This window comes from Nicotiana tabacum, chromosome 13 (genome assembly GCF_000715075.1).
Source record: "Nicotiana tabacum cultivar K326 chromosome 13, ASM71507v2, whole genome shotgun sequence".
Classification (NCBI taxonomy): domain Eukaryota; kingdom Viridiplantae; phylum Streptophyta; class Magnoliopsida; order Solanales; family Solanaceae; genus Nicotiana; species Nicotiana tabacum.
In genome coordinates this window covers 119,238,259-119,382,437 of record NC_134092.1, presented here as the reverse complement: position 1 = coordinate 119,382,437, position 144,179 = coordinate 119,238,259, and the positions used below count along the sequence as shown (strand labels likewise).

Here is a 144,179-nt window from a genome sequence, read left to right as displayed (position 1 = left end):
TGGTATTTATCTCTCTATAGAGCTCGCGAAGCCTGGTATTTAGCTCGATAAAGAGCTCGCAAAGCCTGGTCTGTAGCTCGCTACAGAGTGTGCCTAGCCTAGTCTGTAGCCCAGTCCGGTATTTGGAGAGTTTTTATAACTCGACCCCCATTTTATTTAACTCGTTTAGGGGTTCATATTTTGGGTATTTTCTGGTGTTTTAGAGAGAGAGGAGAGCGATTCTAGAGAGAGGAAAGGAGTGACTAAGGATTTCACTACTCTACCTTGAATCAAATCTTGAAATCGCATCAAGGGGTTGCTAGAGCTTCAAAGAGGTAAGAATTTCTTTCCCAATCCTTTAATTTTGAAATCCAACTAGAAATAAGTAATTAGTAAGATGATTCTTGGATGTGAGAGTATTAGTTATACATGCTTGTACCAATAAGGTTTGTGGGAAGATTGTTGAGTTCAAATGGGTAAAAATTGAGTTGAAAATGGTAGAAATCTTTAATGATTTTAATTGAGGATTTGAAAGGTAATCCGATATCGGAATTCGATAATTTTTGTATGGTTGAACTCGTCTCGGAACGGGTGTTCGGATTTCGTCAGTTTTTTTGAGATTCGAGATGTGGGCCCCACTGTTGATTTTTTAGACGAATTTCAGATTTTAATCCGGAAAATTAGTAAATTCATGTGGAATTAATTTCTACGATTTGTATTGAGTATATTGAATTGTTTATGACTAGATTTGAGAATTTTGTACACTAATTCGCGAGGCAAGGGTGTATTGGAATCTTGAATTTGGTTGCAAAGCGAGATAGGTGTCGTGGTTAACCTTGACTTGAGGAAATAGAACCCTTGAATTATCTGCTACGTGAATTTCATGTGCAACGATGTATAGGCAAGGTGACGAGTGTCTATACTTTGTCAAATTAATTGTTTGCATAATTATTATTTTTTTTAAAATCATAAATTATTTTAAGACACGAATTAATTATTGTAATAATTGTTTTCCTCATATTCTTTGTCAATTATTAATTCTTGAATTCATGCAATAATTGTTACATGCTTATTTAATTTATGTGTCTTAATTTCTACTTGACATTTAGCATATTAAATATTAAATTGCCTATTTTCTCCCTGATTTTTACCATTAATTGCTACTTGTCATTATTTATTTCCTAAATAAATTATAATTTTCGTATGCCTTGTTACCTAATAATTTCTTATTAAATGTGATATTTATTGGAGTATTTTTACATTTAAGAATTGTTAAATTATATTGTTGGAGCGAGTTGCACGTCGAACGAATTTATTGAAAGTTTATGTTGTTGGAGTGGGTTGCACGTCACAACAAAATTAAATTGAAAGATTATATTGTTGGATCAGGTTGCACGCCGCAACGGATTATATTTTAAGTTTATATTGTTGGGGCGGGTTGCACGCCGCAACGGAAATTTATTGAAGAATTATATTATTGGAGCGGGTTGCACGCCGCAACAAAAATTTATTGAAATAGTAATTGGTTATGACTACCAAGTTGGTTTCAACTGTTGAAATTAGTTACATGTTTTATTTTTATTATTGTTGTTATTACTACTATTGCGTACAGGTTAATGTAAGTGACCTGCCTTAGCCTCGTCGCTACTTCGCCGAGGTTAGGCTCGATACTTATAGAGCACATGGGGTCGGTTGTACTTATACTACACTCTGCACTTCTTATGCAGATATCAAAGTTGGTCCCAGCTGTGTATAGTAGATTTGCTCGAATTCAGCTATTTGCAGGAGACTTGAGATATAACTGCATAGCGTTCGCAGTTCTAAAGTCTCCTTCTGCTTTATTTTTAGCTGTATGCTTTCTTTCAGAACGCTTTATTTTTTTATTCAGACCATTGTTTGTATTATTCTAGAAGCTCGTACACTTGTGACTCCAGTTCTGGGATGGTATTTAGACATCACTATTACTATGGAGTATTCGCTTTGTTTTACGCTTTATTTTCGCATTTGTTTCTTTGTTATTAATTAATTTTAAAATTGTGTTAAAATGGCTAATATTATTTTAATGTTAGCTTGCCTAGTAAGTAAAATATTAGGCGTCATCACGGTCCCGAATATAGGAATTTTGGGTCGTGACAATATGGTATTCGCAAACACATTCTGATTTATTACTTTAAGTTGTTAACCAGACCTTTTCTCCGAAACAACTAATCTACTTTGACAAAAGCATATATATTTTGTCAGGGTTAGTATTTTTCTGAAATAGTTTTTTCTTTATTGTTATAAATGACTTAGTTTTTAAATATTTTTAGGACCCATTTATTAGTTATACTAAATATTATGAAATTCAATAATGTTAAATATTATGTATATTATTGACCTTCATAGACCTAAAATGTATCATACATATTCAATAATAAGTAGTTTTAGAATATTTACTCAATGCATTTTCTAATATTCGAAACAAGATATTTCGAGACTAGTTATTATAAAAGCATAAATACAATGTCAAGTGACAAAAATAGCCTTAAAAATAGATTTCACACTAGATAAAACAGTCATGATTTTCCTAATATTTAGGATTTTTCCTTTCTAAAGAAGGAAACTACAATATTTAATTCATACATCACGCATACAACATGTAAAATTCAACCAATATATTTTTCTTCCAAAGCAAAAGCTAACTTACATCCAATTCAGGGTCATTGTCGAGTCCAACTCAAAACATATTTGTAATCCGGCCAACCTTTGCTCCTTGAAGTATTTTGTGTTTGTGTATGATATTATTTTTTGTAACGACCCGACTTGTGTTTTAAGAATTTACGCTCCGTTCAACGACTTAAGGTCTCGAGCATCTTCGTAATATGTATTTTGACCGCGTGTGTGGTCGAGTTTGATTTTCGGAAGATTCGGAATTAAATTTAAGGAACAATACTCATTTTGAAGCTTAAATGGAAAGAGTTGACCGGAGAGTTCACTTTTGAGCAAACGACCCCGGAATAGAATTTTGATGATGTCAATAGTTTCGTATGGCGATTTCGAACTTAGGCGTGTATCCGGATTTGGATTTGAAAATCGGTAGGACAATTCGACGCATCTTGGCGAAAGTTGGAAATAGAAATTTTTTTGAAAAATTCGACCGAAGGTTGAAATTTTGATAACGGGGTCGGATTTCGATTCCGAAAATTGGAACAGCTCCATTAGGTCATTTATGACTCGCGTGCGAAATTTTAAGTCATTCCGGATTGAATTGATACGTTTCGGCGCAAAATATAGAAGTTGGAAGATTTGAAAACTCATAATTCGATTCGATGTGCGATTCGTAATTCGGCGTTGCTTGACGTGGTTTAAAGCCTCGACTAAGTTCGTATTATATTTTCGGACATGTTGGTATATTTGGTTAAAGTCCTGAGGGCCTCGGTGGATTTTGGAAGGCTAACGGATCAACTCGGACTTGAAGAAAACTGCTGGAATTCTGCTGTTCTGGACAGCAACTGATGCGACCGCTTCCCCGAGAATTTGGTCGCAGAAGCGACCTGGGCAGAAGCTGATGAAGAAGGCCGCAGAAGCGGCAACTTCTGCGCAGAAGCGCAAGCGCAGATGCGCCTGGCCATCGCATAAGCGACCATCGCAGAAGCAAGAATGGCTTCGCTGGTGCGAGCTTCTGCTGGGCAGTGTGGCTACTGCAGCAAGCTTATTAATTATCCAGAAAACACATTAGCTTCCCAGCAGCTATGCCTTCTGTGATTTGAGCAGTCATCATTCTCCAGATGGAATTAAAAAAATGCCGACCAAACGATCAAGTTTTCATAAATACTACACTGCATTTTTTTTACTCTAACATCTTTATACAATCTCTTATTCTGAATCTCATTAAGGGTACTCAATCTCCCATGGTAGGCAAGTTATAGATACTAGAACTAGAGTGCTTGCAAGTTCTAAGTTTTTGAACCATGACAAAGTTTTGCATAAAACTGGACTATTGTCACTAAACTGTCCAGAGGCTATTCCACATTGTTTGAGGCTCTGACACCGAAGTAAGGCAGCTGATAACTTGAGCTCTCTTCTTGTGCTGTGGGGCTTCGCAGATGCGTATTTTGGCTCGCAAAAGCGAGTCCGCAGATGTGACAACTTGTCCGCAGAAGCGAAAGCTGGGCAGAAACTTAAGGACCAAAAATGATCTTTTGGCGATTTTCGATTGGAATTTTTGGAGCTCGGTTCTTGGGCTATTTTTGAGGACTTCTTCACGATTTCAACTCAAGTAAGTGTCTTATATTCGAAAGTGTTTATATTTCATAAATCCATGGTTATATTCATCGTTTGATTCGAATTTAAATGGAAGAAATCAAGATTTTTGAAAATCTTTCAAAAACGAAAATTTAAGATTTGGAGGTCGATTCGTTATCGGAATTTGGTAAATTTGGTATGGTTGAACTCGTATCGGAATGGATGTTCAGATTTCATAAAAATTCTATCGGGTTCCGAGAGGCGGGCCCCGCGTTGACTTTTGTTGACTTTTTTTATGTGAATTTTTAAGTGGACGTTATATTATCCAGAATTCTTTCCGATGAATTTTAATGAAGTTATACAATTAATTTGGATAGAATTGAGTTGTACAGAGGTGAATTCAAGCAAGAGGGCAATTTTGGAATATCGGCCTTACTTCAAAAAGGTAAGTATCTTGCCTAACCTTGAGTTAGAGAATTACCCCTTAGGCATTGAGTCTTATGTGAAAATTTTATAATTGAAAACCATGTACGTGAGGTGATGAGTATGTACTTGGTTTATATGTGCAAATTATATCGGTTGAAATTCGTAGACGCCCTGAAGTATTAAATTGGAAAATTGTTGGAACTTAGTAAATCCTTGAATTTGTCATGCCTCGTTCCTTATTTGTCAAAATTATATTTTATATGATAATTTGGTGTGATTCTCACTTGAAATTTATGTAATTCCGTGTATATTTTGTTTGATATTTCTTGGGAGTAATTATATTATGGATTTTTCATCTGTAAATAATTAATTAAATAAGTTTAAATTGAGGTATTAATATATTTATCAAAAGCTTGGACTAAAGAAGGTGTTGTTTTTATGCTGAGTTAATTTTCCTTCCTTGTTGTTGTTTTCGAGGTGTCATATACGTTATGTGAAGCCTTGGGCTATTTGTTGTGAAATTAATTAATTTTATTGTATTTTTGAAATTGGTTGTGGCCTATAGGCAATTTATAATATGAAATGTGGTTTTGTGTTGTCGTGGTAATATCCGTGCTAATTGTTGTGTGATTTGGGTTACTGTTATGCGGCGGATAAGGGTGATATTCCACTGTTGATATTATGTGGGTATAAGGGTGGTATTTTACTGTGATTATGTGTGTTGGGATATTGTCTGGGCGGAGTGATAAAGGTGGCTATAGGAGTGATAAAGATAGTTATTGATATTGTCAGGACAGAGGGATAAGGGAGGCTATTATAGGAGTGATAAGGGTGGCTATAGGAGAGATAAGGGTGGCTAGTGTCAGGGATGATATGTGATGATATGAGATTATTTTGTTGGTGATTTTTATGTGATGTTGTGATTTTCCTTGTGGTTATCATTATATCTTGTGCAACTTGTCTTGTTGTTTCGGTAAACTTGATAATAACTTGATCTATATTGAAATTGTGAGCTTGCGGCTATTGCCGGGCAGGTAATGTTATATGGGATAGGGTTGTACGTCGCAACAGACAAGAAATGTGGGCACGAGGTACCGGAGAAAATATGATAATTTTATTACTCGCACGTGAACTGTCCACGCAGATGTGATATGAAAAGTGGGCACGAGGTGCCGGAAAAATATGATGATTTAATTATGGGCACGAAATGTCGTGAAAATATAAAAGTGGGCCGAGACCCGTATTTTATGATTATGAAATGAGGTATCACAGGGTGACTTTTATTAGAAAGATATTTATTGAAAAGAATTATATTTGAAAGAGATTTATTTGAAAGAATTATATTGTAAAGATATTTATTTGAAGGAATTATATTTGAAAGATATTTATTGAAGGGAGTATATTCGAAATATATTTATTGGAAAGTATTATATCCTGAAGATTATTATTTGAAAAACATATAGGTGAAAGATTATTATTTGAAAAATTATACTTGTACTTGTATTCATTATTTGTTGAGCAATATTTATAGTATTCTTGTTGTCCTGCTGTGTATATCACTGGTTGATTATTGTTGCCATCATTATTATTTATTTCCTATTATTTTTGTATACTATATTGTACAGGTTATTAGACTAGTGAGTGTCTTGACTGTACCTCGTCACTACTCCACTGAGGTTAGTCTTGATACTTACTGGGTACCGACTGTGGTGTACTCATACTATACTTCTGCACATTTTTATGCCGTGCCGGGTATTGGAGATATCAGACTCGAACAGAGTTAGAGTGTGATCGCAAGGATTCAAGGTAGAGCTGCTTGGTCGTCGTAGTCCCTTGGAGTCTTTCTATTTTATTGTACTGTTAATTATTAATCAAATAGTATTGAGTATTCGATCCTTGAGATCATTTCATGTATTCAGTTAGAATTCGTGACTCAGTATTACCAGTCTTGGGAGTTTGTTTGAATATTTCCGCTATTGGTTTTGACACTTGTATTAATTTATATGTTAAAAAAATGGCTTGAATTGTTGTTATAGTCGGCTTATCTAGTCTTAGAGACTAAGTGTCATCACGGCGCATGTGATGTGATTTTTGGATCGTGACATTTTTACTGGGAGACCACTAAATTTTTCTTACAATTGATAAAGGCGGATTTTATTTCTTGTGCTGGTCGACACATATTAGACTCCCAACTTTTTAAGCGGAAAAACTTCCCAAAAAACTTTGCTCATGAGAATTCCATTAAAAAAAACCTCAATTGTGATAATGCATGCAAAACATCAAATTGTTTTATTGTGGCATTCTGGCAGAAATATGTTTTATTGTTTTTGCACACATCTGAACGGGTCCAAACTCCATGCCAGGAAAGGGAAAAGGAGTCAGGAGAAACATCAAATTGGTTAATTTGGCGATATATAAAAAAGAATACCTCTTTTCCATTGATAAGAAGCTGAGGTATTTCCGTTGTCTTTTGGTCTTGATGAGATATAGCTACTTAAAGGTATACCTATATAATAGAGATCTTTGTTTTTTAACAGTTGAGAAAAATACAAAATGCAGTAATTTTGTAACGACCCGATCGGTCGTTTTGAACATTTACGCTCCTTGCAACTATTTGAAGTCTTGAATAACTTCCTACGAGGTATTATAACTTGTGTGAATTGTCGGTTTTGGTTTTAAGGTATTTCGGAGTTAGCTTGGAAGAATGAATTTCATGTTGGAAGTTTAAGTTGAAATAGTTGACCGGATGTTAACTTATGTGTAAACGACCCCGGAATAGAGTTTTGATGATTCCAATAGCCATGTATGGTAATTTTGGACTTAGGAGCGTGTTCGAAAAATTATTTAGAAGTCCGTAGTTAAATTAGGCTTGAAATGGCTAAAATAAGAATTTAAGTTTGGAAGTTTGACTGGGGAGTTGACTTTTTGATATCGGGGTCGGAATCCAGTTTCGAAAATTTTCATAGCTCTGTTATGTTATTTATGGCTTGTGTGCAAAATTTGAGGTTAATCGGACTTGATTTGATAGGTTTCGGCATCGAATAAAGAAGTTGGAAATTCTTAAATTTCATTAAGCTTGAATTGGGGTGTGATTCGTAGTTTTAGCGTCGTTTTATGTGATTTGAGGTTTCAAATAAGTTTGTATGATGTTTTAGGACTTATTAGTGTATTTGGTTGAGGTCTCGAGGGCCTCGGGTTAGTTTCGGATGGTTAACGGATCAAAAGTTGGACTAAAACAGCTGCTGCAATTTTTTTTCTGCTGGAAATCGAGCCCATAAATCGAGGGCCATGATCAAAGGCCACGATCGAAGGCCAGGATCGAGGGCCACGATCGAGGGCCAATCGAGGCCTAGGATCGAGGGCCATGATCGAAGCCATGATCGAGGCCCAGGATCGAGGGCCATGATCGAAGCCATGATCGAGGCCCAGGATCAAGGGTCAGGATCGAGGACCATGATCGAGGCCATGATCGAGGCAGGACCGGGGGCTCCTGGACAGAATTATAAAGCAGGGGACTTCGTCCCATTCACCATTTTTGACAAATTGGAGCTTGAGGAGAGGCGATTTTTGATAGAATTTCAAGAAAAAATATTAGGGTAAGTGATTCTAACTCAAATTTGATCAATATACACGAATATATCATTGTTTTTACCATTTAATTAGTGTTTTGATATTGTTATTTGGGGAAATTTTAGAAATCTCGTAGAAACGAATTTTTGAGATTACGGTATCGATCCGGAGTCGGATTTGAGTGAAATTAGTATGGTTGGACTCATAATTGAATGGGTTATCGGATTTTATAATTTTTGTCGGGTTCCGAGACGTGGGCCCCACGGACGATTTTTGAGCTAAATTTCGGATTTTTATGAAAAATTAACATTTTGTTATGGAATTAATTCTAATAAATTTTATTGACCGAATCGAATTATTTGTGGCTAGATTTGAGGCGTTTGGAGGCCAATTCACAAGGCAAAGGCTTAGCGAAATAAGAATTTCACTGTTTGAGGTAAGTAACCGTTTTAAATCTGGTCCTGAGGGTATGAAACCCCGAATTTTTGTGTCATGTGATTATTTTAGAGGTGACGTACGTGCTAGGTGATGGGCGTGTGGGCGTGCACCAAAGGGATTGTGACTTGGTCCATCCCATAAAACTGTAAAGTTGAATAACTTGTTGTTAGCTATATGCTCTCTATATGTTAAAGAAATTTGACTGTAAATCATATTTAGACTATGTGATAGTACTGTTGGGACCCGTAGAGATCGCGTACTTGTTGAATTATTTGCTAATTGATGTCTTGTACTCAGTCATGATTTTACCTTCGTATCATACCTCAGTCTTGCTTGATTTTTGTTGATACACTATGTTATCTTTGTTTGGACAGATCTTTGTGATTTCCGAGAGCCTGAGAGACTAGAGAGGTTGATGACTGAGTGAGGACGAGAGCCTGTCGGTGAGCTATGGATATTATAGCACGTGAGTTGTCCGTGCAGGATATTGTAGCATGTGAGTTATCCGTGCAGCACGTGAGTTGTCCGTGCGGATTATAGCGCTTGGGCTGTAGGAGCCCCTCTGGAGTCTGTACACCCCTAGTGAGCGCAGGTACCCATTGAGTATGAGTGCTGAGGGTTGTGAGCCCAATGAGTGATTGTTGTCCTAAGAGGCTGTACTTGCTTTTCATTTATTATTGCACTTAGTTGCTATCTGTCATTGTTGTGAAATTCTCTGAAAGATTTTATATCCGAATTACATGAACTTGAACTGTATAAAACTGATTTGACTTAAACTGCTGGATTTGAAAGCATGTCTATTCTTTACTGGAATTACTGGAAATGAACTATAACTGTGTAGCTTGTCATTATCTTCAGTTTCTTATTTATTATTGTTACTTGCTGAGTTGGTTGTACTCATACTACACCCTGCACTTCGTGTGCAGATCTAGGTGTTTTCGGATATAGCGGGTGTTGATTCTTTCGCGCAATTGATTTTCCGGAGATTTTGAGGTAGCTGTCGTGTTTCGCAGACCTTGTCTCTTCTTTCCTATCTCCTTGTTTAGTGTATTTAGTCTTAGACTATTATAGACTGTATTTGCCCGACTTGTATACATACTAGATGCTCATGTACTTAGTGATACCAGATTTTGGGAGTATTTATATTTGTACTTGTGAGATTTCTTCCGCTAAATTTAATCATTCTATTCTCAAATTTAAAAGATATGGGAGTTTATTTAGATTGTCGGCTTGCCTAGTATTGAGATAGGCGTCATCACGACGGGTGAGATTTTTGGGTCGTGACAAGTTAGTATCAGAGCTTTAGGTGACATAGGTCTCACGAGTCATGAGTAGGTTTAGTAGAGTCTTGCGGATCGGTACAGAGACGTCTGTACTTATCTTCGAGAGGCTGCCGAAACCTTAGAAAAATTTCACTTTCTTGTATTCTATCGTGCGGAATTGATTCAGCGTCAAACATAACCCTTTGAATTCCTTCCACGCATTCATGTGCGCATGTGAGCACTCGGTATCAATTGTGCATCGCTAGCTTGTGATACCATGAACGAGGTTCGAGATGTGTATTTTGTGTTTTGGTGATGAGCCAGTCTGAAGGACTTGAGGCCAGGGTTAGACCGCAGCCTAAGCTCGGTATCTTCAGTTGTAACGTGTACATTTTGACTCATATGTCCGATAATGTCCCTACGAATGGAATTTATGGCTCGATGAGTGGTGGAAGTGACTATATGATGAGTATGATGTGAATGTGGCATGTGTCAGATAGGTTGAATGTGACGAATAAAGTTTGCTTATGACTCAAGAGCTTGCTATTGGGTACTTGATTATTTACTTGATTTGACATATAGTTTCGAGTTGTGAGTGTATTGAAGGGTCTTTCACGTTGTTAAATTGTGGGACAAATTAAATTCTCATGTCTTGTCAATGAGTTTAGACTCAAGAAGAGTAAGTGATTGTGTAGTAATTGTGGTTGCGAATGGGCATTTCTAATGTTGATGGTTCGAGAAAGATGATCTTCGAAGAGGCTTAGAGTCGGTAACATTTTATTGGTTCAAGTGCGACAGAGATGCATTTTGATTTGATGCAATAGTTGGGCAACAATGTATGAGGGAAGACATGGCGGGAAGTGTTTCACGGTGGTTGAAGTACTAGCATGTCAAGTAGGAGAAGTAGAGGTTGAGAAGTTGCTTAAAGGAGATGATTTAACTGATGTAAGAGTAGAAGATTAGCATATGGATTCTATGGTAGGGTAGTCGCACGCCTTGAGGAAGTGTAGAATGGTTTGGAATCGGATAGAATGTGATTTGGCCTACGAACTTTATTTAGAGTGATAGTTACTGTACGAAGAAAGATTGAATATGGCAGAAAGGAGTTTGTTTGAAATAAAGAGGGATGTGAAGATCTGATTATCGTTTCAGGCGCAATATGACTTGAGTTCGGAAGGTATTGTTGAACTTTCAGTTGATGTCAATAGGGAAAGTGCAGACTCATACAAATGATGGGCGAGCATGAACTCGGGAGAATTTACTGATTACGTGGTCGTTGCACCCAGTGCAGTGTCTTTGGAAGATGTCGATAAGGAATTCCACATGTGGGTTATTCCTGTGAGAAGTTAGCGGTGGTGTGATGTTGATGAAGTTTCTGCGAAGAATATTACTTGCTACCCGGTAAGAGGTCGAGTATGTGACTGTGGCTGGTGATTCAGAATGTTCATGAAAAACTTAACAAAAGACTTCGAGAAGTCTAGCGGGTTAACGGTGTGAGATCATGGTAATTGAGAAGGAGAAATCCTTGTGGGTTCTAAGTTTATATAATTGCAGCTTAAAGCTAAGTGGGGAAGCCTGTTATTGACAATTTGATTTCAGGGTTATGTGTTAAATTTTAGTTTTGGTCGGAGACATACTTATGGATCAATTATGACTTGCAGATATGGAAATCGAGGATGACTCGAGTAAGGAAATTCCTGAATACAGGTTATATGGCACTTTATAGAAATATGGAAATCATAGAATGATTAAATTGTTATTTTGAAGAACGTAATGCGCACGAAGTATGAATTTGATTGGTGGTGTTAAGGCAGGGTTACTTCTTTGGGAGTTGTTGTGCTAATAGGGCTTGTGTCCTTCGGCCCGTTTGGACGGTGCAATTTGGATTTGAGCAAAGTGGGTGATTTTCGAGAAAATTCTAATGGATTTGAGAATTATATATAGCAATTGAGAATGTTTTCGGACTTATGTATGGATAAAATCTGAGATTTGCATTTGAAGGTGTCGGGACTTGCGGTAATTTTGTATGACTATGGATTCTACATTTCCGTATAAGAAAGAAATGAGGAATAATTTTAAATTCACATAAAGTATTTTCAGAGTGAGTGTTACGGTTGTGGTATTTATGGGGTAATTATGATGTTGTGAGACTTTACAGAAATTTTGGTGGCAATATTCTTGGGTTTGGTGACCTGCGTGGCTTGGTCGAGTTAGAGGGATTCAGTTCTGATAGCTTGGTTATGTGCAAATGGATTTCAAAGTGTTCTTAATGGTTTCTACCATGGGTTGAACCGGATATATTCTACTGGTGTAGGGAACGTGTTGTGTATTATGAATTCCTCTTAGAAGGAAGCAAGATGAAGGTTACTGAATGACCGGGTATGTAATTTGCTGGTTACCCAAAGCTGATAATGAGATTTCCGTGCTTGTCACATGATGGCATGATAGATGTGGTGTGTGGCGCGGGATTAAGATTTATATGTGCAAGGTGGCAGTTCATTCTTGAAAGGAAGATCACGAATTTTGGACAGAATGGTCAATTTCAGATAATTAGAGGAATGTTATAATTGCTCGATAATCCCTGAGAAGGGTGCGCATTTCAAAAGGCGTATTGTGTTTTGACTTACGGATATTCATTGGTATTGCAGTACTCACCTGGTTGATAGACTGCTGATATTCAAATTATTGCTATGCGGCACGGAAGAATTATGAAAGTATTCCTTATGGGAAGATCATGAATGGAACATGTGTTAGTCATTCTAGTGCTGGAGTTGGGATCAGTTACGGTGATTCATGTGTTTGATGAATTTGGAGACTGGGAGTTCTCAAAAGTATATTGTTTCGGGTTACGGCCTGTTTGAGGTGAGTATTTTATTTTAACTCAGTGGAGGCACTAGTTACGTTAATTATTTGTGATAGCTACGCGCTATAAGTATGCATATATGTGAGGTTTGAGCCAATGTGCGGGCATCGGGGCAAGTATTCATACTTGAAAGAATGCTTAGGCTATGGTATGCCTAGAGTTGACTGTTAAGCGTAAAGTTATAACGTTTCTCATGTCCGTACCTTTGTTGAGAACTATCTGGGCTACATTTGAGGTTACAAAGAGGCTAATTCCCCTGAATAAACGGGGTAGTTACTATTTCTGCGTTAACTTGCCGATTTGAAGTGTGATAGTAGACTTGCACATGCTTACGCTATGGCGTGTTATTTATACCAGTCCAGGAACATGAGAATCTTATTTCATTATCATATACATGTGTACTTGTTTAATTTCTCCTGTATATGCTGGGACTGGAGGCCTGTGACCATGCCACGCGATTTATATTATTGGCACGTGAGTTGTCCGTGCCATGTGTGGGAATTCTATTTCTATGATAATTTATCTAATTTATTAATTTCCTTCCTTTACAATTGTTCATATGCACCTACGGTTATCCTCTTTACGAAATTTGAGGAGTTGGTTGTAACATTGCGGTTGTGGTGGTGCTTGTTGAACTTGCAATACGGTTCTCTTCCTTGAGACATCTCCCATATTTGGGTACACGGATTGCGCAGTTGTCGCTTGAGTTATATTGATTTGACATGTCTGTGGGATAGTTGTGTTTAATAATATAAGGTCATTGGACCTAGAATGGGTACTATCAGATTTGATTACGGTATATTCGGGAGGATAATATTGAAAGTCGACTTAGAAAGTGATTATGGTTCTGGTTGGGGAGAGAGAGCTCCATGACTTGTTGCTCTAATAAGGGATCATGAGATTTTTGCATGTTTCTTTTATTATCAGCAGTGTACGAAAGTTTTGGAACGAGGTTTGGCTCGATGTGAGGTTTAATACATGTACTTAGTTGGTTTGGAGTAATTACTGTGATCGTGAATGGTGCTGCAAGCATGTGAGTTGTGTAGTATGTAATGTGATTATATCTGGGGTTATCGTTATGGCTTGATACAGCTTGTTCAGACTTATACGGTGTGTGAGATTTAGATCTTGAAAAGAATTCTGCGTGTTAGAAATTGGGGTCCAAGTTTTGGGCTAAGGTTAAATTAATAATTTTCAGTTGTGTTTTGTTGTCAGGATTATATAGAATATGGTGGCGTGGGATCACCCCCAGGTATGTGCATGGTAAGGAGGAACAGTGATTTAAAGGCTTAGGAACAACTCTTGGCACGTTCGAGGACGAACGTATGTTTAAGTGAAAGAGATTATAACGACCCGATCGGTCGTTTTGAACATTTACGCTCCTTTCAACTATTTGAAATCATGAATAACTTCCTGCGAGGTATTATGACTTATGTGAATTGTCGGTTTTGGTTTTAAGGTATTTCAGAGTTAGCTTGGAAGAATGAATTTCATGTTGGAAGCTTAAGTTGAAATAGTTGACCGGATATTAACTTATGTGTAAACGACCCCGAAATAGAGTTTTGATTATTTCAATAGTTGTCCGGACTTATGGTGATTTTGGACTTAGGAGCGTGTCCGAAAAATTATTTGGAAATCCGTAGTTAAATTAGGCTTGCAATGGCTAAAATAGGAATTTAAGTTTGGAAGTTTAAATGGGGAGTTGGCTTTTTGATATCGGGGTCGGAATCCAGCTTCGAAACTTTTCATAGCTCCGTTATATTATTTATGACTTGTGTGCAAAATTTGAGGTCAATCGGACTTGATTTGATAGGTTTCGGTATCGAATGTAGAAGTTGAAAATTCTTAAATTTTATTAAGCTTGAATTAGGGTGTGATTCGTGGTTTTAGGTCGTTTTAAGTGATTTGAGGTTCTAAATAAGTTCGTATGATGTTTTAGGACTTGTTGGTGTATTTGGTTAAGGTTTCGAGGGCATCGGGTGAGTTTCGGATGTTAACGGATCAAAAGTTAGACTAAAACAACTGCTGTAATTTTTCTTCTGCTGTAAATCGAGCCCATAAATCGAGAGCCATGATCGAAGGCCAGGATCGAGGGCCACGATCGAAGGCCAGGATCGAGGGCTAGGATCGAGGCCCAGGATCGAGGGCCATGATCGAAGCCATAATCGAGGCCCAGGATCGAGGGTCAGGATCGAGGCCATGATCGAGGGCCAGGAACGAGGCAGGACCGATGGCTGCCTGGACATAATTATAAAGCAGGGGACTTCGTCCCATTTGCCATTTTTGATAAATTGGAGCTTGAGGAGAGGCGATTTTTGATAGATTTTCAAGGATAAATATTGGGGTAAGTGATTCTAACTCGGATTTGGTCAATATACATGAATATATCATTGTTTTCACCATTTAATTAGTGTTTTGAGATTGATATTTGGGAAAAATTTAGAAATTTCATAGAAACGAATTTTTGAGATTTCGGAGTCGGATTTGAGTGAAACTGATATGGTTGGACTAGTAACTAAATGAGTTGTCAGATTTTGTAACTTTTGTCAGGTTCTGAGACGTGGACCCCACAGGCGATTTTTGAGCTAAATTTCGGATTTTTATGGAAAATTAGCATTTTCTTATGGAATTAATTCAAATAAATTTTATTGACTGAATCGAATTATTTGTGGATAGATTCGAGGCGTTTGGAGGCCAATTCACAAGGCAAAGGCTTAGTGTAATAAGAATTTCACGGTTTGAGGTAAGTAACAGTTTTAAATCTGGTCCTGAGGGTACGAAACCCCAGAGTTTTAAATCTGGTCCCGACTTGTATTCATACTAGATGCTCATGTACTCAATGACATCAGGTTTTGGGAGTATTTATATTTGTACTTGTGAGATTTCTTTCGCTAAATTTAATCATTCTGTTCTCAAATTTAAAAGATATGAGAGTTTATTGAGATTGTCGGTTTGCCTAGTATTGAGATAGGCGCCATAACAACGGGTGAAATTTTTGAGTCGTGACAAATTTCTTATAAGTGTGATAAACTATAGTTACTATTTATTTGCTTCAGTATTAAATTATCGGTTCATTATGAAATATCGTTGGCACATCAGTCACAAACAAATAAGTATGTATTTGTGGTCGAAGCATGAGATTGACAAGTGAAGTCCAAATAAATTTTCTAAGATAATGACTTAAGATAGTACATTTAAAAATTATCATAAGGTAGTCATCCTTTCCATGGTTGTGTACATTTTGCTGAATTACAATGTTATCTTTTTTTTTTCTGTTATTGAGAAATATGTTGTACATTACCTTTTGAGTAAACAACATATGCAAATTAACTTAGATATCCATGACAAAAAAAATGAATCAATATGAATATGTTTCAAAAATAAAAGGAGGTTGAGAAGTGTAACAACCCGGCCGGTCGTTTTGAGTATTACAATCTCATTTTCCCATTTACTGCTCAATTTATGCTTTACAGTTGTTATGTGACTTGCTGGGATAATTGGTTCGGGTCCGGTGAGGTTTTGGAATGAATTGGAACACTTAGTTCCAAGGTTTAAAGTTTAAGTTAAAATAGTTGACCGGATATTGACTTATGTATAAACGACCCCCAAAATAGAGTTTTGATGATTCCATTTTCTTCGTATGGTGATTATGGATTTAGGAGCGTGTGCGAAAAATTATTTGGAAGTCCGTAGTTAAATTAGGCTTGAAATGGCTAAAATTGAAATTTAAGTTTGGAAGTTTAACCGTTGAGTTGACTTTTTGACATCGGGGTCGGAATTCGATTATGAAAATTGGAATAGGTCTGTTATGTCATTTATGACTTGTGTGCAAAATTTAAGATCAATCGTACTTGATAGGTTTCGGCATTGAATGTAGAAGTTGGACTTTCTTAGTTTCATTAAGTATGATTCGTGATTTTAGCGTTGTTTGATGTAATTTGAGGCTTCGACTAAGTTCGTATGATGTTTTGGGACTTATTGGTATTATTGGTTGAGGTCCCGAGGGTCTCAGGTGAGTTTCAGATGGTTAACGGATCAAATTTGAACTTAGAACAAAGCTGGAAATTTTCTGCCTTCTGATGCAATCGCACCTGTGAAAATTGTCTCGCAGGTGCGAGCTCGTAGAAGCAAAATGGGCATCACAGAAGCATGAATTCCGCAGAATCGGGCAGAACCTCGCAGAAGCGCGTCTGCAGAAGCGACACCAAGGTCGCAGATGCAGAGGCACGGGAAGCTGGGCAAAACCGCAGAAGCGGACTTCTTGTCCGCAAAAGCGAAGGCAGTCGCAGAAGCGGTAGCTTCACCTCAAAAGCGGAACCACAGATGCGGTTAAAAATTCCGCAGAAGCGAAACCTCTGCACAGTGTATAAAAACAGAGGGGTCCGAGATTTTCTCATTTTGGACATTTCCAACACGGGTTGAGGCCATTATTCAGAGAGAATTCACGGAAAAACTTGAGGTAAGTCACTTGTGATCATTGTTAGTCAATAATATTGAATTATCATTGAGTATTCCGACTAGATTATGTGTTTTTGAGGTGTAATTCGAGAAATTGGGCCTAGGGATTTGAAAATATGATTTGAGATTTGGAGGTCGAGTTGATGTCGGAAATTAGTAAATTTGGTATGGTTGGACTCGTAGTTGAATGGGCATTCCTATTTTATAATGTTTGTCGAGTTCTGAGACATGGGCCCCACGGGCGATTTTTGAGTGCAATTTCGAATTTTGTTGGAAAATTAGTATTTTCATATGGAATTAATTTCTATAATTGGTATTGACTAAATCAAATTATTTGTGACTAGATTCGAGGCGTTTGGAGACCGATTCGCGAGGCAAAGGCATAGCAGAATAAAGAATTACACAGTTCGAGGTAAGTAATAGTTCTAAATTTGGTTTTGAGGGTACGAAACCCCGTATTTCGTGTCATGTATTTGGTTTTGAGGTGATACACATGCTAGGTGACGGGCGTGTGGGCGTGCACCGTAGGAATTATGACTTGGTCAAATTCCGTGAAACTGTGTAGTTGAATAATCTATTGTTATCTGTACATTCTCCATGTATTAGAGAAATTGAACCATAAATCATGTTTAGACGATGTATTGGCACTGTAGGGACCACATATATCGTGTACCTATTGAACTATTTGCTAAATTACTGTTTTGTACTCAGTCATAGTTTTACTTGTTATTATATCTTAGTCTCTATTATTCCTTGTTGATATATTGTATCATTTCTGTTGGGGCTGACTTTCATGATTACTGAGAGCCCAAGAGACTGGAAAGATTGATGACTGAGTGAGGCCGAGGGCCTGATTGTGAGATAATTATACTATAGCACGTGAGTTGTCCGTGCAGTACGTGAGTTGTCCGTGCAGATCCAGATGTTATACTATAGCACATGAGTTGTTCGTGCAGCACGTGAGTTGTCCGTGCGGGTCCAGATATTATACCATAGCACGTGAGTTATCCGTGTGGATTATAGCGCTTGGGCTGAAGGAGCCCCTCCGGAGTCTGTACACACCCCTAGTGAGCGCAGGTACCTACCGAGTGCGAGTGCCGAGTGTAGAGTGATTGTGATCTTGGAGTGACTGTTGCTCTGAGAGGATGCATTGATTTTATTATTGTTGTACTTCAGTTGTCATATATCACTATTTTTGTGAAATTTCTGAGAGATATTATCTTATGTCTCAGTTGAACTTGATATGAAATTATTGTTTGGGTCTTAATTGTTGAACTTGAAGCATGTCTACTTTCTTATGTTGGAAATTACAGTAATTAGACTTAGCTGAGAAGCTCGTCACTACTTTCAATTCTTTATTTAGTATTGTTACATACTGAGTTGGTTGTACTCATACTATACCCTGCACTTCGTGTGCAGATTCAGGTATTTTCGGACACGGAGGGTGTTGATTTCATTACACAATTAATCTTTTGGGAGATTTCAAGGTAGCTGCCCGGCGTTTCGCAGACCTTGTCTCTCCTTCTCTATCTTTCCGTTGTTGTATTTTGTTTCAGACCATCATAGACAGTATTTTCCAGACTTATGATGTATAGAAGCTCATACACTCTGTGACACCCTGATAGTTGAGAATTTTCGCGTTATGTTTTGGGTTTTTATCCCTGTTTATGAAAATTTTGTTATTTTAACTGCTTTAATTCACTTTCTGTTAAAAGAGTTGGGATTATTCTGTAATGTCGACTTGCCTAGTACCATGTTAGGCGTCATCACGACAGGTTAGGATTTTGGGTCGTGACAAGAAGGAACAAGAATGTCTGGCCATCATAAAGTTAAATGATTATTTTTGCAAGTGGGTCGATATGTAATTTATGTTGAATGAAAATAAAATCACTGAACTTATTCCTAATGCGAAAGACTACCATGAAGTAAGAAAAACTGACGATGGAAGGATTATTTTTTTTTTGAAATATTATATCTTATTTTTTGTGATCACTTTAAAATTCTAAAAATAAAGAAATCCAAAAAACGAAAAAGTTGAAGTATATGAAATGTCTAGCTTGAAAATTGCCTTAAAAAATTCTAGCTATTGACAATTACAATTAATTTCTAATTATGTAAATCACTTATGGAAAAGAAAGTTAAGAATTGAAAGAAAATATCCACCGATAATACCATAATAATAGGAAAGAGAATCACAAATAAGAAAGAAAAAAATAAAAAGAAACTTCATTCTTACAGTACCTTATAGCGGATTAGCTCAGTACAAATTTATCCAGTAATCTTCAATCATATATTTGATTCATGCCACCTGTACAAATAGTATTAATGGTTGGGATCATGCTATCTACTAAAACAATTAGAAAAACTAAAATAAAACAAATAAGAAAAAAGTAAACTAACAAAGTTACGATGCTGCCGCCTCTAAACGTCACAACTTTGTTTTTCTACTTTGTAAAACGTTTTTAAACAAAACACTTTATTCATTATTATTGAGTTTATCAATGCATTAGCTAATTACTCACATAATGAATTAAAAAACAAATAATAAACATTATAAGATTGTCACGATCCAAAATCCATTAACAGTCGTGATGGCGACAGTAACGACCCGACCAGTCGTTCCGAGAGTTATAGCCTTGTTTCCCCATTCCAGCTTCTTTATGTGTTGTTTAGCGATGTTGCGTTGTATTGAGTTGGTAGGTTTGGGTCCGAAGTAGTTTTGGAGTGAAATGAACACTTAGTCTCTTAGTTAGAAAAGTCAACTGGAAGTTGACTTATGAGTAAACGAATTCGGATGTGGATTTTTATGATCCGATTAGCTTCGTTGGGTGATTTTAGACTTAGGAGTATGTCCGAAATATAATTTGGAGGTCCGTGGTAGAATTAGGCTTGAATTGGAGAAAGTTGAAAGTTTAGAAGTTCTTAGGCTTGAATCCGAGGTTGATTTGGTGTTTTGGTATTGTTTTGGGTGTTCCGAAGGTTTGACTAAGTTCGGGTAGTGATATATGACTTTTTGGAATTATTGGTTGAGGTCCCGAGGGCCTCGGGTGAGTTTCGGATAGGTTTGGGTTGTGTTGCTCTAGTTTTTCTTATGTTTCGACGCCGTTTCTTCAAGCATAAATGATATCATATTGAACAAATGAGCTTCGATTTTTTTTATTGAAGCATTAGATCCGTATCATAATTACGGACCCGTAGCAAAAAGAATCATCGAATTTGGAGTATGAGGATTTTATGGTCATTTTACTAAGAATTAGGTTGCCAGATTTTGCATATTAATTATGAAATTGCCACTGACGGTGTATTTAAAAATTTTCACGATTTGCAAATATTAAAACCTACATATCTCTTTCATTATAAGGTCAAATTGAGTGATTCAAAAGCCTAACTTGACTAACATTTCACAAGGAATCCATTGGAGACATAAAAAGTGAGTTTCGGGATCGTTTGGCACAAGAAACGAGGCAAAATAGCTGACAGAAAAATATATAAAATGAGGGTTTGTTCATTCGGTCATATTTTGAGTTGGGGAGTTCGGATTTGGGCGATTTTTGGGGCTATTTTCACCATAAGGATTGGGGTAAGTGTTCTCTACTCAATTTTGATTATATTTCATGAATCCATCTTTATTTTTGGGATTTGATTGATGATTTCAAGGTGAAATTGAGGGAGTTAGGGTTTGAGTTTTGGAGAGTTTAAGTCAGGATTTGAGGGACCAAACAGAGTCCGATTTTGATGAATTTTATATGGTTAGACTCAGGAGAGGACGAGGTTTATTGCTCTTCCATTTTTGACTGATTTCGAGATGTGTGCCCCAGGGCCGGGTTTTGGCCGGTTTCAGATTGTTGGAATATTGTATAGTTTTTATTGTGGAATTCGATTCGTTAGCCTATGTTGATGGTATTAATCTGATTATGGTTAGATTTGGAGCTTTTGGAGACCGAGTCCAGAAACGAGGGTATCCCGGAGTAGGATTTTACGTTGTTAAGGTAAGTAACGATTTTAACTCTGGCTTTGAGGGTATAAACCCGGAGAATTTGATATCGTGTGACTGTTTGGAGGTGATACCCACGCTAGGTGACGGGCGTGTGGGTGTATACCTCGAGGGATTGAGACTTGGTCCGTCCCGTGAGGCCTCATGGCCATCATATTGTGTTTATGTAGTCACTTATTGTTGAACTTGTCTGCCTTCATGTTAGAGATCATGCTTAGGCTTTATTCATGCTCACATTATTTTTACTCAGTCATAGAAATTATTGTACATGTTTACCTCAGTCTCTGTTATTTGCTAATATATTGTGATACTTGACGTGAGCTGTGTTCCCTTATTTGTTGATGATTGTGAGGCTAGTGAGGTACATGATTGAGTGAGGCCGAGGGTCTGGTTGTGAGGATATTAATACCATAACATGTGAGTTGTCCGTATAGCATGTGAGTTGACCGTACGGGTCCATGTATTGATACCATAGCGCGTGAGTTGTCCGCGTAGCACGTGAGTTGACCGTGCGGATCCAGGTATTGATATGACAGCACGTGAGTTGTCCGTGCTTAGCACTTGGGCTTTGGGAGCCCCTCCGGAGTCTGTACACACCCACATTGAGCGCAGAGTGTTGAGTGTTTTGAGTGTTGAGTGCTGAGTGCGAGTGATGAGTGATGGAGTGACACTGCTGTGAGGTTGTATTTATTTGTGTTGTTGTTGCATTTATCTGTTAAACTTCTTTGTGGCATTTACTGAGTTATGGAATTTATCTGTTTATTTTTACATTGTGAAAATAAATAATTGGACTGTTTTACTTAGCTCGTCACTACTGCTCAGTTCCTTAGTTATTTCTGTTACTACTGAGTCGGTTGTACTCATACTACACCCTGCACTTTATGTGCAGATCCAGGTGAGTTATAGCGCGACGATCGTTGAGTTCAGGTCGGCTATCTTTGGAGACTGCAAGGTAGCTGTTAGCGTCCGTAGGACCTTGTTACTCCTCTTGTCATTTCTTCTTTTGGACAGTTAGACATCTTATATATCTTAGTTCATAGTTTTAGATGCTCATGACTTAGTGACACCCCGATGTTTGGGGCTCGTTTCTGTATTTTTTATAATTATATTTAGAGTTGATTTAGTTTATGAAAAATTTAAATGTTGGAAATGTTTTATTAAATTCTCATAATCGATTTAGTAGAAATATTTTTGGAAATAGGCTTTCCTTGTAACATGATAGGTGCCATCACGACCATGGATAGATTTTGGGTTGTGATAAGTTGGTATCAGAGCCTAGGTTACATAGGTCTCACGAGTCATGAGAGGGTTTAGTAGAGTCTTGTGTATCGGTACGGAGACGTCTATACTTATCTTCGAGAGGCTGCAGAACCTTTAGGAAAATTTCACATTCTTGAATTCTTTTCGTACGGTATTGATTCAGCTTGAAGTGTAACTCTTTGAATTCCTTCCACGTATTTATATGCGTACATGGGCACTTAGTATCAGTTGTGCATCGACGACTTGTGATTCCCTGGATGAGGTGCGAGATGTGATTTATGTGTGTTGATGTCTGGCCTGTCTGGAGGATATGAGGCCGGGTTTTGACTGTAGCTTGAGCACTGAGGTGTTGATTGTGTTAGCGCGTGCTTGTGGTACTTTTAGGGATATTTAAGAGAGTATTCAGTGGCTTATGAGACTTAGGGCGGTGTGGTTTTATGCTTGGGTCTCGTGTGGTGAGTCTGGGTTGAGGATTGTGGTGTTATGGCGGGGCAAAGTATCAATTTGAAGGTAATTCAGAAGGAACTCGGATAGATAGGACATCTTGGTAGTAGGTTGGATCAGCATGGTAATGGGTATGTTTAGGTCTTTGGGTATGTATGAGGTAATGAGTTCTACAATGTGTAGGTTGCATTATACAGTGTGTAGGTTGCAGGATTCAAGTCTTATAAAAATTTATTCCAAGGCTGGTGGGTTTGGTTGAATTGAGAAATTTCACTTATATTGTGTTATCGGACCTACATTGGATAGGGGTGGCATGGGATCACCCCCGGGTATGTTCAAGGTAAGGTTATGCGGTGGTTTGATGGTTTTGAGAACAACTCTTGGCTCGTTTGAGGACGAACGCTTGTTTAAGAGGGGGAGGATGTAACGACCCGGCCAGTCGTTACGAGAGTTATATCCCTGTTTTCCCATTCCTGCTTCTTTATGTGTTGTTCAGCGGTGTTGAGTTGTATCGAGTTGGTAGGTTTGGGTCCGGAGTAGTTTTGGAGTGAAATGAACACCTAGTTTCTTAGTTAGAAAGTTAAGTTAGAAAAGTCAACCGAAAGTTGACTTATGAGTAAACGAATTCGGATGTGGATTTTTATGATCTGATTAGCTTCGTTGGGTATTTTAGACTTAGGAGTGTGTCCGGAATGTAATTTGGAGGTACATGGTAGAATTAGGCTTGAATTGGCGAAAGTTGGAAGTTTAGAAGTTCTTAGGCTTGAATCCGAGGTTGATTTGGTATTTTGGTGTGATTTTGGGTGTTCCGAATGTTCGACTAAGTTCGGTAGTGATATATGACTTTTTGGAATTATTGGTTGAGGTCCCGAGGGCCTCGGGTGAGTTTCGGATAGGTTTGGATTGTGTTGCGCTCGTTTTTCTTATGTTTCGGCATCGTTTCTTCAAGCATAAATGATATCATATTGAACAAATGAGCTCCGATTTCTGTTTTGATTGAAGCATTAGATCCGTATCGCAGATACAGACCCGTAGCAAAAAGAATCGTCGAATTTGGATATCGTATGAGGATTTTATGGTCATTTTACTAAGAATTAGGTTGCTAGATTTGTCAGATTAATTACGAAGTTGCCACTGACATTGTATTTAAAAATCTGCACGATTTGCAAATATTAAAACCTACATATCTCCTTCATTGTTAGGTCAAATTGAGTGATTCAAAAGCCTAACGTGACTAACATTTCACAAAATATCCATTGAAGGCATAAAAAGTAAGTTTCGGGATCGTTTGACATGAGAAACGAGGCAGAATAACTAGCAGAAAAATATATAAAACGAGGGTTTGTTCATTCGGTCATATTTTGAGTTGGGGAGCTCGGATTTGGGCGATTTTGGGGGCGATTTTCACCATAAGAATTGGGGTAAGTGTTCTCTACTCAATTTTGGTTATATTTCATGAATCCATCTTTGTTTTCGGGATTTGTTTGATGATTTCAAAGTGAAATTGAGGGAGTTAGGATTTGAGTTTTGGAGAGTTTAAGTGAGGATTTGAGGGACCAAACGGAGTCTGATTTTGATGAATTTTATATGGTTAGACTCGGGAGAGGACGAGATTTATTATTCTTTCATTTTTGACTAATTTCAAGACGTGGGCCCAGGGGCCGGGTTTTGGCCGGTTTCAGATTATTAGAATATTTTGTAGTTTTTATTGTGGAATTCGATTCGTTAGCCTATGTTGATGGTATTAATCTGATTATGGTTAGATTTGGAGATTTTGGAGACCGAGTACAGAGACGAGGGCATCCCGGAGTAGAATTTTACATTGTTAAGGTAAATAACAGTTTTAACTATGGCTTTGAGGGTATAACCCGGAGAATTTGATATCGTGTGACTGTTTGGAGGTGATACCCATGCTAGGTGACGGGAGTGTGGGCGTATACCTCGAGGGATTGAGACTTGGTCCGTCCCGTGAGGCCTCATGGCCATCATCTGTATTTATGTAGTTACTTGTTGTTGAACTTGTGTGCCTTCATGTTAGAGATCATGCTTAGGCTTTATTCATGCTCACATTATTTGTATGCCTTCATGTTAGAGATCATGCTTAGGCTTTATTCATGCTCACATTATTTGTACTCAGTCATAGAAATTATTGTACATGTTTACCTCAGTCTCTATTATTTGCTAATATGCTATGATACTTGATGTGGGCTGTGTTCCCTTATTTGTTGATGATGGTGAGGCTAGTGATGTACATGATTGAGTGAGGCCGAGGGCCTGATTGTGAGGATATTAATACCATAGCACGTGAGTTGTCCGCGTAGCATGTGAGTTGACCGTGCGGGTCCAGGTATTGTACCATAGTGCGTGACTTGTTCGCGTAGCACGTGATTTGACCGTGCGGATCCAGGTATTGATATGATAGCACGTGAGTTGTCCATGCTTAGCACTTGGGCTTTGGGTGCCCCTCCGGAGTCTGTACACACCCCCAGTGAGCGCAGAATGTTGAGTGTTTTGAGTGTTGCGTGCTGAGTGCGAGTGATGAGTGATGGAGTGACAGTGATGTGAGGTTGTATTTATTTGTGTTGTTATTGCATTTATCTGTTAAACTTCTTTGTGGTATTTACTGAGTTATGGAATTTACCTGTTTATTTTTAAATTGTGAAAATAAATAATTGGATTGTTTTACTTAGCTCGTCACTACTGCTTAGTTTCTTAGTTATTTCTGTTACTACTGAGTCGGTTGTACTCATACTACACCCTGCACTTTATGTGCAGATCCAGGTGAGTTAGAGCGCGGCGATCGTTGAGTTCAGGCCGGCTATCTTTGGAGACTGCAAGGTAGCTGATAGCGTCCATATGACCTTATTATTCCTCTTGTCATTTCTTCTTTTGGACAGTTAGACAACTTATATATCTTAGTTCATAGTTTTAGATGCTCATGACTTAGTAACACCCCGATGTTTGGGGCTCGTTTTCGTATTTTCTATAATTATATTTAGAGTTGATTTAGTTTATGAAAAATTTAAATGTTGGAAATGTTTTATTAAATTCTCATAATCGATTTAGTAGTAATATTTTGGGAAATAGGCTTGCCTTATAACACGATAGGCGCCATCATGACCATGGTTTGATTTTGGGTCGTGACAGCGACGGACACCGTTGTCAGGAAAGCCAACAATACATACTTAACTTAATTATCCATTTTAGTATTTTTGAAATCAAAATGTCTTCAATGAAATAATAATTGTAAAACTCATAGAGTAAATGATAAATATTTTTAGCAACTAAATTGTTAAACAATTCACAACCATTCCCAAAACCCGGTGTAAAAAGTGCATAAGCATTTACTAGGGAATTAAAAATGAAATACAACATCTGTCCAGAATACAAATTAGACAGGAAAATATAATAACTCTAAAGGAGACTCTGTTGGCTGCGGATCGTAATACAGAATGCAGCTCACCTATGTCCCCATAATTATTAACCACACCTCTGCGCCTACAAGGCCGCTAGACATATATGTACTTGCACAATAAAATGTGCAGCAAGTGTAGCATGAGTACGAAAATAACGTGTACCCAGTAAGTGTCAGGCCTAATCTCAAAGAGGTAGAGACGAGAGATGGATTTTGACACTCACTAAGGGTCAATAATAATAAGTAACATAAAAATAGTAATATCTAGATCAACATGATTTATAGAATTTACAATGATTTTCTTTAACTAGCAGAAATAATTAAATTCCTTCAAATGCAACAATTCTCAATATATTAATTAAATTCCTTCAATTCCAATAAATTTCAAATTTATCAATTAGCCTCATTTACAGGAATAACAATAATTCCTTAACAAGCAGAGGTAATTAATTCTTTCAATTTCCAATAGTTTCTAATTTATCAATTAGCTTCACAAGCTGCAATAAACTATCAATGTATCGAGTAATTATTATTATTATTATTAGGCACGATTTCTGCCGATGTCGTACGGCCCGATCCAGAGTGTCGTGTACACTGCCGAGGGACATGCGACGCGATCCATAGATGCATCTATCCTGCCGAGGCGTTCGGCCCGCTCCACAAGAAAGGAGGATATTTTCTTATGTACCTCCGGAAGGAGAGTATATTTATTATAAGATAAATTCGGGAGAATGAATAATTTCTTTTAATAATTAATTAATTTAAACAGAAAATTTAAGCATATGGGATTTTCATCTTTTAATATTTTTACCTAACAATTCACAATATGTATATATATAACAAATAATATTAATTAAACAAGGAATATACATCAATTATTTTAATTAATAAAGAATACAATTCACACAAGTAATTCATGCTTTGAGTCTTAAACTACCCGGACTTTAGCATTAATAGTAGCTACGCATGGACTCTCGTCTCCTCGTGCGTACGTAGCCCCCACAATTAGCAATAATTATTAATTTAATTACCTAAGGGATAATTTTCCCCTAACAAGATTAGACAAGAGACTTACCTTGTCTCATAGTCCACTTTCTGATTACCGCATCGCGTTAAATTCACAATTCGATGCCGAAAAATCCGAAGCTATCCAAATATTATACAAAATAATTAATATATGTTCAATAATTCGAATTTAGGCTATTAATAAAATTACCCTAAGTAAAACAGTAAAATTTCTAAAATTCACCCCGAGCCCACATGCCCGGATTCTGGAAATTTTCGGATGAAGACATTACCCATAGTCTCAAGAACTCAAATATATAATTTCTACCCAATTCCATAACCATTTTCGTGGTTAAAATCTCATTTTTATAAAAATCTAGGTTTTTAATCTAAACCTTTGATTTCTAAGATTTACTAGTTATAATCTACCCATAATCTATGTATTTAACTTAAAGCGTGTAGAATTAACTTACCTCCAAGTTGCTAGTTGAAATCCCCTCTCAAAAGCTCTAAAATTGCCCAACATTTGTTGAAAAATAGACGTCCGTTTTAAGGTTCTGCCCAACAGTGATTTCCGCACCTGCGGAGGAGTACCGCACATGCGGCTTTCGCACCCGCGGAAATTCCTCGCAGGTGCGCATTTCCTCTTTTGGCCTGGCACCGCACCTGCGGACAAATTGCTCGCTTCTACGCAAGCGCAGGTGCGCCCATTCCTTCGCATCTGCGGTAGTTGGGCAGCTCCTCTCCTTCGCACCTGCGAGCTCGCACCTGCGGCTGGCCCATGCGCAGGTGCGATTCTGACAGAAGCTGGAAGCTTCAGTTCTGGCTCCCAATTTCGAATTTGGTCCGAGCCTCGTCCGATTGACACTCGGGGTCCCCGGGACTCCGCCCGAACATGCCAACAAGTTTGAAATCATAAAACGAACTTGCTCGAACCCTCGGAACGTGTAAAAATCAAAACTAAGAATCACACCTCAAACCAAATTGATTCAACTTAAAATTTTCAAGTTCTTTAGTTTACTTCCAATATGCCGAAACATACTTAAACTACTCAGAATATCACAAAATTTTGCGTGCAAGTCTTAAATCACTATACGGAACTATTCCCAAACTCGGAATTCCAAACGGACCTCCATTACTCCAAAACCTACTCCAAACCAAATTTAAAGAACTTTAAACCTTCAAATAGTTGATTTTCACTGTTAAGCGCCAAAACGCTCCCGGGTTATCCAAAACCCGATTCGAACATACGCCCAAGTCCGAAATCATCATATGAACCTACTGGAACCGTCAAATCCCGATTTCAGGATCGTTTTCTTAAAATATTGACCGAAGTCAAACTTGGCCTTTTAAGGCTAACTTAAGGAACCAAGTGTTCCGATTTCAACTAGAACACTTCCAAATCCCGAACCAACCATCCCCGCAAGTCATAAATCATTAAAAACACATACGGGAAGTTTTATTTTAGGGAATGGGGTTCCAAAAGTTAAAATGACCGGTTGGGTCAGTACCTTCTCTCCCACTTAAATATACGTTCGTCCTCGAACGTGCTAAGGACTGTTCCGGAGTTGTCCAAAATCACAGTTTAACACTTCGAGTACCTACCCGTGCTACCACAACCAATTGAGCACATTAGCTCGAGCCAATTTGACGATTCTCCCCTTTATTTAGGCAATTAAGTCTTAGAGCCCAATTCTAACATCCAGAATTCTCCACCATGCCTGTTTCCAACCTACGAATACTGTATCAATCACTACACGATGCACCAATACAAGATTGCATACCTTGGTTGAATTTAAACCATGCACCGCACCATTCGCATGCCCATAATAACATCCCCGATAACAATAGCCGAAATTCCACGAATCTGATGTTTACAACACACCTCATGATACATATAAGTCCTGTTCCAACTCTTGAAATGCTTCCACGATAGAAGAAATGTGTAGAAATTCATAACCAACTGCCGAGTCAACAAATTATTGAGTATCTCCTCCTGACTAGAATCATCACCCCATTATAACCAAATAATGGTATTTGCTCTTTATTATACTTCATATAATCTGATCGCACTGATCCCGGATCCAATAATCTCGTCTCCCCTAGCATGAGCTACTCAGGCAATAAGCCACCTCAGACACGGCAAAAAGCCTCATATGACGCCACAATGAGCTAATAAGCTACAGACTCGATTGCGATACATAAGGAAAATGAACTCTGGAAAGGATTTCTCAACCCACGTGACTAATTAGACAACTGAAAAGGTGTCATGAACCTTCCTCAAAATAATGGGACACAAACACACAAAATAGAATATAGGGGACTGTACTCAACATCACACTGTTGCGGCGTGCAACCCGATCCAAACAACATACCCGTGGCAGCATGCCACCCGATTTGCACAAAAAGAATCTATAAGGAAATACTTACCGAGCTAGAATGCTCATTACTACAAAATATCTGAATATCGGACACAAGCACGCTAAGTGCATAATACCATCCCTGGAAGGACCGACAGCGCCATATGCTACAAAACTCAAGCACAACTAAGGTGCGATATATGATCTGAATCTCGAGAGCCATCCTGCTCACATAACACCATCGCTACGAGGAACCTCAACACATAAAAAATTTATCAATAACCGATGATGAAACGACATCCAACGTCCGAAGACTCCTCCATAGGGAGCGCTTATGCCGAAATGAACACATTTGGCCTCATATAGAGCCCATATTCATATTCAAATCCATCCACAAACCTCAAGCCGATTCTGATCGCATCGTACTAGGCTAATAACCTTTCAAGGATCCATAATAACACTGTTTCCCATAACACACAGGAACGGCCATCATAACCGGAACAATACTTCCATAGTCCACAACCAAATGAACCGAGCGCCCTCCAAGCATAAATTCTCGAATCAGTGATATTACCACAATCTTCATACTTGGTTTTAATCTTCACTCAATCAAGTGACTACATGCCACTCTTACACAATCTTTCCGTGAGACACGCTCCCACGACCTTCCACACCAGGTAACAAGTCTGCACATCCATGCTACCGGTTACACTAATACTGTTGTCACGACCGAAAATCCAACTAGTCGTGATGGCATCTAACCCAACCTGCTAGGTAAGCCAATTACCAACTATCCAATTCAAATGAAATTAATAAGGCAATTAATTAAAAAAAATATCTAAAACCAATACATTTCCTCAAGAACTGGTAGTGCAAATCATGAGCTTCTAAGAATAGAGTTTATAAAGCAGAGATGAAATAAATACATAGTCTATTTGAATAGTACATAAACAGAGCTTTTATAAATCTAATGCTACCATGAACAAGAGGCAACTACAACAGGAATGCAGGTATATCTTCAAATCCGGCAACCGTCGAGCACAACAACAACAGCAGCCAACATCTGCACGCAATGTGCAGAAGTGTAGTATCAGTACAATCGACCCCATGTACTGAGTAAGTAACAAACCTAACCTTAGGTTAAAAGCAGTGACGAGCTTTTACCAAGGTCGGGTCCAAAACCAATAGTTCACCACAATCCATAACAACGTAAATCCAATAATATAAGAAGTAACTCAAAAATAAAATACTCAGCTAAATCATCATTTTTAAAAATAGTACTTCCCTTTCAAGTACCTCAGTGAAAAACCCAAATCGTTTACCAAAATTTCCAAAAATATGAATAAGTTTGAAAGCAATAATTTTCTCAAAATCCTTTCTATAATAAATGATATGTTTCATTTTCATTCTAGATAACCCGTGTAAAACAAATGCATCACTATGCCCATCTGTCAACATGTGTGAGAAATCATGAATGATGTGATACTGTACAGCATGAGGAAAATATATCTTTATGCATGTATGTCATGTGTGCATGTCAATGCAATGTATCTCAGAGATTGTACTCATGTACTCACACTCTCAGAGTACTCAATCTCACTGTCTCGCATTCTCTCTCACTATGCTCAACACACTCAATCACTCAGTGCTATACCATACCTGCTGCGGCGTGTAGCCTGATCCCTATTTATAGTCGATTGCGCTCACTGGGGGTGTGTACAGACTCATGAGGGGCTCTTACAGCCCAAGCACTATAAGCACGGACAACTCACGTGCTATAAAATCATATCTGGATCCGCACGGACAAGTCACGTGCTGCACGGATAACTCACGTGCTATAATAATATCTGGATCCACACGGACAACTCACGTGATATAATAAAGCCTATAAGGCCTGCTGCAGGCGGGCAACCCCGATCCACATAATAATCCTCACAATCAGGCCCTCGGCCTCACTCAGTCATCAATCTCTCCATTCTCTCTCTCATGGGCTCACAATGCCATAAAAATAGCCCAAATATGATGATATGATGTACCAATAAATAGCAACAGAGACTGAGATATGATGTGTAATGACATGAATATGACTGAGTATAAATGTTCAATTTAAAACAAATAATTCACAGCAATATGACCTATGTGGGTCCCAATAATACTGGCACATAGCCTCAACATGATTTTTACTATGCTTTTCAGCTCAATTTCTTTAACACATAAAACTGCATGGAAAATGTCAAGATTATTTAACTGCAAAATTCCACATAAAAAATTATGTCATAATTTCTATAGTGCACGCCCACACGCCCGTCACCTAGCATGTGCGTCACCTCCCAACGATTTACATAATACATATATTCAGGGTTCATACCCTCACTTCCAAGATTAGAAGAGTTACTTACCTCGAACAAGCCAAATCCAATATCGAGCAAGCTAAGAAATGCTACAGAAATTCCATTCTGTGCGTATCAACTCTCGAACGACTCGAATCTAGCCACAATTAATTTGATTCAGTCCACAAAATTATAGGAATTAATTCCATATCAAAATACTAATATTTTCCACAAAATCTGAAATTACACCCCAAAAATCACCCATGGGGACCACATCTCAGAACCCGATAAAAGTTATAAAATCCGATAGCCCATTCAACCACGAGTCTAGTCATACCAATTTTACCAAAATCTGACCTAAACTCGACCCTCAAATCTTCAAGCTCCGAAAATACTACAATGCTCCAATTGATTAAAATGTCCAAATATCACCCACAATTCAATACCTACCATTAGATATCCCAACTACATCAAAATAAATATGAAAAGATTCATAAATATCCATTTAGGCTTCATAATTCGGCAACAGCCTTCAACCATCCCAAATTATCCAATAGGCTCATCCATTAGCCTATTCAATTCCATTCTTATCATTTAAAACTCATTTGGAGTCATTAATACTATATTAATTACCCAACATCATTAAGTCACTATTCATTATCTTCTCCAATAAAACTCTATGTTCAAGAATGCCCATTTCAAGAACTAGTGTTGTATCTTGTCAAAATGGTGATTCCCTATTCAATTCGTTCATCAATTAAGTTATCAAGTCTATTGGAATCATTAGAAACTCAAAACAATTCCTTTTATATCAATTCATCACTATTTATCTTCTTCTTTACCCAAAATATCATTTTCAAGACCCTCCCTTAGGGTTCATACAATATCCCATTACAACTTCAAATAAAACTCATAAACATGCTACCCATACTCCAATATGACATATATATGAAGCTCAAGTGAAAGGATTACCTCTTGGTGGAAGAATCTAACTTTTTCTCTTTATGGTGTTCTTGAAGATTCAACCCATTTCCTATGGATTTGATCCATAATAATGTTAGTATTATCACTAAATGATGTTATACAATCATCCTTGTACCAAAATAACTTACCTTGAAGTGTATCCATGGTTTGAAGAGCTCCTCCTTCTCTCTAGAACCCAAAACTTAGCCAAAATTATTATGTTTCTTTCTCTCCCCGAACCTCCCTTGTTTTATAAAAAAAAAATGAACTGCGTAGGCTGGCTACGTAGCCTACGCAGATTGGCTATGCAGCTCAACCCTCCCCTCACTTCCATACTGATTTTGCCTATGCAAATCTGCGTAGGCTACGCAAGACCCGCGTAGCTGTTCTGCCACTCTTTAGTAAACACATCATAACTTCTTTTACGAATCTCAAAATGACAAACAATGTGAATAATTAGAAACTAGACACATAGACCTTTCTTTCGATAGGTTATACACCATATAACTCTTCATATATTGAGAGTTATGCTCATTTGAAGTTAGGTCTTATGCGAACTCACTTGAAACTTTATCCCGTCATATAATTTTCAACTTGACTTAGCCTTAGGGCTCTTTTTATACCATAAGCCATTCTTAATGCACCTCATAAATATATTATCATTATCAATTGATATCATTCAAATTATCAGTCTTGTTCATATACGAATTAATATAATTAGCACCCGCCAATATCCTTGATGGTCTTAAAACTCTTCGAATTTTTTTCCGGGGTGTTACATTCTCCCCTACTTAAGAACATTCATCCTCGAATGTTTTGCAAGTCATTATTTGGAACATCATTATCCTCCTTTCACCTTAACTATCATTCTTAATCATTCCTGACTTCATATGGATCTTAGATATTCTTCCAAAATTTCGACTTCCTTAAGGCCCCAAAATTTGGCTCTCTCTCTAAATTCTTAAAATTTTCGGCAGAGTATCCTGTAACTGTGACCATCCAAATAATTCAACCTGTTCAGAACAAGCCCCCACATGGGCACCAATTTTAACATAATTCAACAACCACGTATCTTTACAAAATATGATGTCTAGGCCCCACATGACCGCACATATATGCTCAATGTACAACAACAAACTATTTAGGACTCGCACAGCCACACATACGTCATCAACGTATAACAACAAAATATCTAAGTCTCACATGGCTGCGCATATACAAAAATTACATCAAATAATTCTTTATTATTTTAAACAGTTGCACATCTATACCTCGCTCATTCCAATATCGGTTAATCTATATTGCAACACATATTACTATCATGCACATCTGTATTCTCTTTCTATTATGTATACACCAAGTCGCACGTGAAAGAGCATTTCTTGCATACATTAAAATTCTATTTCTTCCATTCGAAGATTTTCTCATTAATATAAAATTACTTCTAAGCATAGTTAGTCCTCATAGGACCCTTGATTCTCTAGTTGCCAACTCCTTCCATAATACTTCTTTTATCCCAACCGAATACCAATAAGATATTTGTCTTGCTTAGGTCCATCCATCACGTGGGTGATTTATACCTTCACTTGTACTTGTAACTTTTGAGTTTCCTTTAGATCTCAATTTGAATAACATCATATCTTACAAGTTCACTATGTAAATATTCATTTCACTTCCTCCTTGTGAAGCAAATTTATCATCAATTCTCGAACATCAATATACATGTTTCTATTTTTTTAACCTTAACCAACTCATAGATACCACCATGTCTGATATTTCTCTTCCATAAATTCATATGGTATTTGTTATTATGCCTACCATAGGCTTATTACCATGGATTATAGGTTTTCAACTTCTAAAGTGACAATTCTATTAGGATAATGCTTGCACCGTTTAGTCTCTTTTTCTTTTCTGACCCTGTGCTTCTTACTGGAGCACATTATTTTAGTTTGTAAAAGTATTTCGTATTTGGGAATACACATAATATAACCTTTTCTTGCCTCATTGCATTCCAAGTGTTCATATACTTTATCCTCATTTATAACCTTTATTTGTTCTACTAAGTCCAACATATGACCAAAGTACTTCCTTATTTTCTCCCTTGCTTGAATTTAATTGAAATGACATATGCTCCAAAGTTATAAGAATCTACTCAAATAGCCCATATACTACTACAAGTTATTTATTTCCCCAACTCGAAATCATAATTCACTATTTCAAATTTTCATGAAGCCTTGACTTCTATTTTTTTTTTGGCAATTACACTTAGTAGTACCTACTATCCTGACAATAGAAGAAAAATGGTTATGCTTATCAAGGATTTCTTTGCCCTTTCCCGTACCCAAGTATCATGGCACTTTTAGCCGCAACTCATGTTGCAAAGTATCATCCTTTCATGTCCTTACAACAACAAAAAATTTAGCATATCCTTTTCATGCCGATGTTACTTTAAGAAATCTTTTTCTAGCATCTTGCCCTTCAGTCCATGCTCAATTACATTTCTAGTAAATACAACTGCCTAAGGATATACCCATATAACTTTCATATAACTTTCCATAGCATACACTATTTTCATAATGCTAGATATAAGAACGTGCAATTTATCTTTATGTCCTCATCATAACATAAATGTTTGTGACTATAGTTAACATCACACTTTCACGTCATCATGCCTCATTCAATTAATACTACCTCTTTGTTTTCCCATTATTCAATGGATTCTACTCGTGGGTACTCAATCACCTTCATATCTCGAGGTGTATTTAATCTATTTGCAGTAGATAACATGCTAGGATTCGTGTGGCATCACTACGTAGACTTGGATCACTTGTAACTCATCAACTTCAAACGTGTACCATTATCGCTTGCGAGCTCTTGAGTTTTAAACTACATATAAAATATTCATAATCCATGCGCACTACATCTTTTCAACTAACAACTCACTCATCCCATAATTTTCATATACTCATAAAGCGCAATATAACCAGCATTTAGGAATTTCAGTACTCGAGTCATCCTCGATGTCAACCACTGCAAGTCATAACTAATCCACAAGTATGCCTCAGGCCAAAACTAATATTTAACATATAACCATGAAATTAAATTTTCAATAGCAGGCTCTCCCACTTGGCTCAAAGCTATAGATTAAAACACTCGATAACTCATAATACACATACCGTATTACTGCCATTATAATGCAGTCAGTTTAACAAAAATTCTTCTCAAGCTCATACAATACCAACCATAAAAATATCCCAAATCATCCGTTAAGCTCGCATTCATTCTTTAGACGCTCAAGTCAACTTTCTCAGCCAGATTCAAATTCAAATCTCAACACATATGCCCCGCTGGCAGAAAAGAAGCTCTCCCCTCACATTAAAAAGAACACACCTATGTAGATTACTCCGTAGGGTATAACCCACCTGCTTAACCTCAAATTGGTATCTTGTTATACCATTTCGCAGTTACAATTACTATGAAATCACTTAATCTTTCCGAGTCCAAACACATTAATCAGACATGAGAATTTAATTTGTCCCAAAATTTAACAACATGGAAGATCCTTCAAAACATTCGCACTCGAGACTGTATGTCACATCAAAATGAAAATCAAACACCCAATGACTTTTTTTTATTTACATTATAAGAAAACACTTCTCGTCACATTCAAATCGTCTTGACACAGTCCGCAGTCACATCACACTCATCACAAAGCCATTCCTGGCTCATCGAGCCACAAATTTCACTCGTAGGGATATCACCGGACATATTAGTCCAAATGTACAAGTTACAACTGAAGATACCAAGATTAAGTTACGGTCTAACCATGGCCTCAAGTCCTCTAGACTGGCCCATCGCCAAAATAAAGAATACACATCTCGAACCTCGTTCATAGAGTCACAAGCCGGCGATGCACAGCTGATACCGAGCGCTCATGTGCGCATACGAATGCATGGAAGGAATTCAAAGAGTTATATTTCAAGCTGAATCAATTATGTACGATAAGGAAAGAAAGATGGGAAATTACCCTAAATGTCTTATAGCCTCTCGAAGATAAGTATGGACGTCATCATACCGATCTGCAAGACTCTACTAGACACTTGCTCATGACTTGTAGAACCTAGAGCTCTGATACTACCTTGTCACGACCGAAAATCCAACTAGTCGTGATGGAACCTAACCTAACTCGCTAGGTAAGCCAATTACCAACTATCCAATTCCAATGAAATTAATAAGGCAATTAATTAAAAGAAACTATCTAAAACCAATATATTTGCCCAAGAATTGGTAGTATAAATCATGAGCTTCTAATAATAGAGTTTATAAAGCAGAGATGAAATAAATACATAGTCTGTTTGAATAGTACATAAACAGAGCTTTTATAAATCTAACGCTACCATGAACAAGAGGCAGCTACAACAGGAATGCAGGTACATCTTTAAATCCGGTAACTGTCGAGCACAGTAACAACAGCAGCCAACATCTGCACGCAATGTGCAGAAGTGTAGTATCAGTACAACCGACCCCGTGTACTGAGTAAGTAACAAACCTAACCTTAGGTTGAAAGTAGTGACGAGCTTTTACCAAGTTCGGGTCCAAAACCAATAGTTCACCACAATCCATAACAATGTAAAGCCAATAATATAAGAAGTAACTCAGAAATAAAATACTCAGCTAAATTATGATTTCTAAAAATAATACTTCCCTTTCAAGTACCTTAGTGAAAAACCCAAATCGTTTACCAAAATTTCCAAAAATATGAATAAGTTTGAACGAAACAATTTTCCCCAAATCCTTTCAATAATAAATGATATGTTTCATTTTCTTTATAGATAACCCGTGTAAAACAAATGCATCACTATGCCCATCTGTCAACATGTGTGAGAAATCATGAATTATGTGATATTGTACAGCATGAGGAAAATACATCTCTATGCTTGTATGTCATGTGTGCATGTCAATGCAATGTATCTCAGAGATTATACTCATGTACTCACACTCTCAGAGTACTCAATCTCACTGTCTCGCATTCTCTCTCACTATGCTCATCACACTCAATCACTCAGTGCTATACCATACCTACTGCGGCGTGCAGTCTGATCCCTATTTATAGTCGACTGCGCTCATTGGGGTGTGTACAGACTCATGAGGGGCTCCTACAGCCCAAGCACTATAAGCACAGACAACTCAAATGCTATAATATCATATTTGGATCCGCACAGACAACTCACGTGCTATAATAATATCTGGATCCGCACGGACAACTCACGTGTTGCACGGACAACTCACGTGCTATAATAATATCTGGATCCGCACAGACAACTCACGTGCTATAATAAAGCATATAAGGCCTTATGCAGGCGGGCAACCCCGCCACATAATAATCCTCACAATTAGGCCCTCGGCCTCACTCAATCATCAATCTCTCCAGCCTCTCTCTCATGGGCTCACAATGCCATAAAAATAAACCAAAAATGATGATATGATGTACCAATAAATAACAACAGAGACTGAGATATGATGTGTAATGACATGAATATGACTGAGTATAAATGTTCAATTTAAAACAAATAATTTACAGCAATATGACCTCTGTGGGTCCCAATAATACTGACACATAGCCTCAACATGATTTTTACTATGCTTTTCAGCTCAATTTCTTTAACACATAAAACTGCATGGAAAATGTCAAGATTATTTAACTACAAAATTCCACATAAATAATTATGTCACAATTTCTATAATGTACGCCCACACGCCCGTCACATAGCATGTGCGTCACCTCCCAACGATTTACATAATACATATATTCAGGGTTCATACCCTCAGCTCCAAGATAAGAAGAGTTACTTACCTCGAACAAGCCAAATCCAATGTCGAGCAAGCTAAGCAATGCTCCAGAAATTACATTCTGCGCATATCAACTTTCGAACGGCTCGAATCTTGTCACAATTAATTTGATTCAGTCCACAAATTTATAGGAATTAATTCGATATCAAAATACTAATATTTTCCACAAAATCTGAAATTACACCCCAAAAATCACCCGTGGGGACCACATCTCGGAACCCGAAAAAAGTTACAAAATCCGATAGCTCATTCAACCACGAGTCTAGCCATACCAATTTTACCAAAATCCGTTCTAAACTTGACCCTCAAATCTTCAAGATCTGAAAATACTACAATGCTCCAATTGATTAAAATGTCCAAATATCACCCACAACTCAGTACCTACCATTAGATATCCCAACTACATCAAAATAAATATGAAAAGATTCATAAATATCCATTTAGGCTTCATAATTCGGCAACACGCCTTCAACCATCCCAAATTATCCAATAGGCTCATCCATTAGCCTATTCAATTCCATTCTTATCATTTAATACTCATTTGGAGTCATTAATAATACTATGTTAATTACCCAACATCATTATGTCGCTATTCATTGTCTTCTCCAACAAAACTCTCTGTTCAAGAACACCCATTTCAAGAACTAGTGTTGTATCTTGTCAAAATGGTGATTCCCTATTCAATTCGTTCATCAATTAAGTTATTGTCATGACCCAAATTAACCATCTGTAAGGTGTCGTGATGGCACCATTCTTTACGACTAGGTAAGCCTAATATTACGAAAAATTTAAAGAAAACACAACATTTTAAAGATAAACAACATATTGTGAATAGACAAGAGTAGTACCACTCGGCATATACAAAATAATTTTTCAAGACCCGGAATATCACTAAGTCACAAGCTGCTATAATCTATGTAGCTCTATACAAAAGTCTGAAGATAATAAAGAAAGTCTCTAGGCTAGGGAGTAGAAGGGAACTCCGAGGATCTGCGGACACAAGCAGAAGTACCTTGAAGTCTCCTAGAATCAGCAGCACGCACTAACCCCGAGGCTGATAGCTCGTACCTGGATCTGCACACGAAAACATGTGCAGGAAAGGGCATGAGTACACCACAATAGTACCCAATAAGTGCCAAGCCTAACCTCGATCGAGTAGTGATGAGGTCGGGTCAAGGCCCTACCGGAGTAAATATAATAAATTAAACAGTAAAAGATATAAGTAAAGTTTACGGTAACACAGTTAAAGAAATTCACGAAAATATAACAGTTAAGGGAGCTCTCGGCTCAGAACAAGGTAGACACAATGGGGAATCTCCCGGGATACCGTCCCATAGTTCAGAATGAATATGCAGTACAGGGGGATCTCCCGAAATACGTCCGTAGTTCCAAAGTAAATATGCAGTGCTGGGGGATCTCCCGGAATACGTCCGTAGTCCCAAAGTAAATATGCAATACCGGGGGATCTCCCGGAATATGTCCGTAGTCCCAAAGTAATAAGCAAGATAGGGGGATCTCCCGGAATACGCATGTAATCCCAATTTAAATATGCAACGCAAGATAAAATGGCATGTATGGCATCGAGTTATACAGTTTGTACTGAACACAGATAAGGAAAGTAGGGACTTAACTAAGCATGGCGCACAAAATATCAAATAGTCAGTTAAAACACGTAAGCATTCTTCTCTAGTCTAAGATTAACAATTAAATGTATTAGTGCAATTTAATAAGGAAACACAGTTTATGATTTAGAAAGAAAAAAATGGGATTTTTTGCAATAGTAGCCCGTGTACGTACTCGTCACCTCGCATACACGGCGCCCACACATCAATTAATATCAAACATCCTAAGGGGAAAGTCCCCAACACAAGGTTAGGCAAGCCACTTACCTCAATCGCTTAAATCAACTTGATATCACGTTCTTGCTACGAGTATCCGACTCCAAATGTCTAGAATCTATTCAAATTAATTGCATAATATAAATATAACTACAAGTAACTAATTTAACTTATTAATTCGAAGCTAAAGCGTGAAATTAGGGAAAATGCCCAAAACAAGTCTCCCCGGGCCCACGTCTCGGAATTGGGTAAAAATTACAAATTATGAACACCCATTCACTTATGAGTTCACTCGAACAAAAATCATCTAAATCCGATGTCAAATTCCCATTCAAATCTCAGATTTTCAATTGGGGAACCTTTTCCCCTATTTCCAAACTTCTACCCTCAAATTCCTTAATTAGACGAGGAAAACAATAATAGATTCATGTATTATGATCAAAATAGAGTTAGAATTAGTTACCCAAGAGTTCTCATTCAAAATCCCTCGAGAATTCGTCTCCCACCGAGCTCTAAATCGAATTGGTGAAAAATGAGGAGTGAACCCTCGAAGCTGCCTCTTCAACCTAGTGATTTCCGCACATGCGCTCATGGGGCCGCATCTGCGGTCACGCACCTGCGGAAATATCATCGCAGGTGCGAAGGTCACTTATCCGGGCTGGGTCCGCACCTGCGCACTTGAGTTCGCACCTGCGGATGCGCTTCTGCACTCAATCGTCCGCTTCTGCGGAACCTTGGGTCCTTCTCATCTCCGCATCTACGACTGCCCTTCCGCAGATATGGCTCTGCTCCTGCGGCTCACTCGTCGCATCTGCAACCACTGACTCCCCGACCTAAAAGCGCACCTGCAATACCAGCCTCGCTTCTGCGGGGCCGCACTAGCGGACTCCCCACCGCAGGTGCGAAAACACCAGAACCAACAACTCAAAAATTCCTCTATGTCCAAACTTTCACTCGTTAAGCACCCGAAACACACCCGAGGCCCCCGGGACCTTAACCAAACCTACCAACCAATCTTATAACACCATACGAACTTAGTCGAACCTTCAAACCACATCGAACAATACCAAAATCATGAATTAAGCACGGATTCAAGCCTAAGAATTTAAAATTTTCCAAATTCTACAAACGACGCCGAACCACATCAAATCTAGTCCGAATGACCTCAAATTTATACATAGGTCGCAAATGACACTATGAACCTATAGCTACTTTTGGAATTCCATTCTGAGCTCGATATCAAAATTTTCACTATCGGCCGAAATCGCCGAAAAACTAACTTTCGCCAATTCAAACCTAAATCTACTACAGACCTCTAAAACACATTCTGGACACGCTCCGAACCCCAAAATCACTCAACGGAGCTAACGGAGTCGACGGAATTCCATTCCGGATCCATTTGCACACAGTTCCGACTACAGTCCAAACTCTAAGGCTTAAACTCACAACTAGGGACTAAGTGTCCCAAAACTCTCTAAATTCCATAACCAATCACTCTGGCAAGTCTCAATAGCAGAAGCTTACGTGGGGAAAACAGTTATTAGGGGATCGGGGCTCTAATTCTCAAAATGACCGGCCAGGTCGTTATATCCTCCCCTTCTTAAAACAATCGTTCGTCCTCGAACGAGTATAAAGACATACCTGAAACTGTGAAAAGATGAGGGCACTGGCTACGCATATCCTGCTCGGTCTCCCAAGTCGCCTCCTCGACCGGCTGACCTCTCCACTAGGCCTTTACTGAAGCAATATTCTTTGACCTGAGTTTTCTGACCTGCCTGCCCAAAATGGCTACTGGCTCCTCAACATAAGATAGATCCTTGTCCAGCTGGACTGAGCTGAAATCCAATACATGAGTCGGATCACCGTGATACTTTCGGAGCATAGACACGTGGAATACCGGGTGAACTCCTGCTAGGATGGGAGGCAAGGAAAGCTCATAAGCAACCTCCCCAACTCTCTGCAATATCTCAAAAGGACCAATGAACCTCGGGCTCAGCTTGCCCTTCTTCCCGAACCTCATGACGCCTTTCATAGGCAATACCCGAAGAAAGACCCGCTCATCAACCATAAATTCCAAATCACGAACCTTCCGATCCGCATAACTCTTCTGCCTGGACTGGGCTGTGCAAAGTCTCTCCTGAATCACCTTCACCTTATCCAGGGGATCCTAGACCAAGTCGGTACCCAACAATCGGGACTCGCCGGGCTCAAACCATCCCACTGGGGACCGGCATCGCCTACCATACAAAGCCTCATACGGTGCCATCTGAATGCTGGACTGGTAACTGTTGTTGTAAGCAAACTATGCAAGTGGCAAGTATTGGTCCTCCGAACTCCATCACACAGGCACGGAGCATATCCTCAAGAATCTGAATCGTGCGCTCGGACTGCCCGTCCGTCTGAGGGTGAAAGGCTATGCTCAACTCTACCCTAGTACCTAACTCCTGTTGTACGGCCCTCCAAAATCGTGATGTGAACTGTGTACCTCTATCTAAAATGATGGATACTGGAATACTATGAAGGCGGACAATCTCTCTGATATAAATCTCAGCCAACCTCTCAGAAGAATAAGTGGTCAACACTGGAATAAAATGAGTTGACTTGGTCAGCCGATCCACGATCACCCAAATCGCATCGAACTTTCTCAAAGTTCGTGGAAGTCCAACTACAAAGTCCATGGTGATCTGCCCCCACTTCCACTCTGGGATATCTAACCTCTGAAGTAATCCACTCGGCCTCTGGTGCTCATATTTGACCTGCTGACAGTTGAGACACTTGGCCACAAACCCAACTATATCCTTCTTCATCCTCCTCCACCAGTAGTGTTGTCTCAAATCCTGGTACATCTTCGCGGCACCGGGATGAATGGAGTACCGCGAGCTGTGGGCCTCCTCGAGAATCAACTCTCAAAGCCCATCTACATTGGGCACACAGATCCGACCCTGCATCCTCATCACACCGTCATCACCAATAGTCATATCTCTGGCATCACCTCGCTGAACCTTGTCCTGAAGAACTAGAAGATGAGGATCATCATACTGGCGCCCCCTGATACGGTCATAAAGAGAAGACCGAGCAACCACACAAGCTAATAACCGGCTTGGCTCTGAAATATCCAATCTCACGAACTGGTTGGCTAAGGCCTGAACATCCAAGGCTAAGGGCCTCTCGGCTGCCGGAAGATATGCCAAACTCCCCAAACTCTCTGCCCGGCGACTCAAGGCATCGGCCACTACATTGGCCTTCCCCGGGTGGTATAATATAGTGATATCATAGTCTTTAAGTAGCTCCAACCACCTCTGCTCACACAAATTAAGGTCCTTCTTCCTGAACAAGTGCTGCAAACTCCGGTGATCCGTGTAAATCTCACAGGGAACACCGTACAAATAATGACTCCAAATCTTCAGGGCGTGAACAATAGCTGCTAACTCGAGATCATGAACCGGATAATATTTCTCATGCACCTTCAACTGTCTAGATGCGTAGGTAATCACCCTACCATCCTGCATCAATACCGCTCCAAGGCTAATCCTCGAGGCATCACAATAGACAATGTAGGAACCCGAACCTGTAGGTAATACTAATACTGGGGTTGTAGTCAAAGCTGTCTTGAACTTCTGAAAGCTCTCCTCACACTCCTTAGTCCACCTGAACGGAGCACCCTTCTGGGTCAGCCTGGTCATAGGTGCTGCAATGGATGAAAATCCCCCCACGAAGCGACAGTAATACCCCGCCAAACCAAGGAAACTACGGATCTCCGTAGCTGATGACGGTCTAGGCCAACTCTGCACTGCCTCTACCTTCTTCGGATCTACCTTGATCCCATCACAAGACACTATGTGGCCCAAGAATGCCACTGAATCAAGCCAGAATTCACACCTAGAAAAATTTGTATATAATTTCTTCTCCCTCAAAGTCTAAAGCACGTTCCTCAGGTGTTGCTCATGATCTTCCCGAGATCGGGAATATACCAGGATGTCGTCAATAAACACAATGACGAAGGAATCAAGATAAGGCCGGAACACATTGTGCATCAAATACATAAAGGCTGCTGGGGCATTGGTCAGCCCAAATGACATGACAAGAAACTCATAGTGACCATATCTGGACCTGAAGGTAGTCTTCGGGATGTCCGGCTCCCGAATCTTCAACTGATGATAGCCAGAACGAAAGTCAATCTTGGGAAACACTCTGGCACCCTGTAACTGATCAAATAAGTCATCAATACGAGGCAATGGATACCTATTCTTTACTGTGATTTTGTTCAACTGGCGGCAATCAATACACATCTGCATAGAACCATCCTTCTTCTTATTCACAAATAAGACAGGAGCACCCCAAGGTGAGACACTGGGCTGAATGAAGCCCTTATCAAGCAACTCCTGTAACTGCTCCTTCAACTCCTTTAATTCAGGAAGAGCCATACGATCTGGAGGAATAGAGATGGGCTGAGTGCCCGACAAGAAATCAATGCCAAAATTAATATCTCAGTCAGGCGACATGCCCAGAAGATCAGCTAGAAACACTTCTGGAAAGTCCCTCACTACTGGAACTGACTCAACTGTAGGGGTATCAATACTGACATCTCTCACATAGGCCAAATACGCATCACACCCCTTCTCAACCATTCGCTGAGCCTTAAGGAATGAAATGACCCTGCGGGGAGTATACTCTAAGGTACCTCTCCATTCTAATCTCGGCAAGCCTGGCATAGCCAGTGTCACGGTCTTAGCGTGACAATCAAGAATAGCATAATGGGGCGACAACTAGTACATGCCCAAGATAACATCAAAATCTACCATAATGAGTAATAACAAATCGGCTCTGGTCTCAAAATCACTAAGAGCAATCAAACATGACCAATATACGCGATCCACAATGCGAGAATCTCCCACGGGAGTAGATACATAAACATGGATATCCCCAAATGTGGAGCAAAATAAGAAGACACATATGAATACGTAGAGCCCGGGTCAAATAATACTAATGCATCCCTATGACAGATAGGGACAAAACCTGTGATGACTGAATCTGAAGCAATGGCCTCTGAACGGGCTGGAAGGGCATAGTACCTGGCTTGGCCTCCCCCTCTAGGGCGACCTTGACCTCCCCGACCTCCACCTCGACCTGGCTGAGGAGGTGGGGTGGCAGCTGGTGCTGGAAGAATGGACGGAGGACCCGGTGGAGCACGTGGAGGCTGATAAGTCTATGGAGGTGCACCCCTCCTGGATCTGGGGCAATCTCTAACCATGTGACGAGTGTCACCACACTTAAAATAACCCCTCGGAGGACGCGGCGGCTGAGACTGACTCGGGTCTAGCCTGCTGGACTGGCCGGTAATAGCACATCGAGTTGGAGGCATACTGGATACTGGAAGTGCATAATAGGGTTCCTAAGGTCTAGGAGGAGCTGGAACACCGCTGGCTGCTGGAAGAGCTGAATGAAGAGGGCGACTCACAAAACCCCTACCATAGCGTGCTGCTGGTGCACGAGCTCCTGAATAATGACCAGTCTCTCGAGACCTCTTGGCATCTCTCTCCTCTCTGTCCCCGGCGAACATGCCCTCCACTCTCCTGGCAATGCTCACTGCCTATTGATAAGTGATGTCCATCTCCAACTCCCTGGCCATACCGGTCCGAATATTGGGGTGGTATCCCTCAATAAAGCGATGAACCCTCACTCTGACTGTAGCAACCAGAGTCTGTGCATGGCGAGCTAACTCACTGAAACGGACTGCATACTCTGCCAAAGTCTGAGCTGCTCTGCCTCAAAAGCAGCTACCCTGATCTCATGCTGAATTGGAGCCACTAGGGGCATAGGAATATACTCTAGGGCCTGATCAACCTGGACCCTCTGCTCAGGAGTACGGGCTACGGGAGTCTTTGCCCCTCCCCCGGCCTGAAATATAGCGGGAGCTATCGGAAATAGTCCAGCCTGAGCTAGAGTGCTGAACATGCTCATGAACTGAGCTAAAGTCTCCTGGAGGGCTGGAGTAGAAATAGGGATCTCCGGTGCTGGCCCTCCAACTGGAGCTGCTGGGGGCTCCTCTGACGCGGCTCTTGCAGGTGCTTGGGCTGCACCGCGTGTTCGTCCTCTACCCCGACCCCGGCCTCTGGCGGCTCTGACAGGGGACTCGGGTGCCTGATCGTCGGTCCTCCCGGTACGGGTCCTCACCATCTATGAGAAAGAATAGAATAGAATCATAAAAGTTTTTTGATGTCAATAACTAGCACGACAAGGAAATCAAAGAAGTATAATTGTTCTTAACAGTTACATAGCCTCCCGAAGATAAGTAAGGACGTCTCCGCACCGATCCGTAAGACTCTAATAAACCGGCTTGTGACTCACGACTCCTATGAACCTAGTGCTCTGGTACCAACTTGTCAAGACCCAAATTAACCCTCCGTAAGGTGTCATGATGGCACCTAGTCTTTACGACTAGGTAAGACTAATATTACGAAAAATATAAAGAAAACACAATATTTTAAAGATAAACAGCATTTTGTGAATAGCCAAGAGTAGTACCACTCGGCATATACAAAATAATTTCCCAAGACCCGGAATATCACTAAGTCACAATCTGCTATAATCTATGTAGCTCTATACAAAAGTTTGAAGATAATAAAGAAAGTCTCTAGGCGAGGGAGTAGAAGGGAACTTCGAGGATCTGCGGACGCAAGCAGAAGTACCTTGAAGTCTCCTAGAATCTGAAGCACGCACTAACCCCGAGGCTGATAGCTCGCACCTGGATCTGCACACAAAAACATGTGCAGGAAAGGGCATGAGTATACCACAATGGTACCCAGTAAGTGCCAAACCTAACCTCGGTCGAGTAGTGACGAGGTCGGGTCAAGGCCCTACCGGAGTAAATATAATAAATTAAATAGTAAAAGATATAAGTAAAGTTTACGGTAACACGATTAAAGAAATTCTCAAAAATATAACAGTTAAGGAAGCTCTCGGCTCGGAACAAGGTAGACACAATGAGGAATCTCCCGGGATACCGTCCCGTAGATCCGAATGAATATGCAGTACAGGGGGATCTCCCGGAATACGCCCGTAGTCCTAAAGTAAATATGCAGTGCTGAGGGATCTTCCAAAATACGTCCTTAGTCCCAAAGTAAATATGCAGTACTGGGGGATCTCCCAAAATACGTCCGTAGTCCCAAAATAAATATGCAAGACAGGGAGATCTCCCGGAATACGTCCGTAGTCCCAATTTAAATATGCATCGCAAGATGAAATAGCATGTATGGCATCTGGTTATACAATTTATACTGAACACAGATAAGGAAAGTAGGGACTTAACTAAGCATGGTGCACAAAATATCAAATAGGCAGTTAAAACACGTAAGCATGCTTCTCTAGTCTAAGTTTAACAATTAAACGTATTAGTGCAATTTAATAAGGAAAAATAGTTTATGATTTAGAAAGAAAAAAATGGGATTTTTTGCAATAGTAGCCCGTGTACGTACTCGTCACCTCACGTACACGGCGCCCACACATCAATTAATATCAAACATCCGAAGGGGAAAGTCCCCAACACAAGGTTAGGCAAGCCACTTACCTCGACCGCTCAAATAAACTTGATATCACATTCTTGCCATGCGTATCCGACTCCAAATGGCCCGAATCTATTCAAATTAATTGCATAATGTAAATCTAACTACAAGTAACTAATTTAACTAATTAATTCGAAGCTAAAGCGTGAAATTAGGAAAAATGCCCAAAACAAGTCTCCTCGGGCCCACGTCTCGGAATCGGATAAAAATTACAAATTATGAACACTCATTCACTCATGAGTTCACTCGAACAAAAATCATCTAAAGCTGACATCAAATTCACATTCAAATCTCATATTTTCAATTGGGGAACCTTTTCCCCTATTTCCAAACTTCTACCCTCAAATTCCTTAATTAGACGAGGAAAACAATAATAGATTCATGTATTATGATCAAAATAGAGTTATAATTAGTTACCCAAGAGTTCTCCTTCAAAATCCCTCGAGAGTTCGTCTCCCACCGAGCTCTAAATCGAATTAGTGAAAAATGAGGAGTGAACCCTCAAAGCTGCCTCTTCAACCCAGCGATTTTCGCACATGCGCTCATGGGGCCGCATCTGCGGTCACGCACCTGCGGAAAAATCATCACAGGTGCGAAGGTCACTTTTCTGGGATGGGTCTGCACCTGCGCGCTTGAGTCCGCACTTGCGGATGCGCTTCTGCGCTCAATCGTCCGCTTCTGCAGAACCTTGGGTCCTTCTCACCTCTGCATCTGTGACTGCCCTTCCGCAGATGCGGCTCCGCTCCTGCGGCTCACTCGCCGCATCTGCGACCACTGACTCCCCAGCCTAAAAGCACACCTGCGATACCAGCCGCACCTGCGGACTCCCCACCGCAGGTGAGAAAACACCAAAACCAGCAACTCAAAAATTCCTCTAAGTCCAAACTTTCACCCGTTAAGCACCCGAAACACACCTGAGGCCTCTGGGACCTCTACCAAACCTACCAACCAATCTTATAACTCCATACAAACTTAGTTGAGCCTTCAAACCACATCGAACAAAACAAAAATCATGCATTAAGCACGGATTCAAGCCTAAGAATTTAAAAGTTTTCAAATTCTACAAACGACGCCGAACCACATCAAATCTAGTCCGAATGACCTCAAATTTTACACACAGGTCACAAATGACACTACGAACCTACAGCCACTTTCGGAATTCCATTCCGAGCTCGATATCAAAATTTTCACTATCGGACGTAATCGCCGAAAAACTAACTTTTTCCAATTCAAGCCTAAATCTACTACAGACCTCTAAAACACATTCCGGATGCGCTCCTCACCCCAAAATCACTCAACTGAGCTAACAGAGTTGACGGAATTCTATTCCGGATTCGTCTTCACATAGTTCTGACTACGGTCCAAACTCTAAGGCTTAAACTCATAACTAGGGACTAAGTATCCCAAAACTCTTTGAATTCCATAGCCAATCACTCTGGCAAGTCTCAATAGCGGAAACAAACATGGGGAAAACAGTTATTAGGATATCGGGGCTCTAATTCTCAAAACGACCGGCTAGGTCGTTATAGTTATCAAGTCTATTGGAATCATTAGAAACTCAAAACAATTCCTTTTATATCAATTCATCACTATTCATCTTCTTCTTTGCCCAAAATATCATTTTCAAGACCCGCCCTTAGGGTTCATACAATATCCCATTACAACTTCAAATAAAACTCATAAACATGCTACCCATACTCCAATATGACATATATATGAAGCTCAAGTGAAGGGATTACCTCTTGGTGGAAGAATCTAGCTTTTTTTCTTTTTGGTGTTCTTGAAAATTCAACCCATTTCCTATGGATTTGATCCATAATAATATTAGTATTATCACTAAAGGATGTTATACAATCATCCTTGTACCAAAATAACTTACCTTGAAGTGTATCCATGGTGGAAGAGCTCCTCCTTCTCTCTAGAACCCAAAACTTAGCCAAAATTGTTATGTTTCTCTCTCTCCCCGAACCTCCCCTATTTTTTAAAAACAAAATGAACTGCGTAGGCTGGCTGCATAGCCTACGCAGATCTCAACTTGCCTTAGAAATAATAATAGCTCCATTCATTACATCACGAACTCAAATCCGCACTCATCCCGAGTGACCTTATTTCACGAGACCACGTTGTTTCAAAATTCACAAATCATCTCATACCCCTCCTGGTGCACACTTTTACATCTTCAACTGGTACACATATTCTGATATTTATTTTATGAATCCGAAGTTATTTTCTTCCATTTCCTAAATGCTATACCACAACCTGAAGATAACGCAGAGTACTCCAGGCCCCATTTCATAATCTGCTGCAAAAGCTCGATACTCAACCATACTACGGACTCGAGATCCTTAGGCACCGCACTTTAAATTTTTGAACCCTCTAAGACCGTTACCGAGAGTCACTTGCTCTGACTTGTTCCCAAACATGATCAACTCCAAGGCCCTGCTAGCACATGGACACTTTCTCAAGGAAACACCCTACTGTCTCACTTTCCCTGTGCATTACATCTACACGAAGCATAAACTTTGAGTCTTCCCAAAAACCTGAATATGAATCGATAAGGCCAAATATGGCACACATTCCCCAAATCCTTTGCTCAAATTACCACTGAAGTTTTCTTCCCTTAGTTGTAATGACCCACCAATACACTGATAACCAGGAACCTCACAAATAGACTACCATACAATCTAATTGTAGATGGTGGGGCTCTCCCACTTAGCTTGAAGCTATAATTACATAACTCTAGAATCTACCGAGATTCTTTCTTGATCATTGACATGGTCCTGCACACGCAACTTGCCAAATTTCTCGAAATCCTTCTATTAATCTTTAATAAACACTCTGAACCACTAACCACATTTATATATTAAATATCTTACCGGGTAGCCAGTAGAATTCTTTGCAGAAACTTCGTCAATACCACACGACCGCTAACCTGCTCACAGGAGATAACCCACCTGTGAAAATTACATGCCGACATATTCCAACGTCCCTGCACGGGGTGCAATTACTACGAAATCAGTAGATCATCCTGAGTCCGAGCTCATTCACCAGTTGCACCAGTTCGTTCACTCCTCATGGACGTCAACTAAAGGTGCGACAATACATTCAAATCCAAAGTCATATTGTATCCTTCTCCATATCAAGCAACCCCCTCCTGTCACACCCAATCTTCCTCAATATAGCAGCCAATATTCCAAATTAAGCTCGTAGACCTAGTCACTGTCCACCATGAATCCCAAATCACTTCAAACTTTCCTCAAGACGTGTAATTATCCTACCATGTAATCCATGCGCTACTTTACCACTCTCCTATTTTGGTCAACCATCTCCTTTAAGCAACTACTTGACTCATGTTTTCTTACACTTGGCCTTCTCGGAACCTAACTACCACAAGACACCTTCCACATGTCCTTCCTCATCCTCCGCTACCCAGTTGTTGCCTTAACTAAAAATCCGTCTCTGTAGCACTTGAACCAACAGGTCGTTACCAGCTTTAAACCTTTCCGAGGATCATCCTTATCGAGCCATCAATACTAGGAACGCTGCTTCGATCCTGAACCACTGCACACCGCGATCTCTAACAATTGCTTCCCCAACACCAATTCCTAACACCCCGTCGTGAAGGCGAGTTGAAGAAAACCGGCAAACCTTATTGCATTTAACAAGGCGATGACACCACATCACAATTGAGAACTCTACCACGCTCGAAAATATCAGGTTTCGTTACTCCATCAACCCCAAACCTGAACATTCATAGTTCGATTGCCTTTTCTCTGCTAGAAATAAAACATGGAACCTCTGAATCATGTACTGGAAAAAAATATTCTTTCAAGTAGTTTACTGCCCTGACACATCGACAGGTATTCTACCATTACATAAATACTGTGCGATAACAACGCATGAATCATCATAACAATCAATGCCAAATCTCAAAACCTTAGGCAGTATTAATACTGGACTGAAACGATAGGGCGGCCTTCCACAAGGCGACGACAATAGCCCAATTAATTACGCAGGGAGAAGTATCCTGCACTACATCTGTAGTACCATTAAAAGTTTTGTCGATCCCCAATTTATAACAAGCGCTTCACGTCGCATAAGATTGAATAGGAAGGAAATGAAGGCATAAGCCTTAAAAGAATCGAATCGCACGATGAGGAATCAAAAAGGGAAGTATTCCTAACAGCCCTGTAGCCTCTCGAAGATAAGCACAAGCGTCTCCGTACCGATCCGCAAGAATCTACTAGACTTGCTCATGACTCGTGAGACCTAAGTGAACCTAGTGCTCTAATACCATTTTGTCATGACCCAAAATCCATTAACGGTCGTGATGGTGACGGACACCGTTGTCAGGCAAGCCAACAATACATACTTAGCTTAATTACCCATTTTAGTATTTTTGAAATCAAAATTTCTTCAATGAAATAATAAAGATAAAACTCATAGAGTAAATGATAAATATTTTTAGCAACTAAATTTCTAAATAATTCACAACCATTCTCAAAACCCGGTGTCACAAGTGCATGAGCATTTACTAGGGAATTAAAAATAAAATACAGCATCTGTCCAGAATACAAATTAGACAGGAAAATATAATAACTCTTAAGGAGACTCTGTTAATTGCGGATCGTAATACAGAATGCAGCTCACTTATGTCCCCACAATTATTAACCACACCTCTGCGCCTACAAGGCCGCTAGACATATATGTACCTGCACAATAAGATGTGCAGCAAGTGCTGCATGAGTACTAAAATAACGTGTACCCAATAAGTATCAGGCCTAATCTCGAAGAGGTAGAGACGAGATGGATTTTGACACTCACTAAGGGTCAATAATAATAAGTAACATAAAAATAGTAATATCTAGATCAACATAATTTATAGAATTTACAATGATTTTCTTTAACCAGCAGAAATAATTAAATTCCTTCAAATGCAACAATTCTCAATATATTAATTAAATTCCTTCAATTTTAATAAATTTCCAATTTATCAATTAGCCTCATTTACAGGAATAACAATAATTCCTTAACAAGCAGAGATAATTAATTCTTTCAATTTCTAATTCATTAAATTTCAAGGATTTTTCAATTTATTAATTAGCTTCACAAGCTGAAATAAATTATTAAAGTATCGTATAATTATTATTATTAAGCACGATTTCTGCCGAGGACGTACGGCCCGATCCAGAGTGTCATGTACACTGCCGAGGGACGTGCGGCGCGATCCATAGATGCATCTATCCTGCCGAGGCATTCGGCCCACTCCACAAGAAAGGAGGACATTTTCTTATGTACCTCCGGAAGAAGAGTATATTCATTAAAAGATCAATTCAAGAGAATGAATAATTTCTTTTAATAATTAATTAATTTAAACAGAAAATTTAAGCATATGGGATTTTCATCTTTTAATATTTTTACCTAACAATTCACAATATGTATATATATAACAAATAATATTAATTAAACAAGGAATACAATTTGTACAAGTAATTCATGCGCAGGTGCGATTCTGACAGAAGCTGGAAGCTTTAGTTCTGGCTCCCAATTTCTAACTTGGTCTGAGCCTCATCCGATTGACACTCGGGGTCCCCGGGACCCCGCCCGAACATACCAACAAGTTTGAAATCATAAAACGGACTCGCTCGAACCCTCTGAATGTGTAAAACAACATCAAAACAAAGAATCATACATCAAACCACATTGATTCAACTTAAAATTTTCAAGTTCTTTAGTTTACTTCCAATACGCCGAAACATACTTAAATTACTCGGAATGACACAAAATTTTGCGTGCAAGTCTTAAATCACTATACGGAACTATTTCCAAACTCGAAATTCCAAACGGACCTCCATTACTCCAAAACCTACGCCAAACCAAATTTAAAGAACTTTAAACCTTCAAATAGTTGATTTTCACTATTATGCGCCAAAACGCTCCCGGGTTATCCAAAACCCGATTCGAACATACGCTCAAGTCCAAAATCATCATACGAACCTATTGGAACCGTCAAATCCCAATTCCGGGATCGTTTTCTCAAAATGTTGACCGAAGTCAAACTTGGCCTTTTAAGGCTAACTTAAGGAACCAAGTGTTCCGATTTCAACCCGAACACTTCCAAATCCCGAACCAATCATCCCCGCAAGTCATAAATCATTAAAAATATATACGGAAAGTTTTATTTTAGGAAACGAGATTCCAAAAGTTAAAATAACCGATTGAGTCATTACAAAGATATTTCTCATTTAAAAGATAGATATGACTAGCGAGTAACAACTCAAAATTACAGACAAAATTTAAAATTCGACAGATACTTACTATCTTTTCCGAGTTAAACTTTCGAGGATTCTTTCACCTATCTCGATTTTAAACAACTCAAGGGATACATTCTGATTTCACGGTTCACACACTGACTTACATGTAAGCCGACTAGATAATCTTGCTGCATATCTTTTGCTGAATTTTTTAGTAGAAAAAAAAAAGCCTTTACCTTCAATGTTACTTAAAACATGGTCAGCAAAACAAGTTACTTGAAACATGATTTTCTAAAGCAAAGTTGGTCACTGGCTAGACGTTTAGACTTTAGAGGCGGCATTAGTTTACCTTTTTCTTATTTAATTTAATTTAGCTTTTCTAATTGTTTTAGTAGCCATAAATAATGGCATGATCCCAACCATTAATTACTATTTGTACATGTGGCATGAATCAAATGTATCATTGAAGATTACTGGACAAATTTGTATCGGAGCTAATCCGCTCCCCTGCAACAAAGAATACAACAAAAACATAGCTCCTCTTAGTTAGGGGTGTTCATAAAAACCCGAAAAATCGAACCAAACCGAAAACCAAATCAAACCGACCAAAAAAATCGATATTTTTAGGTTTGGTTTGGTTTTGATTTTAAATTTTAAAAACCGATCAAATTTGGTTTTGTTAAAACGAACTAAACCGACTATAAAAGTAGCTATTTAAATTTATTACACCTATATATATATATATATATGTATATTTTTAAATAAAGTTTCTAAAATTTTATGGTACATATTAGTCATTTATATTTTTAGTCTAGTTCTTTGCTATTATAATAATCTAATTATTTGCCTTCGAGTTTGATTAGTAGTTTTCTTTTATTAAGTACAAGAATTTATTTGAAGTTAAAAATAATCGATTTTTAATTGAGTACTTAAGTTATTCATCACTATTTGAGTCATTTATCATCAATATATCTTGGTAAATGATAGAGTTCTCAAATAGCAATTGGTTTGATAACGTTAAGTTAAAAATGTACTTGCTGGAATATGCGTTGGGTAGTGTATGTCTCATATTTAAGAAAAAACTGACAAATAACCGAAAAAACCAAAAACCCGAATCGATAAAAAATTGACTTAATTGGTTTGGTTTGGTTCCAATATTTGAAAAACTGGCTTACTTGGTTTGGTTTCTTTTTAGGGAAAAACCGACTCAAACCGAACCATGAACACCCCTACTCTTAGTTGAAGAATACTATGAGGTCTCACCATTTGATGAGCGGAAGCTTCTTGTGATGACCCAAAAGGTCATCTTATATTTTAGAACTCGAATCTACGCTCTTAAGCCTTAAAAATTGTATTTTTACCCTCCTCGATTTGTGTGTGCAGTCCGGACAGGTTTTCAAAAAGCTTTTATGTTAAAAATTAATGAAAATAAGAATTTTACCTTAAAAATTAATTTTAGTTGATTTCGGTCAATATTTTTGGTAAACGGACCCGGATCAGTGCTTTGACGGTCTCGGTAGGTCCGTATCGAATTATGGGACCCGGGCGCATGCCCGGAATCAAATTCAGAGGTCCCTAACTCAAGATATGCATTTTTTATGAAAATTAATTATTTCTATGAATTGGTTGATATTTGGCATTGATAGTATCGGATCCGTATTTTGGTTCCGGAGCCCGGTACAGTTTTATTATGATATTTAAGACTTGTTTGTGAAATTTGGTGAGAAACGGAGTTGATTTGACGTGATTCGGACATCCAGTTGAGAAGTTATGGATTTTAAGGTGTTCTTGAGAATTTCATTTGATTTGGTGCTAAATTCGTAGTTCTAGGTATTATTTTGGCGATTTGATCACGCGAGCAAGTTCGTATGATGTTTTTAGACTTGTGTGCATGTTTGGTTTGGAACCCCGATGTCACGACCCCAAATTCCCTCCGTAGGAGGTCGTGATAGCACCTAGTCTCTAAGACTAGGTAAGCCTATCAATGCGGAATAATCATAAATATCTTAAATAAATAAACTACAATTCAAATAATTACAACTCCCAAAACCCGGTAGAAATAAGTCACAAGCTTCTAAAATTTATTCTCAATATTTCTATGTATCAAGGTCTAAAGAAAAATAAGGAAGCAACATAAAATGATAGAAGGGGACTCCGGAGTCTGCGGACGCTGGCAGATATACCTCGAAGTCTCCGTGCGCAGGCATCTCACTGACGTCTAGACTGGTAAGATGTACCTGGATCTGCGCAAAAAGATGTGCAGAAGCGTAGTATGAGTACACCATAGCGGTACCCAGTAAGTGTCAATCCTAACCATGGAAGAGTAGTGACGAGTGACAAGGTCAGGTAATGCCCTACTGGAATAAAATAATGGAATAGTAAAATGTTTAACAATATAGTGAAATAAAATGACACTCGAAATGAATCAAATAGTATGTCACATTTAATGACACCAAATAATTGCAAATAATATCTCGTGGAATCAAAACAGAATTTTCTTCAACTTTATGAAAATCACAACAATTAATCGAATGCAACTATGGCCATAAATCAATATTAACGACACTACCGAGGTACCGCCTCGTAGTCCCAAATAATAAATAATTTCACAATATCTCATTTTCTTATCTCACCACGGGAGCCTTCACAATTTATTTTAAAGAAAATATTTTTTCCGAAATAGCATCCCGCGTTTTAGCCATCCTTATCACACTGCATGGCTTCTAGTAGTTCTCCCTACTAGCCACGCATATCAAGCCACCCTTATCTCACCGCATGCGTTTTAACACCCAGACCTTATACCACCGCATGTGTATCAATATCACAATATATCACAATTTGCACCTCAAGTGCTCAAATAATTTAACTTGCCAAAATAAATCGTCAATAATATTTTTCTACAATAAAGAGCTCACGGCTCATGTCAAAATAATTCAACAATAATATTTTTTCACAATAAAGAGCTCACTGCTCCATTACAATCAATACGAAAATCTTACAAAAAGTATTCAGGAGTAAATAATTCAGGAAAATAATATTTCAAAATCTTTAATACGTTGCTTCAATATCAAGTTTAAAAATGCCGAATACTTCAAATTAATAATATTTAATTTAAAAAAAATTAACTTTCAAATAATGCACAGAATAAAAGAAATCAAGTTTCAACTAAACAGATAAAATAATTAGCAGGAGAAGGTCAAACAAATTTAAAATATAAACATTTAATCAATGATGAAGAATATAACAAGATAGAATATTTTAATAAATGCGCAACAATGATCTACACAATTTAAAAATATAATCCTTCACATTTAGCCCGTGTACACACTCGTCACCTCGTACACACGACTTTCAACACATTTCAATAATCACATCAATACCAATCCTAGGGGGAATTTCCCCCACACAAGGTTAGACAAGTCACTTACCTCGACTTGCTCCAATTTAACTAAGTATCATGCTTTTTTCTCAATTTTCCTACTCCGATCGACTCGTATCTAGTCATAATTAATTCGATACAGTCAACAAAAATTATAGTAATCAATTTCATAAGAAAATATTACATTTTCATTAAAATCCGAAATTAGCTCAAAATTTTTCTGTGGGGCCCACATCTCGCAATCCGGCGAAACTTACAAATTCCGATAGCCCATTCAATTACGAGTCCAACCATACCAGTTTCACTCAAATCTGACTCTGGATCGGCACCGAAATCTCAAAAATTAGTTTCTATGAGATTTCTAAAAAAAAATTTAAATTTCTATCTCAAAATACTAATTAAATGGTGAAAACAAGGATATATTCGAGTATATTGACCAAATACGAGTTAGAATTACTTACCCAAATGTTTTTCCTTAAAAATATATCAAAATCACCTCTCCTCAAGCTCCAATTCGTCAAAAAGGCAAATGGGACGAAGTCCCCTATTTTTATAACTTACAGATTTGTCAAGGACCTCGGTTTGTCAGGGACCTCGATTTTATCAGGGACCTCGATTTTATCAGGAACCTCGATTGTAAAGGACCTCGATTGTAAGGGACCTCGATTTGTCAGGAACCTCGATTTGTCAAGGACCTCGATTTTTGTCAGGGACCTCGATTTTGGCTGGCAGTCCGATTTTGACAGCATTTCCAGCAGAAAATTTGCAGCAGCTTTTGTAGCAGCTAAGTCCCACTTTTGATACGTTAACTATCCGAAACTCACCCGAGGCCCTCGGAACCTCAACCCAATACACCAACAAGTCCTAAAACATCATACGAACTTATTTGAAACCTCAAATCACATCAAACAACGCTAAAATCATGAATCATGCTCCAATTCAATCTTAATGAAACATAGAATTTCCAACTTCTACATTCGATGTCGAAACCTATCAAATCAAGTCCGATTGACCTCAAATTTTGCATCCAAGTCATAAATGACATAACGGAGCTGTGAAAATTTTTAAAACTGGATTCCGCCCCCGATATCAAAAAGTCAACTCTCCGGTCAAACTTCCAAACTTTAAATTCTTATTTTAGCCGTTTCAAGCCTAATTTCACTACGGACTTCCAAATAAAATTCTGATCACGCTCCTAAGTCCAAAATCACCATACGAAGCTGTTGGAATCATCAAAATTCTATTCTGGGGTTGTTTGCACAAAATTCGACATCCGATCACTATTTGAACTTAAACTTTTAACTTTTCATTAAAATTCCATATCTCGGGCTAGGGACCTCGGAATTTGATTCTGGGAATACGCCCAAGTCCCAATTCACGATACGGAACTGCCGGAACTATTAAAACATTAATCCGAGTTAGTTAGCTCAAAATGTTGACCAAAGTCAACTTAGTTGAGTTTTAAACCTCTAATTCACATTTTAATCCATTTTTCACCTGAAAACTTTCCAGAAAATTTTACTGACTGCGCACGCAAGTCGAGGAATAATAAATAGTACTTTTCGAGGTCTTAGAATACAAAATTAATTATTAAATTTAAAGATGTCATTTTGGGTCATCACATTCTCCACCTCTAAAACAAACGTTCGTCCTCGAACGGAGTTAGAAAAAGTACCTAAGCTGGTGAATAAGTGTGGATAATAGATGTGCATATCATGCTCGGTCTCCCAAGTCGCCTCCTCGACCGGATGACCCCACCACTGAACCTTCACGGAAGCAATGTTCTTTGACCTCAGCTTTCGAACATGCCTATCCAAAATAGCCACTGGTTCCTCAACATAAGTTAGATCCTTGTCCAACTGAACCGAACTAAAATCTAACACATGAGATGGATCGTCGTGATATTTCCGAAGCATGAAAACATGTAATACCGGATGAACTGCAGAGAGACTAGGTGGTAGTGCAAGTCTGTAAGCCACATCTCCAACTCTTTCAAGAATCTCAAAAGGCCCAATATACCTAGGGCTCAACTTGCCCTTCTTCCCGAACCTCATCACACCCTTCATAGGCAAAACTCGGAGCAATACCCGCTCACCAATCATGAATGCAACATCACGAACCTTCCGATTCGCATAACTCTTCTGTCTAGATTGGGCTGTACGAAGTCAATTCTTAATCAACTTAACCTTTTCCAAGGCATCCTAAACCAAGTCTGTACCCAATAGCCTAGCCTCGCCCGGTTCGAACCAACCCACTGGGGACCGGCACCGCCTACCATACAAGGCCTTATACGGAGCCATCTGAATGCTTGACTGGGAACTGTTGTTGTAAGCAAACTCCGCAAGTGGTAAGAACTGATCCCAAGCACGCCCCAAATCTATCACACACGTACGAAGCATATCCTCCAGTACCTGAATAGTGCGTTCGGATTGACCGTCCGTCTGAGGGTGAAATGTTATACTCAACTCCATACGAGTACCCAACTCTCAATGTACAGCCCTCCAAAACCTTGAGGTAAATTTTGTATCCCGGTCAGATATGATAGATACTTGTACACCGTGAAGTCTGACAATCTCGTGAATATATACCTGAGCCAGCTACTATGAAGAGTAAGTAGTAATCACAGGAATGAAATGAGCTGACTTGGTCAATCTATCCATAATCACCCAAACTGCATCGAACTTCCTCTGATTCCGTGGGAGCCCAACAATGAAATCTATAGTGATCCGCTCCCATTTCCATTCTGAAGTTTCCAACTTCTGAAGTAATCCACCTGGTCGTTGATACCCATATTTCACCTGGTGACAATTTAGGCACCGAGCTACATATTCCATTATGTCTTTCTTCATCCGCCTCCACCAATAGTGTTGTCTCAAGTCTTGATACATCTTTTCAGCACCCGGATGAATGGAGTACCGCGAACTGTGAGCCTCCTGAAAAATCAAGTCATGCAAACCATCTACATTTGGCACACATAGTCTGCCCTGCATCCATAATACATCTTCATCTCCAATAGTGACTTCCTTGGCACTGCCATGTTGAACTGTTTCCTTAAGGACAAGCAGATGGAGGTCATCATACTGACATTCCCTGATACGGTCATAAAGAGAAGACTGTGAAACCACACAAGCCAAAACTCGGCTTGGCTCGGAAACATCCAATTTGACAAACTAGTTGGCCAAGGCATGAACATCCAAGGCCAAAGGCCTCTCTGCTACTGGTAAATATGCTAAGCTGTCCACACTCTCCGCCTTACGACTCAAGGCATTGGCCACTACATTGGCCTTCCCAAGATTATAGAGAATGTTGATATCATAATCCTTAAGTACCTCCAACCACCTATGCTGCCACAAATTAAGATCATTCTGTTTAAATAGATGTTATAGACTTCGGTGATTGGTGTATAGCTCACAATGGACACCGTACAAATAATGCCGCCAAATCTTCAAGGCATGAACAATAGCTGCTAACTCAAGGTCATGGACTGGATAATTCTACTCATGTACCTTTAACTGTCGGGACGCGTAGGCAATCACCCTACCGTCTTACATCAACACTGCGCCGAGACCAATACGCGACGTATCATAATACACAGTATAAGACCCTGAACCTGTAGGTAATACCAACATTGGGGTTGTAGTCAAAGCTGTCTTGAGCTTTTGGAAGCTCTCCTCACATTCCTCGGCCCATATGAACGGAGCACCCTTCTGGGTCAATCTGGTCTTAATAGTTGTTCATAATCAATTACAAAATCATCTATTAACTTCATGTTAACAAAAAATCTCGTTTTAAACCTTCACAATACTGATAACTAGATGCGAGGCATGAAGACCTCATAATTATTTACCCGAATTAACGAGTCACATTTAACGCCACCCGGGCAGGCACCTACCTCGTAGGTTAAAAATTAATAATTACAACACGAATTTGACAACTATGCACAGAGAATTTCATATAAAAATTTTCAAATAAGCCTAACAGGCATGACTCCATATTAGTACTATAGTACAAATTGGATCTCACAAGGGAGAACTTAAACACAAAGTATTTTTTTCTCACAAGGATCTCGTCCTTATATAACTTCCACCACAGCTCGTAGCCCGGTTTAAACATATCAGTTTATTTTAAAAATGCGAGAATCTCGTCCTCAGTTCTGAATCACAAGTAATATGCACATCGTGCTAATCGAAACTTTCCATTTGTTCCTTTTAAATAATTTCCATTAAACAAAATCACAACACATAATGAACCCCACACCAGTAGGGCATATAATTCACAATTTGCAATTAATTATTCAGAATTTATATCAAAACTTACCGAAATGAGTAACATAAAGTCACATTTATCCTCACAACTCTTATTAGTGACCAACATGGAATGATAGGCGTAGTTATCTCCATAGAATCTCCCAACATGAGTAAACACATAAATAGATTATAGAATTACGAAGCTCACTCATAAGTGGAGCACCATAGAAGGACTCATTTCGATACTGAGAACCGAATCAAGTTAAGGAAATTATTCCTTTATATTATATCAAGGTCGTATCTGTAACGACACCAACTGACGTAGCGACCTCCGCCATACCATAAAAATATATCAACGGCTGGGTCTCCACCTCTAGGACGCCTTCTACCTACCTGTCCTCCACCCCTAACTAGTCGTGTGAATGGTGTAGTAACTTCAATGAGGCACGTAGCCTGAGTGCTTTGATGAAATATGTCTCTCCCAAGTTTGGGACAATTTTATCATGATGTGCCTAGTATCACCGTATTCATAACAACTCCTTTGTGGGTTAGGCTGCTCATATTGAGTCCCTGCCAGATAACTGGAATAACCATTGTAGGAACTCATGTCGGTGCTGCATTAAAAGAACTTACTGGAGCACCTCGAGTAATCTGATGTGCGGACTGGGCTGGCCGACTACCCGAGTCCCTGCCATAATGATTTATACTTGAGGAGTAGAATCCACTGAATCCCCCAGAACCTCGAGACGTCTTGGGCTCCTTAGTTTCCTTTTTTCCTCACCCCGAACACATTCTAATATCTTGGTAATTTGTATAACTAGCAGAAATGAAGTATCAGCTTGTAGCTCCCAAGTCGTACAAAATTTTACGATCATAATTGAGTCCTTTAATGAGTCTGTGGACTCGCCCTATGGCTGTAGGAAGCAAAGTAGGAGTATGACAGGCTAACTTATTGAACTTGATGGCATATTCTGACACCGTCAATGGTGACCTGACGCAACCGTTCAAACCCTATGCGACACGCATTACGGAGAGTTCGGGAAACAAACTCTTTCAAAAGCGTTTCTGAGAACTGAGCCAAGTGGGCGGTGTTGCATTGGCTGGTCTTCCCTCTTCATAGGCTTTCCACGAACACCGGTGGAGAATTATCTCTCCCAAGGAAAATTTCTTCTTTGTTATGTTGACTCAACACTTTTCAGCTGACCCATTTCTTAACATACTCTTCGATACTTCTTTGGGGTAACCGTTACCCCTATTTATACACAACGATCACAAAAGTAGAGCTCCATACAGACAAATCTTGTCATGAACCACATAGTCCAGACTCTCGTCAACAAGTGTACTTCCTCCGAAGCACCCCAAAATTCGCAATCGTAAAGTCCACGCTGAGTAGACCTTCTGCAAATTTAGATTTATTTTTATAACTCCTTTGGTACTGAAGTATATAATTATTAAGGAGGTGGACATACTGCAAGTCCCAACCTTATCCTATACAAAATCTCAGACCTTAAACATGTGTAAATTATTTTTTTAGGGAACCTTTCAGTACCACATATATACATTTCAAGGCAAAACTGACATAACACATGACCCCGCAATCCATCCATTGATAGTGGACTCCCCCACTCGGCGCGAAGTCATAGGTCACAGTCCAATGATCCACAATAATAACCTTTACAGCTCGTATAAATCAATTAGATGCCAACATCCGTTGCACCCTGCTACATGATTCACTGGGTGATCTCTCAATACGTCCGCATCTTCAGTCGGAACCACAAGTCGAGGCAATGTTTGAGCATCTCTGGCTCCCTCCTAGTCCATCTGTGGCATCACGAACTATCGACACACAACTAATACTGAGTGCTCAATGTCATACACGAGTGGATACAAAGGAATATAAGATATTTGTTTTAAGTTAAATCAATGTCGCACGATAAGGAATCAAGGAAGTGAATATTTCCTAACAGTTCCATAGCCTCTCGAAGATAAGTACAGACGTCTCCGTACCGATCCGCAAGACTCTACAAAACCTGCTTGTGACTCATAATACCTATGAACCTAAAGCTCTGATACCAACTTGTCACGACCCCAAATTTCCTCCGTAGGAGGTCGTGATGGCACCTAGTCTCTAAGACTAGGTAAGCCTATCAATGCGGAATAATCATAAATATCTGAAATAAATAAACTACAATTCAAATAATTACAACTCCCAAAACCCGGTAGAAATAAGTCACAAGCTTCTAAAATTCATTCTCAATATTTCTATGTATCAAGGTCTAAAGAAAATTAAGGAAGCAACATAAAATGATAGAAGGGGACTCCGGAGTCTGCGGACGCTGGCAGATATACCTCAAAGTTTCCGTGCGCAGGTAGCTTCACTGACATCTAGACTGGTAAGATGTACCTCGATCTGCGCAAAAAGATGTGCAGAAGCGTAGTATGAGTACACCACAGCGGTACCCAGTAAGTGCCAAGCCTAACCTCGGTAGAGTAGTGACGAGTAATGAGGTCAGGTGATGCCCTACAGGAATATAATAATGGAATGGTAAAATGTTTAACAATATAGTGAAATTAAATGACACTGGAAATGAATCAAATAGTATGTCACATTTAATGACACCAAATAATTGCAAATAATATCTCATGGAATCAAAATAGAATTTTCTTCAATTTTATGAAAATCACAACAATTAATCGAAGGCAACTATGGCCATAAATCAATATTAACAAGGGCACTACTGAGGTACCGCCTCGTAGTCCCAAATTATAAATAATTTCACAATATCTCATTTCCTTATCTCACCGCGGGAGCCTTCACAATTTATTTTAAAGAAACATTTTTCCCGAAATAACATCCCGCTTTTTAGCCATCCTTATCACACCGCATGACTTCTAGTAGTTCCCCCTACTAGCCACGCGTATCAAGCCACCCTTATCTCACCGCATGCATTTCAAACCCCATACCTTATACCACCGCATGCGTATCAATATCACAATATATCACAATTTGCACCTCAAGTGCTCAAATAATTTAACTTGCCAAAATAAATCGTCAATAATATTTTTCTACAATAAGGAGCTCACGGCTCATGTCAAAATAATTCAACAATAATATTTTTTCACAATAAAGAGCTCACTGCTCCATCACAATCAATACGAAAATCTTACAAAACATATTCAGGAGTAAATAATTTAGGAAAATAATATTTCAAAATCTTTAATACGTTGCTTCAATATCAAGTTTAAAAATGCCGAATACTTCAAATTAATAATATTTAATTTTAAAAAAAATCAACCTTCAAATAATGCACAGAATAAAAGAAATCAAGTTTCAACTAAACAGATAAAATAATTAGCAGGAGAAGGTCAAACAAATTTAAAATATAAACATTTAATCAATGATGAAGAATATAACAAGATAGAATATTTTAATAAATGCGCAACAATGATCTACACAATTTAAAAATATAATCCTTCACATTTAGCCCGTGTACACACTCGTTACCTCGTGCACACGACTTTCAATACATTTCAATAATCACATCAATACCAATCCTAGGAAAAATTTCCCTCACACAAGGTTAGACAAGTCACTTACCTCGACTTGCTCAAATTTAACCAAGTATTATATTTTTTCCTCGATTTTCCGACTCTGATCGACTCGTATCTAGTCATAATTAATTCGATACAGTCAACAAAAAATATAGTAATCAATTTCATAAGAAAATATTATATTTTCATTAAAATCCGAAATTAGCTCAAAATTTTTCTGTGGGGCCCACATCTCGGAATCCGACGAAACTTACAAAATCCGACAACCCATTCAATTACGAGTCCAATCATACCAGTTTCACTCAAATCTGACTCCGGATCGACACCAAAATTTCAAAAATTCATTTTTATGAGATTTTTAAAAATTTTCCAAATTTCTATCTCAAAACACTAATTAAATGGTGAAAACAAGGATATATTCGTGTATATTGTCCAAATCTGAGTTAGAATCACTTACCCAAATATTTTTCCTTGAAAATATATCAAAATCGCCTCTCCTCAAGCTCCAATTCGTCAAAAAGGCAAATGGGACGAAGTCCCCTGTTTTTATAACTTACAGATTTGTTAGGGACCTCGATTTGTCAGGGACCTCGATTTTATCAGGGACCTCGATTTTGTCATGGACCTCGATTAACAGGGATCTCGATTTTTGTCAGGGACCTCGATTTGGTCAGAGACCTCGATTTTGGCAGGGACCTCGATTTTGGCAGGCAGTCCGATTTTGACAGCATTTCCAGCAGAAAATTTGAAGCAACTTTTGTAGCAGCTAAGTCCCACTTTTGATCCGTTAATCATCTGAAACTCACCCGAGGACCTCGGGACCTCAACCCAATACACCAATAAGTCCTAAAACATCATACGAATTTATTTGAAACCTCAAATCACATCAAACGACGATAAAATCATGAATCATGCTTCAATTCAATCTTAATGAGACATAGAATTTTCAACTTCTACATTCGATGTCGAAACCTATCAAATCAAGTCCAATTGACCTCAAATTTTGCACCCAAGACATAAATGACATAACGGATCTGTGAAAATTTTCAAAACTGGATTCCGACCCCAATATCAAAAAGTCAACTCCCCGGTCAAATTTCCAAACTTTAAATTCTTATTTTAGCCGTTTCAACCCTAATTTCACTACGGACTTCCAAATAAAATTCCGATCACGCTCCTAAGTCCACAATCACCATACGGAGCTGTTGGAATTATCAAAATTCTATTCCGGGGTCGTTTGCATAAAATTCGACATCCGGTCACTATTTAAACTTAAACTTTTAACTTTTCATCAAAATTCCATATCTCGGGCTAGGGACCTCGGAATTTGATTCCGGGCATACGCACAAGTCCTAATTCACGATACGGACCTGCCAGAATTGTCAAAATACTGATCCGAGTCCGTTAGCTCAAAATATTGGCCAAAGTCAACTTAGTTGAGTTTTAAACCTCTAATTCACATTTTAATCCATTTTTCACCTGAAAACTTTCCGGAAAATATTACTGACTGCGCACGCAAGTCGAGGAATAATAAATAGTACTTTTTGAGGTCTTAGAATATAAAATTAATTATTAAATTTAAAGATGTCATTTTGGGTCATCACACCCGAGGGCTCGGGTGAGTTTCGGATAGGCCACGGGATGTTTTAGACATTGGAAATCTGGTTTTACTGCAGAATCTGTGTTCTGGCATGTCCTTCTTTGCGTTCGCGAAGGACCTCTCGCGAACTCGAAGAATAATCCAGTGAGGCTGAGAATTCTTCTTCGCGAACGCGATGGCTGGTCGCGAACGCGAAGTGATGGGGGGATTTACCCTTTGCGAATGCGACCTGCTCATCCCAAACACGAAGAACTTGGGGACCTGGGGAGGGTTGGTCATTCCTTCATCGCGAACGTGAGCAACGTCTCGCGAACGCGAAGGCCAGGGGGCCGTAACCATCAGGAACGCGAGCTAGGTCTCGCGAACGCGAAGGCTTGGCAGCCAGTACCCTTCGCAAACGCGACAGTGACCTCGCGAACGCGATGCACACTGTCGCCCAATGCATAAAACAGAATCAAACACGGGTTTAAGCCATTTCTTCAACATTTTTTAAGAACCAAACGGGTAGAGGCGATTTTCAAGAGCCATTTTCTTCCCCTAAGTGTTGGTAAGTGATTCTAAACCATTTTCTTTCAATTAATCATTACATTTTTTGAATTTTCAACCAAAACTCTAGAGTTTTCATGGTAGAATTAGGGGTTAGGGTAGAAAATAGGGATTTCAGAAATTTGGGGATTTAGAACCTAAATTTGAGGTCGGATTCCAAAACTAATTACATATTCGGGCTCGGGGGTGAATGGGTAAAAAGGTTTTGGTCCGAACCTCGGGTTTTGACCAAGCGGGCCCGGGGTCAATTTTTTGATTTTTTGAAAGATAAATTGGAAGAATTTAATTTAAGCAATATAATTGATTCCTTTAACAATATTTGATATTATTGAGTCATTTTTGAATAGATACGAGTGGTTTGGAGGTAAATTCCAAAGGAAAAGCCGTGATTGAGGATTTAGTGACCTTCGGAGTGAGGTAAGTGTCGTCTCTAACTTTGGCTTGAGGGAATAGGTATTGTGTGAGTATTTGCTACGTGTTTTGTTGTTGAATACGACATATAGTTGAGGTGACGAGCATCTATACGTTGTGGTCGAGTCATAGCATGCGAGTAAAATTCCATTTCTTGAAATTTTGTTGTCTTAAATCTTGCTATCCATGCTTATTGTTGTTGTTGAAATGTTGGAAGACTTGTATCCGGTTCCACCAAGATCGATAAAATTGTGAATATTGATTCGAGGTTGAGATGTTAAATTGTGAAAGTAATCATTTATGAATTATAGATTTCTTGTGAAATTTCTCTCTATCTGTTGTTATTGATTTTGTATATTGTAAGGAAGAGTGTAAAGCACGAAGGGTGATGCCGTGCATAATTTAATTATATTGTGAGGAAGAGTGTAAAGCACGAAGGGTGATATCGTGCATAATTTAATTATATTGTGAGGAAGAGTGTAAAGCACGAAGGGTGATGCCGTGCATAATTTAATTATATTGTGAGGAAGAGTGTAAAGCACGAAGGGTGATGCCGTGCATAATTTATTTTATATTGTGAGGAAAAGGGTAAAGACACGGAGGGTGATGCCGTGCAGTTTTCCTTTCTGTCTTGATTGCTCAATTCGTTTAAGGATTTCCGATTTAATTATGTCCTTCCAGTATTCTCACTCTTTGTGTTGTATTTCCCCACTATATGTTCCCCTCCCATTATTTCTGCATTATTGTTTTACTTAATGTTATTGCCTTTAGCATGATTATACTGTTCAGGTCATATGTGGGTGTCTTGTTTTAGCCTCATCACTACTTCGCCGAGGTTAGGTTCGACACTTACCAGTATATGGGGTCGGTTGTACTGATGCTGCACTCTGCACTTTCTGTGCAAATTTTGATACCGGCTCTGGTTGATCGAGAGTTGCTACCGGTCCGCTGTTTGGAGACTCAAGGTAGATCTGTCAGCGTTCACAGACCTTGAAGTGCCCATCTATCCTTTATGTCTTACTGTTTTCTTTCGTTCAGACAGTTGAATTTCTTTCAGACTATTACTTGTTGTAAATTCTAGAATGCTCGTGAATTGTGACTCCATATCCGGGTAGTAGTAGTTAATACATATTTATGATATTCCGCACTTGTTATTTTTCGTTGTACTTAATTAATGTTAATTCCTGAATGGAAATAAGAAATTGGTAAATGATTCTCTAACGTTGGCTTGCCTAGCAAGGAAAATGTTAGGCGCCATCACGGTCTCGTCGGTGGGAAATTTTGGGTCGTGACAGTTGGTATCAGAGCCCTAGGTTGCCTAGGTCTCACGATTCATGAGAAAGCTTAGTAGAGTCTGGAGGATCGGTACGGAGACGTATGTGCTTATCTTCTAGAGGTTATAAAGTTTAGGAACAAGTTTCACTTCTATTCTTCTCTGTCGTGCAATTTTGCTTTCTCAATACTGATTGAACTTTTCTAATCTTATTATCTCACAATTGGCGAGAACACATACCGCTTCCTCAGCTGAGCAGCAGCCAGAGCCTCCAGTGACAGCTCCTACGCGGGGCAGAGGTCAAGGCCAAGGCCGTGCCAGAGGCCGAGGCAGGGGCAGGGCTCAGACTAGGGCCCGAGCAGCAGCCCTAGCAGTGGAACCTTAGATAGAGATTGACGAGGAGGTTCCAGCCCAGACTGTTCCTATCGGGTCAGCTCAGGTTCCGGAGAGGTTCATTGCTACCCCAGTACTTCAGGACGCTTTGGTCCGTTTGGTGGACCTTATGGAGAGTGTGGCCCAGACTGGCGCATTTCCCATGGCATCAGCAGTCTCTCAAGCTGGAGGAGGAGCCCAGACTCCTACCACTCCCGCTCCGGAGCAGATAGCTCCCCAGTATCAGGCTACAGTATCTCAGCCAGTCAGATTAGTTCAGTCGGTTATTGCGGCACAGGTCAGAGATGGGCCAGTTATGTCTTCTGAGGCTTTATGGAGATTGGACAGGTTTATCAAGCTCTTTCCTGTTCACTTCAGCGGTGTTCCTTTTGAGGATCCCCAGGAGTATCTTGACAGCTGTCACGAGGTTTTACGGAACATGGGTATAGTGGAGACCAATGGGGTCGATCTTACTGCATTTCAGATGACTGGTTCCGGCAAGTAATGGTGGAGAGATTACTTGTTGACCAGACCAGTTGGGTTGCCTGCTCTTACTTAGGACCAGTTCTCTCAGCTCTTCATAGAGAAGTTTCTGCATATCACATTGAGGGAGGAGCGTCGCTGTCAGTTTGAGCATCTCCGGCAGGGCGGTATGACTGTTACTCAATATGAGACCCGTTTTGTGGATTTGGCCCGTCATGCGATTCTTCTGCTTCCCACCGAGAGAGAGAGGGTGAGGAGGTTTATTGATGGACTTGCTCAGCCTATCAGATTGCAGATGGCTGAGGAGAACTGCTAATGTCTCCAGACGGGTCGAACTGGTTCTTACTCAGGGAGGTCAGGGGTCTGACAAGAGATGTCGTCATTCCGGTGAGTTCAGCGGTGCCTCACCTAGAGGCAGGAGTACTTTTGGTAGCGGCCATCCTCCCAGGTCATTTCATTCAGCGCTTCAGGCATCTCACGATGCCTCAGGTGGTCATGGCCCTCAGATGCATTATTCCGACCAGCTAGCCTACAGTGCACAACCAGCTCCTATTAGTGCACCTCCACTCCTGAGTTATCAGGGTGGTTATTCAGGACGACAGGGTCAGTTTCAGGGTCAGCAGTCACAGCAGCCGAAGTTATGTTATACTTGTGGTGATTCGAGGCACATTGCTAGATTTTGCCATCGGTCAACGGGCAGCTCACAGCATCAGAGTTCTCGTGTCATGGTTCCGGCACCAGTTGCTGCTCGACCTGCTCAGCCAGCTAGAGGCAGGGATCAGGCAGCCAGAGGTAGAGGCCAGACAGTTAGAGGTGGAGGTCAGGCCGTTAGAGGTGGAGACTAGCCAGCTAGAGGCAGTCCCAGGGACGTAGTTCAATGTGGTGGGGCCCAGCCCCGGTGTTATGCTTTCCCAGCCAGGCCTGAGGCTGAGTCATCTAATGCTGTTATCACAGGTACTGTTTCAGTTTGCAGTAGAGATGCTTCAGTTCTATTTGAGCCGGGATCTACTTACTCCTATGTGTCATCCTATTTTGCTTCCTATTTGGTTGTGCCTCGTGATTCTTTGAGTGCTCCTGTGTATGTGTCCACACCAGTGGGAGATGCTATTGTTGTAGATCATGTTTATCGTTCGTGTGTGGTCACCATTGGGAGTCTTGAGACTCGTGTAGATCTTCTACTTCTCGGCGTGGTTGATTTTGATGTCATACTGGGTATGGATTGGTTGTCACCTTATCATGCTATATTAGATTGTCATGCCAAGACGGTGACCTTAGCCTTGCAAGGGTTGCCTCGATTAGAGTGGAGAGGAAATCTTGTCCATTCTGCCAACAGGGTTATCTCTTATGTGAAGGCTCGGCATATGGTCGAGAAGGGGTGTCTAGCTTATTTGGCTTATGTCCACGATTCTAGTGCGGAGGTTCCTTCCATAGATTCGGTACCGGTTGTTCGTGAATTTCCAGAGGTATTTCCTGCAGACCTGCCGGGGATGCCACCCGATAGGGATATTGATTTCTGCATTGATTTGGCTCCGGGCACTCAGCCTATTTCCATTCCGCCATATCGCATGGCCCCGCCATAGTTGAAAGAATTGAAGGAGCAATTGCTAGATTTGCTTAATAAGGGGTTCATTAGACCTAGTGTCTCGCCCTGGGGTGCACCTGTGTTGTTTGTGAAAAAGAAAGATGGATCAATAAGGATGTGTATAGATTATCGGTAGTTGAACAAAGTCATCACCAAGAACAAATATCCATTGCCAAGGATTGATGATTTATTTGATCAGCTTCAGGGTGCCAAGGTGTTTTCAAAGATTGATTTGAGATCTGGCTACCATCAGTTGAGGATTAGGGCATCCGATGTTCCTAAGACAGCTTTTCGGACTCGGTATGGGCATTATGAATTTCTAGTGATGTCATTTGGGCTGAAAAATGCCCTAGCGGCATTCATGGATTTGATGAACCGGGTGTTCAAACCCTATTTGGATTCCTTTTTGGTTGTGTTTATTGATGATATCTTGATCTACTCCCACAATCAAGAGAAGCATGAGCAACACCTTCGGATCGTTCTTCAAACTCTGAAAGACAGCCAGTTATATGCTAAGTTCTCAAAATGCAAGTTTTGGTTGAGTTGTATCAGCAGAGGGTATTCAGGTGGATCCTAAGAAGATTGAGGCAGTCCAAAACTGGCCTAGACCCATATCAGCTATAGAGATCCGTAGTTTCCTAGGTTTGACGGGCTATTACCGTCTATTTGTGGAGGGGTTTTCATCCATAGCAGCTCCGTTGACCAGATTGACCCAGAAGGGTGCCCCGTTCAGGTGGTCAGACGAGTGTGAAGCGAGCTTTCAGAAGCTCAAGACAGCTTTGACTACGGCACCGGTATTGGTGTTACCCACAGGTTCAGGATCTTATATAGTATATTGTGACGCATCTCGTATTGATTTGGGTGCGGTGTTGATGCAAGGTGGCAAGGGTATTGCATATGCTTCACGATAGCTGAAGGTCCACGAGAAGAATTACCCTGTTCATGATCTAGAGCTAGCAGCCATTGTTCACGCACTGAAGATTTGGAGGCACTATCTTTATGGCGTGCTATGTGAGGTATTCACTGATCATCAGAGCTTGCAATATTTTTTCAAGCATAAGGAACTCAATTTGAGATAGAGGAGGTGGCTGGAGCTATTGAAAGACTATGATATCACCATATTGTATCATCCCGGGAAGGCCAATATGGTGGCCGATGCTTTGAGTAGAAAGTCATTCAGTATGGGTAGCATTGCATATATTCCAGATGGGGAGAAACCACTTGCATTGGATGTTCAGGCCTTGGCCAACCAGTTCGTGAGGTTAGATGTTTCCGAGCCCAGCCGTGTTCTAGCTTGTATAGTCGCTCGGTCTTCCTTGTTTGAGTGCATCAGAGATCGGTAGGATGACGATCCTCATTTATTTTTCCTTAGTGACATAGTGCGGCACGGCGATGCCAAGCAGGTTACTGTTGGAGATGACGGAGTTTTGAGGATGCAGGGTCGTATTTGTGTGCCTAATATGGATGGACTTCGTGAGTTAATCCTTGAGGAGTCCCACGGTTCCCGGTATTCTATTCATCCGGGCGCCGCCAAGATGTATCAGGACTTGAGGCAGCATTATTGGTGGAGGTGAATGAAGAAGGACATAGTTGCTTATGTAGCTCGGTGCCTAAATTGCCAGCAGGTAAAGTGTGAGCATCAGAGGCCTGGTGGTTTACTTCAAAGGTAGATATTCCTGAGTGGAAGTGGGAACGTATCACTATGGACTTTGTTGTTGGACTCCCACGGACTCAGAGGAAGTTCGATGCAATTTGGGTCATCGTGGACAGGCTGACTAAGTCAGCGCATTTCATTCCTGTGTCAGTTACCTATTCCTCGGAGCGGTTGGCAGAGACTTATATTCGTGAGATCGTCCGTCTTCATGGTGTGCCCGTGTCTATCATTTCTGATCGAGGTACGCAGTTTACCTCGCACTTTTGGAGGGCAGTTCAGCGTGAGTTGGGTACGCGGGTTGAGTTGAGCACATTGTTTCATCCTCAAACGGACGGGCAGTCCAAGCGTACTATTCAGATCTTGAAGGATATGCTCTGTGCCTGTGTTATTGACTTTGGGGGTTCTTGGGATCAGTTTTTGCCGTTAGCGGAGTTTGCCTACAATAACAGCTACCAGTTGAGCATTCAGATGGCTCCCTATAAGGCATTATATGGTACACGATGTAGGTCACCAGTTGGGTGGTTCGAGCCGGGGAAGGCTCGATTATTGGGTACAGATTTAGTTCAGGAGGCCTTGGACAAGGTCAAGATTATACAGGATCGACTTCGTACAGCTCAGTCCAGGCAAAAGAGTTATGATGACCGTAAAGTTTGTGATATTGCATTCATGGTTGGAGAAAGAACATTGCTTCGGGTATCGCCCATGAAGGGTGTTATAAGATTTGGGAAGAAGGGCAAGTTGAGCCTTAGGTATATCGGGCCATTTGAGATCCTCGAGAGAGTGGGGGAGGTAGCTTATAAACTTGCGTTGCCTCCAGGGTTATCCTCAGTTCATCTGGTATTTCATGTGTCTATGTTCCAGAAATATCATGGTGACCCGTCCCACGTGTTAGATTTCAGCTCTGTCCAGTTGGACAAGGATTTGACTTACGAGGAGGAGCCGGTGGCCATTCTAGACCGGCAGGTTCGTCAGTTGAGGTCAAAGAGTTACCCTTCAGTTCGAGTGCAGTGGAGAGGTCAGCCTATTGAGGCAGCTACTTGGGAGTCCGAGTTCGATATGCGGAGTAGATATCCCCATCTTTTCACCTGCCCAGGTATTTTTTTTCTATGTCCGTTCGAGGACGAACGGTTGTTTTAGAGGTGGAGAATGAGATGACCCAAAAGGTCATCTTATGTTTTAGAACTCGAATATGCGCTCTTAAACCTTAAAAATCATATTTTTACCCTCCTCGATTTGCGTGCGCAGTCCGGGCAGGTTTCCGGAAAGCTTTTATGTTGAAAATTAATGAAAATAAGAATTTTGCCTTAAAAATTAATTTTAGTTGACTTCGGTCAACATTTTTGGTAAACGGACCTGGATCCGTGCTTTGACGGTCCCGGTAGGTCGTATCGAATTATGGGACCTGGGCGCATGCCCGGAATCGAATTCAGAGGTCCCTAGCTCAAGATATGAATTTTTGATGAAAATTAAAAGTTTGGAAATTAATTGTTTCTAAGAATTGGTTGATATTTGGCACTAATAGTATCAAGTCCGTATTTTGGTTTCGGATCCTGGTACAGTTTCATTATGATATTTAATATATGTCTGTAAAATTAGGTGAGAAACGGAGTTGATTTGACGTGATTCGGACGTCCAGTTGAGAAGTTATGGATTTTAAGGTGTTCTTGAGAATTTCATTTGATCTGGTGCTAAATTCGTAGTTCTAGGCGTTATTTTGGCGATTTGATCACGCAAGCAAGTTTGTATGATATTTTTAGACTTGTGTGCATGTTTGGTTTGGAGCCCCGAGGGCTCGGGTGAGTTTCGGATAGGCCACGGGATGTTTTAGACTTTGGAAATCTGGTTTTTCTGCAGAATTTGTGTTCTGGCATGTCCTTCTTCGCGTTCGCGAAGGAACTCTCGCGAACGCGAAGAGTAATCCAGTGAGGTTGAGAATTCTTCTTCGTGAACGCGAAGTGATGGGGGGATTTACCCTTCGCGAACGCGACCTGTTCATCGCGAACGCGAAGCACTTGGGGACCTAGGGGAGGGTTGGTCGTTCCTTCATCGCGAACGCGAGCAACGTCTCGCGAACGCGAAGCCCAGGGGGGCGTAACCATCACGAACGCGAGCTGGGTCTCACGAACGCGAAGGCTTGGCAGCCAATACCCTTTGCGAACGTGACAGTGGTCTCGCGAACGCGATGCACACTGTCGCCTAGTGCATAAAACAGAATCAAACACGGGTTTAAGCCATTTCTTTAACATTTTTCAAGAACCAAACGGGTAGAGGCGATTTTCAAGAGCCATTTGCTTCCCCTAAGTATTGGTAAGTGATTCTAAACCATTTTCTTTCAATTACCCATTACATTTCTTGAATTTTCAACCAAAAATCTAGAGTTTTCATTGTAGAATTAGGGGTTAAGGTAGAAAATAGGGATTTCGGAAATTTGGGAATTTAGACTTCAATTTGAAGTCGGATACCAAACTAATTACATATTCGGGCTCGGGGTTGAATGAGTAAAAAGATTTTGTTCCGAACCTCGGGTTTTGACCAAGCGGGCCCGGGGTCGATTTTTTGATTTTTTGGAAGAAACATTGGAAGAATTTAATTTAAGCAATATAATTGATTCCTTTAGCAATATTTGATATTATTGAGTCATTTTTGAATAGATACGAGTGGTTTGGAGGTGAATTTCAAAGAAAAAGTCGTGATTGAGGATTTAGTGACCTTCGGAGCGAGGTAAGTGTCGTGTCTAACTTTGGCTTGAGGGAAGATATTGTGTGAATATTTGGCTACGTGTTTTGTTGTTGAATACGACGTATAGTTGAGGTGACGAGCATCTATATGTTGTGGTCGAGTCATAGCATGCGAGTGAAATTTTATTTCTTGAAATTTTGTAGTCTTAAATCTTGCTATCCATACTTATTGTTGTTGTTGAAATGTTGGAAGACTTATATCCGGTTCCACCAAGGTCGATAAAATTGTGAATATTGATTTGAGGTTGAGATGTTAAATTGTGAAAGTAATCATTTATGAAATATTGATTTCTTATGAAATTTCTCTCTATCCGTTATTATTGATTTTGTATATTGTGAGGAAGAGTGTAAAACACGAAGGGTGATGCCGTGCATAATTTAATTATATTGTGAGGAAGAATGTAAAGCACGAAGGGTGATGCCGTGCATAATTTAATTATATTGTGAGGAAGAGTGTAAAGCACGAAGGGTGATGCCGTGCATAATTTAATTATATTGTGAGGAAGAGTGTAAAGCACGAAGGGTGATGCCGTGCATAATTTATTTTATATTGTGAGGAAAAGAGTAAAAGCACGAAGGGTGATGCCGTGCAGTTTTTCTTTCTATCTTGATTGCTCAATTCGTTTAAGGATTTCCGATTTAATTATGTCCTTCCAGTATTCTCACTCTTTGTGTTGTATTCCCCCACTGTATGTTCCTTTCCCATTATTTTTTTATTTATTATTTTACTTAATGTTATTGCCTCTAGCATGATTATACTGTTCAGGTCATATGTGGGTGTCTTGTCTTAGCCTCATCACTACTTCGCCGAGGTTAGATTCGATACATACCAGTACATGGGGTCGGTTGTACTGATGCTGCACTTTCTGTGCAGATTTTGATACCGGCTCTGGTTGATCGAGATTTGCTACTGGTCCGCTGTCTGGAGACTCAAGGTTATTTTTCGTTGTAGTTAATTAATGTTAATTGCTGAATGAAAATAAGAAATTGGTAAATGATTCTCTAACGTTGGCTTGCCTAGCAAGGAAAATGTTAGGCGCCATCACGGTCCCGTCGATGAAAAATTTCGGATCGTGACACTTCTTGTCCCGTATAATTTGTGCGTAACTTTAACGAACTAACGTACTAAATGTGTGTCTTTCTCATCTGAATTTAATTTTTAAGTCAAAAAAATATTAATATTCTTTTAGTTTTGTTCAGTAACAGTTTTTAATACTTCTATAGTTATAATAACAACAAATACAACATACAGACGTTAGCTCATAGCCTGTTTGGCCAAGCTTATTTTGGGTCAAAAGTATTTTTTTTTGGGCCAAAAATTGAGGTGTTTGGCCAAGCTTTTGGAAGGAAAAAAAGTGCTTTTGATGAGAAGCAGAAGTAGTTTTTGAGAAGCAGAAAAAAGTAGCTTCTCTCCAAAAGCACTTTTCTCAGAAGCACTTTTGAGAAAAATACACTTAGAAGCAGTTTTCAAAAGTTTGGCCAAATACTATTTACTGCTCAAAAGTGTTTTTCAAATTAATTAGCCAAACACAAACTGCTTCTCACCAAAAACACTTTTTTTAAAAGTACTTTTGAGAAAAACACTTCTCAAAATAAGCTGATTTTAGAAGCTTGGCCAAACAAGCTATCAATCTCTAAAGTTGATGTATAATCATAACATGTTTTTCCACATGGATAAAACAATAAAGGAATATATACCAGTAGCATCATTTTTAAATTAAGGAATATGAATAGATATGATTTACTAACATTTTTTTACCACATAATTATAAAATAACATTAACTAATTTTTTGTGATGATTGGCAGGGCCACATGGGATAACCTGCATCGCACGTTCATAGAAACTAGTCTATACTATATTAAAAACACGAACGCCCTTGGCGAAATGTTGATTGAACTTTTAACCCTTCATTAAAAGACATCACAATAGACAAAATTGTCATTTACTATTTTCCTCAAATTATTACTTAATTATTTTTATAATATTTCACCTAATAATTACGCACAGATTTATTAAAAGAAAGTCCTTATTCCCTTTGATTTCTTTCCAAATATGGAGACTTGAAGAAGTCACTATATAATCATATCTCCAAGTAAATTTGGAGAATTGAAAACGTATACGTAGCCGCCTATATAGTTCTAGAAATACTTATGGTTGTAAATTTGTTTCATAGTTTGTTTTGATTTGATTTAGGTTTAGCTTTTTATTTTTGCTTTATTCTTTGTAGTATATTTTCATGAATTAATATCCAACAATAATTTTGACTTTCAATTTAAAACTCTGCATAAACTCTTTGTTGCTAAAGTTCTTGCTAATGCTCTTCTTGTTTTTATTGGCAATCTAAAGTGTTATCTGATCAGGTATGCCTTTATATTCATTTAAAGTGTTGAGAATTCTTCGCTTAATTATGATGTGGTTTCTCTTTAATTATAATAATAATAGTGTAATTTATTTTTTCTAGCCCTTCTACAGAGTAAATTTATTCTTTTTCCTAAAACACAGTCTTTTCTTTCTTGTATAGGATTATAATTTCTTACACAGTAATTGTCAAGTTCATTAATCCAATACTTGGCGATTCCCACGGGTTATTCGACATGCTAAGATTATCTAAAGTCGATACTTCTTTCGTTATTTGTAATATATGTCTGTTTGTGTAATAGTTATTGCAAGTTAGGTTAGAGTGCAGATTAGTCTTTTAAGTACACTTTTGTATTTTATGCATTAAGCATAATGGTTGTATTTGACAATGAAGAAAGTTCGAATTATTCTTTTTCTCTTTATCATGATCTTACCACTTACGATCAATTGCAGTGCACTAATTTTAGTGCAGGACCTAATGAAGTCGAACTACATTGTGTGCTCCTAGCCAGTGGCGGATTCAGGATTTAAAGTCATGGGTACTCACCGATAAAAATTCTAAAAGAAGAGAAAAAAGGAGTTTAGTTATAGGTTCTCCCTCAATATTTATCTAAATATTTTTATAATTGCCTATGCAAATTTACCAAATATTGTCAAAGGTAATGGGTGCTTGAGCACCCACAAAGAACCATGTAGATCTGCCACTGCTCCTAGCTATAAATCTGTTTCTACTATTCAAACTAATGTTAGAAATTAACAATTTAATTTTTGTTTTTTATGAATATTTCCTTCTCGAATTTTTTCTAATAATATTTGTGTTATATGTTTATATGTTTATAAGTTTGCCTATATATAGCTCATTGAAGTCATTATGTTCTTCATTTATATTTTTCATTTTTTATAAATTTACTCTTTTGAATTTTTTGTTCCTTTTATAACTTTAAATCGTTGATTATATTTAAATGCGTTGATAGCTTAAGAAACTTTTTTCATAGTTTAGTTGATTAAATATTTTACTTGGTAATTTATTATTATTGTAAATAATATGCATCTAAATGATTAAATGATAAATAGTCATCATTTTTGTTTCAATGTTAAATAAATAATTAGAAATTTTTAGGACCGACAACAACGTTTATGAAAGAGAAATTAGGTTAGGTTCAACAATGCACTAACACATTATTATATCATACAATAAAAATACCTATAATTAAATAATATATAACTAAATTAGTTGATCTATTTATCTCTGCAATTTCTAAAAATATTTAATTACTATATCTATATAATCATATTTATTTTTGTCACTTAAATGACGGTTTAACGTTATTTTTTATTTTACATAATTAATATTTCATGTATACAAATTTTATTTTACTGACGTTGTATACACGTACAACGCACGTACACTAAGACTAGTACTATATTAAAAGCACGAACGCCCTTAGTGAAATATCGTTCGCTTTTTTTACCCTTTAAAAATAAAAGTCCACATTAGACAAAATAGTAATTTAAGTTATTTCCCTAATATTTAGAATTTGAAATCAACTAAAAATTTATTTATTATATTGTTCCTTATTTGAATTATGTATAAAGTCATAATATTTAGGATTTTAAAATTAATTTTGTTAATAGCTTGATTTTCATAAATTATGAACAGCTTTACTTCCGTAAAAGATAAATTGACACTTACATGTGAAAAGAGGTAAACACCCTAATTTGATAAAACACGTCCACAAGCAGTTGCTCTAGGCATTAATGAGCAAAACAAAATTCATGATAAACAAATAAAACTTTCCTAAAAAGAAAGTTTTACTTAGAGTTAATGTATAGAATATAATTTAGCTTAAGATGAGTAACTCTGCTTAGAACAAACCATGTAAAAGCAGTCAATCTGTCAAACTACTTGCAATTATCAACGCACTAAATTTTAAGAAAATTGACTTTTTAATTTTTTAAAATTTGATTTTATATTTGAAAAAAGTAGTATTTAATTATTTTCTAATATTTAAAAAATTGAAATAAAAATAAAATTTAGCTTATGAAATTATTTTTTATTTAAATTATACTTAAGAATTCCTAACTTTCATGACTTTAAAATTTTCTCATTGAACACTTTAAAAATAAAATTCTTATTAGCTAAAATTATAATTTATTATTAAATTATTTCTTATTTGAACGAATATGTAGGATCTCCTAATTTTAATACTTTAAAATTAATGAATATTCATCTTATATAATTTTCTTATTTGAACACATTGAAAATAAAAGTTTTCTTTGGTAAAATTATAAATACACTTTAATATTTAAAATTTGAGATGATTTAAAAATAAATGTTTCCAAAAAAATATTTATTTATTTATAATATTATAAAAGTACAGAACTCCAAAACAAAATATTTATCATCGATAAAATATGAGTGAAATCAATCCGAAAAAATGACAAATAATGAAAGTAAAGAGCATATCACGTTTTTAAACTTTAATCTCTTTTGTTATAAAAGTAGCTTAACCTCATTTTCTACATAAAATATCTATGATAAATTAAAATTAAATATTATTTTCTTTATTTTTTAGATAAGTGAAAAACTAATTGATTCTTTACACAATCGGAATTAGCATAAAGTTTCTACACTCCATTTTATATCAACCGAAAGAGATAGCTCTTAGTTATGTTAAAAAGATCGATTGTCCAAAATTTACAATTAATATTAAAATCTTTATTATTTCCTTATATTCATTACTTGCCTTTTTAAAAAATAGAATTCATTATCTTCTTATGTAAATAACATTATGAATGTAACATTTATGAAGAGATGTTAGGTGAAATATAACAACATAACATTTGTTTTTGATATAATAAATTATTTATTATTACAAATACTATTTAACTAATCCAACTAAATTTATTATCTTTTACATGTTCAAAAGATATTGAATTTAACTATTCTATCAATGTAAATTAATTTTATTATTTAAACATATATTGCATTTATTTTAACTTCAATTGTTATTTTTCAACAATTTTTTCTTCTTGTATACGTTTAATAATGATTGACGCGATATACGCGTACAACTCACGTATACTAACACTAGTCTAATAAAACAAATCGCCTTTTGAATATTAGACATGTGTTAGTCAAATTCATGTTTTAATGGCGCGAAACGTGTAGGGTCAATTTTCCATTCAAGGCGATTCCTACATCTTCAATATCCTTTTTCAGTGATAATTAATACTATGTAATGACCCGACCAGTCGTTTTGAGCATTTGCACTTCACTCGGTGATTTGAGGGCATGAGTAGCTCTGTATGATATATTATGACTCGTGTGTATTATTGGTTTTGGTTTTCAGGTGTTTTGAAATTAGTTTGGAAAAATGAATTTCATATTTGAAGCTTTAAGTTGGAAGAGTTGATCAAGTTTGACTTTTTAGTATTTGACCTCGGTTTGGAGTTTTGATAGTTCTGCTAGGCCCGGATGCTGATTTTGGACTCGAGCGTATGCCCGAATTTGCATTTGGATATTTCTAGAAGGTTTCGACACTAATTGGCGAAAGTTGGAAATTTGAAGGTTTGGAATGTTCATAAGTTTGACTGAAAGTTGACTTTGATGATATCGGGTTCAGATTGTAGTTCCGGGAATTAAAATAGCTTAGTTATATCATTTGGGACTTGTGTTCAAAATTTGAGTTCATTCCGGGCTGATTTGATGTGTTTCGGCACGAGTTTTGAAAGTTGAAAGACTCAAAGTTCATTATGTTTGATTTGAGGTGTGATTCGTCGTTTCGATATTTTTATGCTTGATTTGAGGTCTCAAGTAGGTCCGTGTTATGTTATGGGACTTGTTGGTATATTTGGACGGGGTCCCGCGGGGAACGGGTGAGTTTCGGACGAGTTTTGGATCATTCTATGATCATTGGCATTGCAGATTTCTGGTGTTTCAGACCTTATTCGCGATCGCGAAGATTGGGTCGTGATCGCATAGTGTATTATGGGAGCTGGCCTTTTTCCTTCTTGCCGTTCGCGGCTGTTCTACTGTGTCCGCGTAGAGTTGAGTTGAGAAGCTGGGGCTTGGAGATCTTCTTCGCATTCACATTGATGTTGTTGCGATCGCGTAGTGCAGGTGCATGTGGTCATCACGTTCGCATGTGATGTTTCGCGAACGCGTAGGGTATTTTTGGAGGCTCCTGAGTTTGTTCTTTGCAGTCGTGAAGAATGTCCCGCGATCGCGTAGGGTATTTCTGTCCACTGATTACAAGGACTCTATTTTCGGGGGTTTCGGTCATTTTAGCATATTTGGAGCTATGGAGCTCGGATTGAAACGATTATTGAGGCAATTTTCACCATATGGATTGGGGTAAGTGTTCTCTACTCAGTTTTGATTATATTTCATGAAGCTATCCTCGTTTTTGGTATTTGGGTGATGATTACAAAAGAGAAATTGAGGTTTTTTGTCTAAAATTTCATAAAGTGAATTTTTGAGGTTTGAGCATCGATTCAGAGTCGGATTTGAGTGAACTAGTATGGTTGGACTCGTAATTGAATGGGTTGTCGGATCTTATAAGTTTTAACGGGTTCCGAGGTACGGGCCCGGGATTTGACATTTTGGTTGACTTTGGGGCTTTTGATTAAAGATTCGACCTTTATCGATTGGGTTTGTTTCCTTTGGTATTATTTGATGTTCTTGAGTTGTATTTGGCTAGTTTCGAGCCGTTCGTAGGTCGGTATGCGTGGGATGGCATTTGGGAGTATTATTTGGCTTGCTCGGTATTGGATTTGGCTTGTTCGAGGTAAGTAACACTTCTAAACTTGGTGTTGAGGGTATGAACCCTTGAATATACGTGTTATTTGTTTGGTGTTGAGGTGACGCACATGCTAGGTAACGAGCGTGTGGGCGTGCACCATGTGAATTATGACTCGATTGATTCTGTGGCACTGTGTAGTGACGTAATCTTGTTTCTATCTATTAAATTTCTACGTGCTAGAGTAATTGAGTTGTGATCCATGTTAGAAACCATGTTTAGGCTATATACTTATCTTGTTGGGTCTCACTGAGGTCATTTCTACTATTGAGTTATTTGCTTAAATTACAATTACATACTTAGTTATACTCATTCATTGCATATCATATCTCAGTCTCTGATATTAATTGTCTCACAGCATATTATCGTTGTTTGGGTTGATTGACATGAGATTTGTGAGGCCGAGAGACAGTAGAGATTGATGACTGAGTGAGGTCGAGGGCCTGATTGTGAGGATGTTTATGGGATCGGAGCATGCTTTATTGATTCATTCCATGATTGGATTATATTTATGCTTGGGCAGGATCCGTCTTTCCGGAGTCTGCACACCCATAGTGAGCGCAGGTACTGAGTGACTGGGAGGACTGAGCGAATTGATGCTCCGAGAGTATGCATATAGTTTTATCACTGTGTTGCATTACAGTTGACATGCATACATGGCATGTGGGCATTGAGATGCATTTTCTCATGCGGTACGGTATTGTGATATTCATGACTTCACATGCACATTGACATGTAGGCATAGAGATGTGCTTTCTTCATGCCATTTGATAATGAAACATCTTACCTGTTGTTGAAAGCTTTTGGGAAAAATCACAGTTTATTTTTCAGATTTACTCATATTTTGGTTATTTCGGTGAAAGATTTAGATTTTACTGTTATACTTGAAAAGCGTGTCTATTTTCCGGAACTGTGAACGACCTGAGCATTATATCTTTGAGTTATTACTTGTACTGCTTTAGTTATATTGTTATGAGATGTTCCTGGCTATTGGTGTTGGACTCGACCTTTGTCCAAGCTCGTCACTACTTTCAACCTAGGGTTAGGTTTGTTACTTATTGAGTACATAGGATCGGTTGTACTAATACTACACTTCTGCACCTTGCGTACAAATTTTGAATGTTGATGTTGCTGTGTATGGCGGGAGCTGGAATTTAAGATGTACCTCCGTTTTAGTCATAACTGCCTTTTGTTCTTGGTAGCTTTAGAATTATTAATCTGTTCATGTATATTTCAAACAGATGATGTATTTATGTAACGACCCGGTCAATCGTTTTGAGTGTTGTAGCCCCGTTCCCTCGTTCGGGGCGTGTAGGACCGAAAAATATTATCCGGGATGAAATAGGAGTGAAACCCGTCACCCAGCGTCCAGGGTAGCGTGGGGCGCTAGCCCTGGCGCTAGAAATATTTTGCCTATGGAAACTGGGCCAAAGATAGCACCCCACGCTACCTGTGGCGCTACACTCTCCCAATTTTTTATTTTATTCTATTTTTGATTCAACTCGTGCATTTTCGTTCCACATTGCCTCCGGATGACTCCAACACATAAAAATACCATGAATTAGCACAAATAATAAGATTACACATCCGAAATTTATGAAACATGAGTAAAATACGAGGCAATATACATACTTTAAGCCGAATATCAGTGTTCAACATTCAAATAAAAATAGGGTAGTTGGTAGCTAGTTACAAGTCCCTCAAATCAAATGTACTCTTTTTTTGGAAGATGAATAAATTAAATGTGCAGTTGAATTTAACAAAAACCAATCATTTATAAAACTTAATTCAAAAAATTCTTTCAATATTCAATCGAACAAACATTGGGAAAAATTAAAGAAACAAAAACAATTGGACAAACATTGGGGAAAAAGAAAAACAAAAACAATTTAAGTAACAAACATTGAACCATCCTTGCAGCTTATGTAGGATGGGAAAAGTTGAAACAGTACTGATCACCATTCCTTATAAAATTAAGGAAGGCAAAAGATTATTGAAATGGCAATTCCTCCTGATCTCTCCCTTTCGACCTGTGAGGACATCCAATTGACCCATGTGAATCATTGCAGCTGCAAATTTCTTAGCCCAAACTGAACCATATCTTGCATTAAAGTTCACCATTTTGGCAGTTGTAGGATTGGCCAGTAATGTCTGATCAGAAATCAACAGCCCCTTTTTACTCTTTAACGCCGCGTAGTATTTGTTATCCAACCAGTTTGGTGTCAGGACATCAAGATTTGCAGGGTTCGCAACTCCTGTCCCGTTTGTAAGTGCTTCTGGTGGGCAAATGGACTTCAAGAAGTTGGCGTATTCAGGATCAATTGGCAGATTTTGTTGATTGTTTTGAGGGTAAAGGCGGTTAGCAAAAACAGCGCAGTGAGCAATACCAATGGAATGCGCGCCAGATAGGGTCACCATTTCATCAGCGGACATACCTTTTCTGGCAAAGCTCTTGACTAGTTCCTTGGCATCGACGAATGGAGAAGGAAGATTGGTTAATGTTTCAGAGTCAATGGAAACACGACCATCACGACGTCCAGCTTCGACATCATAGTTTATTTTCCCAACTTTATAGGAACTGTCACGAGCAGCAAAGGCAAGAATGTCAGCACAGGACACAGTTCCAGGGCATGCTGCCTCAAGTTGTGCTTTTGCTGCATCAACAACCTCGAAACCTCGTAAACTGTTCTTGTTAGGAACACCTTCCTTCTCTGAGTTTGGCCCATCCAATAATACTGATGCATCACACCCCTAATTATATAAATAACACACAGAAATTAGGTGAAGTAATTATCAAAAGAAAATAAAAATACCAGCATGCATGTGGAAATTAAATCAGCACATATAATCAGAGGCGAAGAGAGTTCTAGCTACAGGTTCCAGTAATTTTGGCCAAAATTCTATGTCTATATATGTACAAATAATTTATCCTGAATCCGAAAATCTGCCTTTTCTAGAATTCAGAACTCATAAATCAAAAATTTGCATACGTACCCTGACGAAGCAGTCGTGAAAATGTAGCCTGATAAGGCCAGCAGCAATGCCTGGATTACGCGATACGGCTTTGTATACAACATTTTTCACAATGGCTTCAGCAGAGGGACAACTATATCTATAGAAACCAACTCTAAGTGGTGGCCATGTTGTTTGTTTCCCATAGGCAAGAGATGGTACTGAAAAAGATAAAATCAGGCAAGCTAAAAGTGCTAGAACAGAAAGGTTGAAGCTCTTGGAGTCCATCTTTGTAAGACTCAATAGCAGCTAGACACTATGAATTTTTCTTAGTAATAATTGGTTTTCCTTAAGTGATGGATATATATAACTTATGAACACATTGGAGTATTTATAGTATGAGAGATTCTTTGAACCAATCTATAATTACAGAAGGAACTGTTCATATATGTTACAAAAACAAAACATGAATGCCTGTAATACCAACTGTATAGTTGAAGTATTCTCGAGATAATATTGTCTGACCTTTGAAGGACTCCACAACCACCACCTTATTTGAATATATTTAGCTTGACGTCTTTTTTTTCCTATAATTATTTACCATTAGTTGCCTATAAGTAGAAAAAAAGAGGAAACAAGAATAGAAAAGAAACAGTTTTTATGTGTGTTAATATATCAACATTCCTTGGAAATTGACTTAATTAACTGCTTTTCATATCTTTACTTTGGAACATGACTATTGGCCACGGATATCTTGGCTCTCACATCGATGGAGAACATAGCGATTAGTAGTGACGAAGCTAGAAATCTCTCCAAGCGTGTTCAAATTTAAAAGAAGTGAAAAAATTCCGACAAAGGGTGTTCAATATGTGTTATATACCTTTAAAACATAATATTTTATCTATGTACACAGTACAATTTTTCGACGAAGGGTTGTCAGTTGACCACCTTATGACCATGTGGCTTCGCCACTGGCGATTAGACTATTAGGTCGAGGACATGACTGCCTAGGTGAAGCACATCGCATCGCCACAAAAAAAGCTCCTTAATTTTGAATAAGAGTAAAATAGTGCTCATAGGAATCATTACAAGTATTCTCCATAAATTAATAAAAAAACCCACACTCCTCTCCATTCTTAATTTGTCTTTCTGAAAAACAATTCCCTCTTGGAGATTGAGTTGGTCAGTTTATTTTATTAGTTGGTTGCCAATACGTGTAAAATTTCTTAGTTCATAGCCAATATGTCATATTCAACCCATTAGGATAGCTTTCTTAATTTGTAAATAGGGGTTTGACTTTCTTACTCATTTAGTAGTATTTTTATTTGTGAATTTGCTCCACAAACTCCATTACTATTCTATAACAAGTAGAGAAAGAAAATAGAAGGAATCTTGATTCTTTCTTCTTTTAGATTTAATAAAAAGAAAAAGAAAAAGAAAAGGATTCTGCTTACATACATATTTCGAAACTACTAAGTACATTACATTAGGCAAGGCATCTAATGAATTTAAATAAATAAATTGGAAAGGAACTTACTGAGAAGTAAGTCGCGTATTTACTTCTTTTTTTTTCTCCTGAATTTCAAACCAAACCTAGCTAATAAAACAAGTCGTTTTTTAAATATTAGACCTGTGTAGTCTAATTCATGTTTTAATGCCGTGAAACGTGTATGTCAATTTTCAGGTGATTAATTCCCATCATCATTATTCTTTTCAGTGATAATTAATAGTATTTGCCCTAAAATTTTAAATGATACTAACGTACAAAATCATGTTTTTCTTTTTGAAACATTAGTTTAGCTGGTAATTTTCTCGGGATGCAGGTAAACCGATCACATTGACATCAGTTCAGAATAAATAAATTTGTGTTGATGCTTGAATTAGCTTGTTTATTAGATTAATTAACTCATTGATATAACTGCAACAAAAAAAAAAAATGTTAGCTCGTTATTTAAGATTTAAAAAGGATTTTACTTTCATATGATATTTGTCGTTGTCTCAACAAAACTCCCGATCTTATTATGTAGCAAATGGATAAGAAAATTGAAGGAAACTCTATATATGTTGTTTGCTATATTTCTATATTTCAAACAAGAAAGCAATTCCTGCTAAGAACGCGAGTACCACTCTAATTTCAGTTTAGTGTATTTGGAAACAATATAATAGATACGCTCACTGATCTCTGTTATACACTTTTGAGCGTGATCATGTGAAAATATTAGAGAGAGCAATTAAGATATATCGCAGAGTTTAAATTACATACGGTGACAGTATAAGGATTTTTTTAAACAATCGACCAGTATTAATAATGTAGTTTAATATGTGTGTGATGGTAGGGAGGAAATGATCTCCGACCAGTTATGATTCAAATAGAAAAAAATAACCTTATAACAATTTGATGTGTTTTACTTACGGATCTCCTATGTGTTATTTTTTACCAATATCCTATAAAAGACCATATAACTAAAAAAACATTTGTAGTATGCCACCAAACCAACCTCGGCCGGCGATCGTTTTGATAAGGTTAAAAGTTAATGTCCATCATAGATTTACTTCTATTTACCTAATAATTTAACCTAATTGTGTAAATATTTTTTATGTCTGTCAGTCAACAAAAGTTAAACTCGGGACCCGAATATATCAGAAGTAGGCTCCTTGATCTCCATTTGATTAGTGAAATCACTCTCCGTAAACAATAACCGTAGGTAACTCCAGTAGACTGGTGAAACAATAGACTCCAGTATATATAGTAGTAGTTCCTTGTGTATAGATGTTAGTCTTGCACTAACAAGACTTCTTATCTATATTACAAGAAGAAAACAAACGCAAAAATTAATATTAGAAAGACATTATTTAAGCTCTGATTAACTGTTACACATTACATTATGCTTTAGTCATAATAAAGTTGCACAAATCATAAGCATGATATAAATTTCAGGCTGCAGCAACAGCTTCTGCAGGCTTTTCGTCTGCGGGCTTTGCTTCGGGTTCAGCTGCTGTATCTGCGGGCTTTTCTTCTGTAGGCTTTGCTTCAACGGGCTTTGTTTCGGGTTCAGTTGGTGCGGGTGCTGGTGCTTCTGCTTCCCAGAAAGAAGTCTTCTTTCCAGTCTTTGAAACAGTCTGGAAAACAGCTTCTGGCTCCACATTTCCCTTTACTGTTACTTTTTGCTCCTTAATATCGATGTCATAAGATTCAACACCTAGAATGATTTGCAGAGAAGATTTGAGTCAAATGTCCAACAGTAATTCATCAAACTGTATGGTCAAATTAGTTAGCTCACAATATTACTCTCTGTGTTTTTTCTGTTTGTTATGTGACTGTATTTATTTTTTTAGTTTGCTCTAAAAAGAATGACACATTTATATATTTGGAATAGTTTAATTGTAAAATTCTCATTTTACAATATCATAGTATGGTTAAGATCACAAATATCAGAAATCTACATATCTTTCTTAAATACCATATCCGATCAAACAAGTTCACATAAAATGAAACGAGTCGAAAAGTAATAGGGTTAAAAAGAAACAAGCTCCGGACTCGTTTGGTTTGAGGAATTTGGATGAAATACTCATGGTATATGTTGCCTACATTACACCTCCTTCGGCTTTCACTGGGACCCTACGTGAACGTGAGATACTTTTTGCACCAAGTTGCTCTTTTTTACTCCTGGTATAGAATTTTGTATTGCTTTATCCAATGTTTGGTTTGAACTTAGAGTAGTATACAACTAATAGTGGCATAGTTTAATATGTCAATTGGTGTATTATTTTATACCGCTAACAAAACATGGGATAATTTATCCTAAATAACTTATGGATGGATAAAGCACCAAAAGGACAAACCACGAGAGCATGTAATGTGCTCGATTCAGCCATCGCCGGCCTTTCACAAAATGGACTTTGTTTTTTTACTCTTTTTTTTATTGCATCAAGGGTGGGAGAGGAGGGAAAAAGGGAAGGGAATATAAACCTAGGAAAGGGATTTGAACCCTTTACCTCAACTGTGGAATGCAGGAAGCTCACAAAGTGAGCTATCCCTCAACCAATGGACGTTGATATTCCTATGGTGGTTGGAAATTAACCAAAAGAAAGACATTGGAATAACCCTAAACATGGTTTATATGAACAAAATGGACTGCAAAGGGTGCATTTTGAGGCTACTTTTAGCTAGTTAATGAACAAACCAATCACCCGGGCAAGTGCATAGATAGTCATTCTCAGGGATGCTATTTAAAGAATAGCCAATACTTGTTTTGTCCTGAAATTTTAAACTGAAAATCTTAACTTCGGGAGAATTTAGGACATTTTTGTCCGGAAAAATTGAACTGAAAAACTGAAATTCATGACGCACTGATTAATTCCTAAATAGCAGCTCTGTAGAGTGGCTACCTGGTGTCATTTCTACACCAATCACCTCCACAAAAATTAATGAGTATAAAACATATTATATATATATATATATATATATATATATATACACACACACACTCTCTCTCTCTCACACTCTCGTAACTTATATTCTCATTGACAGATATCAAAGGAAACAATATTGGAGCAACAAATATTTATACAATATACAACAGAGGAAAATTGCTACACATTGAATGATACACGTCTATGCAATGGTCAATTAAAACAGAAGTACTAAAAACAAAGTGTAATTTTAATTAAATGCTGCATTTTGCCATTGAAGAAAAGGAAGAAAATTTTCGTCATAGGAGATTTATATTAATTAAATTAGGTATAGGAGATTTATAAAAAGGCAGTTCAAATAATTGTGGCAACTGTATCAAGCTAAGATAATAAAAGTGCAATTATATATATAAGTACCTTCCATTTTCCCCAAAACCCTGTTCACAGCTCCTACACAACCTTGGCATGACATGCCAACCTTGAGAACAACTGTCTGCTATCATTTAGGGAATAAGAATTAGATGATCAATAGACAAAAAAAGAAAAAGACTTTCAATTAATTAAGTTTAACATTTATATATTAACAGTGCAAGAAATTATTTTTCATAATAAGTAGAATTAGTAACTTGAAAACTATGACTGGTTTCCTATTACAACTTGCACGTTAAAGTACACTAAGGAGTAGTTTTGGTATGAGGTATAAGAAGGTATAGTGCTGGTATAAAAATTTAATACCACCTTAATACTTTGTTTGGTTAGCAAACCTGGTATAAGTTATTCCGGGATTAAAATTAGTACCAGGATAACTTATACCTTGTAGAGGGTAGGGTAATTAGTGTCAGGATAACGTATACCTTCTTCTTAGAAATTATGCAATTGTTATTTTTAATACAACATACCAAACAGTGGATAAAAAATAATACCAGAATAACTAATCACAACATAACTAATCCCAGCATAACTTATCACGCCATAAGCCGTATTCAAACCAAACGACCCCTAAAAGTATAATTAAACATTGTTAGTGTGGATAAGTTAAATCCTCAATCAATTAGATGGATATGACACTGCAAGGGGTCATTCCATTAGCTTTCGATTTAGCTTGCATTCAAAGTCTTGGAATGTCATCTGGTTGGGAACAAGTTATTCGGGATTAATTATTCAGGGATTAGTTATCTCGGATTGTTATCTCACCCTTTCATAGGGATAAAATAATACTATAATCTCGGAATAATTAATCCTTGTATTAGTTATTTAGTTATTAGTTATGCTGTGATTTTATTTCCAACCAAACATGGGATAAACTAATCTCAAATTTAATTATAAAGCTTATTATTCCTTATCCCTCCCACTAAACAAGAGTAAGACTTCAAACAATTTATCAATTTAAAATAGTACGTTTCAAGACTCAAGAGAGTCAACCCGTCTCAGCCTCAATTAACAAAAAGGGAAAAGGATTTTTAAGCTCAAAAATTGAAGATTTTCTTTGTATTTAGATACTCCCTTCGTTTCAATTTATGTGAACTTGTTTGATTGGACACGTAATTTTAAAAAAAAAAATTGTTGTCCTAAACAATTCAAAAGGGGCCCAGAGTATTTGTGTGGTTATAAAAGTTTCTCGTTAAGGGTAGAACTGTAAGTTTAAGCAAAATTATTTACAAATTTAGAAAGGTGTCATTTTTTTTGAAACGAACCAAAAAGGAAATAGGTTCATAAGGGAGGTAGTAATAAACTATAATTAGCCATCTTACATTTATTCGTAAACCTGAAATCATTGAACGGTAAGAAACCCAAGAAAGAAGAGATGGAAAAACCCATTGATTACTAGTTGGATAATAAATTACTAGAAATAAGGAACAAACAAGAAGCAAAAGAGTGATAGTATAAAACTTCAAAGCTTTATGTTTCTATTCTTTACACTGTAACAACAAATTCAGACACCAAGAACCAATTTTCAGTTCAAAGTGAGAAAATCCAAATCAAAATTCAGGATATACAACCAGAAAAATTCAATCCCCTTCAGAGAATTCCAAGATTATTATAGTTGACAAATGACAATTACTAGCAAAACAGATAGAGTAAAACAACAGTATGAATGTAATTAATATTATCAAAATGATCTGAAAAAGAAAACGAAGGGTAAAAGGAATTGGTACCTGAGACATGATGATGAAAAGTAGTAGGGGGGGAAAAACTGAGGGAGATTTTTGCTTTCGTGGGAAGAAACTATCTGTTTGGCCTTTGAGGTTATGGGAAAGTTAGCGTGTCTATGTCGCTATTTATACAACGAGAAAAAGGACAAAAGAATACAATATATTATTCTTTCTCCCTTCCAAGTATTAGTCTTTTTAGCTGATTATTTATTTATTTTAAAATCTTTAACATTTTGAATTATATAAGAAGGTATAATTTTAAAAAAAACATATTTTACTCATCTGATTAGTTAAATGTTAAAAAAAGTGATCAAGATAAAATCTACTATATATAATTTTTTTATAACGAGGATATCTGGCCAACTTATGCGTATCTCGATTAATTTTATGGGATATCTCTATCCACCAACACTTAGGGAGAGAAATCACCGATTATTATTATTGCGTCCGCTTAATTAGGATAATCTTATAATTAAAATAATTAAATATTAATATTTGAAGAATATGTAGAAAACCTTAAAAAGATAGGATAATATGAATAGATATATATACCAAGGAATTTAAAACTATGAAGTCATAATGTTGTTGAAAATGTGTTAGATGTGATGTGAGGGTGGATGGCACTAGGGTTAGTGGTTAGCTAGTTGGGTTGACCAACCTTTTGTTCCACATTATTAATGTTCTCACGTAACGTAAACGCATGCATAGGCTGGTTCTACTATTCTTTTTGCTTTGTTTTCGGTACATACGCATAATTTACTAAATATCGAATTACCGTACCGAAATCAAAAATTTTGGTATTCGTTATTCGATATTTTGGTATTCGGTATGGTATTTGGTTTAAGTTTTAAAAAAAAATTGGTATTAGGTATGGTATTTGGTATTTTAAAATAAAATACCGAAATACCAATACCGTACCGAAATATATATTATATTACACAATACACATTTTATTAAATATAACATAAATATAAGAAATCTAAAATTTTAATTTTTTTTATTTTCTAAGTTCATCAATTAACTCTAAGCAAGTAACAAGATATTTCAGAAACAGCTTCTTGCAGAAATTCAGGGTAAGGCTGTATACAATAGACCTTTATGGTCCGGCCCTTTCCCTGACCTCGCGCATAGCGGGAGCTTAGTGCACCGGGATGCCAAGTAACAAGATATTTCTTTAAGTTTTCTCTCTCTAGGTTGGTATTTTGCTGGTTTTGGACAAAACTTTTGTCAACAAACGTTTTTAGTTTTGTACTTTTGAGTACTTTAATTAAGAATATTACCGTCTATGACTCTATGCACTAGTTAGTATTCAAACTGAATAAACCGAAGTTACCGAACCGAATAAACCGAAACCGAAAGGAGAAAAACCGAACCATACCAAATTTAATTAGGTACGGTATCGATATAGCATTTTACGAAACCGAATACCGAAAATACCGAACCAAAATATCTAAATATCGTACTGTACCGACCGACGAACACCCCTACATACATCTCTCATTTTCTAGGACTAGTAGCTCCTAGTAATTACTTTCGGAGAAAATTAAAATTTATTTGCACTCAATATTTCACAAGATCGAGTATTTTAATAATATTATTAGTTAAAATTAAAGTAAAAATACATCAATAATCATTATTAAATGAATGTGAATTATTCGTGTATTCATCAATTTGATATAAATTCCAAATACAGCTACATTCTACTGTATGAAAGACTTTCTCCTTTTTAACTTTTAATTTTAAAATTCGTAGTCTAGGCTGTTGATAACAAGTAATTTCACACATCCATGATCCATGTTACGAAAATGTTCTTTACATAATTAACAAGGGAAAGATGTGAATTTAATTGAACGATAACAGTCAGAGAATCGTTAGATTCAAATTCTCAAAAATACAATTCAAATTGTAATCTTTTAATAATCGAAGTATTTTTGAAATATACAGTCAGACTGTTGGTTCCCCAAATACACGCAAGTATACGTGGCCGTCAGGTAATAAAGTAATTCGAAAGTCGGATGTCGAACCCGCAGAGAATTAGATTAATCGCTAACTAAGCAAACTAAAGTCAATTTACTGTCCAAGAAAATAAAAAAATATTATTTTTCTACTAAACTACTATTGCGAAAATTAAACAAGTAATTAGCTAAATTAATTAGGAGCAAGCGATTGTGGTTGGATTTTAATCAAAGGAGATGAAGATTCCAGGGTTGTGGTCGGTTTGTCAATCCTATTGAGTTCGTAATTACTGTCATGGGCGGCTTTCCAACCATGCCACATGACCCCTTGGACGCGCCCCGTGGCGTCCTGGCCAGCCTCCCAACGCCCGTCGTCACGGTCGGCCCCGTGGTCTCGGCAGCTCCAAGTGGCAAGCGCGCATGTGCCTCTGTCGCCCCACCGATAGCCATCGCCAGCGCCCAGCCACAGGCAAAAGCCAACAGCGCCGCGCGCGCAGACAATGACGCGCGCGCAGACCCTGATGCTAAAGACAAAGTTGCTGCCAACGGACTTGCTGCTGCTTTGTAGAAGACTAAGTCATTTTCATTGTAAATATAGAGTAGTTTTGCTGCATTTTCTTTAAGTGTGATTTTTCAGCTTTCATAGGTCTAGTCATGTAACTTTGGTTTTTTTTTTAAGCATTATTAAAGGGGACCAAGCAAGCAATCAATTCTCTGTACTGGTGTCTCTCCTCTGTACTGGTGTCTCTCCCCCCGACACCGTCTTGTTTTCTGTAATAGCTTTCATTCAATGCAATCAAGCTTTCTTTCATTCTCAATTCTCTTTTCTGCTCTCTTTCAATTGCTCATGACATTGGTTTTCCCGTACGGCACTGACAATCTAGTCTAGCGTACGGAGGGGACCTCAGTTGGCGGACAGCAACCGTACTGACATCGGTTGCCTAGCCTTACGTCGCCCTTCCAAGGAACTTCAGGAAGGCGCCGCGTAACAGTTGGTATCAGAGCCTAGGCTCGACATCGGACAAGGGATTACATTGCAATTGCCACCATTTCTGACCATGGTGAATTATGGGGATCGCACCGCGACCCTTGAGGGAACGGTTGACGCATTACGGCCCATCGTGGAAATGGTGCCCGATCTAAAGACCAGCCTAGTGCAAAGGTTGGACGACCTGGACCGCAGACTCATCCAGGCCGAAGTTGACATAGAAAACATCAGTCGCGACTCTGAAGGAGACCGGCAAACAGCAGCCACAGAGGCAGCTGAAAGTTTTAGTAAATTTGAGGTCCTCCAGCAGGAGCGTGCCGAGGATTTAGCTAACATGGAACAAGAGGCAGACAGGGTGACTGCCATGCAACAAACCATAGACAACTTGATAGGCCAGCTCAATGTTGTCAATGCTGCTTTACAAGGCCTACTTCGAGGAGGCGGAAACCAATTTGGGGGTGGTGTGAACCTCATCCCCATGGCACAAAAGCTGAAAATTCCTGAGCCAAAGCCATACAGTGGAGCTTGGAATGCCAAAGAAGTGGAAAATTACATTTTCGACATCGAGCAATACTTCGATGCCGTGGGAAGCCTAGAAGAAGCTAAAAAGGTAGCAACTGCTGCCATGTATCTTCAGGGTGATACCAAACTCTGTTGGCGGGTGAAGTACGAAGCCATCAAGGCTGGTGAAGATGCCCTCGAGACATGGGCGGAACTGAAGGCAGCCATACGCCTACCGTTCTTCCCCAAAAATGTTGAGTACAATGCCAGGAGAAAGTTGCGGGAGCTCCGCCAGACCAAATCAGTGCGAGATTACGTGCGGGAATTCTCCGCGCTCATGCTGAACATCCGTGACATGGGGGACAAAGACAAACTCTTCACCTTCCTGGAAGGGTTGAAACCTTATGCCCGGATGGAGTTGCAGAGACAAAGGGTAGACACGTTACCTAAGGCAATCCAAGGAGCAGAGTGCCTTGGGGATTACCAAGTGGAAGCCCGGAAGGATAGGCCTCAACAGCCTGTCCGAGGAGGATACAAAGGGGGCCAACCAAACACTGGTGGCCCTAGCAGAAGTGGAGGAGACCGGAGTGCACCCAAATCCAAGGCTCCCTCTTCCGGCAGTACTAGTGCTGCATCTAACAACAATGATCGGGGGAGGAAGCCCCCTCAGGATGTCGTCATTGCGGCGGACCACATTGGAATAATGAATGTCCACATGCACAGATGAACGCCCATCAAGCTTTTGAGGATGGGACGGATGACGACGCCGATGATGCGGACCAGACCGAGCCAGTAGGTGCATTCAATGCAATTGTTGGCTCCATTTCTGAGCCCTTAGCGGGAACCAGTGCCGGTATCCGCAAGAAGAAGGACCCCTGTCCAATTGCCAGGAAAGGAAATAAGAAGGCGAATTTGAGGACTCCTCCTCATCAAGAGAGGACCCTAATGTTCGTTGACATGAAGGTAAATGGCAAGCCCATTCGGGCAATGATAGACACGGGTGCCACCCACAACTACTTAGCCTCGACTCAGGTAGAGCGTCTTGGACTAGTTGTAGGAAAGGGCAAAGGTCGTGTGAAGGCTATCAACTTACCACCTCAACCAGTGGGTGGAATAGCCAAAGAAGTACCAGTGAAGCTTGACCCTTATGAAGGAAAGTTCAACCTGTGCGTAGTGATCATAGATGACTTTGAGTTAATAGTGGGGTTGGAATTCCTGAGACAGACCAATACCATGTCCGCACCATATGCAGACATTCTACTGATGATGGGGGCAAATGAGGCCAAGCCCTGCATTATTCCGTGCATTCCCATGAAGATGGCAGCCGAGAACATCTCGGCCTTGCAGTTGAAGAAGGGGATAAAAAGACATGAACCCACGTTCCTGGCTACCCTCTGCATGGAAGATATAGAACGCTCCTCGGGTCCCATTCCTGCACCCGTGAAGGAGTTACTTCTGGAATTTGAATACATCATGCCACAAGACATGCCAAAGCGTCTTCCGCCTAGGCGAACTGTGGACCATGAGATTGAGTTGGTGCCGGTGCGAAGCCACCTGCCCGGGCGCCATACAGAATGTCACAACCCGAACTCACCGAGCTTCGGAGACAATTGACGGAAATGCTAGACATAGGGATCATTGTGCCCTCCAAGTCCCCATACGGGTCCCCTGTGCTATTCCAAAAGAAACATGATGGTAGTTTACGACTCTGCGTGGATTACCGGGCTCTAAACAAAATCGCCGTGAAAAACAAGTACCCTATTCCGCTAATGGCAGACTTGTTTGATAGACTGGGTGGTGCGACGGTATTCACCAAAATAGACCTGAGGACAGGTTATTGGCAAGTTCGGATTGCAGATGGTGATGAGCACAAGACGACCTGTGTGACAAGATATGGGTCGTACGACTTCCTGGTTATGCCCTTTGGCTTGACTAACGCGCCAGCCACATTTTGCACCTTGATGAACACCGTCTTCCGAGAATACATTGATGAATTCGTCGTGGTTTATTTGGATGACATTGTGTTATATAGCCAGACACTAGAAGAACACCTGGAGCATTTGCGGAAGGTCCTAGCCCGATTGCGGGAGCACGAATTATATGCGAAGCTATCCAAGTGCTCCTTTGCTCAGAAACAAATTGACTTCCTCGGACATGTCATTGAGGAAGGGAGGATCAAGATGGACCAGCAGAAGATTCAGGCCATTACAGAATGGCCGCCTCCTAAGGATATACATGCCTTGAGGTCGTTCCTTGCCCTATGCAACTTCTATCGGCGGTTTGTGAAAAGTTACTCCCTCATTGCAGTGCCGCTGACAGAACTTCTCAAGAAGTCCACCCCGTGGGATTGGGGCCCCAAGCGAGCAGAGTCCTTCGACGCATTGAAAATGGCTATGTCTAGTAGCCCAGTCTTGGCCCTCCCTGTCTTGGCCAAGCCATTTGAAGTGCAAACGGATGCCTCCGACTATGCACTTGGTGGAGTATTGCTACAAGAAGGGCATCCCGTAGCGTACGAGAGCCGGAAACTGAAGGATGCAGAGCGGCGCTATGCCGCCCATGAGAAAGAATTATTGGTTGTCGTTCATTGCTTACGCCATTGGAGGCATTATCTACTGGGAGCCCCATTCGTGGTCAAGACAGACAATACAGCTGTTAGCCATTTCATGACCCAGCCAAAGCTGAATAGACGATAGGCTAGGTGGCAGGAACTCCTAGCGGAATTTCACTTCAACCTGGAGTACCGAAGTAGAAAGACCAATCATGTTGCTGATGCACTCAGTCGGAGAGCTGATCTAGCATCGATGTGTGTACTCGCCGCCCTAAAGGGAAGCGAAGTAACCACCACCATAAAAGACCAGATATAGGATCTACTCATCAAGGATCCTGCTGCACAGTATTTGGTTGATCTGGTAGGACAGGGCAAGACTCGCCAGTTCTACACCAAAGATGGGTTCCTGAAGGTGAAAGGGAACCGACTTTATGTTCCTAAAGGAGGAGATCTGCGACGGACTCTTCTTGCAGAATGCCATGACACTTTATGGGCCGGTCATCCCGGCGAGGAACGCACCATGGCATTACTTCGCCGTGCATATTATTGGCCTCAAATGATTGATGACGTCGCTCAGTATGTGAAGACTTGTCTAGTATGCCAGAAAGATAAGTCAGACCGCTTGACGCAGGCAGGGCTCTTGGAACCACTAGCTGTACCCAAAAGACCTTGGGAAAGCGTTTCCCTGGACTTCATCACCGGATTGCCCAAGGTCGGAGATCTCACAACTATCTTGGTTGTGGTGGATCGGTTTTCCAAGTATGCTACCTTTATAGCAGCCCCACAATATATATCAGCAGAAGATACAGCTCGACTATTCTTCTCTCATGTCGTCAAATATTGGGGCATACCTAAAGACATTGTTAGTGATCGCGACTCACGCTTCACTAGCAATTTTTTGACCCAACTCTTTAAGTGCCTCGGGTCAAAATTGAGTCATAGCTCAAGTTTTCATCCGCAATCTGATGGCCAGACGGAGCGATTCAATGGCATGCTAGAGGAATATCTACGGCACTTTATGACCGGATCACAGAAGAATTGGGTGAAGTTTCTGGATGCTGCTCAACTGTGTTTCAATTCACAAAAGAGCTCAAGTACCAACAAAAGCGCTTTTGAAATTGTTACCAGACAGCAACCGCTACTCCCACACACAGTGAACGCACAAAATATGTCAAAATCTCCTCGGGCTGCTAGCTTCTCAAAAGAATGGAAGCAAAATTTGGAGATAGTGCGGAGCTATCTTGTCAAAGCCCAAAAGCGGATGAAGAGGCATGCTGATCAGAATCGCCGCTTTGTGGAATACCAGGTGGGAGACAAAGTGATGGTCAAAATTCCAAAGCGGTACTTGTTTGCAGGGGTCCATGACCCTCGCCTATTGCAAAAATATATTGGACCCTTGTCCATTGAAAGGCGCATTGGGAAAGTTGCATACCGGGTGGATACCCCAGCTTGGTGGAAAATCCATCCTGTTTTCCATGTCAGTCTCCTGAAACCTTTTCGGGAAGATATGGAGGATCCTTCACGAAGCCAACTCACAATACCAAGTATTTGAGGCCCCAATTCAACCGGGAAAAGGCGTGCTGAAGCTATTCTTGATGATCGAGTGATTCACGCCTCAAGAAAAGATCACCAGGAGTTCTTGGTGAAATGGCAGGGATATGATGCAGAGGAGAATACTTGGGAGAGGGGAACAAACCTCAAAGCCTACAAGAGCCTGATTGATGATTACCTTGCAAGGAAGGCGCCGAGGACGTCGCCAACTCAGGTGGGGGAGAATGTCATGGGCGGCTTTCCAACCATGCCCCATGACCCCTTGGACGCGCCCCGTGGCGTCCTGGCTAGCCTCCCAACGCCCGTCGCCACAGTCGGCCACGTGGTCTCGGCAGCTCCAAGTGACAAGCGCGCATGTGCCTCTGTCGCCCCACCGATAGCCATCGCCAGCACCCAGCCACAGGCAAAAGCCAACAGCGCCGCGCGCGCAGACCCTGATGCTAAAGACAAAGTTGCTGCCAACGGACTTGTTGCTGCTTTGTAGAAGACTAAGTCCTTTTCATTGTAAATATAGAGTAGTTTTGCTGCTTTTTCTTTAAGTATGATTTTCCAGCTTTCATAGGTCTAGTCATGTAACTTTGGTTTATTTTTTTTAAGCATTATTAAGGGGGACCAAGCAATCAAAACTTTCAAGCAAGCAAACAATTCTCTGTACTGGTATCTCTCCCCCCCGACACCGTCTTATTTTCTGTAATAGCTTTCATTCAATGCAATCAAGCTTTCTTTCATTCTCAATTCTCTTTTCTGCTCTCTTTCAATTGCTCATGACATTGGTTTTCCCGTACGGCACTGACAATCTAGTCTAGCGTACGGAGGGGACCTCAGTTGGCGGACAGCAACCGTACTGACATCGGTTGCCTAGCCTTACGTCGCCCTTCCAAGGAACTTCAGGAAGGCGCCGCGTAACATATATAATGCAATCCTACATACATGACAAGACGATTCATTCATATAAATAGCATGTTCCCACAATACTATTCGTCTATCCATAATATATCAACCCTATATTCATATGCTCTTGAATCTATCATGAACGAATATAATACAGTATTCAACTAAGCAAGACTGTTAGGTATATTCCTATCCTAACCGCGAAATCTTTCCCAGTGCCACGGGTTCAGAAACAAGCTCTCTCTAATTCTACTCTAATCTAAATACAGCTTTCCCAAGTATAGCATAGATAGTAAATATAACTCAATTGATGGCCAAATAATTAAGCAATTATGCACAGAATTAGAGACACAACCAAAGATGATAACTCGAATTAACGGTAATATAATTAATAAACTTCAATATTCATGACAACCACAACCCTAGAACATGAAGTTTAGCTCCACATAGATATGGTAGCAAAACAACCATTCATCAAAAGAAACGTAAAGATTACTAAGTTTGATGGAAGAAAAATAGAATCTGATGAATTCTGGCCTCCACGGCGACTCCGTGCTCTCTTTAGGTCTAAAGTATGTCCAAATTCCTCTAAAAAATATTTTTACATGTATTTATACGTCCAAAACTAGTGAGAAATTAAAATTTCTCGGATGGCATCGTCGGCGCGAGGCACTGTTTGGGGCACCAATATTTTTGCGTGAGACACTGTTTGGGGCACCAATATTTCTGCGCGAGGCACTGTCTATGGCCGTGACTTTTCGTTGCCTTGCACGTCTTCTTTTATTACTCCATTTTGTAGCTCTAAGGTACAATTTCTGCAACTTTTCTCCAATTCATGTCCAAGCATTCCTGGACACCAACTTATACTTCCTCCAAATTCTTCCTTTTTTACGTCAATTTGCCTGCAAACTCCCCAAACTACTTTCAATTGACTCCTATACATAAAAATACCATTATTAAGTTCAAGTCACAAATATTCACACCAAAGTTAACAAGATCAAGGTATAATGTAAGGCAAATAACATGCAAAAACATAGAATTTTAGCCAAACATCACAGACCTCTCTATAACAATATTTTCATGTAACAGTCATTTAATATAAAAGTTAATTTTTTCTCTGAACTAATTTTAATGTTATGTTATTATTATATATTGTCCTCTATAACAACACTTCAATATAGCAGTAAAAAAATATCGAAACAAGCGAAGAGTGGTTTGTCTATATAAGTTTTGTTAACATGAATGGTCCCAATCAAAGATTATGGTTTGGGGCGGTTATTTTATGAAAAAATTTCTTTTTCTAAATTAAAAGATCATAAAAAAACGAAAAAATAAAGTCTTCCACTAATACGATCCACCTTGGTGGCATGGGAGGTTCTAGACGCCACATTTGTCCAAAGTTTTTTTTGTTTTTCGTTTGATGTTCCATATTTGCATTAACGTTTCGTTTAATTCGGATATGTGTCACACAAGGTCCATTAAAATACGAAACACTCTCTATCAAGGGCAGATTTATCAAGTAGTTTATGATGCACGTGAGCTCATGATTTCTCCATCGAACTAGATATGTTATATATTTATTTTCTAGAATGAGTCTAATATTATCTGTTGATATCCATACTCCATTATAACTAAATGGTTCACTTGATTAAATACTGAACTATTTATTCAAAGGAACAAAGAGAGCAATTTTCACATGATATTTTCTTTTCTTTTCTTTTTTTAGTAGTACACCCATATTTTAAAAATTCTATATTTGTCTCTACTCTTTACCAAAATTTCTTATATACTAAGAACTCAAACTCACTCAAATCAAGACCTTTATTTAAGGTTGAAAAAATCGTCTCCATCCCACCATAGACTTTGGTGGTATCGAAAGGTGAAAGGTTTTTGCTTTTCCCTTTCTTAAGAGTTTTTGGGGTCATCGAATGTCATAAGATTCCGTTAGAAGGGACATTGAGTATTGGTTGGACCAAACTTTCATTATCACTCTAACCATATCCAGATACTCTATATGTTAGAGAGGAGTACAAGTTTCATCAGCTTTTCTTCGTCTGGTAGTACACACATTTTGTGTTGTAGTACCATATCTAGCATGCAGTACAAGTCCACGAGCACGTGCAATTTGGATGGTAATTCCAAAAGAAAAAAAAAGGGTAAAACCTAACCTGCATTTTGATGTTCATGCAATTTTATTTTAATAATTAAAAGTTAAATAAATAATACATATTATTAAATCATGATTAAGTGATAAATATATGCATGAAAAAATTTATATTGTCTCCATTAGTTTAATGTAAACATTTAGCGTGACAATAGCTACAATGTCATAAAAACAATTATGTAACATAAATTGGAACGAAGGTAGTACTGTTGTTCTCAGATTGTGAACGCGTTGGGCTTGGTTCTGGTTTAAACCCGAAGACCAAAAGGAAACAGGCCCAAATGTGCAATTTGAGAGAGAGACCGGGAGGGGGTTCCTCTTCGACATTTGGGCTTTTAGAAAATGAGATCGGACTTTCTCTTCCTTAGTTTTCTTTTTCAAATATTTCGTGTATCTCAAAGACGTTAATCTAAATAGTATTCTGACACTCAAAAGAATTTGGGCAAATTATAAAATTGACCTTCGACCGAAACTAATTACATTTGCTAGCGCAAAAATTAGAAAACAAGCATATTATATATATATATATATATTACCGGTTACTATTTATTAAAGCGCCTAAAAATATACATTTCTCAAAGAATTTTACCTAAAAAATGTTTAACATTGTAAATCTAATAAAGTCTTTGAACGTATAGCAAATAACCCAAACATCTTCTTGTGACAGCCACTACTACTTGAGCTTCATTACCATTTTACGACTTTTATGCTTGAAACCGTACTAGCATAGTGTAATGGAACTTTTAAGTATTTTAACTAAGAATTTTTTTGTTCAAAGTCTAGTTTTGTTTTTTTGTTCAAAGTCTAGTTTTGCACTAAAATTGACTATTTTTAAAATACTCTGAATACTCTGGCTATTTTTTAATACAGGCTCGAAAAGTGATCAGTCCGCGCCAACTCCAGTGATCCAGCATTAATGAGTCCAACCCAATATCTGGAATTAAAGTCCAACTCCAACTCCAATGTTCAAATTAATAATGTTTGTAAAAATAAAAAAGCAATAAAAGAATAGAAAATAATATTAGAAATGTAAATAAGAAAATCTCACTCTGTATATAATCGATCTGTTCACTGTTCAATCATGTAGAATCTAATCTTATAGGCCTCGATCATACGCGAAAACACATGTTTAGATAGTTGTTCAGTTTTTTTATAATGTTGGCAAGAAAAATTAATTTTCACTAATCAACAAACTTATCTTGAAAGTCTCTTTAAATTCTTTTTGTAAACCTTATCCACGGACAGAGGGATATCATAAATTTAAAATTATAGTTCAGAAATTAATACCTAGAACGTAGAAAAAGGATATTAATGTTTTATGTTGTACTTTCGCGTTATAATCTCGACAGCTGTGTGCATGTTTAAATTGAGTGACGCTATATTTAAAGAGACTAAATCAGAAATTGGTTAGTGACAAACTTATAGGGCATGAACTTTAAATTTGTAGGACGGTGGAAGCACATGTTTTGTTCATTAATATTGGTGTATTGTGTTGATATAAAATAGTTTTATTCCATACCTTAAATGAATTAGGAGCCTCAATACTTTATAGAGTGGTGGTCATTATGAAACAGGCCAGGGGTCTATATATAAAATAGCATTATTTTTTTAGATGTTGCACGTAAATTATATATATTTATACATATAATATACATTTATTATATAATAATTGATTATTTTTAGTTTAAATGGTTGAGCGGACGACTATTTAGATTAATTCTTTTTAATGGATGATGATATTCTTTTTTGAATAAGCCTTAATGATGATAAATAAGAACAACATTATCACCACGAATTGTACTACCTTCCAAGGCCGTTATAGCTAGTTTTCGATGTTGTTTAAGTATGTACTTTGATTTTAACACAATCTTTTAATGTTATTAGTTTCTCGGTACATGAGTTGCGCGTGTATGCCAACTCATGTAATACATGATTTGTAAAATAATATTAATATTATTAAAATTAAATTTAGAATAAGTAATTACACATAAAAGAAGAACTTATAAATTTTTATGAATAATAAATGTGGATCGGCGTGACTTATTGTCGAGGTTAATATTTTCACAAGAAAATACAAAGTTGATGAACTTACAAGGTATATCAAACAAATTAAATTTTGATTCTTCACTCAAATAACCACAATTCAAGAATCTGAACTGGAATCTGAACTGACTTTTAGGTGATCTGATATTATAAATACATTTTATGTATAATTTTTAAACTCATAAATATTTACCAAAAACTAAGATAAATTCCATGAAGAGAGCTGATAACATTAATGTATAATTTAAGAGGAAAAAAAAAACAATTCCCCAACAATACTAGTAAAAATATTCTTCTAGGATTATCATAATTCATAGGTGGGGACATAGGTGCAACTTGTCCTAGTGTGCATTGACGCAACTTTCATCTACCGAAAATGGAATGTTTCTATTCTGAAACAACCTTGCCCAATGTAGGCCAAATGCAACATACCCACGTGAAATATTAAAGACCTAAAGCCAATATCTCCATGTTGAACCATATTCGGGGCCATATTACTAGCTAGAAAAATTCAAAAGGCACCTCCTCCACCTAACGACCACCGGAAGCCCACCTTTCACGGTGGCCGTCAACCCCGGATCGAACATGATATCACCGCCGGCCGCCACGGCCCGAACGTCGAAGTGTTGTACCATAGAAGCCACTACACACTTCATTTCCATTAGTGCCATTTCCTTGCCTAAACACACCCTAACTCCACCTTGAAAAACAGGGTATTTAAAAGGACTCTCTTGAAAAAATATACCATTTTTTAGCCAACGTTCTGGCTTGAAATCCATATAATCTTGGCCCCATATATTTTCCATCCTTCCCATTGCATACACATGGTATGTTACCCTTGCATTTTTAGCCACAAATGTGCCATCTGGTAAAGCATCATTTTCACTAGCAAATTTTGAATCAAATTGCACGGGTGGATATAGCCTCATGCTCTCATGAATCACTGCATTCAAGTAATGCATTTGATTTATTTGTTCAAACGTCAAGAACTCTTGATCTTGTTGCATAATTCGACTCAATTCTTCCCGTATTCTTAATTCAACGTCAGGGTGACTCGTTAGCAGCCAGAATATGCTTGTTAATACAGAGGCCACGGTGTCACGCCCCGCCAAAATGAAACTTATCACAATGTCTCTTAAATATTTTTCATTGTTAATAATGCCCATGAATCTTGATAAAAGATCTTGATGATTAGAATAGCCCAATTTTCTCTTTTGCCTTATGACTTCCCTTGCAAGAACATCAATATTTTCAATGGCCTTCTTTAATTTTCTCTCTGTTCCAATATCTAAAAGCCTTTTAATCTTCCAAATCAATGGTGATGCTGCCAATGCCCTCTCTGCTGACAATTTTGTTGCCAAGTCAAAAGATAGAGCAAAATGAGAAAGGGGAAGGGATAGTTCAAGACAACCAGGGTCTAAACCAAAAGAAAATTTACATATATTATCAAAAGAAAATCTTCTAAAAACATCTTGTAAATCCAAATTTGTCCCTCTAAAATCTTCTTGAGCTATAGAGGATAAAAGTGGTAAAAGCCTGAATTTGATCTCATTTTTCACATTGTTAAATGCATATGACCTAATGGACATACTACCAAGTTCAAGACTAGCCATTTTTCTTTGAAATGTCCATAAATCTCCATCAACATTGAAAATTCCATCCCCTAAAAGATCACCAAGAATCATTGAAAATGGTTTGCCTTTAGGGTAATTCAAGAATTTAGTTTTAAGCATGTACTCAACATTTCTTGGATTGGCTGTGATAATATTACCTAAAACATGGATATGAATAGTTTGAGATGGCGAATTTCGGAGAAGATGAGCATACCAATCAACAAGATTAGTGAACTCTTTTCTCCAACTAGATGTTAAGTAACAATGGCAAATGTCACAGGTGCACCAAAACTTGTGTCTTAAGAAGAAGAGCAAAAGAGAGAAAATAGAGAAGGCAATGGCAAAAGAGAAGAGAAAGTAGCCTATGGAAACTTGCAAAAACTGCAATAAAGGGTTTACTTGTGACTCCATTGTTAGAGGAAAGAAAACTTTAATTCCTAGATGGGATATAGAGAAAAGAGAGAAAATGACTATGCACAAAAGAAAACATGAATTGGAGTGGTGGGCTAAGTGCATTGCATTGCATTCTTATATAATAGTTTTTAGGTTATTGTAGCACATGATAGATGAGGGCATGTGCTATTTGGCAACCAATTAAAGTGAGAGAAAGAATTCCGAGCTGTATATGATTGCATATATATATATAAGGCCATCACTTTCGTATACTTTTTTCTAAAAAGGTCAGCCCAGTGCACTAAGTTCCCGCTATGCGCATAGTTCGGGAAAAGGCCGGACTACAATGGTCTATTGTACGAAGCCTTACCCTGCATTTCTGCAAGAGGCTATTTTCACAGCTTGAACCCATGACCTCCTAATCAAAAAGCAACAACTTTACCATTTACGGCAAGGCTCCCCTCCCATATACTTTTTTTCTATCGGGTACAAAATTAGAAAGCTACTGGTAAAGAAAATATATACTTCTGTTACATGTTTTCTATGTTGACAAGTTTAAATATTTCAAAGGAGGCAGTGGTACATGTATACTACTGTCAGTTTTTCCCTTTTTAATTGAGGATAAGACCTTATTTATATGCGAGTTTAACTACTATGCATTGATAGTCAGTGGCGGGGCTAGAGTGCCGATCGAGAACGGGTTCGTCGAACCCAGTAATTTTGCTTCAAACCTTGTATTTACCTTAAAATAATTCATTGAATATTTATTAATTATTAACCACAACCTGTTAACTTAAAAGAATTAAAATTTAAACTCATAAAATTGAAATCCTGACTCTGCTTGTGCTGATAGTTATCTTATAAATAACTACATGACTACAAGTAATTCACTGGCCAAAAGGACTAAGGAAAATTCATCCTTTGGACTAATGAAATAGTTTAATTAGTTAAGATGTAAGAAACAACCTCTTATTCAAATGACTTTAGGAAGTGCGTGTGATATGTTTGGTTTAAAATCCTCTCTATTAACAAATCGCCCTCGACGCCAAAGGACGTTCTTGCATTCTATCTTAAATATTTGAAGTTTCTTTTTTTATATTATATAGATGATCTGATCAGCAAGGACTCTGATTCGTTTTATCAATTTATCGTAACAAAAAATTAATTCGAACCAATCAAATTTATTAAATAATTAGAGATGAAACTCTTTTTTTTTTTAAATCACCATTCAAGATATGTAGGGTATTGACTTTTTATACTTCAATATACACATAAACACAGATTATTTATATATTGTATATCTCTAGGGGTGCTTATCGGGTGGATCAAGCGGATAATTACGCTTAACGGTTTGACTTATCGGTTATCGGATTATAAATATAGTAATTCGCTAGCCATCCAATTATCGGGCGGTTTATCGGCTAAACCAAATAGAATTTTTTTGAACAATCAATAAATCCTTTTAACATAAGCATGTATTTTAATTCATCCAACACTTTCAATTAAAATGTTACACGGAACTTGTCACTTTTAGTTTACCGCATATTAGCACATTTTGATGTGATTATATAAAATTTAAAAAGATGTTTCTTCTTCCTTTATTGTAATTTGAAAATTTTCTAATGGAGATTTTATGGTGCAGATGTGATGGTAATAAGATAATTGTTTTTGTGTTGTAATTTAAACGGTCAAATGTATAGTTTAAACTGTCTATGTTAGTTTTTGAACAATCAATACCATTAGCATTGTTATCTACAAAGGTAATACTATGGACGGGAGAGGAATTCAATTCATATCTCCTCATAATTCATGAGAAGCCAGAGGCGACTGCCATTAGGCATTAGCTATAGACATCAGACAGTTCTATCATATGTTACAATTTTGCATGCATTTACAACTGTTTTGGTTTAAAGAATGTTCAAATTCAACGGGTAGTATACTGGGAATAATTTCATCCCGTGTCTAAATTCTAAGTATAGTAAGATGATATGTCGATGCTTTCAGACTAATGTGGGATTCAAATTCAAAAGACTGTATTGTTAATCTAATAGTATTTTTGAAGAGTCTTCTTCCAATCTATTACATACAAGAATGGGAAAAGGGCCAAATATACCCTTCTACTTTCATATATTGTCTGCATTTAACCTCCGTTATACTGTCAGACCAAATTTATCCCTACCGTTATACTATCGGGCTAAATCTACCCCTACAATCAGCAAACTTTTAAAAATACCCCTTGATCTGTTAAGTAATCCAAAATCTCTCAAATTTCTTTTATTTAAATCACTTATTGTTCTTCTTGGTCCACTATTTTAATTTCAAAAATTACTATTGATGTGAACGCTAAAATTACTAGACTATATAAATATTCATATTTCTTTTTATTATCGATGCACTCATTTCTCTTTTTGTAATAAATAAAATTGGTTTAAAATTTTATTTATTTTTCAATCATATACACAACGTAGAATTTAGTGGGTCTATTTATTGTGTATTATATGTACATGTATATTCAAATATATTTTATCATTACCTGGTTAGTATAGAGTTTGAACGACTAACTTAAGAGTGCAAAATGTATAGGCATTTAATTAAAGCAAAGTTGAATTAGACAATGTAAAGTCTCCGAAGAACTTCAACTTCAATCACTAATACTTGCAAAGTCTCCATACATTTGGTGCAACGAATTCATTAAAATTGGGATGTTGTAAATACTTTTAGAATTTAGAAAAATTACCTAATTTAGAATTTTTAATTTACTATACTTTGTTTATTCGATTGTATTATTTAATATTTTTTTCTCTAATTCATAAAGCAGGTAAATGCCAATTATTTCAAAAATCGTGGACGAAGAAGAACAACAAGTGATTTAAATAAAAGAAATTTGGGAGATTTTAGATTAATTAACAGACTAAGGGGTATTTTTAAAAGTTTTGCTGATTGTAGGGGTAAATTTGGCTTGATAATATAACGGTAGGGGTAAATTTGGTCTGATAGTATAATAGAGGTTAAATGTAGACAATATATAGAAGTAGAAGAGTATATTTGGCCCTTTTCCCTATAAGAATTACTGATAAGGGTAAAAGTATAAATATAAAAAAATTTAACGGATTAACGGTATACCCGATAAGAAAATTGAGTAATCCACCCCCAAATTGTTAAGCCGTTAATTATAAAATCTCAATTCGTTCACCATCCATTATCCCGATAATCTAATACCAATAAGCCAATAAGTCATCGGTTCGATTCGATTAACGGTTTCAGTTCGATTTTAAATAGTAATACATATCTCTCTCAGTATATTGTAAGAACTGGATACTGTTTGCTAATCCCTAGGATTAGAAAGTTGACTGGGGATTGTAAATTGTAAGAAGTCACGCATGCCATTGCATCACTCTTTTAGCATAAAGAAATAGAGAGCATTTATTTTAGCTCACTATTCCATAAAAAACTCTCAGTAACCAACATTTAAGTTCGTTCATTCTGCGCAAAATATAATTTATTTGTTTTTTAACGAATAAGTTCCAAAAAGGAAAAATATGATAGGAGTATTATAAATATATTATATTATGGATGTTCATTTAGTATTATGTTATAAATAAGTTTCCCGAATAAACTTATCCATATAGGACTCCACCGTAAATATATTTATCTATTTAGTACTTTATTGAAAATAAGCCTCATGAAAAAGCTTATCATTTTGGTATTCCGTTATGGATAAACATTACCCCGGTAGAAGATTATCTATATCTGGTACAGTAGCAGCTTACAAGCAACTTACAAGCAGCGTACACAACAGCTTGTCGTAGCAGCTTACACAACAGCTTGCAGTAGTAGCTTACACAGCAGCTTCCTTTCTTCTATAAATAGAGAAGATTTCAGTTCATTATGTACATGAATTTGAAGTTGAATAATACATCAATCTCTCTCTATACTTGTCTTCGATTTATTTACTTCACAATATTTATTTTATAACACGTTATCAACACGAGACTCTGCCATTTTGAGCACTTATTTCGAATTTAATTTCTATTTCAGTGTTCATCTCCGATGTAAGGAAACGCTATTACGTATGTGGTTAGATCTTGTTCATTCCGAGCATCATAAGGCAGATTATATCCTTGAGATGTGTGTATCTCCGATGTAAGGCGGCGCTCTTACGTCCGTGGTTAGATCTTGTTCATTCCTAGCATCATAAGGCAGATTATATCCTTGAGGTGGTGAGTTTTTCTTCTTGGCAGTAGTGATGTAGATATCACTTACATCTGGAGTGGCCAAATTTGCGTAATTTAATTTGAGCCTTTTGCTTATATTTTAATATCTTTATCATCGCTTGCTTGGTTATATGCTACGTATACAATACTTATTTTGGTATTTGTTTTCATCTTTATTATCTTATTAAAGATTACAAAGTGGATAACATTGTTAAATCCACTTAAATTCCAGCAGAGTTTGCAAGAAATATACAACCACCAGAAATGGTTATATTTCGTATATCTCATTGTAACTAAATTTTGTTAACCACCAGAAGTGACAATTTAGGCTTTCTATGGTTACAATTAAAGATAAGCTAGAGAAATATTCTCTATATTACATGCACGCCTCGATTTTCTCCTGAAGTAGTAAATATTTTAAAAGAGGTTGAAGTATCACAATTTGATGTGATTAATGCGCGTTCAGATAATTATGTTCGATTTCCTGAAGGATGAGAATTTTTGATAAATATTAATCCATTCCCTGAAGTGAATGCGATAATATTAATAAAGCCGTAAATATGAATGCGCTCTTGTTGTAAATATATTACACACCTCTAGAAGAGGTAATATGATTGAGAGAATATATACTCAATATTTTGTATTTTAAATTTGCTCCTGAAATAGTAAAACAATTAAAATTTTCTCCTGAAGTAAGAAAATATTTTGAAGCAATATCTTTATGTGCTTAAACAAAATAATGAGCTATTCAAAGTTATTTTTGAAGCACATTTTTATTCCCGGGAGTAAATAAAGAAATATCACAACTCACCTCCTGAAGAGATAGAATAATAAAGGATATAAATATTATTTTTGTGGCATAAAAATTATTGCCGCACGTACCTGTTGTACGTCAAACATCTTTGAAATTTTTTCATTCTAAGACAAAAAGATTCTTGTGGAATACTTTCTATTATAACCACATTGATATCTTATGGTTAGTTATTATTAACTACCCCGAAGAAAATAATAACTCCTGTATCTTTTCCTGAAGGATGTAATGATTATGTGGTTGCCGCTTTGATAAAAAATATTCAGATGTTAATAGCGTTTCTCCCTGAAGGAGATATTTGTCACAAAGTTGGTAAAAATACTAAAATTCTTAATTTCTAATATTTATAAATTTAGAATTGTCTTTATATTTTTTATTTGATTATGATTTTCTCTCATGATACCAGAAGTGTCTGAGCAATATTTGATAGTACAAAATATATCAAAAACTCCTGAAGAACTAACTGTTTGTCTAGAAGACACGTGACACCAGTAGTGTCCAAATAATATTAGATTGTGGATAATAAATGAAAGCTCTCGAAGAGCTTATATACAAATATGTCATTCAGATTATATGATTATGGTCAAAATATATGTTGTAGTAAACCTGAATTTTACTGATACAAATGGCTATCATATTGAGATCACAAATGATTGGAAGATTGAAAATCTTCTTGTTTTCACAATCATAGGGAGTAAAATAATATGTATGTGAGAAGCTACCCACCTTATTCTTCAATTTATACTACATCATGTATCACAATAAGCCATAAGTTTACTAATGCAAAAGCAGTCACAGTAAACCAGAAGTTTTACTGAGGCAAAAGTAGCTACTGTAAGCTAGAAATTTACTGATACAAAAGTAGCTACAATAAATCAGAAGTTTACTGATGAAAAAGTTTATGCCATAGTAAACCAAAAGTTTACTTAGAGATAGCACATGCCATAATAAACTTGAAGTTTTTATTTTTTATTTTTAAATGAGCTATTTGATAATTCAGATAAGCATATACTGAATAACTAGAAAATTCTTCAAGAATTCTCTTGTGTTGCTTATTTTCATAATAAATTAATTATACTAGCTATAGTTGGGACTAAAATCCCTGAATTCTGGAATATATAAAAGGTGAATATGGGCTCATTCACCTATCATGTGAACCACTTATAGATGCATATATGAGATGGTTACATGTGTGTTTATTGTCAACCTGCAGTTTGGCATTTGAAATTGCCTTTCTCAATTAAGAGCACAATTTCCAGATTATGAAATCAAAATAGTTCATCTTAATGATGTTGGTTTATATCCAAACTAGTTTAGCATTGAATACCTCCTATTAATGGCTAAACTATTGCTTATGAGACAAAGTCTCATGTGTTGATCTAAGATTTTCTAAATTGCATACAACAATACTTGTATGCATCAGACCAACAAAATATGATAAGTCCTCCCCTCACAATTAGTTTAGGATCAGAAACCAAATATTTTTACTATTTAATAACTTTTGATATGTGGTATATGATTAATTTCTCTACCACAATGCACAAAGATAGGTTTCTAAAAGAAGATTGGGGATATGTGTTAGTTTTTGGGGGATGGAATAAACAGCTGGAAAATATGCTATATAAATCGAATTATCATTAATATGATCCTCACTTAGAAGATAATTCAAGTCAAATGCCGGAATCATTTGCTGATCCAAAATTAAATATTGTATTTCAGCTACAAATGCTCCTATTAAAATCAAAGTTCCTGAAGGATAAAGTTTACTGCACGCATGAAGTGTAGTAAACCGATCGGTTCCAAAGGTAATAATCCTTGAAAATGATAGGAGCAAATGATCAAAATGATTATAATGAGGAGGAAATGAGCTCTAGAAGATCCCACGGCATAACATTTCATGAAACTCCAGAAGAAGTTCAGGTACTTGAAAATAAAGAAAGTGATGAGATCTCAACAAGTTATGCCACTTGCGAACCGATACAAAATAATTGTCGGCGATATATTTGATACAATATAGTGCACAATATTATAAAAGATTATGAGGATCAGACCTGTAGTCCAAATACATGAAGATGTCATGCCATTTAGATACAAGTCATAACCTATATGACTCATTTGATCAAATTTATATAAAGATCCCTGAAGGATTTAAAATGCTTGAAGCATATAATTCAAAGTCTCGAGAAATGTACTCAATCAGATTACAAAAATCTTTGTATGATTTAAAACAATCAGGGCTCATGTGGTATAATCGCCTCACTGAATTGATGAATGAAGGTTATATAAATGATGATATTTGTCCATGCATTTTTACAAAGAAATTAGAGTTTGTTATACTTGTTGTTTATGTTAATGACATAAATCTCATAGGAACTCCAGAAGAGCTCCAAAGGGAAAAACTTTGTCTTAGTCTGTAAATTAAATATTTAACAGACGAGATCTTTATCCATCAATCTGTCTATACAGAAAAGGTCTTAAAATGCTTTTACATGGATAAAGCGCACCCATTAAGTACACCAAATGGGTTTTTGATCACGTGAAGTGAATAAGGATCCGTTCTGACCTCCAGAAGAGGATGAGGAACTCCTTGGTCCTGAAATACTCTATCTCAGTATAATTGGTGTACTTATGTATCTTGTTAATGCTAACAACGGTGGTGCAGATCATATTGGTTATGCAGATGTAGGTTATTTATCTGATCCACATAAAGCTCGATCTCAAACCGGGTACGTATTTACATATGGAGGTACTGTCATATCATGGCGCTCCACAAAGCAATTTATTGTTGCTACTTCTTCAAATCATGCTGAGATAATAGATATTCATGAAGTAAGTAGGGAATGCGTATGGTTGAGATCAATAATTTATTTTATTCGAGAAAAATGTGTTTTGGAATGTGAGAAAAGACCCACAATTTTATACGAAGACAATGTTGCATGCATTGCCCAATTGAAGGGAGGATTTATTAAAGGAGATATAACGAAGCACATTTCACCAAAATTATTCTACACACATGATCTTCAGAAAAATGGTGATATTGATGTGCAATAAATCCGTTCAAGTGATAATCCGGCAGATTTATTCACTAAATCTTTATCAACTTCAACTTATGAGAAGATGGTATACAAGATTGGAATGCGGAGACTCCAATATTTGAAACAAGGTTTTTATCAGAGGGAGTAAAATACGCGCTATACTTTTTTTCCCTTACTAATTTTTTTCCCACATGATTTTTCTTATAAAGTTTTTAATAAGACAACTAGTTATGTGTATTACTAAATATCCAAGGGGGAGTGTTATAAATGTATTATATTATGGATTTTCATTTAGTACTCCGTTGTAAATAAGCTTCCCGAAAAAGTTTATCCATATGGGACTCCACCGTAAATATATTTATCTATTTAGTACTCTATTGGAAATAAGCCTCCTGAAGAAGCTTATCATTTTGGTACTCCGTTATGGATAAACTTTACACCCGGTAGAAGATTATCTATATCTGGTACAGTAACAACTTACAAGCAACTTACAAGCAGCTTACACAGCAGCTTGTAGTAGCACCTTACACAACAGCTTGCAGTAGCATCTTGCAGTAGTAGTTTACACAGCAACTTCCTTTCTTCTATAAATAGAGGAGATTTCAATTCATTATGTACATGAGTTTGAAGTTGAATAATATATCAATCTCTCTCTATATTTGTCTTCGATTTATTTACTTTATAGTTTTTATTTTATAACACATTTCTATTTGTCACAAAACTTCCATTTTATATGATACACTTTGATTCGACACTAAATTAAGGGGGGAATTTTTTTTTTGAAACGTTGTGATAAAAAAGACACAAATACTAAATGGGCATTACTTAGACAAAAATCTTACTTACGTACATCACTGTTGTAACGACCCGACCGGTTGTTTTGAGCATTTGAACTTCGCTCGGTAGTTTACAGGCGCAAGTAGCTCCGTATGATGTATTTTGACTTGTGTGAATCGTTAGTTTTGGTTTTCACGTTATTCGGAATCGAATTGGAAGAATGGATTTCAATGTTGAAATTTTAAATTGGGAGAGTTGACCAAGTTTGAATTTTTGTGAATTTGAACCTGGAACAGAGTTTTGATGGTTCCAGTAGGTTCGTTGGGTGATTTTGGACTTAGGAGTGCGTCCGGATTGTGATTTGGAGGTCCGTGGTTGAATTTGGCTCGAAATGGCGAAAGTTGAAATTTTGAAAAGTTTGATCGGAAGTGGACTTTTTGATATCGGGGTCGGATTCCGATTCCGGAAGTTAAAGCAGGTCCATAATGTCGAATGTGACTTGTGTGCAAAATTTGAGGTCAGTCAGACGTGATTTGATAGGTTTCGGCATCGGTTGTGGAAGTTTTAAGTTTCAAAGTTCATTGAATTTGAATCGAGGTGTGATTCATCGTTCCGATGTTGTTTTGTGTGTTTTGAGGCATCGAGTAGGTCCGTGTTATGTTATGGGACTTGTTGGTATGTTTGGACAGGGTCCCGAGGGGCTCGAGCGTATTTCAGATTAATTTCGGATCATTTTTCTTCATTTTGGTACTTTTATGTTCTGCTGTTTTATGGTATCTCAGTTCTTCATCGCATTCGCATGGCAAGTGTCACGAACGCGTAGTGTATTTGGAGGGAAGTAGCATTTATTCATCGCGTTCGCGAGTAATGGTCCGCGTTCGCATAGTGTTGGGGCAAGTCTTCTTCGTGTTTGCGTATGATGGATCGCAGACGCGTAGGGTTGAGCTGGGAGCCGGAGGCCTTCTTCATCGCGTTCGCGTAGTTGGAGCCGCATTCGCGAATGTCTGAGCCAGCTGTGAGTCGCGTTCGTGAGGCTTTTACCACGAACGCGAAGTGTATTATGGTGGTAGATTATTTTGTTCATCGTGAACGCGATGGTGTTGACGCGTTCGCGTTAGAGGATGCATGGGCAAAAGTATAAAGTACTCTATTTTGAGGGTTTCAGCCATTTTTACATTTTGGGAGCTGTGGAGTTCGGATTGAGGCGATTCTTGAAGCAATTTTCACCATATGAATTGAGGTAAGTGGTCTTTACTTGATTTTGGTTATATTTCATGAATCTATCTTTATTTTAAGTAAAAAGATTGTGAATTTTAAAGAGAAAATTGGGTGTTTTGGCCTAAAGTTTCATAATGTGAATTTTTGAGTTTTGAACATCGAATTGGAGTCGGATTTGAGTGAAACTAGTGTGGTTGGACTCATAATTGAATGGGTTGTTGGATTTTGTAAATTTTGTCGAGTTTTGAGGTGCGGACCCGGATTGGATTTTTGGCTGGTTTTGGGCTTTTTGATTCAAGATTTGATCTTTTTCGATCGGGATTAGTTCCTTTAGCATTGTTTGATGTACTTGAGTTGTTTTTGGTTAGTTTTGGGCCGTTCGGAGGTCGGAACGCATGGTATGGCATCTTTGGAGCACCGCAATAATATTGGATCGGGCTGCACGCCGCAACAATATAACGCTTGGGCTGAAGGAACCCCTCCGGAGTCTGCACACCCCCAGTGAGCACAGACGTATGGCTATATGTGGATCGGGTTGCACGCCACAACAGGCCTTATGGTCATACAGGGATCGGGCTGCACGCCGCAGCGGGTATGGTACATCGCTGAGTGATTGAGTGTGTTGAGCATAGTGAGAGAGAATGCGAGATAGTGAGGTTGAGTACTCTGAGAGTGTGAGTACATGAGCTCATCATTGAGATGCATTGCATTTGACACGCGTACTTGAGAAACATGCATAGAGATGCATTTCCTGATGCTACCCATTTTTTGGGACATTTATGATTTTACTTGTATCTTGACATTTAGGCATAGAGAAGTACTTTCCTCATGTTATCTCAAAATGAAACATCTTACTATTTGTTGAAAGGAGTTTTGGGAAAAATCACAATTTTCAAACTTACTCGTATTTTGCCTTTTGTTTTTGGTAAAAGATTTGAATTTTCATTAAGATACTTGTAAAGAAATGCATATTTTTCTAGAACTGTGAACGGACTGAGCCTTTTATTCCTGAGATACTCTTTTGTTACGTGTACTATGTTGTTATGAACTGTTGTGGAATATTGGTGTTGGACCCGGCCTTTCTGTTAGCTCGTCACTACTTTTAACCTAAGATTAGGTTTGTTACTTATTGAGTACATGGGGTCGGTTGTACTCATACTACACTTATGCACCTTGCGTGCAGATGTTGGTTGTTGATGTTGCTGTGTTCGATGAGAGCTGGATTGAAGATGTACCTGCGTCCCGGATGTAGCTGCCTCTTGTTCGTGGTAGCTTTAGATCTGTAAAACTCTGTTTATGTACTATTCAAACATACTATGTATTTATTTCATTTCTGCTTTGTAAACTCTATTCTTAGAAGCTCATGATTTGTACTACCAGTTCTTGGGGAATGTATCAGATTCAGATTCAGATAATTTCTTTAATTAATTACTTTATTAATTGTTATTGGAATTGGTTAGTGGTTAATTAGCTTACCTAGCGGGTTGGGTTAGGTGCCATCACGATTAGTCAGATTTTGGGCCGTGACATGGTGGTATTAGAGCTCTAGGTTCATAGGTTCTACAAGTCATGAGCAAATGTCTAGTAGAGTCTTGTGGATCGGTATGATGACGTCCTTACCTATCTTCGAGAGGCTACAGGACACTTAGGATATACTTTCCATCTTTCTTTCCTTATCGTGTGACATTGATTCAACTTGAAGCGTAACTCTTTGAATTCCTTCCATGCATTCGTATGCGCATGCGAGCGCTCGATATCAGTTGTGCATTTGCCAGCTTGTGATTCTATGAATGGGGTGCGAGATGTGATTTCAGTATGCTGATGATGGGCCAGTATGGAGGACTTGAGGCCGGGTTTTGACTGTGGCTTGAGCGCTGAGATATTGATTATGTGAGCACATGCTTTTGGATATATATGTCTGGTAGTATCCCTATTAGTGGAATTTGTGGCTGGATGGCACGTGATGAGTATGATGTGACTGCGAGATGTGTTCATATGGTTTGAATGTGACGAGAAGAGTTTACTTGAGATGTAGCAAGAATTATTGGGTATTTGATTTCTGTCTTGATTTGGCGTACGGCCTCGAGTTATGGGTGTGTTGAAGGACCTCTCATGATGTTTAGTTGTGGAGTGCAGTAGATTTCATGTCGTGTTATGAGTTCATACTCAGGAAGATTAAGTGATTGCGTAATAGTTCTGACTGTGGAAGAGTATAGAGAGATGCCAGCTTGAGGCAGAGCAGGTAGGTTATCTCCTGCGAGGTGTCCTGAGGTTGTGTGGTCCTTATGATATTTTCTAGAGAGTTCTCTTTTACCAGTGAATGATATATGTTGCAATTTGAGTTTAGATTGCTTGTGGAAGTTGGCTTGACTATTACAAGGGTGAATGCGAGATTTGCATATAATATGAAGTATTAGACTGTTTGCGTCACAGGAGCTCAGGAAGGATTTGGTTGAATCTCACTGCGGTATTATGGCAGTAATAGAGTATGGGCATTGTAAGTTATGTGTTTTGATATATGGCTTTGACCCAAGTGAGGGAGTCTGCTATCGACAAGTTGATTGCACGATTATGTGTTGTATTGGTTTTGCTTCGAGGTATACTAGTGAATCAGCTATGACTGTAGGGGTTGAGATTGAGGAAGACTCGAGTAAGGGAATTTCTGGATACGGGTTGTATTATACTCTATGGGCATATGGTAATCATAAAATAATTGAGTGGTTATTCGCAAAGGATGTAGTGTACATGGAGTAGAAATTTACTCGGTTGCTTAGGAGTGTGGGCTACTCTTTATTCCCTTGGGTGTTGGTGTACTAATGGGGCACATGTAATTCAGTACGTTTGGTCGGTTTAATTGAGATTCGAGTAGAGTGGATGACTCTCGAGAATGGTTCTAATTGATTCAAGATTTATATGTAGCGATTTGGAATTTTCAAGATTTATATATGGCTAGAAACTGGGAGTTGCATTGGATGTTGTCGAGACTTGTGGAATTTTATATCATTGTGGATTGTGCATTTCAGTATCAAGAAGGTGAAGGAAATAATTTTAGGTTCACATAAGGTCTCTTTAGAGTGGGTGTCTCGGTTGTGGTGCCTTGGGGTGCTTAAGAGGGGAGTTAGCGGCTTATGGGCCTTAGGGCATTTTGGTTTTATACTAGGGTCTCTTGTGCAGTGAATTTTGGTTAGGGATCGTGGTATTCTAGCAAGGAGAAGTATCAATTTGAAGACAATTTGGAAAGAACTTTGAGAAATAGGACAGCTTGGTAGTAGGTTGGGTTAGCACAGAATTGGGTATGACCGGTTCTTTGGGTACTTATGACATGGCTAGTCTCTACAGGTATTTCGTTGCAATGCTCTTGGGTTTTGGCAACCTGTGTGACTGGGTTGAGTTAGAGAGATTCGGTTCGGATAGCTTGGTTATGTGCAAATGGGTTTCGAAGAGTTCTCAATAATTTTTACCATGGTTCGAGTGGTATATTTCATGCTGGCGTGAGGAACATGTGGTGTATAGTGAATTTCTCCTAGATGAAATCAAATGGAAGGTCCTTGGCTAATTGAGTATGTAGTTGCTTGTGACTCAGAGTGGATTATGAAGTTCTCGTATTTTTCATATGATGGCATGGTATATGCGGTGTGTTGTGTGGGATTGAGATTTACTTGAGCGGGATCACAATTCTGTTTGGAAGGAAATGTCATAAAAATTCGTAGGCAGCATGGACAGTTTCAGATGACTAGGTAAATGATATTACTATCTGGTATGGCTTGATGAGAGTATACATTTCAGGAGAGGCAATGTGTTTTGATGTATGGATACTTCCCTGGTACTGCGACACTCTTCCGGTTGATCGACTGCTGATATTTAAATTTTGCTATGTGGCACGAAAGAATTTTAGAAGTATTCCTGTGGGATGATTATGTTTGAGATATATGTTAGACATTCTGGCGGTGGAGTTGAGATCAAATATGGTGATTCGTGTGTTCTATGGATTTGGAGATTGAGAGTTCTCAGGAGTAGATTATTTCATGGTTGTAGACTGTGAAGTTATGGTCGAATCTAGCCAGATGATAGAAAGTGTTATGATTCAGTCATTATGGACTTTCGGAGGTTATTTATCTATCTGTGGGTGACTAAAACTGATTTGGGGAGTCCATTGGTAGGCCCAATTAGGATGTATATTCTACACCGAGCCGGATTGGTTGGCTCCATACTGCTATTGTTGAGGGATGTGCCATTCGATTGTTGTTGAGCTTAATCGTGTTCTGAAATGATCTGTGAGTTACTCTTCTATGCTACGAGAAGTTGGGATTCGTTGGTTATATGCATATATGGTGCGGTTCTATTGTGGCCTTATAGCGGAATTTGAGCGAGAAGAGTATTGGGTATTGCTTGGTTGATGGCGTATCAGTTATGTTCTTTAGGGTTTTGTGTGGCATGGTGTCATTTGCTTCTCTGTGGTTATGGTAATGCACTTTGAGTACTTGATGTCGAATTATGCATGGTTATTGATTTTTAGCAGGGTGGCTTGAGGTATTTCATATGGACCAGTATTTGGATAGGGCCACGTATTGCAGTAGAGTTACGTGGAAATATGATCATTTGTGTTAGATTTGTGTGTTATGGTTCTATGGTGTGTGACGGGTTTAAGCATTTCGTGGTGGTGGTACTTGATGAGCTTACGGGACGGTTCTCTCGTTTGAGTCATTTTGCATGATTGAGTACATTTAGAATGTTGCTATTTGGTGCACAGATTGCACGGGTTGTGGCTTTAGATTGTATTGATGTGTCATGTCACTAGAGTGGTCGTGTTGGATGAGATGAGGTCATTGGACCTAGAATGGATGCTATCAGATTTGATTGTGGTATATTTGGAAGGATAATATCGAAAGTCGGCCTAGAAATTTGGCTATAGTTCTTGTAGAAGGAGAGGGAGCTCCATGACTTGTTGATCTGATGAATGGTTGTGAATTCTGCATGTTTCTTTCATCATCGGCAGTGTACGAAGGTTTTAGAGCGAGGCTTTGTTTGATTTGAGGTCTATTACCGATATTGGGTTGTTTTGAGCAGCCACCGTGATTTAAAATTTTCACTATGAGTATTTGAGTTATGTGGTACATCATGTGATTACATCTTGGGTTATAGATATGGCTTGATACAGCTTGTTCAGACGTATACAGTATGTAAATGCGAGATTCTGATCTTATAAAAATTGTGGATGTTGGAAATTGGATTCTAAGGTTTATGGGCTAGGTTGAATTAAGGAACTACAGTTGTGTTGTGTTGTCGGGCCTATATGGGATAGGGTGACGTGAGATCACCCCCCGAGTATGTGCATGATAAGGTTATACGGCGGTATGATGGCTTTGAGAACAACTCTGGACACATTCGAGGACGAACGTATGTTTAAGTGGGGGATGATGTAATGACAAGACTGGTCGTTTTGAGCATTTGCACTTCGCTCGATAGTTTATAGGCGTGAGCAGCTCCGTATGATGTATTTTGACTTGTGTGAATTGTCGGTTTTGGTTTTCAAGTTATTCAGAATCGAATTGGAAGAATGGATTTCATTGTTGAAGCTTTAAATTGGGAGAGTTGACTAAGTTTGTCTTTTTGTGAATTTGAATCCGGAATGGAATTTTGATGGTTTCGGTAGGTCCGTTGGGTGATTTTGGACTTAGGAGCACGTTCGGATTGTGATTTGGAGGTCCGTCGTTGAATTTGGCTCAAAATGGCGAAAGTTGAAATTTTGGAAAGTTTGACCGGGAGTGGACCTTTTGATATCGGGGTCGGATTCTGATTTCGGAAGTTGGAGCAGGTCTGTAATGTCAAATGTGACTTGTGTGCAAAATTTGAGGTCAATCTGATGTGATTTGATTGGTTTCGGTATCGGTTATGGAAGTTTGAAGTTTCAAAGTTCATTGAATTCAAATCGAGGTGTGATTCGTCGTTCCGATATTGTTTTGTGTATTTTGAGGCCTTGAGTAGGTCCATGTTATGTTATGGGACTTGTTGGTATGTTTGGACAGGGTCCCGAGGGGCTCGGGCGTGTTTCAGATTGATTTCGGATCATTTTTCTTTATTTTGGTACTACTGTGTTCTGTTGTTTTCTGGTATCTCAGTTCTTCATCGCGTTCGCATGGCAAGTGTCGCGAACGCGTAGTGTATTTGGATGGCAGTAGCATTTCTTCATCGCATTCGCGAGTAATGGTTCGCGTTCACGTAGTGTTGGGGCAAGTCTTCTTCGCGTTCGCGTATGATGGATCGCGGATGCATAGGGTTGAGCTGGGAGCCGGAGCCGGAGGCCTTCTTCATCGCGTTCGCATAGTTGGAGCCGCGTTCGCGAAGGTCTGGGCCAGCTGTGAGTCGCATTCGCGAGGTTTTTACCATGAACGCGAAGTGTATTATGGTGGCAGATTATTTTGTTCATCGCGAACGCGATGGTGTTGACGCGTTCGCGTAAGAGGATGCCTGGGCAGAAGTATGAAGTACTCTATTTCGAGGGTTTTGGCCATTTTTACATTTTGGGAGCTATGGAGCTCGGATTAAGGCGATTCTTGAAGCAATTTTCACCATATGAATTGGGGTAAGTGTTCTCTACTCAGTTTTGGTTATATTTCATGAATCTATCTTCGTTTTTGGTAATGGGATTGTGAATTTTAAAGAGAAAATTGGGGGTTTTGGCCTAAAATTTCATAATGTGAAATTTTGAGTTTTGAACATCGAATTGGAGTTGGATTTGAGTGAAACTTGTATCGTTGGAATCGTAATTGAATGGGTTAGGTTTCAAGATTTTGTCGGGTTTCAAGATGCGGGCCTGGGTTAGGTTTTTGGCTGGTTTTGGGCTTTTTGATTCAAGATTTTATCTTTTTCGATCGGGATTAGTTCCTTTAGCATTGTTTGATGTACTTGAGTTGTTTTTGGTTAGTTTCGGGCCATTTGGAGGTCGGAACACACGTGATGGCATCTTTGGAGCACCGTTTGGCTTGCTCGGCATTGGTATTGGCTTGTTCGAGGTAAGTAACTCTTCTAATCTTAGTGCTGAGGGTATGAAACCCCGAAATACGTGTTATGTGATTGGTATTGAGGTGACGCATATGCTAGGTGACGGGCGTGTGGGCGTGCACCATGTGAATTGAGAATCTGTTGTTTCCCATGGCACTATATAGTGGTCCTACTTTGTTGATATCCATATTTTCACAATGTGATAAAGTAATTAAGCTGTCAATCATGCTAGATATCATGTTTAGGCATTATGTCGATACTGTTTGGACCCATAGTGGTCGTTTCTTACTTCCATCTTACTGATTTCATTGATATTTCATACTCAGTCATATCCATGCATTCATACCATATATCTCTCTCAGATATTATTTATTGATACATCATATCATTGTTGTCGGGCTAGTTCCATGACATTGTGAGCCCGTGAGTGAGACTGGAGAGATTGATGACTGAGTGAGGCCGAGGGCCTGAGTGAGAGTGACATTTTGGGATCGGGCTGCACGCCACAACATATTATATTGATTATATTTTATATGGATTGGGTTGCACGCCGCAACAATATTGGATCGGGTTGCATGCCGCAATAATATTGGATCGGGTTGCACGCCGCAACAATATTGGATCGGGCTGCACGCCGCAGCAATATAGCGCTTGGGCTGAAGGAGCCCCTACGGAGTCTACACACTCCTATGAGCGCAGTCGACTATATATATGTGGATTGGGTTGCACGCCGTAACGGGCCTTATGGTCATATATAGATCGGGTTGCATGCCGCAATAGGTATTGTACAGCGCTGAATGATTGAGTGTGTTGAGCATTGAGCATAGTAAGAGAGAATGCGTGACAGTGAGATTGAGTACTGTGAGAGTGTGAGTACATGAGCTCATCATTGAGATGCATTGCATTTGACATGCGTACTTGAGATACATGCATATAGATGCATTTTCTGCTGCTACCCAGTTTTTGGGATATTTATGATTTTACTTGTATCTTGACATGTAGGCATAGAGAAGTACTTTTCTCATGCTATCTGAAAATGAAATATCTTACTATTTGTTGAAAGGAGTTTTGAAAAAAATCACTGTTTTCAAACTTACTCGTATTTTGGCCTTTTTTTTGGTAAAAGATTTAAATTTTCACTAAGATACTTGAAAAGAAATGCATATTTTTCTGGAACTGTGAACGGACTGAGCCTTTTATTCCTGAGATGCTCTTTTGTTATGTGTATTATGCTGTTATGAACCGTTGTGAAATATTGGTGTTGGACCCGACCTTTCTGTTAGCTCGTCACTACTTTCAACCTAAGGTTAGGTTTATTACTTATTGAGTACATGGGGTCGGTTATACTCATACTACACTTATGCGCCTTGCGTGCAGATGTTGGCTGCTGATGTTGTTGTATTTGATAGGAGTTGAATTGAAGATGTACCTGCATCCCGGCTGTAATTGCCTCTTGTTCGTGGTAGATTTAGATATGTAAAACTCTGTTTATGTACTATTCAAACAGACTATATATTTATTTCATTTCATTTCCGCTTTGTAAACTCTATTCTTAGAAGCTCATGATTTGTACTACTAGTTCTTGGGGAATGTATCAGATTCAGATTCAGATAATTTCTTTACTTAATTGCTTTATTAATTGTTATTAAAATTGGTTAGTGATTAATTGGCTTACCTAGCAGATTGGGTTAGGTGTCATCACGACTAGTCGAATTTTGGATCGTGACAACTACCCTTTTCTTTATAAGTCAAATTATTTCCATATTTTATTACGATAAAAGTACAAAAAAGAGAGTAGATGCAGAGAACTGCTGGGAACTAAAGGCTTGCTTCCATTGGTTACTGTAGATTAAGGCTTGCTTCCATTGGTTACTGTAGATTATAGTTATTATAAACGTTGTAATTATAATTAATTAGGCAAACTACGTAATATAATCGCTTCACAAATAATAACCGATAAAATATATATTTTTGTATATTAATGTATAATATACATAAAATTTACATATTTTATACATAATTAATATATATTTTTTATATATTTGACTAACGAATATATTTTATTTTACTAACGATCCAAATGTGTAACTTGTCCTAATTAATTACGTGTTCTGTACTGCACGGTGGTCCAAAAGCACTACTCTCTAAATCTTACTTTCTTCGATCCCAATAAGATGTAAAACGTTTCTGACTTTCTTTAAATTTTCGTTTTCTATTTTTGAATTTTTTACTTTTTCAGCTGACGAAATTTCACTTCTTATGAAAAATCTGACAATTAAAGGAAGTAGGAGTATTAATTAAGGAAAATATTATAGTTTAGGATGATCAAACAGTATAGTCGCAAGATATTTACAGTTGTTTAAGATATCTGTACATTACAACCACATGATTGTTATAATCATTTAGATGTCTTTGTATTTGGTTCTAATTAATACAGAGTTTATTTACAAAAATTAGACCAAATATATCAGAAAATAACACAAAGTCCGGTTTTAATTTTAGTGAAACTAAAATAATGTTATCCAAAAAGTCATTCTAAAGACAAATTGCTTTTCTCAAAAAACTATTCCAGAAAGCTTAATCAGCAAGGAATCCAAGTGTCACCTAAGCTAATTGCTGCGAATATTTAAGGAAATTTTACTTAATGTACCAAGGTATACACCCTATTTATTATAAATTAAAATTATTTTAAAATATTATTTTTTATAACTATCTTTTATATTTTATAGCAAAATAAGTATTTATGGTATATACTATATATTACCATTGAGGCATAAAATATGCTATTTATGTTTTTCCTCTCTCCTGGACTACCCTGATTTTAGGCGCTTTTTACTGTTGTATTCATGAATACATGGCGTAAATACATGTGAATACATGCGCGTACAACTGGACTGCCCTGATTTTAGGCGCTTTTTACTGCTGTATTCATGAATACAGCAGCGTGAATACATGTGAATACATGCGCGTACAGCTGAACTGTCCTGATTTTAGGCGCTTTTTGCTGCTGTATTCATGAATACATGGCGCAAATACATGTGAATACATGCGCGTATAGCTGGACTGTCCTGATTTTATTCACTTTTTACTATTGTATTCATGAATACATGGCGCGAATACATGTGAATACATGTGCGTACAGCTGGACTGCCCTGATTTTAGGCACTTTTTGCTGCTGTATTCATGAATACAGCAGCGCGAATACATGTGAATACATGCGCGTACAACTGGACTGCCCTGATTTTAGGCGCTTTTTGCTGTTGTATTCATGAATACATGGCGTGAATACATGTGAATACATGCGCGTATAGCTGGACTACCCTGATTTTAGGCGCTTTTTACTATTGTATTCATGAATACAGCAGCGCGAATACATGTGAATACATGCGTGTACAACTGGAATGCCCTGATTTTAGGCGCTTTTTGCTGTTGTATTCATGGATACATGGCGCGAATACATGTGAATACATGCGCGTACAGCTGGACTGCCCTGATTTTTAGGCGCATTTTGCTGCTGTATTCATGAATACAATAGCGCGATTACAATAAATATACTACCGTAACAATTGAATAGTAGCTATAGGAAGTAATTATGTATATGGTAGCTATAGAAAGTTAATAATCAATAAACAATAGTGATTTCTCAAAAATTTTCAATATTAATATATAAATATTGTTTATTATTACATCTTACATATAATAAGTCATAAATCACATATTAGTTGTATATCCCATACACTTTTTTATACGCATGGGGATGCCCATTAACATCTAACAAATGGCTAAGACTTTCATAGCCGACTAATTACTGCAACGCATTATTAAATGAACATTTAATAGTAAAAAAAAGTATCAACTATTAAATGAGCATGATGTACACACCGATACATTTGCTTTATGTTTTTGTTCTTCCTTCTTATTTTATTTTATTTTATTTTTTGCGTGGGAAACTAAACAACTATAACGAGTAAAAGATAAAATCGAAACGAAATGATCTATGGTTCAAACAAATAATTAGCAACACTATTATGTGAAGGACAATAATCTCAAAATCTTAAATTGCTCGTTCTTCCAAAATGGCTAGTAGACATAGATTCACTCACACGAGTTAAAAGAATATTTACTATTCAAATTTAAAGTGATTAAAAAAAAGGAAAATTCAGAGTTGAGGGACTAATTATGAGTTTAAGTAATATACATCGTTAGCACAAATAACTTTTATACGATCAGGTCACTTCTACCTGTTGTAACATATTTTATTTTCAAGATTACAAATCAGACATTTTAAGGAGGCTTATCTGTATATATATTTTTGAATGACTTGATAGTATAAAAAAATATTTACATCGACAATTTATATAAATTAAACTCAATTATTATATTTGAAGTCACATGCATGATTCAATGCATCAAACCAATCATGAAAATATGAAAAGCTTTGACTATAAAATAATTAAATAGTGTATTTTATAATTTTCAGAGACACTGGATTTGTTGTCGTTATATTATATAATTAATTGTCAGTTTCAATTCAAGTGGCATCTAATATGCTGCTGGAGTGCTGGTGGTATTCTTTCCTTATGAGGATATCAAGTTTTGAAAAAGCTAAAAAAAACAAATAAATAAGCACATCTTCAATAAGCATGATAATTAGTTTAATATGAAATTATGTTATCTTCCCATTAACTTAATAATTTTGTGGGGATATTTTGGTTAATAATAGCCAGCTACTTACTGTAACAAGAATACGTGTCCCTTTAACAATCACTTCCTTTTCCTTAAGAAAGTAATCCTTTTTTTTTAAGATCAATACTATTGACGCAAAGTTCAAAAAAATGAAAACCAAGAACAAGAACATGGTTTTGTATCGCCTGTTTTGAAGAGATAAGGTCGGTGGTCAATTCTAATATATGAGCATAATTTGAAGAAAAAGAATTTAAGAAAAAAAGGAATATGAAAAGTACAAACCTGTATTTCTTTTGAGAACATCATTGATTATATATGAATTATTAATTTTAAAATCAGTAACTTGAAAGAATTAGAATTCTGAACTCATAAGTTTCAAATCTTTGCTCCGCCTCTAATAATTTGTACATGATATATATACGATCAGTGTATAATAATATATTCATTGAATCATTTGTGATCTTAATTTGAACCATTTAAAAGTCAATTCATTGCTAGAAAAATCTTGTGCTATATCACTAAATTTTGATTTTTCATATAAAAATTGTTTACCCGTAAAACGGTACAATTGAATTTGTATGTGGTTTATAGACAAGTGAATTAATTTGATCCAAAAATAATAGATGAATTAGACAGAAATATAAGACTTAGCCTTAAAATTAAAATAGACGGCAAATATCTTGGTTCCGGATGCAGAGCTACCGGGAACAAGGAGATGGATTTAAAGGAAACAACAACAACAAGAACAACAACAACCCAGTATAATCCCACTAGTGGGGTTTGAGGAGGGTAGTGTGTACGCAGACCTTACCCCTACCATGAGGTAGAGAGGCTGTTTCCAATAGACCCTCGGCATCCTTCCCTCCAAGAACTCCCCACCTTGCTCTTAGGGTGACTCGAACTTACAACCTCTTGATTGGAAGTGGAGGTTGCTTACCATCAGAGCAACCCCTCTTGTCACAAATAAGCAAGAAAGTAAAATGTTATTGAGCTTTTGATAGAATATAGTGTATGCTTGTCAAAAAATTCGTGTCATTTACAATGATAGTAGAGCTCACTATTTATAGTTGCACCTAGGGAACAAGGTCCTAGGATTAAGCTCCTCTTTAATGACAATTATGAGGGTCATTGAAGGATGTGTAATGGTGGGCAGTGAATGCCATATTCTTTGTAACGGATTATGCACCTAATGCTGTAGAATATTTTTTAATGAATGCAATCGGATGGCAGCATTAATTTTGTCGTTATGAGTATCATTTTCTCCATTGACAAGCGAGATCAATGTCTTCGGGTTTAGCTATCTTCTGTCTTTGGTTCCACGTGTCGCTTTCTCATGCGATCATTAAATATGAACATATTCTACCCCATACAGATAGCCCCCTGCTTTCCGGTGGCATAACTTTGTGTCACCGGAAAGTTGGTAGAAATACCTTTTTTGGCGGAAAATTCTCTAATCCTCTCTAAAACGTTTCTGACGGTTGATTAGACGCACGTCTCTACGCATTTAATGCCCCGAACACGCATTATCCCACGATTTAGTATCACTTTTGCCGATTATCGAGAAAATTATGGCCACGATTTAGCCGCCTATACCTTTACTTATACGCATTAAACCTTTTCATTTACACTTTATAATTCTCTACACTTTCTCAAACTCTCTTTACTCAATTCGTACTTTGTCTTCAACCTTTGTTTAACCTTCTTCTTGAGAGAAAACTGTCCCCCCTTTCTGATAAAAAATGGCCTATTCCTCCAGAAATCCTAGTTCTTCAATGGTGATGCCGTTCCTCATACGGTAAGCACTATCATCCCGAAGAGTCTTGTCATAACCAAAGATTTTGAAGAGAAGTTTCTTTCCACTAACCCTTGTATGTGGGCCTTTGGCGTGTACCTTTCTTCCATCCGTTCTTTCAGCATTCCTGTTGTGAAAGAAAACTTCAATTGCCAAGATTTAGACATTATTGCTCCTGACCTGGCGGAGCAAATAATTCTCACCAAGATGGGTTTCACGTATATTTATACGTATCCCTTTACTTTGGTTCCATTCTCTTTGAGCGGGGAGCTTGATTCCGTTATTATGGAATTTTGCATCCGCTATCAAGTGTGCCTGGAACAGGTAAGTTCTTTTGTGGGGAGGACAATCACTTGTCTTCGGCGTTTATTCCAGGAGAAGGGAGAGGAGCTAACCCTAGCTTGGTTAATGAATCTTTATTCCCCAAAGAGTTTTCGCGGGGTAATGATAAACTTTAGCAAAAGTGACCACCATGCCTTATTGGCCAACATGGATGATGACAACGACCGTAGATGGATGTAACGGTTCGTTGCAGTTTTCACCAGTGACATTATTCTGGCTACGGCTTCATCCTTTCCAGAATTATAGAACCGCACTCGTAAGTTCACCAGTTATCTTTTCTTCCGTTAAAGATCATTCCATATCATTATTGACCCTTCTTCTTTCGCTTATTTCGGCGAATGGGTGGGTTCCACCTAGGGTTGAAATCTTAGACTAGTGGGTCCAGAAAATTTGGGACGTTACTACGCCTGAAACCCGCACATGGAAAGAATTGACCCTTAAAGATGAGTGGAAGGACAAAAATCATGGTAAGTCAAACTCACCTTGTTCTTACCTTTTTGTATAAGGAAGTTGTTTAACCTTTCTCTCCCGTTGGATTCAGGTCTACCCCAGGCCTCAGTTGTCATCCCCGAGGAGGACGTTTTGGCTAATCATGTTGATATAGCGAGGCTACTGCAGGAGGCTTTTAGGCAGACAGGTGTCTCCGGGCATGCTTTTGGTGTGAGTGCTTCTTCTTGGAGTCCCCGGTCAGAGAACAAGCAACCAAAAAGAAGAAGTTCCTCCGTGGCTGGGGGAAAAAATAAAAAGACAAAAAGTGCCGCTCCCGAGTTGTCTCCGGAAGTTCTGGTGATGAGCCCCCCACCCGGGCCGGTCATAGACACTGTAATGATTGGCGATGATGGGGAAGCCAGCGAGGAGGGGGCTTCTCTACATAGAAGGTGATGACCTTCCTCCGCTCAACAGACTGATCAATCTATTGAGTTAGTTACAACAATCAAGGACGATGTCTCGGCACTCCGGAGGAGTATGAGATGGTGGAAAATGCTAACTCCCGCTTTCGGATCCCAGTTGTCGTGCCCGGTACCGTGAGGCTGAGTATCGGGTCCCTGCCATCTTCGGTTGATGAGCAACCAACAACCAACACTGTGCTTTTTGCAGCCACTTCTTATCCTTCAATGCCATCAGCTTCATCTCTTTCTTCTCCAATTCTTCCTTCGCCACCAGCAACTGCTACATCATCTCCACCAGTCGCAACTGCCCGAGAAGAGGATGTCCCTCTCTCCCAGTCCCCAGTTCATGGGAACTTAGGGAAAAATTATGTTGCCCCCTCAGAAGATCTGCAAAGGAGGAGGAGCGTCACTCTCTCGGTCTCTACCGAATGTCACCTGATGTCCCGGCCGGTGGAACTTGCAAACTATCTAAAGCCTTTGGCTTCAGAAAAAGATAGGGAAAAGATACAAGATCTCTCAGGAGAGTGTTTGTTGAACAATACTATGCACAATGCAATAGTGGTATATTCTTCGTTTCCTTCGTTATCTCTTCTATCTTTGATATAGTAGGATTTTGAATTTACATTTTTCGTTTTGCAAGCCCAGTTCCTTGCTTCAGAGGTCCTCCAAAGGTTGATTCGAGATAAGGAGGAACTTACCTCCAAGAGGGATCAACTTTTGACCGAGCATGACCAAGCTGTTGCTCGTCTCTCAGAGATGGAAGCTAGTACTGCTGAGGCTGTTTTGTTGGAAGCTCGGTTGCAGCAAAACGAGCAAGAAGTGGAGACCCTTAGCCAAGAAGTCGCCCTGTTGAGGGATTAATTTGAAAAAGCTAGGGCAAAATGTGTTGAAATCCATAATGTCATTCTTGCTGCATCCGATCGTTAGGCTGCCTCCGCTGAAAGATTGAACAATGTGGAGGCGGCCTTGAACTCTAAAACTGAAGAACTTGATGTCGCCAGGGTGAAGTATGCCCAATTGGAGGAGAAACAAAGAAGACCATTGAGCATAATAGACTTTTCAGCTCTATTGTCCCTGATCTCGATGTCAGCCTCCAGTTCGTTAGATCCGCACGGGAAAACCTTTATGCTGAGGTTGACTAGCTAAAAGAAGAACTCAAGCGCAGAGTGGCTTCCCTCGTTGTTAAAAAAACATATGCTATGTACAGCATGAGGAGAAAAACCTTGGAAAAGGCTATAACGGGTGTCGTTGACTTTGATGGAGAAATCGCTAAAGCCCGTGAGCTGGAGTCAGCTGCTAAAAAGAGTCTTCATGCCAGGCCTGATGCTACCGATTCTTCTGGTTCCGGTTCTGAATTTTCGGGAACTGAAGAGAAACCAGAAGGGGAAGATGCTGAAGGTCAAAATGACGAAGGTAGGATACCTAAGGGCGCAAATGCTTTTATTACCCAGGGTTTCGGAGATGCAGCAACTTTGTTTTTTATTTTCATTTTTCAAATTTTTGTACTGGTGCCGTTTGATCTCTCCAAGTCACATCTCTATTTGATGTTATGAAACAGTCGATGCAATAGTAATACCCAATAGAGAGTCGGGGTCGAATTCCACATGGAGCTATATGAATGGGATTTAGAAGTATATATTGTGGTGAATGAGCTTGAACTATCTTAAATTACACTTCCACAAGATTCGGTTGATTCTAGGTCTAGTTTAAACTAAGATTGCAAGATAAATAATTAAAACTAAGAAATTATTTTTGTTGTTGTTTTCAAATAATGTAAAAGGCCTAGGGCTATGACCTTTACCTAGGTGTTTTGTCTAACGGGTTGTAAACTTTAAAGTTTGTTTCGTTGGTCGAGGTGTATTATAGCTATCAACACTCAAGTACCCACTCAATATCTATCGGTAAGAGAGTGATTTTGCCCACTTTGGCTTTCTCAAGTCCAAATGGGTATTGAACAAAATAGTTGATAAAATTCTCAAGTCGGGTTTTACAATCTCTAGGTTCAACCCTTTAATTGGGACTATCAATCTCTTGATTTTATTCCAAATTCATGTTAGCCAAGTTTTCCTAGACTAAGTCTCTCTTTCTCAAGATGAGACCAAGTAAAATAGGCATGAACTAATATTTGTAACCATTAATTCTACAATTAAAAGCAAGAACAGGGCTAAATAATAAACACACAACCATAAACAAGCCATAAATCAAACACCCATTAGGTTTACACACTAGGGTTGGGTCACAACCCTAGTTAAAAATCTAGCTACTCATAATGGGTATAGAAGAAAATAAAGAAGAAAAGATGATAAAACTCATATTGCAAGACTAAAAGATTAAAATCCAATGTTAAATCACCAAAGAAAGCTAAAGTTGCCTAAAGAGGTAAGGAAAAACGGCTACATGACTTTCAATATTCAAAACTTGACCTAATTTCGTGAAAGAAGTCTATTTATACAAAGCTGGAATTTTCGGACAAAAATGCCCTTTCGAAGGTTCTGCGGGCGCACAATTCTGTGTGCGGTCCACACTTCTCTTCAGCTCTTGACAGGAGTTGATTCTGCGGCCACACAATTCTGGATTGCGGCTGCATCTCTTAAGTTCTGCAGTCCGCACAATTCTGGGCGCGGCCGCACTGGGCTCTTCTGCAGACCGCATGTTTTCTGAGTGCGGTCGCATATTTGATTTCTGCGGCCACACAATTATAGTGCGGTTCGCATTTCGTTTTGAGCTTGAAATCGATCTCTCTGCACTTTTGCTTCTGCGGCCGCACAATTATTGTGCGGTCCGCTCTTTGCACTAGAGCTCTGCTAATTTTCCTTCACAATCTGCGGCCGAAGATAGAATTCTGCAGTACGCACTTTAGTTTCTGTGCCTGATTTTTGTCCTTGTTCAGATTACTCCTTCTTGAGTTAGATTTCATCGTAGTGGCTCATTTTTCCAATACTCCTTCAAGTAAGCATATTTCATCAGTTTTTGGGAATACCTTTAAATATTTATTTACTAAATTTAAAGCCAAAAGGCTCTAATAAGTAGTTTAAATCCCCACTTATCACCATTTGGCACATTCACTGTAAATAGAAACACATTTTTGTTCAAGTATCGTATCAGTTTCCCTTTCTGCGTACTTTCTTTTGAACATTTGTGCAAGTTTGCTCTTTCAGTCCTTTTCGTTTAAGTGTTTGTGCATGTTTGATTGTTTACGTCTGATTATGCAAGGCTTTGGGTGTATTTTCCCCTCGAAAGCATTTGGATTTCGGGCATAAGTTCTTCCAAAATCAACCCTTTAACGTGAGGGTTTTCATAAGAGAGGGCCCTCTTATGTTTACGGTACTCTTGAAGAGGACGTCTCTTGTTCATTACGGCACTAGCATTTGAAGTACTTTTTTAACTCATCGTTCAGACAAGAAACAAGATAGAAATAAAAGAACTTTACTTTATTCCTTCCATTTTCAAAAGTACATAAGCATCCGTTGTGCTAAAATGGAAATTGCCATTTCTTGTGGCTAACTTGTACAACTTGTTTCTATGAGGTTGGTCGTGCAGTCCCTGGCCCGGATGATACAACTATATTTCCAGGTTTCGTATTCTAGTTGATGTTGCAGTCGTTGTTGCCATATCCTCATATCATTCCCCCCTCCAGGGCTCGAATGTGAAGAATGAGAATTAGAACACTAGGAGTTTCACACCTTCGAGGATTTCGCTAGTGAATTGCAAAACAATCTTTAGTTCGGTAACAAACTTCACTTCCCCTTAGGAATTTATGTTATCAAGCCAAATATTATCTAACAATTCCCCTGTGGCTTGCACTTGTGAACGGTCGGGTTATCTCTGTTCGACAGCAAACTTAACTTCCCGGTAGGAACTTTGCTATTGAGAAAAAGACTATCTAATCGCTCTATAGTGGTTCTTTGCTTGTATTCCTTGTCATTAAAAGGTCTTATTGCTTCTGTTGAAACTTCCTTTGTAGTATGCTTTCCGTTGTTGTCTCATTAAAAATCTTGCCAGAAAAACCCAATTGGGACAAAAACCGTATGATCTTTTCCCGGTGACAAAAACCCAATTGGTTCTCTAACTCGTATGATCTTTTCCCGGTGACAGCTGAAACCCGGTAAGGGTCTTCCCATGTTTGATCTAGCTTTCCCGCATTGAGTTCCCGAGTGTTCTGAGTTACTTTCCTTAAAACCAAGTTTCCTACTTTGATATAATGAAGGTTGGCTCTTCTATTATAATATCTCTCTATTCGCTGCTTTTGAGCTACCATCCTTATATGCGCCAAGTCCTTGCGTTCATCGAGCAGCTCCAAATTGACTAACATTGCTTCACTGATTGCTTCTTTATTTGACCGTAAATACCTCATGGTAGGTTCACCTACTTCCACCGGGATCAGGGCTTCTGCCCCATACACAAGATAAAAGGGAGTCACCCCCGTGCTTGATTTGGTTGTTGTTCGGTATGCCCATAGTACACATGGAAGCTCTTTGGGCCATTTTTCTTTAGCTATTTCTAATCTCCTTTTGAGATTTTGTATGATCACTTTGTTCGTTGATTCTGTTTGGCCGTTTGCGCTCGGGTGATAAAGTGATGATGTGATCCTCTTGATTTTCAAATCTTCGAGGAATTTTGTGATTTTTCGTCTATAAATTGCGGCCCATTGTCGCAGGCTATTTATTTTGTTATCCTAAGTCTGTAAATTATGTTCTCCCACAAAAAATCTTCCATTTCTCGTTCGCCGATCTTTTTATAAGTGATGACGTCCATAACACACCTCAATAAGAGATGTGATACGGTCATATGCAATCATAATTACCCAACTATAAGTCGGGGTCGAATCTACTGGGAGTTATAAAAGGTGTCAGGAGTATATATTTGAAGCAAGTGAATGGACTACCTAAATTGCACTTCCACAACAGAGTTTTTGATTTCTACTTCTACTATAACTCTAATGATGGCAAGCTAAGGTAAATAAACTAGATATGAATGTTTTTGATATTTTTCCAAATAGTTTAAAGGCCTAGGGCTGTGTCCATAACCTAGGTGTTTGCCTAATGGGATAAAGACGTTAATAATTATTTTGTTGACTGGGGTGTATTATAGCTCTCAACTCTATGTTACACACTCAATATCTCTCGGTCATAGAATGATTTTGCTCAATTTGGCTTTCTCAAGCCCAAATGGGTATCAAAGAAAATAGTTGATATGAGCTCAAGTCGGTATCTTACTATCTCTAGTTTGAACATTTTAATTAGGCTAATCAATCTCTCAATTAACTCAATTCCTTGTTAGCCAAGTTATCCTAGACTAGATCTCTCTTTCTCAAGTAGAGACTAAGTCAAATAGGCATGAATCAATATTTGCAACCATTAATTCTAAGATTGAAGCATGAACTAAGCTAAATAATCAACACACAATCATAAACAAGCATAAAATTAATCACCCATAAGGTTTACACACTAGGGTTGGGTCACAACCCTAGTAATATTCTAGCTACTTATAATGGAATTTGAAGAAAATAAAGAAGAAAAGCTAATTAAACCCATAATGGAAGATAAAAAGTATGAAATCTAATGTTTAAACACCAAAATAATATAAAACTTCCTAAAGTAGTAAAAAGAAACGACTACAACAGCTTTTAATGTTCAAACTTGACCTAATTTTATGAAACTCACCTATTTATACAGGGCTAAAAGTCGCCGACAAAAATGCCCCTTGAGAGGTTCTGCGGTCGCATAATTCCATGTGCGGTCCGCATATTTCTTCAGTTGGCGGGAAGGAGGATTCTGCGGCCGCATATTTCTGGACTGCGGTCCGCAAGACAACTTCTGTGGCCGCACTTCACAAAGGAAGCAAGACTTGGTCTTCTTGAATATTCTCTGAACTTTGAATCTTTATCAATGAAAGCCTAGTTCTATGGCCGCACAATTCATGTGCGGTCCGCACATTGCTGAAAAGCTTGTTGGGTTCTGTTGCTTGGGTTACGGCCGCAAATGGAATTCTGTGGTTCGCAATTTCTTCTGGGGACCGCACATCTTTGTTTCTGCACCCTTTATTGACTTGTGCTTCGGAACACTCCTTTTTGAGTCGGATTTCATCACGAGACACCAAATTTCCAGCATTCCTGCAATTTGCACAATTTTATTAGTTTCGGAAACACAATTCAATACTTTCGGACTAAAACAAAAGCTAAAAGGTGATAATAAGCAGTCAAAATCCCCACTTATCAATTCCACCAATCTTAAGTCTTTTCTTGTCCTCAAGAAAATAAATTAGTTCCCACATCCAAAAGTTAAAGGTCATTTCAATGAGTCAAAGGTGCGCCATTCACACATCAATTGGGACCAACAATTACCTACACTACTATTGCATTATCAACAAGGTGACAAGTTAAGCATTCATGCACATATAGTTCTAATATGACATTTGAGCTTCAAGAATTAACTTTACTCATCAAGGACTCTTGCTCTTTCATGTAAGCCATGGTGGACTCCAAACTCTTCCTCCTCTACTTTCCATTTGCCAAGCTCACTTAAGAAATTTAGCACTCAATCCAAAGATTTATGAAAGGTTCACTCATCTCTCTCAAAGGAATGTCACAAGTGCGACTTCAAGTACCATAGGCTTGCCCCTCATGTAGCTCGCCAGTAATGTAAGCTCACTCGGTTCAAAATTAAGTAGGACTTCATTCGGGATGTAATGAAGGCTTTTAAGTTAGGGTAGGATACTTACACCCTTCCTTAAGCACTCCATCTTTCATTTCTCGGCTCACACTTTGCCAATTCTTAGAGGCACTTTCTTTTCATTGGGAACTAGAGAGACTTAGCATCACTCTTTCTTGATCACTTCATTCTTTTTCTCCCTTTTTTGATTTCTACATGTTTGGGATCATTACCTCTTTTTTAATCTATTCAACCCTTCCACTTATTCACTTTTTGCATTTTTCTTTTTGTTCTTTTCTTTTCTTGCCTTCTCTTCTTCTAAAGATCATTTTTTTCTCTTTCGTGCCTTGATACCTTTTTCAAGTTCCTCATCTCTCCCTAAAACTTACATTTTAAGCCATTTGTTTCACAAGAGTGTTAAGAAAAACTCGGGTACCACGAGAGGGTCACGACAAAATGGGTAAAGGCTTGTAACATGGTTATCAAATTAGAAAGGCTAGAGGCTCAAAGGGGTTGACTAGGGATAATGACATTGGTTGGCAATAGAAAACTCAAGAAGGCCAATGAGAGCCTACAATCACTTCTCAAATCAAGAAAAATTTAGGATTTCGCCTTGAAACACATTCGGGACAAGTTCTAGACCCTTCACACGGATACTTGGACTAGCAACAATTCATCGCACCCCTCACGCAACCAGATTGTAAAAGAGGACACAGTCGAGGGTCCACTATGACCACATTCAAGTTTAAAGATCACTATGGTCCAATTAAACCACTCGATGATTGCCAAAGTCAACACAAGAGTCACAAAATCACTAACTAGAGCTATTTCTTTCAAAAACCTTGTCTCTAACCATAAGCACATAGTTAAGTGTGTTGGTGCCAATTGAAGCATGGTTGACTCTTCGAACATGACTTAATTAGGTCTTTTTATTCATTACTACTACTATTATTACCTAAACACAAAAACAAACTCATTCCCTTAAGAAGGTTGTCACGCCATCCATCATTGGGACGAGTCATCCGGTTCACACTAAAACTACCTTTGGAAAGAACCGTAGCAGTAAGAAAACCAAAGGCTTATTATCTACTAAAACATAAAAAGAAGCTACTAAAAAAACACAAGCTGATACACTACTAAAATATAAAAAGAATCTAATAAGCAAAAATAAAGATAAAGAAGCTAATGAACAAAACTATTAAGGATAGAATGAATACTCATAGTAAGAGGGAGAGAAGATATATACATACAACTAAGAAAAGAGAGAATATCATCAAATTATTACAGGCCAAATGTATCAAAGTACCAAATGTGTCAAATAAACTCCACCCCCCATCCCCCTGAATAAAAGTAAGCATTGCCCTAAATGCTTAGCAAAATAAGAGTAAAAAAGGGAAGAGTGAATAAAACTCCCTATGGCTCATTGTACATCTCTGTGCCCCCGACAATGTCATCGCCCTCAGGATCAACCAACTAAATCTCACCATCCTCAACTCTAGTTGTGGATGGGTTGACGAACATCTAACGCACTGCCTCAGCAGTGTCGGCAGCAAGGTCTGGCTCTTCAGACTGGCCAGCTGGTGCCACCGGTGCAGATGGTGTTGAAGGATCTGGGGCGGAATGTTGTGGGTCAAGCATCATATCAAAGGGGAGATCTCCGGCTGTAGCAATCCTGGTCACCACTCTCTAGAGCTTGTCCACTGACTTCTTGCTGGCCTGGGACTTACTCATCTTCTTTACTTCCTTTCCCACCTCTTCAATAATTGATCCATGTTGTACCAAGGTGTCCATGATAGTCTTCTGATTCTCCAAAATTTTCTTCAATGTCTCCTCAATGTGAGAAGGAACCTATGATGCATGTGAGGTGGATTGCACTGCAACAGTACTGGACAAGTCAGACAACTTTACAGTGGCTGTCTGTATCCAGTTGTTGAGACTCGCCAATGTCTGGGAGACTCGTAGTGCAAATAGTGGATGAGGAGGCATGGGCACTGGCTTCAAAGCCGAGGTGGGAACTGTAGTAGGAGCTACAGTAGGGGTTGTGGAGGAGGGCAAAGGCAGAGTTGTGGCACTGGAGCAAGGCTCGACTGAAGTGGATGGAACATCCACTACCTCAGCAGCTACCATAGCTGGCTCATCAGACTGGCCCGCGGTGGTAGGAGGCTAAACTTTCTTCTTTGGATTGTTCTCATCCATCAGTGGATACCAAGTAAAAGGTTTCTTCGGCTTCACCTTAGTGTCATAATCCCTCGGCCTTGCACCCGCGAGATATTCTGTAATAGTGTTGGGATATGGGTAGGACGCATCATCTTACCGAGCAATCACTGAGATGTTGGCTGACATCACGGCACCCACATTGATAGGGTACCCGGCCATAATAGAAGCGACCAAAACTTCCCGAGGAATCGGAAGGTGAGTCTCATTTTGGCTCGGGTCCAGTCACCTGCAGACAAAGGTTTGCCACCCCTTTGCCTCGAAACTGAGAGTGCTCCAATGGATAGGAACCCCAGCGGAAATCCATGGTGGTGGTGGCCCTGGTGCTGCTAGAATTTCCGCTAACCAGGGGCGGATTGCGTCTCCCAGTGCACACTTCTCCAAATACTCCTTCGGCTCAACATCTTCAAAGCCCAAGTACGTGTTGAGTGTATGCTGATCAAACCTCACTTTGAGGTTACGCACTTTGTTCACCTTTGTTCCTTTTTTGATATGCGTCATATTGGCATAGAATTCATGGACAAGGTACTCTTTGGCATCTACTACACTCTGAGTGAACCATATCTACCCCTTACGTTCTCTGAACTACCCTAAAACAGATGGATTGTACCTCTCCAAATCGTTCAATAGAAATTGTCGCTCAAAGGTTAGCAACCTCGCTAGCCACCATGTACGAAAGCTAGTGAAGGCAGCCAAGCTAACAAAGCGGTCCTACCAAACCTCTTTCTTCTTCGATATTTCAAGACCGGCAGCTGTAGTATCTCCCCATCTGCCATTATGAATTAGAGCATCATGCGCCTCAGAGACTAGTGTAGCCGATAGCTCAGAAGCCTGACTATCACTCTCCGGTCCTTCAGAAGTGATATGAGATGAGGATGGCTTGTCCCTAAGCTGGTATCTCCCTGGCAGCCTCGACTGTACTACCGACTGTTCCTGAATAGAGGCTGAATTGCCCTCTGATACTTCCCTAAACGGGACATATGAGCTCGTCTCAGAGAGATCTGCACCTCTCCCTCTGCCTGCTGTTGCTTTCTTCCTTATTGTCTTTGGTTGGCCAAGGGCTAAGGCATTCTTACCTCGACCCCGAGAAGGTTCACCTCTCCCTTTAGATGTGTCACCATGTCCTCTAGATTGAACAATTATCTGTATCAAGCAAAGGCAATTGTTAGTTGCAATTCAATGTTCAGACATACACAAGAGATGTACAAATAAAGGATAATCAGAGTACACAGTGAGGTTGTTCAATCAAAGCATGCCTGCAGGGAACAAGAACTGCGGTCCGCACAATGTTTCTTGCGATCGCAGATGAGGACTTGCGGACCGCACAATTTTGTCTCGCGACCGCAAAAGTGAAGTGCGGTCCGCATAATTTAACTTATGGACGCACCTCTGAGACCCAACAAATGCCAACTCTCTGATGATAGAGAATTGGCTGATGTGCAGCCGCAACATGATTTTTGTGGTCTGCACAATTTAACTTGCGGCCGTACATTGGAGTCTCAAGTAGGGACTCTTTGATGACAGTAAAAGGTTGCTCTGCGGACGCGATGGGAAATCTGTGGTCTGCATATTTTATCGTGTGGCAGTAAATCCTTCTTTCACTATGTTTCCCTAAAATCATAATCTGCGAACCACATAAATTCAGGTGCGTCCGCTGAATTCAAAAATTATGAATAGTTAAGTTTTTCTGTCTAGGTTTTTCAATTTCGTGCACAATTTGAAATGGCAACATCATAGAAGCATAAAAATATGTTAAACCAATCCCCATAGAGCTTGTATTAGTTAACCCATTATAGATTTACCCCCACATGGATACACAATTGAATTCTATTGACAAATGGCCTAAAAAGAACTAAAAATCTACAGATTAAAAGAAAAAGATTAACAAGAAATTGAAGCATACCAGATGAATGAGTGTAATGAGTGACTGATCAAAGAGGTTTTGTGTGTGGACAAATGAAATCACCAAGAAATTTCAAGAGGGCACTATTTTGTTTTGTTCAGAGAGTGAAAAATATACACATGGCCTTATTCCTCTATTTATACCAGTTGGTTGGCTAAGGGAAAGAAGAGCGAGTGCGGCCACACATTTTCATGTGCGGACCGCACTCTGTTACCTGGTGAATCCATCTCAGCATCTCATCTGTGGTCCGCACAATTTTGTATGCAGCCACAGATTTTCATGTGCAGTCGCACATCACTCTTTTCTATGGCAGGCTAAACATCAAAGAGTGGGTATTTTCAACATTTTATTTGTGCGGTCCGCAAGATAATTATGCGACTGCAATGCACTTTTGCTACAGCAACCATAATAGTGCGGTCCGCAATTCTTGAGCACTTAGTAAAATTTTTGGTCCACAATTCCTGTAAGTCACTCTCAGTCCTGTAGCACACTTCGAATCAAGTTAGAACAATAAGCACACCTCACTACAAAAGGAAAAAGGAAAAGAAACATGGGTTTCCTCCCAAGAAGCGCCTGATTTAACGTCGCGGCGTGACATAAAATACACTTAATTGAAATGAATGACCGCCACGACGTGGCTATCTCCAACCTTTCCTAAATAATGCTTCATCCGGTGACCATTGACTCGGAATACTTCGTTGTTTTTGTTCTTCAAGTCTAATGCACCAAAAGGTGTCACACCCACAATTTCAAAAAGACCACTCCATTTAGACTTTAGCTTCCCGAGAAACATCCTCAACCTTGAGTTAAACAACAACACAAGATCGCCCACCTTAAACTCTTTGTTTCAAATGTATTTGTTATGAAGATATTTTATCTTTTCTTTGTACAAGGACGAACTTGCATAAGCATGGTACCAGAACTCATCCAATTCATTTAAATATGCAACCCTCAAGTTAGCGGCTACATCCCAATCAAGATTCAAC

The 144,179-nt window shown here is 38.4% G+C and overlaps 3 protein-coding genes across 4 annotated transcripts; all 3 read right to left on the bottom strand.

Moving 5' to 3' along the window:
- Nucleotides 1–85,264: 85,264 nt before the first annotated feature.
- On the bottom strand, nucleotides 85,265–86,860 carry LOC107760781 (peroxidase 5-like). Its single transcript, XM_016578887.2, has 2 exons — nucleotides 86,489–86,860; nucleotides 85,265–86,245 (listed from the first exon to the last, which is right to left on the bottom strand). Exons 1-2 carry the CDS (start codon nucleotides 86,732–86,734, stop codon nucleotides 85,460–85,462), a joined length of 1,032 nt encoding a protein of 343 aa, XP_016434373.2. The 5' UTR covers nucleotides 86,735–86,860; the 3' UTR covers nucleotides 85,265–85,459.
- Nucleotides 86,861–89,166: 2,306 nt separating this feature from the next.
- Nucleotides 89,167–93,156, bottom strand: LOC107760780 (copper transport protein ATX1). Of its 2 annotated transcripts, none has more exons than XM_016578886.2 (3): nucleotides 93,016–93,156; nucleotides 91,277–91,352; nucleotides 89,167–89,646 (listed from the first exon to the last, which is right to left on the bottom strand). In XM_016578886.2, the coding sequence occupies exons 1-3, from the start codon at nucleotides 93,022–93,024 to the stop codon at nucleotides 89,381–89,383; spliced, it is 351 nt and encodes a 116-aa protein (XP_016434372.1). In that variant the 5' UTR covers nucleotides 93,025–93,156; the 3' UTR covers nucleotides 89,167–89,380. The 2 variants fall into 2 exon arrangements, with proteins under 2 accessions (XP_016434372.1, XP_016434371.1); XM_016578885.2 differs by having other exon boundaries at nucleotides 91,277–91,355; nucleotides 93,016–93,140.
- Nucleotides 93,157–105,833: 12,677 nt separating this feature from the next.
- LOC107832079 (cytochrome P450 94C1-like) lies at nucleotides 105,834–107,830 on the bottom strand. Its single transcript, XM_016659890.2, has one exon. It carries the CDS (start codon nucleotides 107,780–107,782, stop codon nucleotides 106,151–106,153), a length of 1,632 nt encoding a protein of 543 aa, XP_016515376.2. The 5' UTR covers nucleotides 107,783–107,830; the 3' UTR covers nucleotides 105,834–106,150.
- Nucleotides 107,831–144,179: the final 36,349 nt, after the last annotated feature.

Coding starts and splice junctions, on each gene's coding strand:
- LOC107760780 (XM_016578885.2), bottom strand. Junction 89,647..91,276: donor GGTTTTGGGGAAAATGGAAG/GTACTTATATAT, acceptor AAATCATTCTAG/GTGTTGAATCTTATGACATC.
- LOC107760781 (XM_016578887.2), bottom strand. CDS start 86,734: ATGGACTCCAAGAGCTTCAACCTTTCTGTTCTAGCACTTTTAGCTTGC. Junction 86,246..86,488: donor TTCACGACTGCTTCGTCAGG/GTACGTATGCAA, acceptor TTATATAATTAG/GGGTGTGATGCATCAGTATT.
- LOC107832079 (XM_016659890.2), bottom strand. CDS start 107,782: ATGCACTTAGCCCACCACTCCAATTCATGTTTTCTTTTGTGCATAGTC.